This window comes from Heteronotia binoei, chromosome 1 (genome assembly GCF_032191835.1).
Source record: "Heteronotia binoei isolate CCM8104 ecotype False Entrance Well chromosome 1, APGP_CSIRO_Hbin_v1, whole genome shotgun sequence".
NCBI lineage: Eukaryota > Metazoa > Chordata > Lepidosauria > Squamata > Gekkonidae > Heteronotia > Heteronotia binoei.
Window position 1 is genome coordinate 226,513,250 of NC_083223.1, and position 144,179 is coordinate 226,657,428.

General features: G+C 42.6%; 2 protein-coding genes and 1 pseudogene across 2 annotated transcripts in view; 2 read left to right on the plus strand and 1 right to left on the minus strand.

Annotated features, from left to right (window-relative positions):
- Nucleotides 1-5,560, plus strand: part of EPCAM (epithelial cell adhesion molecule) — a 9,914-nt gene extending 4,354 nt beyond the window's left edge. Inside the window, exons 3-9 of the mRNA XM_060248830.1 lie at nucleotides 1-124; nucleotides 1,376-1,435; nucleotides 1,779-1,839; nucleotides 2,381-2,482; nucleotides 2,595-2,789; nucleotides 4,363-4,404; nucleotides 5,112-5,560. The exon at nucleotides 1-124 is cut by the window's left edge and continues 114 nt beyond it. Of these exons, the coding sequence (XP_060104813.1) occupies nucleotides 1-124; nucleotides 1,376-1,435; nucleotides 1,779-1,839; nucleotides 2,381-2,482; nucleotides 2,595-2,789; nucleotides 4,363-4,404; nucleotides 5,112-5,153 (626 nt within the window). The 3' untranslated portion in view covers nucleotides 5,154-5,560. The remainder of the gene's footprint in view (nucleotides 125-1,375; nucleotides 1,436-1,778; nucleotides 1,840-2,380; nucleotides 2,483-2,594; nucleotides 2,790-4,362; nucleotides 4,405-5,111) is intronic.
- Nucleotides 5,561-18,843: 13,283 nt separating this feature from the next.
- Nucleotides 18,844-107,154, plus strand: MSH2 (mutS homolog 2). Its single transcript, XM_060248842.1, has 16 exons — nucleotides 18,844-19,141; nucleotides 20,242-20,396; nucleotides 28,262-28,540; nucleotides 30,753-30,899; nucleotides 34,376-34,525; nucleotides 39,269-39,402; nucleotides 61,081-61,280; nucleotides 71,152-71,261; nucleotides 83,531-83,654; nucleotides 86,019-86,169; nucleotides 86,316-86,413; nucleotides 97,990-98,235; nucleotides 100,135-100,339; nucleotides 101,341-101,588; nucleotides 102,143-102,315; nucleotides 106,176-107,154. Exons 1-16 carry the CDS (start codon nucleotides 18,934-18,936, stop codon nucleotides 106,344-106,346), a joined length of 2,799 nt encoding a protein of 932 aa, XP_060104825.1. The 5' UTR covers nucleotides 18,844-18,933; the 3' UTR covers nucleotides 106,347-107,154.
- LOC132587418 (small ribosomal subunit protein eS26-like) lies at nucleotides 29,255-29,695 on the minus strand (annotated as a pseudogene).
- Nucleotides 107,155-144,179: the final 37,025 nt, after the last annotated feature.

A 144,179-nucleotide genomic window follows, 5' to 3' on the forward strand; every position in this document is an offset into this window, starting at 1 on the left:
ATGGCAACTTCAAAGCTAAGCAGTGTAATGGGACAAGCACCTGCTGGTGTGTTAACTCTGCTGGAGTAAGAAGAACTGAAAAGAGTGAAGCAAACATTACATGCAATGAAGTAGTAAGGACAAGGTAAGTCTTAATGTAAAAATGTATTTGTTTTACACCGTACTGTCTTGAGGAAGAAATGTGTAATCAGCAATGCTTTTGTGACTGCTACCAGGATGTAAAGCTGTATCAATCAAAACTGCATAAGTATACAAACAATTTCAGTACATTGTAGCAACTGGAAAAGGGTTTGAAAATTAAATCCAGCAATATACCATTAAAACAGACAACAAAACTAGGAAGCTAGATTGGAACTAAAAGGAACATGGGGGGGCATCCAAAACATAAAGGTAAGAAAATGCCTCTATTGACCTCAACAAGCAATGTGCATTTTTGAGAGAAGGGAGTCATAATTTAGGTGCTGCTAAATTTAAAGTTTACATCTACAAAATGGCTCTGCTCCCCCCCCCCCCCCACAGCAGCAGGAGATCATAACCGACTTCCATAGGCAGAGGCTCACCAGACTTGATGTTCCTTAATTGCCTTTTTATCAGATGCAACAAAGTCCACACAGGCACAGTTCCCACCTGTTTCTGTTCCTTCACACTTCAGGGGGCTGAGCTGTGCTTCTGCCTTGGGGCAGTTCCATAAAGCCTATCCCAGTTTGAACATATGAAGCTGCCTTATACTGAATGAGACCTTTGGTCCATCAAAGTCAGTATTGTCTTCTCAGACTGGCAGCGGCTCTCGGTCTCAAGTTGAGGTTTTTCACACCTATTTGCCTGGACCCTTTTTTTGGAGATGCCAGGGATTGAACCTGGGACCTTCTGTTTCCCAAGCAGAAGCCACCGTCCCTACCCCAATACAAGTTTGATAGTCTTAACTGGCCCAAGTTTGATAGTCTTAACTGGCCCCAGCTCCTCCTTTAAGTTCCTCTTTCCTCTCTTCTTTGCACCCTCTCATCTTTACTCAGCCACTTGCATCCCTCACTTCCCTTATCTCTTCTAACATCTCCTTTTTATCCCTGGAGCACTGCCCATGTTGGTTAAGCCCAGTAACACTTCTCCATTCTCAGAGTCTTGTTGCTCTTTGAACCCCTTCCTTGCCTTGTTCTACTCCAGCTAGGTTTGTATAGGGGTGTTACTGTCTTCTTGTGAGGTGCCCCACCCTGTCTGGAGTAACTCTGACCTCTGCTGCTGCCATTGTGCTGCAGGCTCCCATAAAATTTAAAAGGTTCATCCTTACAGAGCTATGACATGCTACATTTCTTTGATGTGCAGAAATATACAGCTAATATCTTTACGGTAAAAAAAGGTTTAATTTTTCCCCCTCCAGCTGGATTATTATTGAAACGAAACCTGTAAATACTGTTTTGGACACACAGTCTGTTCAAAGGTATGTCGTCTTAGTATTCCTTGTTGCTTTGTATGTTGGAAGCCTTCAGGGTAGTAAGAAATCTGTTATAAGATAGAATGTTCTTCAAGGAAGAAAGTAGTAATATCACAGCCAGGTACCATTGTGCTTTCTGGAGTGTTTTCTGCGTCATTTAAAATTCTGCATGCTAAGTAGCTGCTACTAACAGAAGACAGCTGAGTGGGAGGGCTGGATTACATCAGTGTTGTGGCTGCAGATGGTAAAAAGAGAAGGGTATTCACTAAGACTTGTCATGTGACAATATCCATCTTTAAAGTATCTTTTAAAAAACTGCAGCTTATAATCCTTACCTTTTAATTCACAGGGCCTTTACAGAAGCATTTGTTCAGCGTTACCTCTTGGATGAAAAGCACATAAATGTTATGGTATGGGAGTGACATTAAAATACTGGTTTAAAAGTTGCTTATTCTAGTTCTTTGTTTTTCTGCAGGGTTTTTCATGGCAATATCAAACATTTCATTTGGAGTAGCTGTAATTTTAAAATCTGGATGTTAATTTCTGTTGCGAGATGGAATATAAAATGGCTGAAAAACTAGAATGGTAGGACTGACGTTGCCATTCTGTACCAGCTTATTAGCAGTTCCTTGCATCTTGCTGGTGGTGCTATAATCTATTCTGGCTTGGTTATCCATTCCATAGGTTGCTGCTTCAAAGTCTGCATTTCTTGCTGAATCCCATTTCAGTGTGCTGAGCCGTTCTACTAATAGCCACACTATCAGAGCTGAGCATTGATGCCCTTGATATTTTTGCCTGTTAGCGCTGAAACTGATATTTAAGTGGTTGTAGTATAAGCTCCTGAAGTAGTTATGTTTCTTACACTAGTATTCAAAGGAAAATTCATGGATTTCTCAAAAGACGAAAACAGGAATAATGTGGTTTGACTATATTATCTGTCTTTTCTTCCAGTATGATAACAGTTACATCACTGTTGAGCTGAAGCAAAATACTTCAGAGAAATCCTTAGGGGATGTGGATATAGCTGATGTAGCATACTACTTTGAAAAAGATGTGCGTATACCAACTTGTTATTTTATACAAATGATGCTCTGTTCTACTGTAACAGATTCAATACTAAATTTCTAAGGTCTGTACAAAAAATGTAATGTTTCTGCTCTTTCAGGTCAAAGGGGACCCCATACCTATTCAGTCACGCTGGAACCTTACAGTCCAAGGACAGCCTCTGGAGCTTCAAGACACCCTGATCTACTATGTTGATGAAAAGCCACCAGAGTTCTCAATGAAAGGATTGACTGCTGGAGTAATTGCTGTCATTGTTGTTGTAGCATTGGCAATAGTTGCTGGCATTCTTGTACTGGTATGTTTTGTCTTATGATCAATTTTAGCTTCTTATAGGTCACAGTTAAAGTCATTAGGCGGCACTAATTTGTGTGGAAATACTACCTCAGTGTTGACTGGGGTAAGGTTATGGGGGAGAGTGAAAGCCTGAATACATGTAACACTGTTTCTGGGTCAGCACTGCATCCTGTCAGAGCAGATATTCCAACTCTGAACTCTCAACAATCTTTGAAAGAACTTGGCTCTCAGGCACATATGGCTCTGATTAGGATCAGAACCCTGGAGAGAAGAGGTTTAAGTCTACTGCTCGCACTGTTTTCCTGATGTGAAACGGCTCCAGGAATCCTCTTATTTGCATTGATGGGAAAATGTAGGAGTACTGTTGCAGACAGCAATTTGCACACACCAGGATCACAGCTCTTCCCTGCCTTTCCTACTCTCTCAGCAATACCAAACCTGTGAAAGTGTAATTACAGCAACAACGGCAAGCCTTTATTGGCATAAAACAGATTTAGCAGTAAAATAGCAATATAAATAATATAAAATCAATAGGCGGCAAAGTGATAAAACAAGTAAAATACTACAAATACCTAGGAATTCATTTTCAATATAACACACTTTGGACTAATCATCGTAACTGTATAATTAGTCAGTCAATGTTAGCGTTGCAGCTATCCAGCACTGCTTTTACAGCAGAGGCAATCAGTTTATCTCAGCTGTGCTAAAAATCTTTAAGGCTAAAGTGATACCGCAGTTTTTATATGGGGTCCCAGTGTGGATCACAGCCTTGGATAATAACATTGAAGGTGTCCAATCAAAATTCCTATGGAAAATCCTGGGATTCCCAAAGTGCGTACCATATGCAGTTTTATGTTTAGAAACGGGGATGAATCTTGTGGAAACACAAGCATGGCTAATGTCACTTAAATATTGGTTACGACTACGTTTCCATTCTGACTCAGAGAGCCTCTTATTTCAACTGCTCTCAGAATCTAATTTGTCAAATTGGCTAGTTTTAATGAGAGGAAAATTAAATCTATGGGCATTGATTTAGATTCACTTTTTATGCTATCCTTAAAAGATGCATTTTTGAAACTTAAGCTCAGAATTCTAGATATTGAAATGCAAACGTTATATAGCCTGACCAACAAGTCTTGCTCCCCGCTGAATTTCGAACTTCCTCTCTCAGTAGGGAAATTAGTGTCTTATTTCTCCTCTCTCCAAGCTCCACAGCAACGGCGTGTGCTCTGTGTTCTTGTTAACGAGATGTAATGCATTACCATCTGAAAGTGTAATTGTAATTTTGTGGAATAATATAAGACACGTGGATTGAATGGGATGCAATGAGGCAAGAAGAGGGGTGAAATTTTGCTTGCACTGATTTGAATAAGGCACTTAAAAAGGGGGACTCAGACCTTAATACCACTGCATATTTCATTGGCAGTGTGTTTAACAGGCAGATTTAATGGTAGATAACCTCTGTCATAGGAGCAGCAATTTTTTTAGTTACATAAATATGCTTTCATTGTTGGAGCACTGAATTGGTGTTAAGATATGAGCGGACTTGGCCTAACATGCTGTTTTCACTATAGGTTTTTACTAGAAGAAAGACGGGGAAATATGAGAAAGCTGAGGTAAGTGTCCATTTCAAAAAGAGGGGCCTATAAAACAGCTGTCTGGTTTTTCTTAAAATATGTTGTGAACAAAGGCTTCAGTGGAATAAATCTGGGCAATTCAAGTTTTAGTGACCAGAACCAAATAGCTGTACAGCGAAGATGGCCATTAGCTTGTTAGTAGTTTTAATAGATCTCTGTATGAATGTCAGGCTTTGACATCTATCATCTTAGAGACTAACTTGTGCTTGGCAGGAGATGTCTTTTGCTGTCCAAGAGGGCTATGGCCACTCTCTTTCAAGGGTCTTTAAGTACAGATTGACCTGGGAAAAGAGGTTTCTTTGTATAGTTGCAGGTAAAGTTGAAAATTAACAGACTCTTATGTGGGTCAAATGGAAAAACTAGCAGTAAAAATGAATTTAAAGCTTATTCATAAAAAGTAGCTAGTGCTTAAACTGATCTCAAAACTTGTGTACAGCTACAAAAAACTTCTTTCTTCTCTTACGTCTTTTCATAACAGCATTGAAAATAATTTTTGATCAATCCTTATCAGTGTGAGAGTAGGTTCCTTGGCCTAAGTATTGAGTCTACTCAACTGTTTTTTAAATACAGGTGCATATTTGCTATAAATATTCATGCCACCTGCTTTTGAGGGGCAGATGAAACTTGTGTCCTGGTTTTAGCTAGTATTGCTAGTAAACAGCTAAGCTTTAATGTCTTTTTCTTAGGTAAAGGAAATGAATGAAATGCACAGAGAACTGAAATCATAACTGCTGTAACGAGTCACAAGATAAACATGGTGAAAATATCAAAATTGAAAATTAACTATATGGACTCATGATTTTTACACTGTGCATACCTGTAACTTTAGTAAAGAGGATTATCTCAATTTAGGACCTATACAGGTACGTTGTGTTTTCAGTGCTAAGACAATAGCGCATGTTCAGATGAGTCCTCCTTTGTCACAGTTCATGTAACATTTTAATGATGCCTTAAGTGTGTACTAAATGAGAAGCATGTTTTAAAAGTTCTAGAGGACGTCTGCCCCACTTCGGCTGCCAGACTTCTCTTGCATATAGTGAAGTGTGGTGTGCTTTTTAAAATGTCTGTAAATATTTGTATTCAAATTTGCTGGAACTTTTTTACAAGTGATGAATTTAATAAATTCAGGAACCAATGTGTTTGTCAGGTCCTTGATAGTCCTAGAATGACCACCATAAGAAATTAGTGTCCTATATCTGAGACAAAAGGGATGCCTGACTTGAAAGGAGTCAAGACTCTTGCGGTACTGTTAAAGAGCAAAGAACAAGATCCAAACAGCAACAGCATGTCAACTGATTCTCAGATCGCTCTTGCCAGGATCTATGCTTCCTTCTAACAAGATATGCTTGTGAAACTTCATAGCATGATGTGTCTGTGTAATTGAACTGTTGCATGTGTCTCAAAAGTTTTTTTAAAAAGTAAGGGGCAAGCAGTCATGATCTCAGGACAGCAAAAACCAGAATGTGATTTTCAAGTACAAACAAAGCTACCTACCTGATGCTACACCTTGAAGCACTGCCTGGAAATGTCAAACTATTGGTGCAGTTAACATTTGCAAAAGTGTTTGTCTTGTCTAAAAAACTATGTACTGCTTCAGCCAAAACTGTCATGGCCTTAAAATTCTGTCTTTAATTTTTCCAGGTCAAACAAATGTTTTAGAAACATTATTGTGTATGGAATGAGGAGACTAAGATTTTAAACCCCCTTTAACCGTTGTAGCTTGTGATATCAATACCTCAGCCCAACATACCACCATAGTATGTTCAGGATAAAACGAAATACCCCCTTATACATATCTATAGGCTCTTTTAGAGGAAAGCTGAATGGCAATATACCAAATGGAACTGTTGAGACCCATGTTAAGGAGAAATGATCAAATCTTGTGGACTAGCTCATTTAAATATCTAGCATGTTTCATTTCATTAGGTTAAAGTAAAGAATTGTTTGTTTTCCCCTTGATGTTGTTTGGTGTTCTTTTGATACTTAAAGCCTGCTAGGTCAGTTGTGACCAACTTTAATAATGCTTAGATACAAAGGAGCATTTAAAATTTTGGGATGAAAAAGTTAATTGTGATCCTAGTTAAAAATGGGACAAATACTTGAGCTGGAAGATTTTATCACTTGCTGCTATACCTCATATTTCTAGACAGGACTCTTTCTAAAGGAAGGGTATCTAGACTGAGTGCTTTACAAGATTCATTGTGAGAATGATGGTGTGAGGTTGGGCCAAAAGAGAAAGAGTGATAGTGTGAGGAGCAGAAAGGAGAGAAAGTAAGAGAAGAGGTAGTGGGAGGGAAGGAGAGAGAGGGGAGGAAGCAAAGGTGCAGGGAATGGGATAGCTGCTCCTGCAAGTTTCTTGCAGGTCCCCACTTCTATGAATACATTAGCTTTTGTCCCTTCGATAGTGTATACACAGCATGATAGGGCTTGATATGAAATAGGAAGTTTATATATGCAAAACATATACACCTATTTGTCTCTAAAGAGGGAAGTTGTAAATGTGTTTTCCTCTGTTTGAAGAAGTGTCTGCAAAATTCTGATAATTAAAGGCACAATCCATATCCTATCATGGAAATGAAATCCATGCTGCAAATGACTACATGCCTCTTTCAAACATGTTTTTGTTTTCTTGAGCATTGATGCCTGAGTAAGGTACTAAAGGTTTACTGGTGGGTCTTCTACTCAGCATCAATACTACAGAAGTCTATGAAAACCAGTATGAGGTTAAAAACAAAATTCTGCCATCAGCATTCCTTAACTAGTTAATTCTAAAATTGCAAGTGATCAGAAAATGTGTAACCTTTTTCAGTGAGAAGCCCTCAAAAATAAACTTTGATTCTTGCTTTCCTAAAATCCCAAATGTTTGTTTTTTCCAATGCCACCTTTAAGGCTACTGAAGTTTTATTCAGTGTATGACCTTGTGTATCGCTAAAAAATCAAACAGGAATTTTGGCAGTTTTTTCATCTTCAGTACTGCAATTTGACATAGCCCAAAAATATAAAATTCTGTCTTTTGTACTATTGTCTATTAGCAAATTCTCTTCCTTTTCTGAGAAGTGAACACCTAAATACCTAATATTTTGAGACTGCCTGTACTCCATGTCATTTTGTTTTATCTCTTCGGACACGTTTGCTGCCATGAGAACAGACTCGGTTAACCTTGTATCTTGATACAAGTATGGCCATCAAGAATGAACAAGAGTCCTTTGGATTTTGTAAAGCTAACACTATGCCATCTGTATAGAGCAGGGGTGACCAAACTTGCTTAATGTAAGAGCCACATAGAATAAGCATTGCATCTGAAAGCTGAAAGACATGAACATCAGATGTAGGTAGGTGGGAAGGAAAAATAATAGAAGGGGAGATGGAGGGAGGGAGAAGTGGAAAGAAAGGAGGAAAAAGGAAAGGTTTCCTGTCCAAGCACCAGTCGTTTCAGACTCTGGGGTGACGTTGCTTTCACAATGTTTTCATGGCGGACTTTTTAAGGTTTTTTGGTTTGCCATTGCCTTTTCCAGTCATCTACACTTTCCCCCCAACAAGCTGAGTACTCATTTTACCAACCTTGAAGAATGGAAGGCTGAGTTAACCTCGAGCCGGCTACCTGAAAACCCAGCTACTGCCGGGGATTGAACTCAGGTTGTGAGCAGAGCTTAGGACTATAGTATTGCAGCTTTAACACTCTGCACAACTTTAACTTTAAATGCATTCTGGAAGCTGCTGGCTTGGCTTGGAAAAGTGATTTAAGGAGAGAAATGCCTTCTCCAAGCTGGACAATGGGTTGGTGGGGGCTTCAAGAGCCACACAATATGTGTGAAAGAGCCACATGTGGCTCCTGAGTTTGGCCAACCCTGACATAGAGCATAACTTGGGTATGTGTTCTGTTCAATAATTTGCATGTTGCCTGATCCAAATTGCGGGATGTCAAAGATTAAATCATAGGGGGGGAGAGAGGGCAGCCTTGCTTTTACACCACTCTCCAATCCAAAGTTATCTGACCGAATTTTTTGGGTGGTTTTATAGTGCTTTGGGTGCACCGTAACAAACTAATTATGAACGGGTTTTTTTCAAAAGCTAACAAGACTCGATTTTAAAAAGACAAACTATTTCAATCATATGCTAATTTGATAAAAATATTGTGAAACATTTCTTGTACAAAATTCAGAAGATTAATGAGTCTTTCTTGTAGTCAGCATTAGCTGCCTTCCTTCTAGCATTCGAGTTTGGTATGTGTTTATATAGTGATCCCAAATTGTTTAACCTTTTGACTAAATGAGCCATTAATCTCACTGCTGCATAAGTTGGTGTCACATTTCTAAATAATGCAGTTACTAAAGCTTTACATAGTTTGGTGGAGCCTTGCATTAAAAAACTACCAACATGCTTCTAGATAGGTGGCTATAGTGTACTGGTTTAGGAAAAGACATTGTGGTACACAGAACAAAGGGGACTTGTTCTATTTGCATCATGGATACAATCTAAGAAGTCTACATGGTTAATTTAGTTGCAGGATCAAACCACGTTGGGATGGCACTGATCTCCATCTTGCAGATCTGGGATAAGTTGATGTCCCTGGATTCTCTGCAGTTATGTCTTTGATATTTAATATATTATGTATGCAAAGAGAATGGATACAGTCTGTTCTGTTCCCTGAAGGGTTTCTGCAGAGGCCAAGGATTGGGCAAATGATTCCACATGTGGAATCTGGGATGAATGGAGGGGAGGGGTCCAACCAATCACAAGATAGCAGCTGCAAGGAGTCTGCCCCATGGGCCTGGGGAACACAGTGCCTGCAGCACCTGGGGCTGGGTGAGGCCACTTGAGCACTCTGCTAGCTGCCTTCCATCCCACCCTGACCTGACTCCACCCCATCTGAGGACATGGAGCCTGTCAGGTGCTATGTCTTGTCTACAATTGCTTACTGCAAGAAGTCCTTGATCCTGAATATATGGTGGACAACTAACCTGGCCTCCACATCCTGCCTCAAAGGCATCATGGGGCAAAGATGCTCCATGGAAATGGCAGAGAACATGGCAAAGAAACCTTGTGTGTGTAGACTGAGTAATGATACTGATTCCCACCTATGCTATGGGGGCCCGTGCTCACAATCACCATTTCTATCCCTGTCCATTTTTACACCTACTGCACTGGAGAGTGGCTGCTCCATCGGTCATCTCTAGCTCTTCCTGGCTTGTCACTGTGAAATGGGTTGGGGACCCTTGGGAGTCCAACAAAGTGTTTAACTTGGATGGTTAAGCACCCTGTGATAACACCAATGATACTATCCTCTTGGTCTGTGGCCAGTCTTGTATTCCTTGAGGTGGCAGCTGCCCCAGGCCCTACTTTGACCCCATAACAGTTCCTCCACTGGGCTGCAGGGAAGAAAGTAAGGTGTGAACCTGCACCACAAGAGAGGGCAAGCCCTGCCATCACCCCTGGGGTGCACCGTGACTGTAACCCTCACAGAAGAATGAAGAAGCAGGATTGACAGGGTTTAAATTGCAACCTTATGTGTTTATAACATTTCTATTCAGGGCTTCTTTCGTAGAAAAAGCCCAGCAGGAACTCTTTTGCATATTAGGCCACACCCCCTGACACCAAGCCAGCCGGAACTGCATTCCTGCTTTAGAAATATATAACTTGCAAAATAGTATTTGGTGGTGTTTCAGCCTTGTAAGCTGTAATATGTTTTGGTTTACCTTCCACACCTCAGCCTTGTTTGAATACTAACCTTCAGGTGGTGGCTGCAGATATTCTGGGATTACAATTGATCTCCAGGGGACAGAGATCAGTTCACCCAGAGAAAATGGCAGCTTTAGAAGGTAGACCTTTAAAGCATTATAAGAACATAAGAGAAGCCATGCTGGATCAGGCCAACGGCCCATCCAGTCCAACACTCTGTGTCACACAGTGGCAAAAAATTTTATATATACACACACACTGTGGCTAATAGCCACTGATGGACCTCTGCTCCATATTTTTATCTAAACCCCTCTTGAAGGTGGCTATACTTGCGGCCGCCACCACCTCCTGTGACAGTGAATTCCACATGTTAATCATCCTTTGGGTGAAGAAGTACTTCCTTTTATCCGTTTTAACCTGCCTGCTCAGCAATTTCATTGAATGCCCACGAGTTCTTGTATTGTGAGAAAGGGAGAAAAGTACCTCTTTCTCTACTTTCTCCATCCCATGCATTATCTTGTAAACCTCTATCATGTCACCCCGCAGTCGACGTTTCTCCAAGCTAAAGAGTCCCAAGCGTTTCAACCTTTCTTCATAGGGAAAGTGCTCCAGCCCTTTAATCATTCTAGTTGCCCTTTTCTGGACTTTCTCCAATGCTATAATATCCTTTTTGAGGTGCGGCGACCAGAACTGTACATACTACTCCAAATGAGACCGCACCATCGATTTATACAGGGAAATTATGATACTGGCTGATTTGTTTTCAATTCCCTTCCTAATAATTCTCAGCATGGCGTTGGCCTTTTTTATTGCAAACGCACACTGTCTTGACATTTTCAGTGAGTTATCTACCACGACCCCAAGATCTCTCTCTTGGTCAGTCTCTGCCAGGTCACACCCCCATCAACTTGTATTTGTAGCTGGGATTCTTGGCCCCAATGTGCATTACTTTGCACTTGGCCACATTGAACCGCATCTGCCACGTTGATGCCCACTCACCCAGCCTCAACAGATCCCTTTGGAGTTCCTCACAATCCTCTCTGATTCTCACCACCCTGAACAATTTAGTGTCATCCGCAAACTTGGCCACTTCACTGCTCACTCCCAACTCTAAATCATTTATGAACAAGTTAAAGAGCATGGGACCCAGTACCGAGCCCTGCGGCACCCCACTGCTTACCGTCCTCCACTGCGAAGACTGCCCATTTATACTCACTCTCTGCTTCCTATTACTCAGCCAGTTTTTGATCCACAAGAGGACCTGTCCTTTTACTCCATGACTCTCAAGCTTTTGATGAGGAGCCTTTGATGAGGAACTTTATCAAAAGCTTTCTGGAAGTCAAGGTAAACAACATCTATCGAGTCTCCTTTGCCCATGTGTTTGTTCACCCCCTCAAAGAAATGTAACAGGTTAGTGAGGCAAGATCTTCCCTTGCAGAACCCATGCTGAGTCTTCCTCAATAACCCGTGTTCATCAGTGTGCCTACTCATTCTGTCCTTGATAATGGTTTCTACCAACTTTCCCGGTATTGAAGTCAGACTGACTGGCCTGTAATTTCCCGGATCTCCTCTGGAACCCTTTTTAAAGATGGGGGTGACATTTGCTACCTTCCAGTCCTCAGGAATGGAGGCAGATTTCAATGAAAGATTACAGATTTTTGTTAGAAGATCCACAAGTTCAACTTTGAGTTCTTTCAGAACTCTCGGATGTATGCCATCCGGACCCGGTGACTTATTAGTTTTTAATTTGTCTATCAGTTGTAGGACCTCCTCTTTTGTTACCTCAATCTGACTCAGGTCTTTCAACACCCCTTCCAAAATTAGTGGTTCTGGGGCGGGCAAAAAGTTCTCGTCTTCCACAGTGAAGACGGAAGCAAAAAATTCATTTAGCTTCTCAGCCATTTCCCTATCCTCCTTCAGTAATCCTTTTACCCCATGGTCATCCAAGGGCCCCACTGCCTCCCTGGCTGGTTCCCTACTTCTAATATATCTGAAGAAATTTTTATTGTTGGTCTTTATGTTTTTTGCAATATGCTCCTCATAGTCCCTTTTTGCCTGCCTGATCACAGTCTTGCATTTGATTTGCCACAGCCTGTGTTCCCTTTTACTAATCTCACTTGGACTGGTTTTCCACCGCTTAAAGGAGTCCTTCTTACCTTTTACAGCTTCCATTACTTTGTTTGTTAACCATGCAGGCCTTTTCCTATGCCTGTTTGTGCCTTTCCTAACTTGTGGTATGTAATTTATCTGAGCTTCTAGGATTATAGTTTTAAATAGTGTCCAAGCTTCCCCAAGGGTTTTGACCGTATGTACCTTTCCTTTCAGTTTCCTCCTCACATGCCTCCTCATCTCAGTGTATTTACCCCTTTTAAAGTTAAACGTGGTTGTGGCAGTCTTTTTGGATAACTCCCTATTTATACAAACGGTGAAATCAATAACATTATGGTCACTGCTCCCAAGCGGCGCAATCACTTTTACATCTCTCACCAAGTCTTGGGCATTACTTAGGACCAAATCCAGGATTGCCCCACCCCTGGTAGGTTCTGAGACCATCTGCTCCATAGCACAGTCATTGAGAGCATCAAGAAACTCAATCTCTTTCTCTCGACCAGAACACATATTGACCCAATCAATCTGCGGGTAGTTAAAATCACCAATTACGACACAGTTTTTACGTTTAGCCGCTATCTTTAAGCCTTCCATCATATTATAATCGTCCTCTCTCTTTTGATTTGGTGGGCGATAACAAACTCCCATAGTTAAATTTCCTTTTGGGCCCTCTATTTCAACCCAAAGCATTTCTAAAAGTGAATCTAATTCTCTGACCTCAGTCTTACTGGACCGTATATCCTCCCTGACATACAGAGCCACCCCACCTCCAACCCTTCCCTCCCTATCCTTCCGATATAGCTTATATCCAGGAATCACCGTGTCCCACTGATTCTCCTCATTCTACCAAGTTTCTGAAATTCCCACAATGTCTATATTTTCTCCCAACACTAAACATTCCAATTGACCAATTTTACTTCGAACACTTCTAGCATTTGCATACAAACATCTATAATTTCCCAGGCAAGCTAGGCCCGCCACTTTCCTCCTGCCGCCTCGAGACTCTGGCAGACAGTCCATACTGTTTGTCACCTTCACAGTGGACAACTCTGGTCCGTTACCTGGTAGAAAAATAGCAGCTAACCCTTCATCTCTTTGAGACGAGTCCTCCCGAACCAGAGACATTTCATCTCCTGTCGGCTTTCCCCCAAGATTTAGTTTAAAAACTGCTCTGCCATTTTTTTAATTTTAAGCGCCAGCAGCCTGGTTCCATCCGGGGACAAGTGGAGACTGTCTCTTTTGTACAGCTCCCGCTTGTTCCAGAAAGCATCCCAGTGCCTAACAAACTTAAACCCTTCCTCCTTACACCATCGTCTCATCCACACATTGAGACTTCTAATTTGTGCCTGTCTCTCCTGCCCTGCACGTGGAACAGGTAGCACTTCCGAGAAGGCTACCTTGGAGGTCCTGGCCTTAAGTCTCCCGCCTAGCAGCCTAAATTTTTCCTCCAGGACCTCACGACTGCATTTCCCCACATCGTTGGTGCCAACATGCACCACGACCACGGGCTCCTCCCCAGCACTGTCTATCAGCCTATCTACTACACGCATAATGTCCGCTACCTTCGCACCAGGCAGGCAAGTCACCATACGGTCAGTACGCGGTTTCGCCACCCAGCTGTCTACTTGCCTAAGGATCGAATCACCAACTACCAACCCCCCCCCCTCCCCCTGCTCAGGGATGGTTCCTTGCCGCGAAAGGATTTCCGCTCACCAACCGAAGAAGAGATCCCTTCTGAGGGCGCATTCCCCTTATCCTCAGCACGGTGCCCTGTTCCCTCTCGACCCTCACGCTCTCTGGCAGCAACGGGGCTGCCACGTTCAGAGCGGGGCTCATCTAATACGCCCCCGAGAGTCTTCCCCAAGTGCCTAACTGACTGTCTCTGCTTCTCCAGGGCAGTCACCTCGGCCTCAAGGGTACGAACTCGTTCCCTGAGGACCAGGAGCTCCTTGCATCGAGCACACACCCAAGACTTCTGTCCTTTGGGCAGATAGTCATACATGTGACACTCAGTGCAAAACACTGGGAAGCCCCCAACCCCCTGCTGGCATTCTATCTTCATTATATATATATATATATATATATATATATATATATATATATATATATATATATATATATATATATATAATATATATATATTTATTTTAAAATATACAGTCCTCTTTAAATGCTGTTTGTTTAAGTGGCTCCCCTTCTGGAGGGTCAACTTACCTTACCTTAACTTACCTTATTGGGAGAACAAGGAAATCAGGGATCTGGGTTCCTGGTCCTTAGAGAGCCCCTAGGCGAAGAGCCACAGGCCAAGAGCCCTTTAGCTCTCGCCCTCAGAATGAAGTCCTTCAAAACTCAGAAATTCTCAGCAATTTCTCCAGCTGTCTCAGCTATCAGAGCTGCTCTGCTCCTCTCAGACCTCTCCCATTGAAGTCTTATCCCTCCCCTCCCCAAACTGTCCTCCTCCTCAGGCTCCACCCCCGAAATCTTGACATGTTTCCGAGGCCGGAGCTGGCAACCCTAAGTAGCTGAGCAGAGGAAGGCATGTCTTTTCCTGGAGGATTCTGCGCCACATATGTGCATACTTAAACAAGGCAGCTACTCTAGAGGTTGCCAATCCCCAGTTGGGGCAGGGAATAAAGGTTACCACAAACCAGCCTCAAAATTAATATACCTTAAATATCACTCATAGCACTCAGTAATAATTTAAATTATCAAAAATTCATTGAATTAATCAAAAGGTTATAGAAGATATTAAGGAACAAGAGTCCACACCCACAGTCTTCTAAAAACAAATTAATGGCTGAGTTGTATAAATCATGGGGTGCAGACAGGAATTCAAAGGGTAGAGTCTTCAAACACAAAGCACTGCTCCTTACATATTCCAATTGTACTTCAAAAAATCTTCTGCAGAGAACCATGCTCCATAAATCTTGTCCTCTGTACAGCCAGGCACAGAAGGTGAACACGACGCGGCAGTACTCAGTCCGCGTTTCGCTGATGCTTCTAAGAGCTTTCTAGAAGAAATATTAGTTCAATTTCAATGCTACTGCTTACAACAATGCCCGTTCAGCATGGTCATTGTTGTAAGCGATAGCATTGAAATTGGACTAATATTTCTTCTAGAAATCTCGTAGAAGCATCAGCGAAACGTGGACTGAGTACTGCCGCGTCACGTTCATCTTCTGTGCCTGGCTGTACAAAGGACAAGATTTATGGAGTGTGGTTCTCCACGGAAGATTTTTTGAAGTACAGTAGGAATAGGTAAGGAGCAGCACTCTGTGTTTGAAGACTTTACCCTTTGAATTCCTGTCTGCACCACTTTATTTATACTACTCTGACATTAATTTGTTTTTAGAAGACTGTGGGTGTGGACTCTTGTTCCTTAATATCTTCTATAACCTTTTGATTAATTCAATTAAATTTTGATGATTTCTGTAATTATTGAGTGCTATGAGTGATATTTAAGGTATATTAATTTCGAGGCTGGTTTGTGTGGAGGTTTGTGGTAACCTTTATTCCCTGCTCCAGTATCCACATTGTTCTCTTTTTTGGTTGCTCAATCCGCAGTTGGGGGCAGGGGACCCCCCACTTCAAGATTATCAGAAAGTGGGGGGAGGGGAAATGTCTGCTGGGCACTCCTTTATACCTTATTGAGACCAATTTCCATAGGGCATAATGGAGAATTGATCCATGGGTATCTGGGGCTCTGGAGGTGCTGTTTTTTCAGGCAGAGGCACCAAATTTTCAGTGTAGCATCCAGTGCTTCTCAAAACACTCTCCAAATTTCAAAAAGATTGGATCAGGGGCTCCCATTCTATGAGCCCACAAAGAAGATGCCCCTATCCTTTATTTCTGAATGGAGGGAAGGAATTTAAAAGGCATGCAGCCCCTTTTGGGGAGGGACTGTGGCTCAGTGGTAGAGCATCTGCTTGGGAAGCAGAAGGTCCCAGGTTCAATCCCTGGCATCTCCAAAAAAAGGGTCCAGGCAAATAGGTGTGAAAAACCTCAGCTTGAGACCCTGGAGAGCCGCTGCCAGTCTGAGAAGACAATGGACCAAAGGTCTGATTCATTATAAGGCAGCTTCATATGTTTAAATGTGATTACCAGAACTCCCTTCGGAGTTCAATCGTCCTTGTCACACCATTGCTCCTGGCTCCGCTCCCAAAGTCCCCAGATGTTTCCTGAGTTGCTCATATAATGTGACCTCATTTAAACCTAGGCCATACTAGCTAATGCAAAAGTGGGATTAATGGCTCATTTAGTCAAAAGACATTTAAATACAGAAACACAAACCACTACTCTCATCATCTTGCTTCAACCATTTCTAAACTATTTACAACCTATCGTAACCCTAAGCATGTGAAGAGGTAACTGAAAGGAAAGGTAAAGGTAGTCCCCTGTGCAAGTACCATTTGTTTTTGACTCTGGGGTGACGTTGCTTTCACAACATTTTCACAGCAGACTTTTTACGGGGTGCCCTTGGGGAAAGTTGGAGACTGTTTAAAACTACAGTCCTAGAAGCTCAGATAAAATATATACCGTAGATTAGGAAAAGCACAAATACAGATAGGTATAGGAAAAGGCTTGCATGGTTAACAAAGTAATGGAAGCTGTAACATTTGACTAACATTTGAATTCTGTGAATATGGTTAGTTCTGTTGTATGCCAATGCATGTTTTGACGATTGTTACATCCTGATTGAGCTTAAGACCTTTGGTCATAGAAGCTAATAAATGAAATGGAAGTGGTAATGGAAGCTGTAAAAATTGAGGATTCCTTTAAGCAGTGGACAGCTAGTCCAGCTGAAATTAATAAAAGGGAACACATGCTGTGGCAAATAAAATGCAAGTCTGCAATCAGGCAGGCAAAAAGGGACTATGAAGAGCATATTGCAAAAAACATAAAAGACCAACAATAAAAATTTCTTCAAATACATTAGAAGCAGGAAACCAGTCAAGGAGGCAGTGGGGCCTTGGATGACTAAAGGGTAAAAGAATTACTGAAGGACGACAGAAAAATGGCTGAGCAGCTGAATGCATTTTTGCCTCTTTCTTCACTGTGGACAACGAGAAGTGCTTGCCCGCTCCAGAACAGCTGATTTCAGGAGGGGTGCTGAAAGACCTGAGTCATATGGAGGTGATGAGAGAGGAGGTCCTACGACTGACAGACAATTAAAAAACTGATAAATCACCAGGCCCAGATGGCATACATCCAAGAGTTCTGAAAGAACTGAAATGAGAACTTGTGGATCTCCTGACAAAAATAGGTTGTGGTAGATAACACACTGAAAATGTCGAGTCAGTGTGTGACTGTGATTTTAAAAAAGGCCAATGCTATGCTGGGAATTATTAGGAAGGGAATTGAAAACAAATCAGCCCGTATCATAATGCCCCTGTATTAATTGATGGTGCGCCCTTATTTGGAGTACTGTGTACAATTCTGGTCACCACACTTCAAAAAATATATTATAGCATAGGAAAAAGTGCAGAAAAGGGCAACTAGAGTGATGAATGGGTTTGAACACTTTCCCTGTGGAGAAAGGTTAAAACGCTTGGGGCTCTTTATCTTGTGAGAAATGTGACTGAGGGGTGACATGATAGAGGTTTACAAGATTATGCATGGAATAGAGAAGGTAGAGAAAGAATTGCTTTTCTCCCTTTCTCGCAGTACAAGAACTCAGGGCACTCAATGAAATTGCTGAGCAGTTGGGTTAGAACTGATAAAAGGAAGTACTTCACCCAAAGGGTGATTAACATGTGGAATTCACTGCCACAGGAGGTGGCGACGGCTATAAGCATGGACTGCTTCAAGAGATTGGATAAGCTTATTGAACAGAGGTCCATTAGCGTCTATTGGGGAGGGACGGTGGCTCAGTGGTAGAGCATCTGCTTGGGAAGCAGAAGGTCCCAGGTTCAATCCCTGGCATCTCCAAAAAAGGGTCCAGGCAAATAGGTGTGAAAAACCTCAGCTTGAGACCCCGGAGAGCAGCTGCCAGTCTGAGAAGACAATACTGACTTTGATGGACCAAAGCTCTGATTCAGTATAAGGCAGCTTCATATGTTCATATTAGTGGGAGGGCTTCTAGTGTCCTGCCCCCACCCGTGGACCTCCTAATGGTTTTTTGGCCACTGTGTGACCGAGTGTTGGACGGGTTCCAACATGGCTTCTCTTTATGTTCTTATGTAGCATGCACTGGTTGCCATGGTATCGCAGATGGCGTTCGAGAGAACTCATGTTGCTCAAAATGGTTGCGGATGACTCATAATTTCTACGGCGTCTGAGACGGGATCCTCGGGGGTGGGGGGAAGCTGGTGTTATCGTTGCGCTCCGATTGGCTAATCGAAATGATGTGGGGCGGAGGTTGCTTTGCTGATAGACTATACCAAGACAAAGAGGAAGAAAGCAGTATATTTAGGAATCTAAAGCGAGAACAGACTTAAATATGGCATCCATAACGATTGCAGCCGTTTTTCAGACCGTTCACAAATCACAGCCTTAAGGGTGCGCCAGTTGTTCCAGTAATCAGACAGCGTCCGAACGAGTTGTTGCTCGCATTGGATACGAAGGAAACGTAATTTCTACGGTGGCCGAGAGGGGAACAATCAATACAAAACAAAAAACCCGCATGCGTTAACTTCGCATTTCGATTCCGATTGGATGCGGCAGAAGTGGTGGGGGTGGGCATTGTAGGCCTCGTTGCTGTTGCTGGCGGGAGATTTCAGCATGGCGGCTTCCGCGGATGGTTCGCAGCGCGACGGCTCATCCTCAGACGCCGGGTTCGTGCGCGCGGTATTGGCTCTGCCCACTAAACCCGACACCACAGTGCGATTCTTTGAGCGAGGCGATTACTACACAGTGCATGCCGATGATGCAGCGCTGGCAGCCAAGGAGCTTTTCCGGACTCGGGATGTTATTCGAATGCTGGGTGCAGGTGCGCCGTTGGCGGGATCGGGTGGGCGGGTGGTGGTGGTGGTGAGTAGGTGCGGTGAGGAGGGTGTCAGCCGGGCAGCAGGGGTTGTTGGTGGCTGAGTTAGTCTCTTGGGGAGATCTGGGTTAGAGCGGGGGGTGGGGGGAGGGGAGCGCTTTGGGCCTTTAATTTATTTTCTTCTAGTTTAGAAGTCGCCTCCAAATTCCTTCACTTATGAATTAGAGCTCCCCCAGTAATTTGCTAACCCATTATTAAAGACTTATTGTGCAATAAAACACAAGACAAAGATTTTTCTGTCTTCAAGCATAGTAACTTACAACTCTCCACCCCACATCTAGTGCCTCAAAAGTAATTTCTGTGTTCTGCTATCTGAAAGCATAAATGTTGTGTTTTTTGCATCACTTTTTTGTGACTTGCTCCTGTTGCTTATTGTAAGTTATCTTACATTGTGGGAAAGTACAGTTTTATATAAAAAGTCAAAATAATGAAAAAAATGTTGAAGAATGCAATGTTTGCTATGATTCTGAGTATTTTTGCTGGCAAGTTCAGTGGTCTTAAAGGTGCCACTAGTCTCAAACTTTGTTCTGCTCCTTCAGACCAATACAGCTATCCACCTGAAATGACCTCAGTAATGTTACAGATAGCATACAAATTTGAAAAGATGCTGGTGATAGGTTGCACTTAGTCATTAGCAGAACAAGAGACAAAAATGGGTGTTCTTTTTATTCTAGAAATGCAGAACTCAGTTTGTACTAATTGTCTTAAATTTAACTGTGGAGATATAAGTCAGTGGAGGCCAAACTGAATAGTTTTACTTAATGTTTCATTCTTTTATGCACAGTGGTTTGCTAGTCCATTTGTAGAAAGGTGTTTACAGCTGTGCTGTTCATACTATCTGGATTATTGTCTTCATTTTGAATTTTGCTTTTGGAACAGCAAGGCCTTAAACAACTTATTTCTATTCACATATTTGATTTCATTGTTGTTGCTCTGTCTGATCAGAGTTAAGTGGAAGTGCTTAGTGCCTTGATTAAATTGCTCTATTTGAACAACTCTCTTTGCATGTGCAACCTGCACTTTAAATTGCCTTTTTCCTTTGTTAGGCACCCAGAAACTTGAAAGTGTTTCACTTAGCAAGATGAACTTTGAGTATTTTTTGAGGGATCTACTTCTAGTTCGTCAGTACCGGGTAGAAGTGTACAAGAACAAAGCAGGAAGTAAATCCACTAAAGAAAATGAATGGCACTTGGCATACAAGGTATCTCTTGATTGAATAAGGATGTTAAGATGTGTTTGTTCTTTTGTCTTTATTGCAGGTATCTGTAAAATTTAATATTTGTTTTATCTGACAGTCAGATGGAATTGTGCACATTTAAAGAGTATTCCAGTGCTGCTTATTTACTAAATGCAAGGCTGAATTTTGTAAGAGTTCTAGAAGCTGGCACCTGTGTTGAGGAATAAGGGGAGGCCTGAATAAATACTTCAAATTTCTGGGAGAATAGGACTTCTCACTAACATAAATCAGAGTGGGACTTGATTCTCACTAACATAAATCAGAGTACCAGACTGCAGATAGAACTCATGACTACTCCTTCATTCTACTAAGAAAACAAGATGCCAAAAAAGGGGGTTAGCCTACACTGATAGACTTCTGTGTGTACTTCTGTCTATGCCAGATTTATATGAAAAGTAAACCAGACTGATGATTTGCTTAAGATTTATCTTGACTTATCCCTAAGGCTCTGGATACCTTAGATTAGCACTCAACATGTCACAAAGCACAACAAGAGAACAAAATGTCCTAAGTATTCCATAAAGCCCCTTCTTAGAAGTGGCAGGCTATGCAAAAGGACATGCGGAAAACAGTTGACAGTGAAACTGTGTTGTTTGCTGATGGAAAGAATGGGCATGAGGAAAGCTTTGACAGAGCACAAACACAGGGCTTTAACCTCCTACTATATACTCAGCAATTCAGGTTGCAAAGATTGCTTTCTCTTGGGGTTTTTAAACCCCCAATTCTAAAAGTGTTATAAATCCTCAAAACAAAAAAGTCTATAGATATAAATTATGAGCAAAGATTTTGTTTTCATTGTTTGTTCCACCTTTCTATAAATGGAGATAATAGGTGTTGGTTCATCTATTTAAACATGGGAACTGTGCTAAAAGTCATTTTTTTCAATTATTGGGGGGGTGTCAATAGTACCCCAGATTACAATTATGCATAGTGCTTTCATTTTGAAGCCAAGTCTATTGGGGCCTGGCTGACCCCATTTCCCCTTTTGATGAAACTCAGAATTAAAAAAGAAAGGCAGTGGGGAGGGGAGAGAGGGACTTCAGGTTTTGGGACCTGAATCAATTCCGCAGGGCTTGCAAAACCTATCTTTTTCAGCTGGCTTTTGTGATAGAACCTGGCTAAATCGAAATCAGAATTGACCTGTAACCATCTAGCCATCTTATGTTTGATTGTAATTTTATAGCACCTTATAACATCTGTTTTTATTTATTTTAACTAATTTGTGTATTTGAACTGTATTTTAAAATTCGTGTTTACATTGTATTGTATTTTATTTAAATCATGGTTTCCATGTCTGTGAGCCGCCCTGAGCCCGCCTTTGGTGGGGGAGGGCGGGATATAAAAATAAATTTGACTTGACTTTACTTGACTTCAGGGCACTGCAGCTCATTGAGAAAGTTCAACAGGAGTTTGGTGCCTGTAGAAAGCTTTAAATGGGTAAACCAATTTTTCCCCATGACTCTGGGGTCAAAAATACCTCCAGTTCCTTGGGAGGGTTAAGGAGTTGTGAGGATTGGCCAGGTATCAACCAAGCATACTCTCTCTTATGAAAACATAGGTAAAATTTTAGTTTCAATACAAGAGGTAGACCTCTTAGTGCAGAGTGTCGTTTGCTAGGAATAAAGCTATTGGTTACGGCCAGAGATAAAATAGTAAAATCGCACAGGCAATTTCACAGAGCCTTTCACAGGCAATTTCACTGGCTTTCATAGAGCCAGTTGTATATCACCAGAAGATACCACATTCCTTCCCTTTCGCACCTCAAAGGCCCTCGAGGCCATTCACATTCTTTGGTAGTGGGAGGAAGGGACTGCTTCCTGGTGCAGATCCCCGTCTCCATGACAACTAGATAATCTATGTGACAGCAGAGTGCCAGATCTACATTACAAAGCATCCTTTCCCTCCCCTTTTACAGCATACAGATTTACATGTGAATATATGTGACAAACTGCAGTGTTAGAATCAGTTTTTGGGCAGGGTAAAGGAAGATGGCAGTGATGGTGTCCTTGCTTCTTAAAATGTATTGCTCTAGAATAGTTACTACAGCTATTATACTTCTTCTAAAAGTCATTAGTCTGTTTTGACTCACTGAACTCACCCAGACAGAAAAAGGGAAAAGAAGTTGCCGGACAAAGCTGACAGGAATCCTCCTCCTCCCTCTGGCTACTACACTTCTGCAGATAAGGACTCAAGCTGCTGAAGATAAATGCCTTCTGTCTTCACAATTTAGACCTGGAGTCTATATAAAGAAAGGACTGAAACTGCATTAACCCTTGACAGGACACTGTCCTGACAGGAGTAGTGGTCCGCATGTTCCAAGTATCTTAATATATGCTGGTGGTTTTGAAAATTTTACTTAAAAGTTAACAAAATAAAATTACTTACTAGGCTGCTACATCGGCAAATTATAAAGACCCTGCTAATCCATGGAAGTTCATCTTTTTACGGAAGTTTAGTTTTAACACAGGGTTATCCCCAAACTATATTCGATACACAATTAACACCTCTATGCACAGTTATTGGTATATTTTTTCAGATCACATAAAGAGGAGAGAGCTATTAAAAAAAACACCGATACAAATATTATTAGTAATGAGCATGATTTATGTTAGTAATATCAGATTATAGCTTCTGAATTTTTCTAAAATAGAATAGAATGGCCACTGCTTCCATGTCGGTACTCTTGGCAAAATGAAATGTCACGGATAGGCAGTAAAGTTGGTAATTGTTGTTCAGTTGTACAGTCGAGTCCGACTCTTTGTGACCCCATGGACAAAGTCATGCCAGGTCCTCCTGTTTTCCACCATCCTCTGAAGTCTGCTCAATTTTGTGTTTGTTACATCAGTAACGCTGTCCAGCCATCTCATCTTTTGCTGTCCCCTTCTTTTGCTTTCTGTCTTTACCAGCATCAGGGTCTTCTCCAGTGAGTGCTCCCTTCTCATTTGGTGGCCAAAGTATTTGAGCTTCAGCTTCAGCATCTGACCTTCCAGGGAGCAGTCAGGGTTGATTTCCCTTAGGACTGACTGATTTGATCTTCTTGCAGTCCAAGGCACTCTCAAGATTCTTCTCCAGCACCACAGCTCAAAAGTATCTATTCTTCTGCGCTCGGCCTTCATTATGGTCCAACTCTCACAGGCATACATTAATACTGGGAATACCATCGCTTTGACTGTATGGACTTTTGTTGGCAGGGTGATGTCTCTATTTTTTATTATACTGCCCAGGTGCACCATAGCTGTCTTTTAATTTCATGGCTACAGTCATCATCTGCAGTGATCTTGGATCCCAGAAATGTGAAGTCTATCACTACTTCCATGTCTTCCCCTTCTATTTGCCAAGGTGTGATGGGGCCGATTTTTTTGATATTGAGTTTCAAGCCTACTTTTGTGCTCTCCTCTTTCACCCTCAGCATGAGGTTCTTTAGGTCCTCCTCACTTTCTGCCATTAGAGTGGTATCAGCTGCATAGCTGAGGTTGTTGATGTTTTTCCCAGCAATCTTAATTCCGGCTTGTGCTTCATCCAGGCCAGCATTCCGCATGATGTACTCTGCATATAAATTAAATAAGCAGGGTGACAATACACATACTTGTCAAACTCCTTTTCCTATTCTAAACCAATCAGTTGTTCCATATCCCATTCTGACAGTTGCTTCTTGACTCTTATATAGGTTTCTCAGGAGACATGTGAGGTGGTCTGGCACTCCCATCTCTTTAAGGACTTGCCACAGTTTGTTGTGGTCCACACAATTAAAGGCTTTAGCATAGTCAATGAAACTGAAGTAGACGTTTTTCTGATACTCCCGTGCTTTCTCCATAATCCATCGAATGTTGGCAATTTGATCTCTAGTTCCTTTACCTCTCTGAAACCCAGCTTGAACTTCTGGTAGTTCCCGATCTAGATACTGCTGAAACCTAGCTTGTAGGATCTTTAACATGACCTTGCTGGCATGTGAAATGAGTGCAATTGTGCAATAGTTTGAACATTCTTTGGCATTCTTTGAACATTCTTTGGTGCGATAGTTTGAACATTCTTTGGGATTGGAATATAAACTAACCTTTTCCAATCCTGTGCCCACTGTTGCGTTTTCTAAATTTGTTGACATACTGTGTGCATCACTTTAACAGCATCATCTTTTAGGACTTTGAGTAGCTCAACTGGGATACCATCATCTCCGCTCGCTTTGTTGTTAGTAATGCTTTCTAAGGCCCATTTGACCTCACATTCCAGGATGTCTGGCTCAAGGTCAGCGATTTCACTGTCATGGTTATCAAGGACATTGAGATCCTCCTTGTATAATTCTACTGTGTATTCTTGCCACCTGTTCCTGATCTCGTCTGCTTCTCTTGGATCCCTACCCTTTTTGTCCTTTATCATGGCCATCTTTGCACGAAATGTTCCCTTGATTTCTCCAATTTTCTTGAAGAGATCTCTTGTCCTTCCGATTGTATTATTTTCCTCTATTGCTTCCTTCAGGAAGGCCTCCTTATCTCCTTACTGTTCTTTGAAAATCTGCATTCAGTTGGATGAATCTTTCCTTTTCACCTTTGCCTTTCGCTTTCCTTCTTTCCTCAGCTATTTATGAAGCCTCATCAGACAGCCACTTTGCTTTCTTGCATTTCTTTTTCTTTGAGATGGTGCTGATTGCTGCCTTCTGTACAATGTCACGAACCTCCGTCCATAGTTTTTCAGGCACTCTATCAACTCTAGTTCCTTAAACTTATTCTTCACTTCCACTGTATATTCATAAGGGATGTGATCAAGGTCAAACCTGAATGGCCTAATGGCTCCCAGTTTTCTTCAGTTTAAGCCTGAATTTTGCAATTAGCTCATGATCTGAGCCGCAGTCAGCTCCAGGTCTTGTTTTTGCTGACTGTAAGGAGCTTCTCCATCTGACTGCAGAGTATATAATTAATCTGATTTCTGTGATGCCCATCAGGTGATGTCCACATGTAGAGTTGCCTGTTAGGTTGTTGGAAGAGGGTGTTCACTATGACCAGCTTGTTCTCTTGGCAAAACTCTATTAGCCTTTGCCTGGCTTCATTTTGTTCTCCAAGGCCAAAGTTGTCAGTTGTTCCGGTTACCTTTTGACTTCCTACTTTGGCATTCCAGTCCCCTGTGATGAGGAGGACATCTTTTTTGGTGTTAATTCTAGAAGGTGTAGATCTTCATAGAACTGGTCCACTTCAGCCTCTTCTGCATCAGTGGTTGGGGCATAGACTTGGATTACTGTGATATTGAATGGTTTACCTTGGATACGGTCCGAGATCATTCTGTCATTTTTGAGTTTGTCCCATTACTGCCTTCCTCACTCTCTTGTTAACTATAAAGGCCACACCATTTCTTCTACGGGACACTTGCCCACAATAATAGATGTAGTGATCCTCTGAGTTAAATTCACTTATTCCTGTCCATTTTAGTTCGCTGATTCCCAAGATGTCGATGTTCAGTCTTGCCAACTCTTGTTTGACTACATCCAGCTTACCTTGATTCATAGATCTTACATTCCGATGTAGTATTGTTATTTTCAGCATCAGACTGTTCTTTCACCATCAGACACATACACAGCTGAGTGTCCTTTCGGCTTTGGCCCAGCCACTTCACTCTTTCTGTGGTTACTTGAACACTCTTCCCCAGTAGCATATTGGGCGCTTTCTAACCTGAGGGGCTCATCTTCCAGTGCCATATCTTTTAGCCTTTTGTTACTGTTCATGGGGTTTTCTTGGCAAAGATACTGGAGTGGGTTGCTATTTCCTTCTCCAGTGGATTGCATTTTGTCTGGGTTCTCAGCTGTAGCCTGTCCATCTTGGGTGGCCCTGCATGACATAACCCACAGCCTCACTGAACCGCGCAAGCCCTCTCACCACGTCAAGGCAGCAATCCATGAGAGGGAAGCAGTAAAGTAGATGTCTTCAGTGATTTTCCCATCCACCACTCTACTAAATTCAGCAAATCAGTGTGCTTATGGAGTTGAAGTGTAATTAAATGGTCTTCAAGAAACCTATCCTCCACCATAGAAGATAGTAATAATTCCAGAGTCATTTATGGACCATAAAAAAAATTCCAGGTCACTTTTAAAGATGTCAAATCCTGCATGTTGCTCTTCTTCTGCAGTCATACAGAGGACAGTATCTTTGTTTTAGCATCACTTATAGAGATGCTTTGGTCCCTGCTTTGTATAATAAGAGACTCCTGTGAGGGTTTGCTGGCCTTTGCTTGAGATGTTCTACTGCTAACCTTTGATTCCCCTTTGATGCATCAGCTTTATAAGCAGTTGGCAAAATTGGAGTTAGCACCTTTGAAGAAGATAGAAGATATTGGATTTATATCCCATCTTATACTCTTGAGTCTCAGAGTGGTCACAGTCTCCTCTACCTTCCCCCCCCCCCCAACACACACACATACAACGGACACCCTGTGAGGTAGGTGGGGCTGAGAGAGCTTTTTACAGCAGCTGCCCTTTCAAGGACAACTCCTGTGAAAGCTATGGCTGGTGCAAGGCCATTCCAGCAGGTGCCAGTGGAGGAGTGGGGAATCAAACCCGGTTTTCCCAGATAAGAGTCCACACACTTAACCACTACACCAAACTGGCTCTCAGGGTAGAATTGATGTTGACTCTCAGGGAGTAGAGAATTGCTCTTTTATTTTCCCAATGTGCCCCCTTTCACAAAATTGTTTTTAAATAATGCAATTTGATGGTTTCGCAGCCTACAACCCTGCTTTATACCTTCCTCACTATTCCTTTCCCTTACAGAGGGAAGTGGTGTATCCTGTAGTCTTAAACCAGGAGGTTTATAATTTTTTAGGTGTAATTAAAGTTTCTTTCTCTTGTATGGCTGAGGAGGGGGAAAGGTGTGGGGCCTCTGATATTAAGACATTGAGATTCTGTCTAAGATGGTCAAGGTTATCAGCATTGCTGTGTAGTTGTTGAAAAATAGCTTTTGCCAGTGAGGAGGCAATGGTCTCCTCTAAACTTAAGCAGAAAATCTCTTTGTGTGTCTTGCTTGTACCGCTCACTCTCATAGGAATTGTCTTCCATCTCTACGGGAGATGAACAGGGTAGTTGTGAGTCTAATAACCTAGTCTCCCTTGTGGGTTTATCAGCTTCAGCGAGGTGACAATTTGGGTAACTGGGTGATGTCTGGGTCCAGAGCCTTGTATTTATGAGGGGAGAGAAAGTTAGAGGAGTCACTTACTGGTTCTTTCATTAACAGGTTGTTGTCTATGTGCAGGTGCTTGCTGGTTTTATTGGGGAGCAAATCTTTCAGTTCCTCCTCGTTCTTCTCATTTCTTTTCTTCTTCCCAATATTCAACTATGTGGGCTGTTTCACTTAAGCATCCAAATTCCTCTTGTTACCTTCTCCAATAATTTACACTGCTACATGACTCTCAAGAGCTGATGCATAGTTTCTTACTTCCCTGCAAAGTCCTTGAAGATAAGTAGTCACCAAAGAGTAGGAGGTTGAGTCAGGAAACCTCTAAATCTTGACAAATTAGGAGACACTGTAGTACTCTAACTGAAGGTTTCAGGCCAGCTGTACTTTATCGAAAATTGTGCTAAACATTTTGAGCAAGTAAAAATTTGTGTTAAAAAAGCCTTTTATTCATTCCAAAAGTGAGTGTTTCATATGAAGGTGTTTTTTCCAGTGTTCCCCTCCAAATTTCTTAATTGTGTTTCCAATTTTTTTTGGGCCGCTGGTCCTTTAGACAAACATACCATCTTGTCACTTGACCAACTTTAGAAAGATTAAAAAGATCTGATGTGGTTTGGCATTTCATATTGCCATTTGTAATAATTCTGGACCAATGATTTGATTTCCTTTCTCAAACAGGGCTCTCCAGGAAACCTTGCCCAGTTTGAGGATATTCTGTTTGGTAACCATGACATGTCTTCTTCTGTTGGTGTTGTGGGTATCAAGCTCTCCCAAGCCGATGGACAAAAAGTTGTTGGAGTTGGGTTTGTGGATTCTTTGGAGAGGAAACTGGAAGTGTGTGAGTTCCCTGATAATGATCAGTTTTCAAATCTCGAAGCTCTGCTGGTTCAGATTGGACCCAAAGAATGTGTTCTTCCTGCTGGAGAGACTGCTGGAGATATGGGGAAACTGAGACAGGTAAATTATAAACATTTTGCAGACTGTAGATATTATTTGCATAAATATAAAATTTTGGAGCTAAAGGGAAGCTCTTCATCCACTGGCTGTTCTTGTGGATAACCCAAGTTGTGACATGGGCCCAGGGGTCTCTGCATCCTCAAGAGGTTCCCCAAATGTCCAGAAAACATGATCATTGAAAAGAAAAGTACCCTCTCAATCCAAACAGCCTGATGAAAACAAAATAGACCCCTAGAGCACATGGTATTGAAAGCAATTAACAGTGCAATCCTAGTTACGCCCAGTGATTTCCTCAGTCTTATAATGGTGTAACTATTTTGTATTCTACTGTAAATGTCAGTTTAAAAGAAAAACGGGGTGGGGAGAAATCCTGGAGGGAAGATTTTTGGAGGAGATACCAAACTGGCCTTCCCTCTTTTCTCCAGTTGCTTGCAGGCCCCCCAGGTTAGATTATTTTTGAATAGGCTCCAAAGCTTTAAAAGGCTAAATCAGTAGATGCTAATTAGTCACATAGTTGTTTGGGCAAATGCTGCAGCTACCTTAGGTTCAGGCATATTGTTTGCTGAGTCTGCAAGGACAAATAATTTTGTTGTGGATGCTACTCAATATGATTTTTTCCTCTTTCTCTCGAATACTACATATCAGACAGTGCAGGGTTGGGATACAAAATCTGGAGGAACTACAGAAATGCCCCATAATGTTCAGTCCTAACACTTCTTTTTTTTCAGCTGTAAAGTTATTTATTGAGTCAATGTTAAAAATTTACATCACTCAGGCAAATTCCTTACATAGGCTTGGGAGGTGGTCTCGGTGCAGCACCTGCAGGCCTGAACCGAAGTGGAGGAGTAAGGTCCTTCCGGGCCTCATGGGAATGGTTCCTCACTACTTTGCTGTGGATGGCACAGCTAACACAATAATGGAGCTTCACATAGAGTTTGGACAGCACATACACATCAAAGACACTTGCTTCAGAGATATCTCAGACAGCAGCTGCTTCGACAGTGTTTCGGATGACAAACTTCTTAATGGCCTTGTCCTTGGGGACACAGCAAGCACAGTTGGTGCAGCAGATAGGTTGGACATGGCCCCTGCCCTTTTTGGCATGGCTGTTGTTCCTTCTCTTCTTGGTCATTTCGATGCTGAGAAGGGGAAAGAGCGTCCTAACGCTGTTGATTAGATTATCAATCATGTGCTCATGTTTCTCTGTTTGGTGAGAAGTATTTTTGAGTTTGTCAAAACTGTTTTTCTAAATATGAAATGAATAAGGTCAGCTGAATTAAGACAGAAGCATGTGTTTTATTTCTAAATAACTACATTTCACAGAACTGGTTTTCTGGTTTCTGTCCATAAGACTGAAGGAGTGGGAGGTAACAAGATGTTAGGAAGGGAGAGGATACAGTAGAACAGTGCATTATAGAGATGGATGCAGTAATTGGATAAGGAGTAATTAATCTTTTTTTAAAAAAATTGTAAATTGCTCTGAGGGCAAAAAAGTCGAATGTTGTGTTGGTCTATAGCAAAAATGAAAAAGCCACAGAATAGTTTTTATTGTGACTGATAAAAATAACACAATATGCTATGTAGACACAATACACTGATTTCTCCAGAACACTTCATCATGCTGGATGTGGGAAGCTTTCAGACCATAATCTTAAGGGCTCTTCATTAGTATCCTGTGTAGAACACTTTACTGTCTTCAGTGTGTGCAGGATGTGATGGGGATGCATCCTTGGGTGTGCTGGGAACTGAAGCAAAAAAACTGAAGCCTTTCCCCTTTTTTGTTTGAGGGTCAGCCCATAGGGTTCTCCTTCCTTTCTCTGGTCTAAACTGAGATTTTAGAAACTCCCCTGCATAGCCTGAGGTCTTAACCCCATCCTTTGCATAGCTGAATTTCTTTTCCATCTGCTCTGAAACATTCTGGACTGCGTATATATATTGACCAAAATGCTATTTGGGGTGTCCTTTATGTTTAGATAAAAGAGTTCTTGTGCTGTTTCATAAATAGCGTGGGAGCTGCCTATGAATTGCCTGTGCGCATCACTGCACAAGTGTTTACCCCTTTCAGTATGGATCAGTTGAAAGAAACATATATGCTAGCATGAATGCTTAGAAATAATACAAAGCCTTATTTGGAAAAAAATACTTTGATAGTATGAAAGGCAAACTGACTCTTAAGTGAAGAAAGGTCACTTGATAATTTCATATATGACAGGTTGTTCAAAGAGGAGGAATTCTGATCACAGACAGGAAAAAGAGTGAATTTTCAACAAAAGATACTGTGCAAGATCTCAACCGCTTGCTGAGGTTGAAAAAGAAACAGCAGATATCCAGTGTGGCATTACCAGAAATGGACAAACAGGTGAGTAGCTGGGGAGGAGACATTTATGCAAAAAGACTGGAGAGTCATCATTTTGTCTGAAGCTACCAAGAAGAAAGCTAATCTGTGATTTGTTTGGGGGAAAGGAGAAATGGGAGGCAGAATTCAAGAAACAGATCTTGAGTGCTTTGTTTCTTGAAACTTGGTACATTGGTCTTTTCTGTAACTTTGTAGTGCCACTTAGAAACTGTGGACAAGTCCAGATATGTGTTCAGTGCTGCACAGAGAAAAGTAATGCGTTGTGCCTCAATAATCCACAGGTTTTTTTTGGTGGTGGTGGGGGGAGCACTTAAGCATTCTGTTGGATCTCAACTGTATAACTGTATCAGTATGTAACAGTGAGGACCAAATTTGCATTCATAATAGTAATGATAATCCCCTAAGACTGTTTAGAAACAAAACACTTGAGAAATATTAGACAGTAATGCTCTAGGCTAGACTTGCAAATAATTAAAGCCTGTGTATCAGTACATACATAAAATTTAAAAACCACTTTTTTGGGTGGAAACATTAAATTCTTTAAATCTGTTGAGCAGGTCTCCGGAGAAGCAGCATATAAATTTCTAAATATTCTTTTTTTTTTTTTTTTTTAATAAAAATTTTTATTGTTATGTATTCCACCACCAATCCACCTCTGTGAGAGTCCCAGGCCATAGATACATTATAATAATCCATAAATTTATAACTATTAACATTCCGTCCAAATACAACTCCGTCACTCTATTTAAACATCTTATCCATTCATTTTCTTATTAACCAACCAATCGTCTTAAATTGTTTAAACTTTTCCAAATATCTCACCATCTTCCTAAACCATCCCTCCTCCTGTTCCCTAATCTTTAATCCATTCATTCTTCGTATCTTCATCGTTAAATACTCCAAAATAATTATACTATTCATTCTATCCCTCCAGTGATTAATTGTCAATTCCTCAGCTTCTTTCCAATTCCTTGCTATCACTTGTCTTGCTGCTACTAACATCAAATTAATCAGGCCTTAGAGAAACTTAGGTTTAAAAAAACAACTCAACTTCTCTGGGGCTGCAGAATTAAAAACAAAGAAAGGTAATGTGAATACATAATTTATCTGGATGAAAATTTCAAATTGCCCGAAGAAATGTATACGGAAATCCTGGCCACATGTTTTGCTATGGAGTCCCTGTCAACCAAACTGGCATTTATTCACAAAACTGAATAATGCTGCCAAGATGCAGCATAATATATGAAGGAAAAATCTCTGAATGGTACTCTGAATGGTGTATTCTTTTACTCACAATCTTTTTACTCTTCCATAACCTGGATATAAAATTCCAGACAAAGGGCCCCAGTGCTTCCCTGACAAATTTCCTGCTTCTAATGTATTTGGAGAAAAAATCATTGCTGGTCTGTATGTTTATTGCAGTATGTTCCTTATAGTCCCTTCTTCCCTGTCTGATCACTGACTTGCATTTAATTTGCCAAAGCCTGTGCTCCCATTTATTTACTTCACTCAGAATAGCCTTTAACCACATAAAGGAATCCTTCTTACCTTTTACTGCTTCCATTACTTTGTTTGTTAACCATGCAGGCCTTTTAAAATACTTATTTGTACCTTTCCTAACCTGTGGTACAATTGTATCTGAGTTTCCAGTATTGTAGTTTTAAATAGTCTCCAAGCTTTCCCAAGGGATTTGACTCTCCTTATCTCTTTCCCCATGAGACACAACATTGGCTTTGGGGGGAATCGTAAGAGGCTGCTGGGGACAAAGGAATGGTACAACTCTGCTTATGGTAAAACATCTTCAGCACACACCACAGTGGAATATAACGCCTAGGCATGGCTAGGGATTTAAGTCTGGAACATCTGTCTGCCAGAAAAGCAAGAGATAACAGCTCTGCATTTAGAAACCTTTTCCATTGTTTTTCTCTTATATTTTTGTACTTTGTTATATTTTGTACTTTAAAATTCTTTTTTATCCGCATGGGGGAGAAAAGCAGGCTATGAATGAATGAATAAAAATAATAAAAGGAAGGTGTGAAAGATTTGTGTCTGCGAGAGCCTTTGCTTTGCATTTTACAGGATCCAGCCTTTTCCTTGGTGGGTGCTCTAATGCATAATGGCCACCAGAGGCCTCCCTAGGTTAAGGGTGTGTAGTTGGCTGTTGGGGTGGTGGCTTGAGTGTATTGTGGAACTGTTTGTGAGAGCATATTTCCTCATGCCATTAATGTTTAAATTGGATATTTACTAGAAAAGCTTAGGAATGCATTTAGGTATAGCAAAAATGGCACCCAACAAATGGTTTCCCTTGAATTCCACTTAGTTCTTCCTCTGGTTTTGTTTTCTGCTACCATTAATAATGACCTTACGAAAGCTGGTGTAGCATAGTAGCTGATGCATTGTTGTCTTTGTGCTCCTCAATATGAAGTATAAAGATGGTAATAGTATTTAATGTTGCCAACTCCAGATTGAGAAATTCCAGGAGCTTTGGGGTGTAGAACCTAGGGAGTGGTGAGCAGCCGATAATGCCTTTAATATCACCCTCCAAAGTAGTCATTTTTTCTGGGAAAGCTGATCTCTGGGTCTGGAGATTGGTTGTAATTACTGATATGAAAGTGGTAGTATTAAGAGCTCTATTCAGAAGGGAAAGCAGTGGGATTTCTGCAGGAGGGAAGAGATGCATTCTGTACACTAATGCTATTTTTAACAGGCATCTCTTCATTCAGCTCTTGTATTAAATTCAGTAATAATGTGCTTCCATTCTCTTTTCACAACTGTTTCAGTGTAGGTTCCTACTTCTGTGCTGAGAATTAAGGTGATGGCTATGTACTACTTTATTGTGATTAAACTAATGTGAGGAATCCTTCTGAATTTTGTTTATTGTATTTATAGTTTGCCTTTCTCACTGAGACTCAAGATGAATTACATAACATAAGTCCATGAGATAGTTTACTCGGTTGTTTCGTTGGGCACTTAATTTTCAGCCCATCTAGTATCTCTGGAGAGGCAGTGCTCATTTCAGTGACAGCTGAACCAGTCTCATAGCCAGGATTTTTAAAATTGGAGGACATGTATAAAAGTTGGGGGGCACCTAGCAACTCCCCTCCCTTGGCCGCCACTGTCACAACTCAGGGTGCTTGACTGATTGGCAGGCACTTTAAATACTGTGGGAGGGGCAGTGGCTGTTTCTAGGTACCTCTCCCGTGCAATTTAAATTGTGTGTGTGGGGGGTGGCCCCCAGCCTCTTAACTTTCACTTCCACAGCAGGGGAAGGGAAGGTCAGGGGCACCTGACATGAAGTCAGGGGGGCAGGCCCCCCACAGCTACAGGCCTGAGTTGAACTCAGAATGGTTAATGATCAAATAAAGTAAATAAATAATAAAAAATAAATAAATGACCCCTATATTGGGTGGGATATATCATGTTTTGGTGCCAACAGTATGTAAGGCAATGATTCCATAGCTTTTCCTGAAATTTTGCAGGTTGCCATCTCTTCTTTGTCTGCAGTGATCAAGTATTTAGAACTTCTAAATGATGAGTCTAATTTTGGGCAATTTGAACTCAGCACCTTAGACCTCAGTCAGTACATGACACTGGATCAAGCTGCTGTCAAAGCTCTTAATCTTTTCCAGGTAAGTAGTTTTACTTCAGGATTGAAATTGTATTATTCCTAAAGCTTTTCTGCCCTGCCAATTTCAGGTTTACATTAATATTTCTCCCAACCTGAATTATGTTATCTTAATTTATTGATGAATATTCTTTCTTTACGATAATTGGACTCAAGATGGCTTCTCAGTTAAGTTCCAGGTCTACTCCGAAGTTAGATTCACTAGTCTTTCTAAGAAATAGACTGTCCAGTCTTCTCATGACTGGACCTGTTTGTGTCTTAAAATTCAGTCATGAGCTTTAGCTAGTGTGATCCCCATTCCACCTTTATAAGGCACCTTTGAACCCATTTAAATGTTTTTTTTTAAAAAAGATAACAGTTTGTTGTAGGCCACCTCAGGATTAGGTGGGAGATGGCATGTCTGTTCTACTCCCTCAGAGAATGCAGAAAATTAGCATGTCTGGAAGGGACCGCCTGCCCTAGCCTGTTCCTGATATGCTAATTTCTCATGAGCAGAGCTTTTTGCGTTTTTAAGTGTACAGAATGGTCCCCCAACTTGCATTCTGAAGGACCATCTCTTATTCACACTTTTGAATGGGCTGTACGGCTGGAGAAACACGGTGCCTTAATGGTGTGCTGTGTGTTTCTGAACTTAAAATGAAGCTTCATTGAAAACTTATTATGTAAACAAAAATTGAAATGTAAATTTTTATAACCCCATTTACCCCTTCCCTACCTGTTCCCCCTTCCCTAATCTTCCCTAGAACTGAAATATAATATTATTAAATGGAAAACTTATTATGTAGTAGTGCCGCTCCCTAGTGTTCTGACCTTGGCAGCCCACATTAGCCTGATCTTGTCAGATCTTGGAAGCTAAGCAGGGTCAGGTGTGATTGGTATTTGGTTCAGGGTTGCTAATTCAGACAGTGGCAAATCACCTCTGAGCATCTGTTACCTTGAAAACCCAGTGGGGTTACCATAAGTTGTCTGTGACTTGACAGCACTTTCCCTCGCTAAGTTGCTGCTTCCAGGCGGTATCTCAGTATCATCTCACAGTATTAATATGAGATTCCTGTGTAATCAGTGGCAAATGCTTTGCCTTTTACTACTTGACAACAAGCTTTTTAATGCTTTTTAGCAAGTTGTATACTCTCACTAGTAATTTATTTGAATTATCTCTCTTTCTTTGAAGAGTTGGTTATGTATGGTTCCTAGGTGGTCTCCCATTCAGGTAATTCATAGGACCAGATCTTATAATCAGAAGTAATATATTCCTTCATAATTATTCTCTGAATCAAGTTGTTAGCCCTCCAGAGAAGACATTATATGCATTAAATCAATGCAAGTAGAAGGAGAGTGAGCATGTGTGTGTAGGCACCATCTCTGGCTTGTCAGTGCAGAGTGTACATGTGTAGGAAGTGTATGTACGTAGACTTCATTTTTGCAGTTGGGAATGTTAAAAAAAATGGGCAACCACCTTGATATGCATACTCTAATCTTATACTCTCCAGGCTTAAGAGCCATAAATCATGTGTAGGTGATAGGCAGTGCCTCCCTCTGTGTGTTGATTTCAGCATATATCATGTCATCTGTAGAGAGCAAAGTCTTCATTAGGGAGCCAAGCTAAATGTTATTCTGATCAGATGGGAAGCAAGCCTGGCCCTTCCTGCATATTTATTCTCATTAGGAGCAGCACTTTGTGATGTGGAGGAGTCTGCCCAACTATTAGCTGTATTTGCAGTTTTCTACTTCTTGTACAAACTCTGCCTTGTTTGTGTGGTTATTCCATTGTCCAGCTTTGTTGTGGTTTTAACTTTATGTGTTCCTTTACAAGACTTTTGTTTAATTTGATTGTTCGCCATTGTGTAGATTTAGATAAATCAAAATGGGAGGGGAGGGTATCTTCTTAGCATGCTGAAGAAATGTATTTCTTTTAAATTTAGAATTCTAGAGATTAAGATTCCTTGACTTATAGCTGCAAAGATATGTTCACACCTAGGTTCTGGAACTGGAAGCAAATATTAGAATTATTGTGATTTTGGTTTTTTTTTTGGCTTGTGTATTCCAAGATTGATATTCTTGTTGGTATAGCTCATGTAGGTATAGCTAAGAATTCCAGGATGAGAACATGTTTTGATTAGAACTGTAACCCAATTTAAATAAATCATAGTTGATCATATGAGTAATTGATTAAATTTGCATACCTCTGCAAATGAATAAAACAATACTTCTGAAGTGAAAATCATACTGGCTTTTTCTGGATGATAATCCAAGCCCAGATATTTACATACATTTCAGAAGAGGCATTCCCTTCTATGCCTTGAGGGAAGGGAGAATGCTTTTTAAAAGAATGGCACATATGATTTTAGTATTAAAAAAAACACTCTTGTAAAAAAAAGAGTGAATAGGTGCCTGGAGGCAGTTCTGGAATAGATGAGCACTAACAAAATGAAAATTAATCCCAACAGAACAGAAGTGCTACTAGTGTTGGGGAAGCTCTGACCCAGGCAATGGGTTTGCCCCTTTTTGGAATGAGGTTCCATTCCCTCTTAAGGAGCAGGTTTGTAGCTTGGGGGTGCTCCTGGACCTAGGCTTGCTGTTAAATAAGCAGGTGGCATTGGTGGCTGGGTTGCCTTTCACTAGTTTTGGCTGGGGAGCCAGCTGTGCCCCTTCCTGGGTAGACAAGGTCTTGCCATTGTGGTGCATGCCCTGGTAAAATCTATATTAGATTACTGTAAAGCTCTCTCTGTGGAGTACCCTTGAAGACTGTCTGGAAGGTGCAGCTGGTACAGAGTACTGTGGCCACTGTGTTGAGTGTAGTGGATTGTAGGAACTGTATCACTCTAGTTTTATTCCATCTACACTGGCTTCCAGTTTTCTTCTGGGTTCAATCCAAGGTGCTGGTATTGGCCTTTAAAGCCCTACCTATTCACTTTGTTCATTGTTCAAGGCCCTGCTTTGGTTACCCCTGCCATCTGAGGTTAGACGGGTGGCAACTTGAGGAAAGGGCTTTCTTGGCCATGGTACCAAAACTTTGGAATTTCCCAGGGAGATTCATCCGTCTCCCTTTATTGGTATCTTCTATCAGCAGATGAAGACTTTTTTGTTTTGTTTGGCATACCCCTAATGGCTATTGGCCCAAGGCCCTCCTCCAAGTTGTTTGTTTATGTGTTTTTATTGAAACACTTAATAATTTTAAATGATTTAATGTTTTTATGTGTACTGCCCTGAGGGCCCTAATTGGATGGAAAAGCAGCATAAAAACATTTTAAATATTTATAGAATAATTGAAGCACTTATATAATTTAGTCAGAGCTATATTTTTTTTCTGGTGAGGATTTTCAATGTGAAAAGGGGCTTTTCAGGTTTCTGGACTGTTTCCTTGAAGATCCCCAAAAGCATGGCTTTTGCAATCCTGATTGGCTGCTGTTTCTTTTTTTTAATTCAGAATAACTTCTTCAAAGCAACAGTGTACTTTTAAAAATGTTACTAGGAAGGAGGGCTATTTTGAACAAAACAAATGGCACATCTACAAGTAGGAGTGCAAAAAATGATGCTTTGTTTCTGTGAATACCATAATTTGGGGAGGGCAGCTTGCTCCTCAAAGGGAAGATTGAACCGAGTAAGTTCTTGGGCTGCCATGCTCCCCTCCTTCCTTCTGTGTATGTGAGTGGCTGGAAAATTGTCAACTTCCTGGTTCACAGCTAGCTGCAACATCTGATTGCAGGCAAGAGAACAAATTGCAGCTTGTTGTGACTACCAGACAGGTACAACAAAGAGGAGTCAGTTCTGAAACAGGAAATCTTGAATTTTCCAGCTATGTGCAAGGGGAGAAGTAAAGGAGTGCTTGAACCTGAGGAATTCTTGGCTTGTTCTCATTGCAGACAAACTTAGGCTTGTTGGGGATGACTGATATTTCAGTAGTTCTTTCTTGGCATCTCTTATGTAAATGCAAGTATGTATAGATTCTGTGCAGTAAACTTTCCTGTTTTGACAAAATATTGAGTTGGCAAAGACTGGACAAATATGTACAGAAGCTTTTATAGGTATGCCAACAGATTGGTTTTTTTAATGTGTGTATGTATATGTGTGTGCAAGAGAGTGGGCAGGCAGCATTTTAAAGTAATACATCAAAGAAATAAAGATGTTAATGATTTATTTACTTGAACACAGAGGGCTTGATTGTATAATACCATGGTATAAAACTAGCCCAATACTAATTGGGCGAGAAGAACCTGCCCCCTTGCCTCATCTCCTTGCTTCAACACAGCCCTCCTTTCTACTGGCCTGTTGGTCTTCTGAGATGCCGTCTTCCTTTATTTGCATCTAGTGAAATAGGCTCAAAGGGGTTTTTAAAAAGTATTTCCTTCATTTATGCCCCACCTTTTCCCCCATGGAGGGTCCAAAGGAGCGTACATCAGTCTCTGCTCCTCCATTTTATCCTCTCAACAACCATGTGAGGTAAGCTAGGCTGAGAGTGTGTGACTGGCCCAAGGTCACCTGGCAGCCTTCCATGGCAGAGTGGGGATTTAAACCTGAGACTTCCAGATCCTATGCCAATATACCACACTGTCTCTCTTGCCTGTCTGCTGTGTATTGATTTGAATTATGAAGTGAAAGACTACACAAAAAGTACTGGAGTGCAAAACCCATGCTCTCTGTAGCCACATTTTTTCTTCCCTTCCTGCTTCTACGATTGAAAAGAAAAAGGTCAGCAATGTGTAGAGGATGCTGGAATTTTCAATGCCATAACTTTTTCTTTCCTCAGAATTCTTCAGAAAATGCCCTTGGCACACAGTCTGTGGCAGGACTGTTAAATAAGTGCAAAACCCCTCAAGGACAGAGGCTTGTGAACCAGTGGATCAAACAGCCTCTGATAGACAAGAACAGAATAGAGGAAAGGTAAATAACTAAAAAAAATAAACATCATTGTTCTTTCTTTGACTGCTGATATTTAGAATTTGTCTGTTGTGACATACTGATGTAAATGGGCAATTTGAGGGGGAAAAATACCCACCAGTAGCTGGTATCTTAGATCCTTGTCTCATGTTTCCAGGACTGTAGTACAAAATCTGCAAGAGCCAATATGTTGTATTCATTTACATAAGATTGCAAGGAGGGTCCTTTGTCATATTGGAAGTAAATATTATTTATTTGCTTGTTTATTTATTGCCCCGCCCTCCCTGCTGAAGCAGGCTCAGGGCAGCTTACAAGGTCACTTGGCAGAAGGAAAAAAGGAAAGGTCCCCTGTGGAAGCACCAGTCGTTTCCAACTCTGGGGTGACATTGCTTTCACAATGTTTCCACAGCAGACTTTTTTGCGGGGTGGTTTGCCATTGCCTTCCCCAATCATATACACTTTCCCCCCAGCAAGCTGGGTACTCATTTTACCGGCCTCAGAAGGATGGAAGGCTGAGTCAACCTCAAGCTGGCTACCTGAAAACCCAGCTACTGCCAGAGATCGAACTCTGGTCGTGAGCAGAGCTTAGGACTGCAGTACTGCAGCTTTAACACTGCGCCACAGGGCTCTTCAGTTGGCAGAAACAATACATTAAAAACACTAGCCAGTAGCAGTACCTTTGCCCTTTTTGGGCAAAGTCATTGAGAGGGCAGTGGCAGCACAGTTACAGGGGTTTTTGAATGACCCTTCCACATTAGACCCATTTCGGTCCGGTTTTCGCCTGGGATAGAGATGGTACTGGTTGCCCTCTTGGACAATCTCCTTTGACATTTGGATCAAGGTGGACAATCTCCTTTGACATCTTGGACAACCTCCTTTGACATTTGGATCAAGGTGGATCGGCAGTGCTGCTGTTATTAGATCTGTTGGCTGCCTTGATACAGTCGACCATCAGCTGCTGTCGCACCGCCTTGCTCACGTGGGGATTCAGGGGTCTGCCCTCCAATGGCTTATCTCTTTTCTCCAAGGTTGGGGACACAGGGTGGTAGTGGGGGAGAGACCATCTCGGAGACACCCACTAGTATGTGGGGTGCCTCAGGAGGCGGTTCTCTCCCCAACACTATTTAACATCTACATGCACCCCCTTGCCCAAATTATCTGGAGTTATGGTCTGGGATGTCACCAATATGTGAATGACACCCAGCTCTACCTCCTGATGGGGGGCCAGGCTGACTGCGTCCCAGAAAACCTGGAGCGGGCATTACAAGCCACTGTGAAATGGCTTGGAGAAAGTCGACTGAAATTGAATCCAGCAAAGACAGAGGTTCTGTACCTAGGCCGAGGCAGCCTGGGAAGAGAGATCCCTTTACCGACCTTTGATGGGGTGCCTTTAGTGCCAGCTTTGAGACTCAAGAGTTTAGGGGTTCTCCTGGAACCTTCATTAACTATGGAGGCCCAGGTGGCAGCCACTGCCAGATCTGCATTTTATCATCTTAGGCAGATAGACAGTTGGCTCCATACCTGGAACGCAGCGACTTGGCTACAGTAATCCATGCAATGGTCACTGCGAGAATAGACTACTGTAACGCCCTCTACGTGGGGCTGCTCTTGACTCGGACCCGGAAGCTGCAACTGGTGCAGAATGCTGCAGGCAGGTTGGAATTGGAGCTGCCTTTACGGGTGCACATCCACCCTGCACTGGAGACGCTGCACTGGTTGTCTGTAGTGTTCCGAGCCCGGTTCAAAGTGCTGGTTATGACCTTTAAAGCCCTATATGGCTTGGGACCTGCCTACTTTCAGAACTGCCTTTCCCCACATGAGTCCCAGAGAGCACTACGATCAAGCTTGTTAAATCTGCTAAAGATCCCTGGGCTAAAGGATGCCCGTCTACTACAAGGGCAAGAACCTTCTCTGTGGCTGTGCCTGCCCTCTGGAAAGCCCTCCCTGAGGAGACTAGGGCCCTGCGGGACTTACCACAATTCCGCAGGGCCTGTAAGACATATTTGTTCAGGCAGGCTTTTAAGAACTAAAAGGAGGTACTTTTAACAACTATGGGGGTGTGTACCATCTGCCCCACAGTATCATGACAGATTAATTCAAACAGAAGCCATCTGAATTATATTTTGAGCGGTATCTAAATTGTTTTAATATTTTAATGTTTTAATAATGTTTTATTGTCATAATGTGAATTGTCATCGAATTGTGAGTGTTGTTAGCCGCCTTGAGCCCGTTTGGGGAGGGCAGAATATAAGTGCAATAAATAAATAAATAAGTAAAACAGTGCAGTTCTCAGTTCTCATGCTCGAGACTTTTTTTTTTAATGGCACTTTTGGAATAGTTTTCCTTGAACCCCCCCCCCCCCCCGCCCCCTGGTTTTCCCTGAGGTTATGTTTTCTGCTGCTCCAAATCCTAATCCAACACTCTCTAACCATTACCTCAGTGGTTTTTAAAATCTTATTAGGAATGAACATGGAATTTAATTCACATGCAGCTGCCTTGACTGTATTCACTATGCAACCCAGGGCCAGAGTCAGATGTAGTCATGCCATTCCTCAGCCAATTATGCCAGGTTGCAGTACAGAGGAAGATTACTTGAATTGCTTCAGGCATTGTGAGGCAAAGAAGGTGCTTTTCAGTATCTGCAAAACTTGTGGCTGCATTCTGTGTTAGCATGCAATGGTTTTAGTTGTTAAGTGAGGCAATCCTTGGATAGCCTGAAGGGCAGTTTTCCTCTCCGTTGCCATATGAGTGGTGTTTCAAGCCTTTTTTACGGTTCTGTCTGCTGATAGTTGTAAGCGACCCCGTGGCGCAGAGTGGTAAAGCAGCAGTACTGCGGTACTGTGATCTGAATTCTCTGCTCACGACCTGAGTTCGATTCTGGTGGAAGGTAGCTGGCCCAAGGTTGACCCAGTCGTCTGTCCTTCCGAAGTCGGTAAAATGAGTACCCAGCTTGCTGGGGGGAAAGTGTAAAAGACTGGAGAAGGCAATGGCAAACCACCCTGTAAAAAGTCGGCCGTGAAAACGTGCAAGCAACGTCACCCCAGAGTCAGAAACGACTGATGCTTGCACAGGGGACCTTTCCTTTTCCTTTCCTGCTGATAGTTGTACCTTTTTTCCCCCTTCTGTTGGGCAAAGATATGCATGTTCAGTAGGAGAGGTTTTAATTTTGCTGCTCTCTAGTATCAGGGCTGTGCTAGATGCACAGTGTGGTGTAGCAGCTAATTGCGCAGACTCTTTGCTGGAGAACTGGGTTTGATTCCCCACTCCTCCACTTGCAGCTGCTGGAATTGGGTCAGCCATAGCTATTGCAGAGCTGTCTTTGAAAGGTCTGCTTCTGGGAGAGCTCTCTCAGCCCCACCCACTTCACAGGGTGTCTGTTGTAGGGGAGGAAGATAAAGGAGATTGTAAGCTGTTCTGAGACTCTGAGATTCAGAGTGTAGGGCAGGGTATACATACAATATCTTCTTCCTCTTCTTGTTGCCTTAATATTTTTTTCTTAATGTATTGTAAAACAAAGCTTAAACTAGTGAAATTAAGCTTGGTTTTATGACCCCAAACTCAATTGTGTATTGAGTGTAAAAGCAAGGCTTCAGTTCAGCAGAGTGTTTGTTTTAAAAATAATAATGCTGGCTGACAAGCTTCAGTCTTTCAAATTACAAAAATCCAGTTCAACTTAAAACTGGATGCCTTACTAGTTGATCAGAAAGCAAAAATAGAATTTCATGACATTTAGTGCACCTCTGTGTGTTGGTGTGGCTAAGCACTTCACCTTGCAGTTCCAGAAATACCTGTAGCTGAATTTAATAATGATTTTCCTAGAAGGATGATATGTTTGACATATGGTTAGAGTGTCTTACTAGGATCTGGGAGACTCAGGGAACAATCCTAAGCATGTCTGCTTGAAAATATGTCCATTTTAGTCAATAGGGCTTTCTCCATGAAAATGCTGGTCACTCAGCCTAATCTCACTTTGAATCTTGTTCAGTATGCCAGCTTGTGCTCTTTGCTAGCATCAGAATGATCATTCTGTTAAAACTACATTCTTTGATAGCCTAAAGCCTTGAGTGAAACTTTTTCTCTCCCAGGTAGAACTCAGGAAAAGGGAGGGGAGCTGTACTGGCGTTTTGAAAGACTCCCCTCTACCATTAGGGTAAAATGATGGCTGGAAGAACACAGTTATGCTTCTTTGGAGGAAGGGTGGGATGAAACAAAATGGGGGGGGGGGGTTTAATGCAGCAATAAATATGTTGGTCTTTTAGGTGCAACAACAGGTTGCAAGCAGACTAACTGAACTACTCTGCTGGACCCTGAGTTCTCGCTGTGTGAATTTTGTGTTACTTTTGATCTAATTTATGGCCACTTTGTTAGTGTTCTTATAAATGCTGTAAACAGTTAAAATATGCTGTTTATTTAGGGTCTTTGCCAGGCCAAAATGCAGAAAATATGTTGACAAAATAAAAAGTGACAATTTGTGAGGAGAAAAAGGTCCCAGTGTAATAGAATGACTCTAGGGGGCATTGTAGTCACAAACAAATATAGCAATGCATTTTTAATTTTTTTTTTTTTTTGCTGTGGATTGCATAACTTGCACAGTGCTGTTAGGGGAGCCCCATGGCTTGTTGTAGTTGTAAGGGTGCTTTCAGTTTTGTATCCCGTTCTTTTTAAAGGGAGGGCTTAGAAATGGAGTATTTTAATATGGGAATCAATGTCCTGCAGCCTGCTTGTATCTGCAGTTATTACTACTGATGGCTGTTAAAGAGGGAAATTTACAATGTTTTGATTAGGTCAGGAAGGCTCCCACACCACTGTAATTCTGCAGAATGTGTAAAGTGGAATGATGGAGGATGGGATTTTTTTTAAAAAAAATGGTGCAGGGATGCAATTTAATGATAATGATAATGATGATGATAATGATATTGGATTTATATCCTGCCCTCCACTCCGAAGAGTCTCAGAGCGGCTCACAATCTCCTTTACCTTCCTCCCCCACAACAGACACCCTGTGAGGTGGGTGGGGCTGGAGAGGGCTCTCACAGCAGCTGCCCTTTCAAGGACAACCTCTGCCAGAGCTATGGCTGACCCAAGGCTATTCCAGCAGGTGCAAGTGGAGGAGTGGGGAATCAAACCCAGTTTTCCCAGATAAGAGTCCACACACTTAACCACTACACCAAACTGGCTCATAATAGTATGTGGAAAATTTAGGCAGCTACTCCCCCTGCATTAAATGCCTTTATTTCATTGTTCTCTAATAATGTAAAGGTAAAGGTAGTCCCTTGTGGAAGCACCAGTCGTTTTCGACTCTGGGGTGACGTTTTCACAAAATTTTCACGGCAGACTTTTTATGGGATGGTTTGCTATTGCCTTCCCCAGTCATCGACACTCCCCCCCCCCCCAGCAAGCTGGGCACTCATTTTACCGACCTTGGAAGGATGGAAGGATGAGTCAACCTGAGCGAGCTACCTGAACCAGCTTCCGCTGGGATCGAACTCAGGTCGTGAGCAGAGGGCTCCGACTGCAGTACTGTAGCTTTACCACTCTGCGCCACAGGGCTCTAATAATGTAGTCCAGTTTTATTACAGTATTGTATGTATTGTAGTAGTCTTTGTTCTGTAATCTGCCTTGGCTGTGCCTTGAGAGAGAGGCAGCTAATAAATGAAGGAAGATGAAAAAAATAAGCAAGTGTGTGCTCAAGTGGTAAATTTCATTATCTGGAGTGGCCTGCCATGTGCTGAGGAAAGAGATGAAATGGTAACATTCCTCTCATGTGTGTGCTGTGTGGAAGCTATAGTTGGTTGAATTACCAGGTATAGTACAGAGGTGTAAATGATTGTCTGTAATTGGCCATTAATGTATTAAAGGTGAAATTGAATGGAGGGCCCTGTGCAGCAATGCTTCTGTTTTTCCACGGAAGTATATAGAAGATTGCTTAGCTTAACTTTTTCAAGTCTATCTGTACCACAGACTCACAGAAGGGCATTTCTTGCCTTTTCCCCTTCACCATATGGCAGAACTTTAGAAAATGCTAACTTCATTGGGATGTGGAAAGGCAGTAGTGGCATCTTGCTAAAGGCTAAAGAGTTCATATTCAGAAGAGATTCTTCCTCCATCCCCAATGTCAATAGGTACCAAAGCCTTTTGCAGACAGCATGTGGGCTTACAAGTAGATTTTGTGTGGGAAGATCTGTGAATGTCTCCAAAAGCCCAAGGGAAAAAATACATCTACTTCTGCTTGAACACATTCTCTTTCATGTCTGCGTTGTTAGAGGCCTTGTGGTGATGGAAGCATGACCTCAGTCAATGCCTGATAGAATGACATTTGTTACAATGGTACTGTGGATAAGATTAGGTTGCATATGGGCAGTTTAGGTCCAATCATTGCTCACCTTTGGAATTCAGGGGATGGGAGTGAGGAAGTAACACAGGAAGCAGTCATGTATTAGCTTTTCCTACCTTTCAGGTCTGCTGTGAAGATTAATTGTATACTGAAAAGTGTTATAAATATTTATTTTTCAGTTATTTGTGTAAGTTGCAGTAAAAACAGTAACATTTTTCCTTAAACAATTCACATTATATTGGAAATCCAGTATTTATTACTTATATATTGCAGTCTTCCTCTGAGGACTGATGTAAGTTCTGATACCAGCTCTGAGTTGAGAACTACCTGGAGATTTTGGGACCTAGGGGTGCAGAATTTGGGGAGGGAAGGGACCTTAGCAGGGACAATGCTGGATAGTCTACCCTCCAAAACAGCCATTTTCTCCACACAACTGATCTTGTGGTCAACTAGAGATCAGTTGTAATAGCGGGAGATCTCCAAATGCTGCCTGGAGGTTGGTGACTAGCTGTAAGCTGTATATTTTTTATCTTAACTGCTTTCTGTGAGACTCGTTTAAAATCATCCAGAGAGCTCTGTGGCCAGTTGGGATGAGAAGTTGGATCTCCAGTCCTAAATTCCTCCCCATGCCTTGTTGGCTCTAATTTTTGTATTCTTTATTGATGGGAGGCTGGGAGGTAATACAACTATATTTTCTACCCATAGAAAACCATGTGTCAGAGAAGTATTCTAGCCTGACTTTCTTCTTAGCAATCTTCTCTTCTGTGTGATTTGTGAAGATCAGACAGAGACTTCCCATCTTCTCTCTAGTTTGTGACAGATTAGGCTTCAGTATTTATGTTATACTATCTCAGTGTCATGGAAGACTGAGATGTTTCTATTTTGCTCACCTGTGTAGGGAAACACAGCAAAATAAGCTTTCAAGAAACAATGTAGCTTTGCTTCAGGCAAAATGTGTTGGAAGAAAGCAGATATCTTTAAAAACTGTATGCCAGGTTGATAGGTAAGCTGTGACACCTGGCTTTCAACATGGGAAGAAGCAAATGTTCTGTCCACTACTAATTTTTCTCTGGAAAGCTTCAGCTAGACATGTTTTGGGATAAAACTCTGCCTCTGCTTCTTGGTGGCATGCTAATAAACAATTCAGTAGGCAGCTGTATGGTTCCCAAATATATTGACATTATTTTACAGCCACCAAGGGGTATCTTGGCATTCCTCACAACAGGAATTTTCATTGTTAAAATGCGACTCCTACATAGCATTTAACCACCCACTTGTACCACTAAGCATATTGACTTTAAGTGGATTTGAAATAGAAGTGATGCTGGATTACAGGTAAATTAACTGGTGGCTACTTGTGTAAATCCACCCCTTGGGCTTGTGCTGTCAAAACAGCAGTACATTTCACACAAAAAAAGTGCTTAATGATATTTTACTTGTTGGCAAATGAGAACTAAGGACATGTATTACATTATCTCCTCAGGCAGTTTTCTCCAAGATTTGGAATTGTTCTCCCAAATCTAGCCAATTGCAGTGTATCTAAATGATAGTTGCTGGAGTGTGTGTGTGTGCAGGCAACAATGGTGGTGAGAGCTGCTGCCTTCTTGAAGGTCTCTGGTTGGTTACTATAGGGCAGGACTGGCCAAAATGTGGCTTAGGGGCCACATGTGGCTCTTTCTCACGTATTATGTGACTCTTGAAGCCCCCACCACCCCATTGGTTGACTTGGAGAAGGCACTTCTCTTTAAATCACTTCGCCAAGCCATTTGGCAGCTTGGAAAATGCATTTAAAGTTAAAGTTGCTTTCTTTCCACCCCCCTCTCTCTCTCCTCCAGCTATTTGCTTTCTTCCCTCCCTCCCTCCAACATCTGATGTTCATGTCTTGTGGCTCTCAAACATCTGACATTTATTCTCTGTGGCTCTTACATTAAGCAAGTTTGGCATCCAGGGCTGCTCTCTGCTCCAGCATGGCACAGGTAGATTCCATCGTGTGCTTACATCACCGATCAGGCAGTGCCCTGGCATGCCTGTCAGTGTCTGTTTCTCACACAGCAGATACAAGTCCGTATTGCTGCGTCAGAAGTGACCCGTAATGTGCCGACAATTCTGGAGCAGAAGTCGGTACTCTTGGGTTGCGGCTAGATACCAACGATCCTGGCTTTTCGTCTGGCCCAATGTGTCCTTAACCGCGAGGTGAAGAAGGTGGGCCACGAAGGAAGGCGTTTTAGACCCTGATGCTGGACAGTCACCTTGATGTTGGAGCCACCGTCAGTCACCACGAAGCCCGTGGCGACATCCTTGCTTCCTACCCAGCCCTCTAGCTGCCGTGAGAGGATGGCTCCAAGAGTATTCACCGTGTGTGGTGCATTGACTGCTTTGGCGTGCGGCAAGGCCCAGTGATAACTGGCCTGACGGCCTTGACCCTACCTACTGCTACTGCCACCTCCACCCTGCAGCTCACTGGGTTGCCACCAATGTGCAGTCAGGGAGATACCCCTCGAATGCATGTTGGGAGCTCCCAGATATCTGATGTGAAATGAACAGTCCCCCCAGCAGCACGGGGCAAATGCTCCTTCACCACAAATCTGGTTGCCCTGAAAACAGATGGCACAATGTTCCTGCTAATGGTGGTTCTAGCAGGAACTTTGTACCAGGGTGCCAGGTACTCGAGCAACCCTAGCACCCCAGGATTCTTGACCACTGAAAATGGAAGCCCATGGGCGACGGACCTGGCAAGGTTCCAGGCGGTCACCCTCCTGCCATACCTGATTACGCCTCTTGGCACACAGGTGCCACCCCCACCAAACATCTCAGGCAGAGATGCCTGGTGTCCCTGCCCTGATGCGGAACTCTCCTGGAGAGCTCTGGAGGTAGTCACGGACCTCCTGGCTGGGTGGTGTTGGCCGCTTGGGCACCCCAGCCTGCTTCTCCCCCTTAAGAAGCACCACCTGGTGGTGCTTCCACAAGTGGTTCTGCATCCCCTCCCCCGGAGTCAGGTGGGCAGGGTCCTACCCATGACTGATCCGGGCCCTGCACAGCTGGCACTGTGCATAGTTGGAAATGCTTCCAGACTTCAGAGGTGTACGGATGCCCAAACTGACCGGCAGCTTGGGTGTCCAGAGCCACCTCCTGTGAGGCGCTTGGGGCAGACACATCGTGTCTTGGGGTGGCAGGAGGGGCTGGCTGCCGGGGGGGAAGTGGGCGGAGATGCAGGCACCTCATGTGTCTCCATTTCTTCCCCTTCCATCGCATGCAGCCTCTCCTCCTGGCCATCCCCTGAAGGACTGCTGGTGCTTGAATGAACCGAAGAAGGCGGCTGGTCCTCCTCAACCAGCTTCTTCCCCAGCTCCTGCACGACACTCTGCACCCTCCTTGGGGTGATCATTTTGGACAGAAAACTGTCCCCAAATCTCATCTCCAAGGAGGGCTGCTCTTGCTGCCCCTCCTCCGGCTGCTGAGGCCGAGTGACATCAGCTGCAGGAGAAACTGCCCGAGCAGCAAACCCCTGCTCAGTGCCAGCACCTAATGGCACCTCTGCTGGGGGCACCCCAGCAGCAACCTCGATGAAGGGCCCAAGGCGGGCCTTCTTCATCACACTCCGACCAGAGGTCGGAGTGCTGGAAGGCAGCTGTGGAGTGACCCTATGCACAGGTGTGTGTGGGGGAAACCTGGGTCCTCCCCCTCCCCTCCACTCCTCTAGTCTTCTCCTTGACCTTGCCCCCGGGCCCATCTTCTGCTGCCTGTCACTCATGTCACCCTTGGCTAGTCTCACACAACCTGAACTGAGAGTGGAGTTTTTCACAAACCTAACGCACTACACTGTACCCTGAACCAACAGGTGCCCTGACTTCTTTTTAAAAACCCTCCCCCCAAAACTTGTTTGTTTGTTTTGGTCCCTAACCTGTCCTTCTTTGGGTTGGGGTAGTAGTCTGGTAAAGTTTTGGAGACTAGGTGATCCTGCCTCTACCTGGCTACAGTTTTTAAAAGGCTACCTTGAGATGAAGGCAATCTTTGTTATATCCTCCTAGTTAAACTTCTGCTAACTAGAGCCTGGGACAAACCGGATTTCTTTGCAAACTAGAAATCAGGTGTCCCCTATAACTAGAGAGAAGCTCTGGTTTACCCTATGGAAATCTAAGGATGCACCGGCTTTCAGTGGCTGAAAAAAAGATGCACTGCAACCCTAGGGAACCTGATGTGGCCTAGTAGTCACGCTGCCTTTTATGAGAAACCTAAAATCTTTTTAAATTGCCCCTATCTGGCCTAGTTGAATTTTGAAAGAATATAAAGCCCTAAACTGGATTAATTTTTTTTTAAATTTCAAAAAACACAATCCCTTAAAACACCCTTATTAGTGGGGCATCCTATTTAGTGACCCTAGCCGAACCGAAAGCACCCTCAGACTTCAAAAATAACTCTATAAAAACATGAAAATGACCCAGCCCACACACCAACCCTCTCACACCAACCAGAGGTAATTAAAAAAAACCAAAACGTGACCCCCCCCCCCCCCAAAACCAGAACCAGGGACAACAGGACAGGATGCAAAACCAACAACAGATCCAAACAAATCACTGAGAAAAGGCCAACAAATTCAACTGTTAAAAAACTGATCTTTTTTACAATAAAAATTAGGCCAAACAGCACCCCCCTCCCAAGAACCAGAACCAGAAGAGGAAAGGAACAACAGCAGCACAATGCAGCAGCAACAAATCAAACACACAATCCTTTTAAAACAGTAAAAAACTTGACTTTTAACAATACAGGAACTTTACCAACCCCTGCCCCTCAAAAAACCTTCACCCTAACCCCAAGAAATCCAAGCCACCCAAATCAAGAAAAGTAAAAAAACACTGCACTTTTAAAAGTCCTCTCACTAAAGTAAGATATAGGCAAACTAGCAACCCCTCACCCCATGCCCTCACCCCCAAGAGAACCCCCTAATAAGCTACCCAGTACCCACCCACCCAAATCTGGTTAAGTAAAGGGACTCTGAGTCTTAAAAAATCCTTTTACTTTTATGCTAACAAAAATAAAAACAAGAATCCCAAGACTGTCTTACTTTAGATGTCTTTTCTTCTCCAGGAAGGTCAGGCAAGGCTGAGAGGGAGCAGCAGCAGCTGAGGCCAAGGGCCAGCTCAGCACAATCTCTCTCTCACACCAACACAGCAGCAATGGAATGGAGTCCAGCCAGGCAGACTCCTTAAAAAGGTTTTCTGACCCTACACAGAGCATTTTCAAAAAATACCACTGCTCTGTGATTGGCCAGAAAACAGTGTTGGAATGCATTTTGCAAATGCATGCTTTGGATTGGCTACTGGGGCTCCTCTTCCCCTCCCCCTCCCTCCCTGATCCCAGGGAGGCTATGGGAGAGGCAGGAAAAGGCTTCCAAAGGCGGGAAAGGAGGCAAGCAGCTTCCCTGAGGCTGCAGAAGCTCCTTTCCTGCCTTTTCTATGGACTTCCAAATACTTCCAAATACTGATTGGGAAGTATATGGGAGCTGTATACGGCTCCTGTATAACACCTGTAAATTGGATTCGGACGTATACGACACCGTATACTTCCGCATCGGGGTATTCGGAGATCTATTCAGTTTGGCTGAACCGAATGCACATCCCTACTCTTAACCACTACATCATGCTGACTCTCCAAGAGGGTGAAGTGGTGCTGCTGTTATCTTTGTCAAGTGTATTATTCTTCTTCCCCTCCCCTCCCGCATAGAGCAGCCTAGAGTGCTGTACCACTGCCATGTCAGTGCTAGGCAGGCTGTGCAAAGAGAATAGGCTTGAGGAGAAGCAGAAACAGGGAAGGAGGAGTGGATGGAACATGGGCTACTTATCCCCAAGGCTGCCTCATAATATGGGAGGGTAGGGGACAAGGAGAGGATGGGGGGCGGGGTGCAGAGCAGCAATACTATATTGGCACATGATTATCATAAATTAAACCTTAGTACAGACCAGAGGTGGCCAAAATGTGGCTCGGGAGCCAAATGTGGCTCTTTCACACATACTGTGTGGCTCTTGAAGCCCCCACTGCCCCATTGACTGGCTTGGAGAAGGCATTTTCCTCTTTAAATCACTTCTCCAAGTCAAGCCAGCTCAGTGGCTTGGAAAATGCTTTTAAAGTGAAAGTTGATTTCTTTCCACCTCTCCCTCCCCAATCCTTCCTTCCCTCCCTTCATCCTTCCCTCCCTCAACTCCCAACATCTGACGTTTATTTTATGTGGCTCTTATGTTAAGCAAGTTTGGCCACCCCTGGTACTGACCCATGTTCTGAGTTACCATATTTTCAGGGGCTTTTTTTCCAACAATGGGAGAGTAATTTCTTTAATTTATATCCTGCCGTCCCCATAGAGTGGGCTCAGGGTGGCATACAAATCACATGATATTGTGATGGATAAAACCAGTGGTCAGATTTAATATCCAGACAGTTAAAAAAAAAAGTTTGATTTAAAAAAATGAGGTTGTTGACATACCAATAGTACCTTTAAAAGAAACCCCAAAACCTCAGGATGTTTTTGAGTTTGTTGATAATGGCTTTTAAGTGGTTCTAGTTGAAGAGGGGGGGCAGTTGCTGTGTTCTAAGGGAAACACAGATGTACCCTTGCATTTTTTATATCTTTTTGCTTCTTGAGTCTGTCTGTTGAGGAGAAAAGACAGCAGTGAGAGAGCTATTGTTCCTGGCAGATCTGGTTAAATCTCAAGGGTAGCAGTTTGGTTACTGGGAGCCAAATATGCATTCTTGTATTCTGCTATTTGTTGCAATGGTGTTTTTAGTAAGTAAACAGATCTGCACTTCCTCTTCTGGCAAAAATAATGAATATAGATGAGAATTTGGCCAATCTGGAGTGGTATTTAAAATGAAACATAGCCAATTTGTTTGTTTTGCTTTAGCAGGAAAGATGAGGCTACAGTAGCCCAGAGGAGTATTTCAGTTATTTATTGCACTATTCAACAACTGTTTACTGTTTTATTGGGGCATTTTTAAACCACTTTTCTCTGCTCAGCAGTGGGCTCAAAACAGATTACAATGTCAAACCCCAACAGAAAGCCATCAGTAACGCAGATATTTAAACTCAGGTTAATAATCCAGTGGCAGGCAGGCACTCAAAAGTTTATCTGGAGCAAGGGTAGGCAACCCCCTACAGTTTGTTCATCAGCACACTACAGGTAGATGTTCCATTTCCTCCCCATTTCTTAGTATAGCCCTGGTGACTTGCATTTCGTATCTGACACACAAAGTGACAACATTCATAAACCAGTGGGATGATCTATCAGTCTGCTTGGACATTCTTATCATTGACCTCTTAAATCACCATGTTTCAACAAAGGGGGGGTTCAAAGAGAAAGTTCCTGTGTGAAATTGCTGAATTAGATTTTGTTAGCAAATTCATGCAAATTTAGGATGAGCATCTTCTACATCACATCTGTTAAATTAGAAAGGTAGGGAGTTACCAAAAAGATGAGGCGAGGAACAGTTTTGTGGCATCTTAAAGATGACAGGTTTATAGTGTCATAAACTTTAGATTGGAGCCCACTTCACTGAACTTGTGAACTATATTTTTGGTTGACAGATGCATATAGCAACAGCTGCTGTTGTCAATAGGCCGTAAACGCTCGTCTCTCTTCAGAACAAGTGACCCCTTTGTCTTCATTACATTCCAAGAGGTTCTCTATCCTTCCTCTCATTCCAAGGTCTTCAGTCTGCCTTGTTTTTCTTCCTGCCTTCTGTGATAGCTGGCATTCTCCATAAATGCAGGGAATCTAACATGATTCCTGCAGACTGGCCACGACCATGACTCAGCAACTGCTGGGTTTTCTGCTCATGCATCTGAAATGTCACTTTCCTATATTAGCAGCAGCAGCAGCAGCATTGTGTTGATGTTGTGATTCACGATTACCTCCTGCATCTTCATATTTCTCAGCAATGCTGCTGTCTGGTGTTCCCTCATTTTAGTTTGCGCCCTTAATTTCCCCCTGTTGATGTTTACTCTTTTAGCAATCAATACAGCTCTGCAAATAAATATTCAGAGACTATTGGCTACTGTTATTAACAGCATTTATATCCTGCCCTCCTCTCCAAAGAGACCTGCAGTATAAAAACAAACAAGTAATCAAAAGACCTGCAGAATACAAAGCCTGTGCACAAAGTCAAATACAGTTCAAAGGAACCTTCTATCCACCCTCTAAATTACCTTCTTAAAGAGCCCAGTTGTTAACTTGTGCTGAAAAACAGGCAAGGAAGGAAGCAAGGCAGACTTCTCTTTGGTAGATGGCATCCTCATTTCTCAGCACCCCTTTTGAAAGAACCCCTCTCATGTGGCCATACAGTACACTTCAGGTGATTCGTGTACAGTGACAAGAGCTTCTGAAGGTGACCTTTGTTTTGGGGGAGTTGTATAGGGCAAAGGCTGGTCCTTCAGGTATCCTGGTCCCAGACCATCAACTAGTGATATGGAGAGACAGGAGGGTTCATTTTTCTACTGTCTCTCTCCCCTTTCATTTCCAAGAAGCAAAAGAAGGCAAGGTGAGCAAGTTAGAAAAAGGTGCAGAGAAGCAAGTTCATAGTGTGAAATTAAAATATTAGAAAATAGCACAGATTGGGGGCCATGGTCAAAAAAGTCCTGTCCTATGGATCTCCACCTGACTCATTTCTTTTCTTGCAGAGGAAGGTCTTTGTAGTTGATGGTAAATCATGGGCAGACTTGTAATAAAGCTGCACTAAAAGGACTATTTCAGAAGAATTTGGTAGGTTACCCCCAATAGAAACCACCTGCTTACATGTGAGTATAATTTAGCAAGACAGCAGTTCACTGAACTGATGGCAGATCTCAGCCCTCTGTGCCTTGGTTGCCATCAAAGCTGAGAGTAATTTTTTACTTCCTAGCATAAGCACACCAGAGTGTAAAGAAGTATGGAACAGTTTCCCTTATGAGGAGAGAAGCAATAAAAGATTGAGTGTTCTGCTTCACTGTAGAAGCAGGAAGAGATGGAATTTTAATGTTGTTGCAATAATTTCTTAGAAGCAAAACCATTCTCTGGTGGAAGTTCAGAGACTATATTATATTTTGGAGGAAATATAAACCACTATGCATTAAACTCATTTGTCATACAGCTGTAGAAATCTCCTTGCCTTACGAGCATTTTAGGAATGTTTTGCTTCAGTTGGTTCATGATGATCTCTCTCTCGGCTTGGCTTCGCGAACGAAGATTTAAGAAGGGTGCAATAGTCCACGTCTGCTGCAGGCTCGCTGGTGGCTGACAAGACCAATGCGGGACAGGCAGGTCCGGCCACAGTGGCTGCAGGGAAAAGTCTGATTTAGGGCTGGTGCTGTAGCAGTGCGATTCTTCCTCAATCTCCTTTTGTCCTCAAGACCAACTATGCGTGCGTTCTCAAAAGAAGAGACAGCCTGGTGGATGGTGTGCCTCCATGCTTTGCGATCTGAGGCTAGGTCAGACCACTGGTGATGGTTGATGCGACAGGTGCCAAGGGATTTCTTCAAGGAGTCCTTGTACCTCTTCTTTGGTGCCCCTCTATTTCGATGGCCGGTGGAGAGTTCGCCATACAGGGCAATCTTGGGAAGGCGGTGGTTTTCCATCCTAGAAATATGTCCTGCCCAGCGCAGCTGTTTCTTCAACAGCAGTGCCTCGATGCTGGTAACCTCCGCCCGCTTGAGAACTTCAGTGTTGGTCACAAAGTCACTCCAGTGGATGTTGAGGATGGTGCGAAGGCAGCGCTGATGAAAGCGCTCGAGGAGTCGCAGGTGACGACGGTATAAAACCCACGATTCGGAGCCGTAGATGAGGGTTGTCATCACAACCGCTTTGTAAACATTGATCTTTGTGCCTTTTTTCAGATGCTTGTTGCTCCACACTCTTTTGTGCAGTCGGCCAAATGCACGGTTTGCCTTTGCCAGCCTGTTGTCAATCTCCTTGTCGATCTTAGCATCTGAGGAAATGATGCACCCCAGGTAGCTGAACTGCTGGACTGTCTTCAGAACTGATTCACCCACAGTGATGCAGGGAGGGTGATAATCTTCCTGGGGTGCAGGCTGGTGGAGAACTTCTGTCTTCTTCAGACTAACTTCTAGGCCGAATAGCTTGGCTGCCTCTGCAAAGCAGGACGTCATATGCTGCAGAGCTGATACCGAGTGGGAGACGAGTGCAGCATCATCAGCAAACAGTAGCTCTCGGATGAGTTTTTCCATTGTCTTGGAGTGGGCCTTTAGTTGCCTCAGGTTGAACAGGCTGCCATTGGTGCGATAGCGGATGTAGACACCATCGTCATCATCTAGATCTACTGCGGCTCTTTGAAGCATCATGCTAAAGAAGATCGTAAAGAAAGTTGGCGCGAGAACGCAGCCTTGCTTTACACCTGTGCCTATTGGGAAGGGCTCCGAGAGGTCGTTGCAGTGTCTGACTTGGCCTTGCTGGTCTTCGTGTAGCTGGATGATCATGCTGAGGAACCTTGGGGGACATCCTAAACGTTCCAAGATTTGCCACAGGCCTTTCCTGCTAACCGTATCGAAAGCTTTGGTAAGGTCGACAAAAGTCACATACAGAGCCTTGTTCTGTTCCCTGCATTTCTCTTGGAGCTGCCTGAGAACAAATACCATGTCAGTGGTGCTCCTGTTAGCTCTGAAGCCGCACTGGCTCTCTGGGAGGAGTTCTTCTGCAATGGCGGGCACCAGTCTGTTCAGGAGTATTCTGGCAAGGATTTTGCCTGCGATGGAGAGCAGGGTTATCCCCCGGTAGTTGGAGCAGTCTGACTTTTCCCCTTTGTTCTTGTATAGGGTGATGATGATTGCATCGCGAAAGTCCTGTGGTAATTTGCCTTGTTCCCAGCAGGTGACAAGTACTTTGTGAAGTGAGCTATGTAGTACTGTGCCCCCATGCTTCCAGATCTCTGGTGGAATTCCATCAACTCCTGCTGCCTTGCCACTTTTCAGTTGCTTGATGGCTTTAACAGTCTCTTCTAGAGTGGGGATCTCATCCAACTCTGTTTTCACTGGTTGAAGTGGGGTTGAGTTGGATTGCTGAATCTTGAACTACGCGGTTGGCACTGAAGAGGACCTGAAAATACTCCGACCACCGGTTCAATATGGATGCCTTGTCAGTGAGGAGCACTTGGCCGTCTGCACTACGCAAGGGACTCTGAGTCTGATATGATGGACCATATACTGCCTTCAGGGCTTCGTAGAACCCTCTTAAATCACCAGTGTCTGCACACAGCTGGGTTCTCTCAGCAAGCTTGGTCCACCACTCATTCTGAATGTCTCGAAGCTTGCGCTGGAGGTTGCTACATACAGCGCGAAAGGTTGCTTTTTTCCCAGGACAGGAGGGCTGAGCAAGATGTGCTTGGTAGGCAGATCTCTTTTTCGCGAGTAAATCTTGGATCTCTTGATTGTTCTCATCAAACCAGTCCTTGTTCTTCCTTGTGGAGAACCCGAGGACTTCTTCAGAGATCTGCAGGACGGTAGTTTTTAGGTGTTCCCAGACTGCTTCTGGAGAAGGGTGTGTGGGGCAACTGGGGTCCTCAATTCTTGACTGGAGTTTTGCCTGGAAGGCAGCTTTAACTTCGGCTGACTGGAGACTGCCAACCTGAAACTTCCTCCGAGGGATACCTCCTCTCCTGGGTGTGGATTTAAAGTGAAGACGGAGATTGCAGCGTACAAGACGATGATCCGTATGACATTCTGCACTGGGCATTACTCGGGTGTGTAAGACATCTCGAAGGTCTCTCTGGCGCACCAGAATGTAGTCGATTAGGTGCCAGTGCTTGGACCGTGGGTGCATCCAGGTTGTCTTCAGACTGTTCTTCTGCTGGAAGATAGTGTTGGTGATGGTGAGCTGGTGCTCCATGCAGAATTCTAGCAGGAGGCGCCCGTTGTCATTGCAGTTGCCAATGCCGTGTTTGCCAAGTACTCCTTTCCAGGCTTCCGAGTCTTTACCTACTCTGGCATTGAAGTCGCCAAGGATAATCACCTTGTCCTCTGTAGGGGTCTTCCGTACGAGGTTGTGTAGATCAGCATAGAACTTGTTCTTTTCTGCAGGATCTGCTTGAAGGGTTGGGGCATACACACTGAAGAGTGTTGCATGCTGCTTGTTTTGAAGTGGGAGGCGCATGGACATGATGCGATCTGAGTGACCTGTTGGCAGGTTTTCGAGTTTGGAGGCAATGGAGTTCCTGACCATGAAGCCAACGCCAGAAAGGCGGCTCTCAGCCTTTGACTTACCCGACCAGTAGAGGGTATAGCCAGCACCGTGTTCTTGAAGACTACCTTCCTCAGGGAAACGGACCTCACTGAGAGCTGCTATGTCGATATTCAACCTGAGAAGTTCGTGGGCAACTAGAACAGAGCGTCGTTCAGGGCGACCACTGTCTACTGTGTCAAGCATGGTTCTGATGTTCCAACACGCAAGCTTTAGTCTTTGCACACTTTGTGAGGCAGGTGCATGCCTTTTCTTTGTTGTTATTTTTTGACCGCAAGTAAGGATGCCCGTTGACTGCGGCTAGCCAACTGGGGTGGAGGAGACGAGGTTTGTTTAGGCCACCTTTTCTAGGCCCCTCTCCGTGTGGAGCAAGCAGTGCTGTCCCTAGATAAGGCTGCTTGGTCGTTCAGGGTGCTGCCGAAAAATGCTTTCGTCTCCGGGTTAGCATCAGGCGACCAATACCCTGAACCGCCTACATGCAGGATCGGGACTGCGGCTTCCAGTGGCACCAGTGGCACCTTCCAGTGCCGTTTCGCCCCTTGCCCATCGCTGCAGGACTTGATGCGTTGTGGGTTGTGTATGTGGATATGCCTTTCAGGCCTGCGCAGAGGAATTTTTTAGGTGAAGCCCAGTGTGCGCGGTACTGGCTCCACTCTTTCACCTGGGGGTCATCTGCCATGGCCCAGTAAGCCGGGACGCTGGCAGCGAGTCCTCCAGGTGGTAGGTGTTACATTAACAAGCTCTATCTGCCCGGGTTTGATGTTTTCCTTCTCGTAGGCTGGCGAGGTTGGTGGGCCCAGCCTGCTCATCCGGTTATACCGCCGGACAATTCGGTCGCACCATGACGTAGCAAACTCTGTGAAAAACGGGGGGGGGGGGGACCATCGAGAAGGTGTTGCTACGGATGCAGTAATGCAGGAGAGGCCATTGCAGTGACCATCTGCCAGGCATAGCCAGACAGTGACCACGCGGTGTTCACTACACCGGGAGAGGAGAGGCTATGTATTGCGCATACACTTTCCCTGGGGGGGGTAGGATACCCAGAGGGAGCCCACCCCCCCACCCCACCCTTCATGATGATAAACACTACAAAAAAGAAAGAATGAAATTAGGATGTATTCTAGTGCTTGTTTCTCAGATTCCAGGGAGGATTATTGGATGCATACTTTAACCCTAGCAGTTTTCTGAAGCGTGAGGTGGCATTTCGGCGCCTGATCTGAAAAGCTCTGGGGATCTTCTTCCTCCAGCACCATCAACATCACAGTTAAGCAATTGTTAATACTGAAGGGAAGGACAGAAGTGCTGAGAAAAGGTGGCAATTCTTCATACAAGACCAGCTCATTGAGCATGCTCTGCACATATGTATCAGTAAAGTTCAGAAGCCGGCAACTGACAGGCTTGTGAGGGCCCAGCAGAGTGTTGCTTGCTTTGTGAGTTAATTTTAAAAATGTATTTATATCCTCCTTTTCCCCCAGTGGGGATCCAAAGCATCTTGCAACATCATTCTTCTCTCTTCCATTTTATCTTCTGAACAATCACCCTGTGAGATAGTTTAGGCTGAGCCAGAGTGTTTGAACCAAGATTACCCATCTGTTGCCCTGGTAAAGTGGGGAATTGAACACGTGTTGCACAGATCTTAGACTGGCACTATAACCACTACACCACACTGGTTCTGTGACATGAACTCCAGTCTGCTTTTCTGCTAGTAAGCTTATGCTTTTTCCTGTAGCTTCTGAATGGTGGCTGTTGGGGGCTAGTGATTTTCCAATTTGGGAATGGGAAATAAAAGATACATAATAGCATACACTGCCTTGTGGCAGTAAGGATAGAGGATGCCCAGTTGCGGAAGGGTGTACTGCTGTTTATCTCCCCCCACCTTTTGATTGTGCAATATCGGGTGCTTCAATGGCTAGTCATACTGTTGTCCAAATAGGGACCCTCCCATCTACAAGCCAATACACACGAGGGAAGAATTCTGGAAGAAAAATTCTAGAAGAAAAAAACAAAGCTTTAAGGCATTAGAGCAGGGAGACACATTATCAGTCTTTCTCAAAGATGTGATATACACAGCAAAGTTACAAAGAAACTTCCCACAGAAAACTAAAAAGTACACATCTTAACTCATTTATCTGGTTGATATATTTACCACAGTGATATACATTTTACTGGTTAATACATCAACTACAATAATCTGCTTCTGCAGGTGTGCGCAGATGGACTGTGCAAATGACCTTTTGCAGTTATTGAAATCTAGGCTTAGATAAGAATGTTTAATATTTAGTTCTAAAGAATGCATCAGCATTATATTTGATTCAAAGAACAAACATCCCATTGACTCAGTTAAAAATACAGATACACTACTGAATTAATTATGTATTTGTTTTTCCACATTCCACTCCCTCTTGAGACTTTTATGCATCTTGGAAACTTTATTGTAAGTTTCCAAAATTAAACCATGACCCATCAATATTAAAACACTAAATTTTGAAAGAAAACAGAAAAAGAGAAGAGGGCAGCACCAGCAAATGTTAATGTTTTGTTGTTTTACTGTTGATATTATGATGTTGTTAGCTGCCCTGAGCCTGCTTCGGCGGGGAGGGCGGGATATAAATGTGAAAAATAAATAAATCTTAACAATCTCGAATCAGTAAAAAATAAATTGGGGAGATGTAGTTCTTAGGGTGATGGCTTTTTGCCCAGCGAGAAGGTGATTTTGCTGAGAACAGTCATGCCCCATGATAAAACATATTGTGTGATGCAAAGATTACTGAGAGAAAAGTGCCTTAAGCTTAAATGCTCCTCTCAATACTGAGTGTTTTTAATTGAGGAAACAGAATTGGTCTGTTCAGGAATTTGTTATCCAGGGCAATCTTTTGATTCTTTCTGTAATGCTTTGACGTTATCATAATCATTACAGGGAATGAAAAGCAAACCATTACACAACTGGCAGCAAGCTATCAAAATCTTTAATGTTGGCTTTTTATTATTATGATTTTTTTCTCAACTATAATTGCAGAGCTGGCTATTGGTGCAAAATAAATCTTCAGTGCTTCCTTTTAAAAGAAAAGTGAGGAAGCTCCTAAGGTTATTAAAGCTTTGCCTGCTTGAGTTGATTTTGTTTTTCAACTTGTCTAGACTAAATTTGGTGGAAGCCTTTGTGGATGATGCAGAACTACGGCAGTCTCTTCAAGAGGACAACCTCCGTCGCTTCCCAGACTTCAATCGGCTGGCAAAAAAATTTCAGAAGAAATCAGCCTGTCTGCAAGACTGTTACAAGATATACCAGGCTGTTAATCATATTCCAAATGTGGTGAAGGTATTGGAGAAAAATGAAGGTAATGCTTCCTCTCCCATGCTTTAAGTCTAGTTGTGGTTGCTTTCTGCAGCTTACAATACTCTATGCATTAGAAGCCAGCTACTTGAAACCTCACATGAACACACACATGAAACTTTCTTATATTGAATCAGACCCTTGGACCATCAGTGTTGTCTTCTTAGACTGGCAGCAGCTCTCCAGGATCTCAGGCTGACATCTTTCACATCACCTACTGCCAGGTTTTTTAAATGGAGAGGTTGAGGACTGAACCCGGGATCTTCTGCATGCCAAATAGATGTTCTATCAGTGAACCACAGCATCATTCATTTCTACACTTCCAAGGGCAGCTCATTTTCCCTCCAGTCATCAATGCAGGAGCCTCAGGTGGGGCTTGGCATGCCAGAGGAGGGTGTGAATTTTTTCCAGTATAAATTTTCTTTTCTAATACAAGAAGGAAACAGTGTTTAAAGAGTATGTAAACAAAGATTTGGGTAGTTAAATCAGTTTTGGATCAATGGGATGCCAGCCAGAGCTGCAGCCCAGATCTTTTATTCCCTTGGGGTTGGGACAGTCATCAGGGTGAGGGAAGATGCTGTGGTGCCCCTATCACCTGCTTAAATTGTAAGTGGATTGTTCATTCCAGCTGTGGTGGTTTAACAACATTTCACCTAAATTCCCTGGATGATTAGATCTGATTCTAGCTAAATCCAAGGTAACTTTGACTAGCCCTGGCCAGTCATTACAGAATGTGAAATGCCTTCAGAAGCCATTTGGCTATCATTCTAGGTTTATCAAGGAACAAGTATTTTGAGAATAAAAAAGATTACTCAGTTGAACATAGATTGGGTTGATGTATAAGTGCTTAGGGTGATGCTGGCAAATATGTATGCTTCCTTACATGAAGGCAGCAAAAAGCAAAACTTAATACTTGGCAAAATTTCCTGATTCTCTGAGCTATGAGGTCTTCATAAAGCCAAAACCTGCAGGATTTCCTTTCTTTCCAGCAACTCTGAGTGGACAGCAGCGGCCTGTCTGCATAGCATACCACTGCTCCATGCAGCTCCTATACTTCATCCATTTGTTTGCCCCTGCCTGTTTCTGCTTCTCTTCCAAGGTTCTGCACATCTGTTCCTGGGTGCCTTGGCAGTCCTCCTGACTCTTTCTTTCTCATTATTACCTTCCTTTTTGGAACTAATCTCCTTTTGCTTCTTGGTGAGATGTTTTGGATTCTCTCCTTTGGCTAAAGACTGAAAATCTGCACACATCCAGATCTTACTTCTCTCCTTCCAGGAGGCTTTGTGTGTGGAGGTAGCAAACTGGACTTCTCTGGTGTGACAATCTGTGTTTGAGCTTCCTGTTTGCAGTTTCCTTTGCTCCTCCCCCCCCCCCCCCAGCTCTTGCCTTCCAGGGAAGCCTGCTGCTCTGTCTGCCGAACTCTGCTTGAAAGATAAGGCTTTCAGCCAGCGCTGCAGTTCCATCTTTTCTAAACCATCCACCCTCCATACCATCATTCTGCATTTGTTCTTGTAATTAGCCCAGTTCCTACAAAGCTTTCAGTGGTCATCAGTAAAGGTAGAGAGCCCCCATTTTAAGATGCTGGTTTAGCTGATGATATATGACAAGCTGTTGAAGTGCTTTTTGTGCTGATATGCCACATTCATTGGCAATATATCTGTATTCAGAAAGGGGTAAAAATGACTTTAATATCTCTCATCTCATGGCTGATCTTATTTTGAAATAAAGCATTTAGGAAGGTATCTTGACCCTTGGTCAATAGGTAAAGTGGATTATGCAGATATTTGTTCTCAAGACAAAATAGACTTTACATAGAATTCAGACCTGGAAGTCTGTATTGAGCCTGCAGCCCACCCTACTCATAATATCAGGTTCAGCTCATCCTGTGTTCTGATGCATGCTTTTTCACCCTGGCCAGTGGCAGTTTAACATGTGTCTGCAGTGAGAAAAGGCTTATCATAATGAAGCCCTTTTGACATGGATCTCTTTAAGAACAAGATCTGTGTTCTACTGGGAGATGCACTTTTGAAATATGTTGAAAACAGTTTGAAAATCTACCAGTTCTTCTGCAGGGATCTAGAAATAAAAATCATAGCATGGGAAATCTGATGAGGTCTGCAACATTAACTGGAAAACATACATGAGTGTGCTTGGTCCAATAGATAGAGTATACCTCAAAGTTGGGTGTTGTATGTTGCTGTAGTCCTTAGTACTACCTTTCTCAGCATAATTTGCCTCATGGGACGATTTTGTCCTGGACCCAAATAGCTCTATATAAGAATGGCAGAATTTCTGCATGGGATCCTCTGATTCCTACAGGTGCTCATCTTCAGTTTGGTGCCAGTTTGGTATAGTGGTTAAGAGCCAGTTTGGTGTAGTTGTTAAAGTGCGTGGACTAATCTGGGAGAACTGGGTTTGATTCCCCAATCCTTTGTGTGCAGCTGCTAGTGTGACCTTGGGTCAGCCACAAGTTCTTGCAGAGCTGTTCTCTCAAGAGCAGTTCTCTGAGATTTCTCTCAGCCCCACCTACTTCACAGGGTATCTGTTGTGGGGAGAGGAAGGGAAAGGAGACTGTATATCGCTCTGAGACTTCAAGTGAAGGGCCAAGTATGAATCCAATCTCCTCCTCCTCGTGATGCTCATTTGCTCTCTCTTTAGAAGGCAGAAAAGCACCATTGTGTGAGCAGAACTCCTCCTGTCATTCTCTGGGTCCAGGCTTCAGGAGATAAACAATCAAATTTTTAAGAAGTATTTTGTGCACTGGAAAGCACTGGAAACTAATAATAATAATAATTTTGTTTGTATCTTTCTCTTAATTCCTAGCTGTATATCAAAACATTCAATTTAATTAATGCCTATGCCGGGTGATATAGGATTCTGCTTTGTTTGTTTTTGTTCAAGCTATTTATAACTTGCTTTTCAACTGGAGAGGTTTGCAAAGCAGCTGCCTTGGTGATTAGTAGCCATGGCTTGTAGTATAATTTACAGTTTCATTGTTTCTGCAGAATTCTGTAAATATCTGCTTGCTTTAGAAGTATAGCAGCAACAACAAAAATGTAAGCAGAGGTTTTAGTCATTATGGCCACAGAAGGAGAGTCTGAGAAATTTGGGTAGCTATTGCTAAAATCTGAAAATCCAAATTCCTGCTAGTTCACCCTTGCAGCAGTATTGTCAAAGAATATCGTTCTAATTTTACATGCAAAAATATGTTAGACAGTTTTCGTAATATATGACTCTGCTCATTAGCCACTACTGAGATGCAACCCAAACAAGCATCTACTTTTTTTTTAGTCACAGCCTTCATATCCCTGCTAGATGGAGCAAGTCACTAAATGGCAGTCCAATCAGTCACATCAAAAGTGCTACTCAGAACTGGTGATTAAATTAATAGTGCAGTCATAAGAACATAAGAGAAGCCATGTTGAATCAAGCCAATGGCCCATCCAGTCCAACACTCTGTGTCTCACACTGACCAATATGTGTGTGCATGTGTGTGTGTGTGTGTGTGTGTGTGTATATATATATATATGCGCGTGCACACACACACACACACACTCTCTGTGGCTAATAGCTACTGATGGACCTCTGCTCCATATTTTTATCCAATCTCCTCTTAAAGCTGGCTATGCTTGTAGCTGCCACCACCTCCTGTGGCAGTGAATTCCACGTGTTAATCACCCTTTGGGTGAAGTACTTCCTTTTATCCGTTTTAACCTGATTGCTCAGCAATTTCATTGAATGCCCACGAGTTCTTGTATTGTGAGAAAGGGACTCGTGGACATTCAATGAAATTGAATGCAAAAGTGCTACTCAGAACTGGTGATTGAATTAATAGTGCAGTCATGTAGCCTTACTCTGAAAAAGTCACATTGTAGTCAGTACAGTTTCGTTCTAGATAAATGTGCATAGGATTATTCTAATTACATTATAAAGTTTTTGCTTTTAAAACAAGATAAGCATTATAACTTCAGTGCCTCTCAACCCAACTCAAGTACCTGCCTATCTACCTTACTTCCCTGTGCTAGTCCTGTAGTTAAGAAAAAAAGAAAGTCAAGGTTCCAAATATTTTCAAAATGAAAATAGCAAACACAGTTAATGTAGGTTCAGAACTCTTGCACTGTTTTACCTCTACAAGGGTTAGTTAATTTGCTGTTTTAACAATTCAGCTAATCTCAAACATGAATCCAAGTGTTTTTCTGTGATTACAGAAGGTGCAGATTCATGAAGATGTGTTGTACCCCCCCCCCCATGTTAAATACAAAGTAATTTTCTGAAGCCTGTATACTTTGTCTTTTTCATCAAATTTCAGGAAGTAACTTCAGAAGATCTGGAATAATGTAATATTATTCTGGAGAGCTAAACTGTCATTTTCAATAATAGACACGTCTGTTCAGAACAATGCAGTAAATTTCAGGGCATTTTTATAGACATGTTTGAAAGGGAAATTTAAAAAAATGCAGAGTGGTCTTAAAACATTTTTTTTCAAAAGTAGAGGGGTGAGTGGGTTTATTTGAAAGAAGAATAATAGGGAAAGTTGCAAAAACACCAAGAAGAGCAAGTAGGACATTTGGGAATGAAGGAGCAGCAATTTTATATGTATTTATTTATTTGATTTGTATCCCGCCCTCCCCGCCGAAGCAAGCTCAGGGCGGCTCACAACATAAAACCTCACAGAATTAAAACAATACGTATTATAAAATAGTACATTCTATAAAATTATGTATTTAGAGATTAAAACAGCAAATCATTTAGTGCTGAGATCTAGATATTATCTTGTTAGATTTTACAGTGCGGCGGTATTCCATCTATGATATAGGCTCCGTATCAATTAAAGGCCAGCTGGAAGAGGATAGTTTTGCAGGCCCCGCGGAACTGACCAAGATTACGCAAGGCCCGCATTTCCTCTGGGAGTTGGTTCCACCAGTGGGGGGCAGCAATTGAAAAGGCCCTTTCCTTGGTGACCTTCAGTTTGGCCTCCTTCAGCCCGGGGATTACCAGTAGATTTTGTGAACCAGATTGAAGCATCCTCTGGGGAGTATATGGGAAGAGATGGTCCCTAAGGTAGGCAGGTCCTCGGCCATATAGGGCTTTAAAGGTAATAACCTGCACCTTGTAACGAATCTGGTACACTATTGGCAGCCAGTTCAGTTCCCGCAGCCCCGGCTGTATGTGCTCCCACTTAGGGAGCCCCAATAACAACCTGACCGCCATGTTCTGCACCAGCTGCAGTTTCTGGGTTCGGCACAGGGGCAGTCCAATGTAGAGGGCGTTACAGTAATCCAGCCTTGACGTTGCATGGATCACTTTTCCCAGGTCGTTGCGCTCCAGGAAGGGGGCCAACTGCCTCACCCACCTAAGATGAAAAAAGCGGATTTAGCAGTGGCTGCTATCTGGGTCTCCATTGTTAAGTCAGGCTCCAGCAGCACCCCCAAGCTTTTGACCTTGTGCACCATTTTCAGTGGTGCACCATAAGTTGCTGGGAGGGGGATTTCCCTACCCAGACCGCCCCGACTCAGGCAAAGGACTTCTGTTTTCGCTGGATTTAGCTTCAGCCTACTCAGCCTGAGCCATCCCACCACAGCCTGCAACGCCAAATCCAGATTTTCTGGGACACAGTCAGGCCGGCCGTCCATCAGTAGATAGAGCTGGGTGTCATCAGCATATTGGTGACAGCCCAATCCATACTTCCGGGCAATCTGGGCAAGGTGGTGCATTATACAGGAATGAAGTGAAATCTGTACTCTTTTCTTCCCCCACACCTGCACCCTAATAGTAGTTCTGTGTCGTTCCTTTTAGCATCACAGAGAGAAGGGGAAAAATGAAGGATGGCTAGTTTCACAGTGGTGGAGAAAGAAGTGGGGTTGAATGGGAAGCCTCTGGATTAGAGGATGCCATGCCCCATCACCATGAGGGGTGAGCCCAGAGTTCTTCCAGATCCTCTGCTCTTTTATCCTCACAGCAATCATGGCCTCAACTGTGTTGACTAGGCAGGCCCCACATGGAGGGGGTGAATGCCAAATTCAAGAAGGCAGTTCTTCCAGTGTTCTCCCATCACCAAGAAATTTTTGTTCCTTGTAACCATCTTGTAAGATAGATGAGCGGGGAGAGAGCTCCCAGCGAGCTCCATGGCCAAGTGGGGATTTGAATCCAGGCAAACTATGGCAAAATCAAACACTGTCCATCACCACAGTGACCCTCAGCAAAATTTCCTCTCTTGTTCTACCTCACCTAGAGTATTATGTTCAGTTTTGGGCACCACAATTTAGGAAGGATATAGACAAGCTGGAACATGTCCAGAGGAGGGCAATGAAGATGGTGAGGAGTCTGGAGACTAAGTCCTATGAGGAAAGGCTGAAGGAGCTGGGGGTGTTTAGCATGGAGAGGAGATGACTGAGAGGTGATATGATCACCATCTTCAGGTACTTGAAGAGGATGGTGCTGAGTTGTTTTCTGTTGCTCCGGAAGGTTGGACCAGAACCAACGTGTTGAAATTAGAAGAGTTTTTGACTAATCATTAGGAAGAACTTCATGACAGAGTAGTTCCTCAGTGGAACAGGCTTCTTCAGGAGGTTGTGGGCTCTCCTTTGGAGGTTTTTAAACAGGCTAGATGGCCATCTGACAGCAATGCTGATCCTGTGAATTTAGGGGAAGGAATTTGTGAATTTCCTGCATTGTGCAGGGAGTTGGACTAGATGGCCCTGGAGGTTCCTTCCAACTCTATGATTCTGGAAAATTTGGGTCTGTTCAGTTCCAGGACTCCTATCAGGAATGTATTTATCCTGTTGCTAATCAGCAGCCATCTCCTGGAAACACGATTGGCCTAGTGAAGGAGATGAAGACAATTAATAGACTGGATTTATATCCTGCCTTTCATTCATTCCTCTCCCTGCAACAGACACCCTGTGAGGTAGATGGGGCTGAGAGAACTCTTTTGAGAACTGCTCTTGAAAGAACAGCTCTGTGAGAACTGTGGCTGACCCAAGCTCACCCAGCTGGCTGCATGCGGAGGACAGCAGGAATGAAACCCAGATTATAGTCCACACACTTAACCACTACACCAAAATGGCTCTTAGATGTGTCTGTATCTTTACTATGGCCCTGATGTCCTCTGCTTTGTCTTTTGCTGCCTTATCTTTCATAGTAAGAAGTGGCTTCTTCATATCCTATGACTTTTAACCTTTTTTTTAGAAATACACAAAATGTTGCTTTTGCAGTACTGATTTGTGAGGCATGCTGTTACACTTCCTCAGTCTTTTGAAGACCTGCATTAACTTTTCTTTGGCAGTATGAGCAAAATTCATATTTCCCCCTTTTAAAAATAATAAGCATATCTTTTCAGGCTGGGCTGTTTAAGGTTGTCATTTTTCAACAAATGCTGAATATCAAGATCTGCTTGTTCATTAAGCTAACAAAAAGAATGAACTTTGCTGACCTCTGCAGATGTGCACTTCTGAACTAAATTTACCAGTAGTTGAGAAAATTCAACAGGAACTTTTAATGAAATCCCTGTTTATTTGGCAGCCTGAGACATCCATTGGTGTTTTCGTTCCTTTGTACAGTGTTTGCCATCCTTGCCTGAAGACTGGATACCGCTCATCTCTCTTGATAGTGTAGAGCATGACAGTGAAACTAAATTTTAAGGAGGATAGTCGTAAACAAAATGAACGCAAGTTTTGGAGCAGAATATCTAAATATGCCTATATGCCTGCATTTATTTTGAAGAAGCAAAACAGGCTCATTGGTCTTATTAATTAATAACTGATACTCAATTTTTCCATGTGCCCATTGTGGGCAGGAAGGTTCTCTCTCTTTTTTCCCTCACCCTTCTTGATGGGCTTCGTTCTTCCTGGCAGGGGTGGGGGGATTGTGTGTGTTTGTGTGAAGCGGTACATTTCTTTTTGGCCAGCTTCAGCAAATGCTTTTGTTTCACAACAGGCTTTAGGAGCCAAACGCATGTGTGAGTGGGAAAATAAGCAGTAGAGTGCTCTTCCAATCCTCCCCCATTCCTTCCTTCAAAAAGAGAACTTGATTGTGAATGAAAAGACTAGGCTCACTCTCTCATTCCATTAGAAAGATCCTGCCTATACTGAAGTTAAATCAGCACCATAAAATGTTTTTAAATTGTGTTTTATTGGTTTTAAATTATAATTTTAGATATCTGAACTGATTGTTAGCCGTCCTGAGTCCACCTGCAGAGAGGGCGAGATAAAAATCTAAATAAATAAATGTGCTGATTTTCCAGGTAGTGAAAGTTTAGCAGTACAGGGGAAAGCTTAAGTGATTGCTCAACAGAACAATTGTTGTGGTCCCCATAGGTAGAGGACAGGATCATGCCCCTTGTCTTCACACTTTTAACAACTTTTTTCCAAAGGACACGAGATTGAGACCATATACACTTTCTACTCAGGAATTTTTTTTAAAAAAGAATTAACATTATGGAAGAGAATAGTTGAAAGTAAATGTGAATGAAACAAGCTAATATGTTTCATGTGATTACTCTGCATGGGCAGTCCATGCTAGTTCTGCTGTGCAGTATGAAGGGTTTTTCGATCTGTCTGTACTTATATTCCACGTTGAATATCAATAGAAGATTAATGTTTTGTGATCTCTCACAGTTGGGCTCCATTTTTTAAAAAAATCAAAAGAAAATATTGAAAAGGAAGGTGGCAGGGCACAGCAGTATATTGCAGTCTTAGAAGAGGATGTCATGCATCTCTTCCAAATTGTTCATTAGACTTTTACTAACCTCTGCAATTTACAGTTTTGGGGGTTGCTACTTTGTTAATTAGTACTAACCTAGAAAGCATGAGAGAATAGTTCTAGAATAGCTTTGCTTGACTTGACCTAACTTGATGTACATTTTGTGTGAGAAATGGGGAATATACAACACTCTGTGTAAAGTGTATGAGATATCCAGAAGTGAGGTACTTATTCCTGAATAACCTGTAGAGAAGTTGTTAGTAGTAATTTCTGTTTGTTCATGTGAATGCATCTTAATTTGTTGTGCACAACTCTGCAAATGTACCCACTAGAGATACAATGGTTAGGTTCAGTAATACAAAATGTGATCTGAAATGTTTTGATAATGCAAGCTATAATTATATGTTTAGCAGGGTTTTTTTACTTGCATCATGTTAACTTCTAACTGTGATTACATTATCACTCAAATGGAAGCAAACATGCCACAACTGATTGGTACTCTGAGCAAGCATGGTAGTGGTTAAATTCTTTCCATAATTTGGTAGGATGATACAGATGACCTACTAAGTGGTTACTTGAATACACAGAGACATTCCCACATGGCAAATTTTCATTTGTGTTCACTCATAGTTGGCGAGATAAATTTGTGGGGGAAACATCTACCAATGATTTGACATGCACAATTTAAAACTATCTCTATTCTCAGAGGATTTGTCTCTGCTTTCTCGTTCCCGGTAGGGATCTTTGCTGCTTTTCCTCTTTTAGCTATAATCCAGGACTCCTGGAAGAGCCATTCCAAAATATCATGGGACCCTTACAAATTAGATGGCATGCAGCATTGAGTGAAGTTACCTCTCCTCCCAGTACCATGTCCTATGCCATATCCAAACCTTTCCTAAGGATCACTTAACCCTCAGGCGTGGATGTTGGGAGTAAGGTCATTTGTGGTATCCAGTAGGGAGGGACTACACACTTCCCAATTATGTTTTTATTTTCATTTAAAAGAGCTATAATTGCTAATTTACTTGCAAGTTTTCTCGGCCACCTGGCTGGTGACCACAAGAGAAAGAATGCTAGGTTAGGTTTGTTCTAACTTGACATTTCTTACATCTTTGTTCTGACTCAGCATTGCTTATATTCATTGCTTATATTTCTGTATGTCTTATTTTTGACAGGAAAGCATTATATGCTATTGCAAGCAGTGTTCATTTCTCCTCTTAATGAGTTGTTCTCCGATTTCGCCAAGTTTCAAGAGATGATCGAAACAACTTTAGACATGGATAAGGTAACCTTTAAAAACATGACGACTGCCTGAAATGTCCTGTTTCTGTCAAGTATCTGGTATGTAACTCTCTACCATGTACAAGTAATTTGTCTAAAATTTTCAACAGCATGCAAAGAACTTAACTGATCAAGACTGTTCATAGCCACAAATACTGAAAAATCACCATAAGCAATGTGTAATAAAATCAGACTTTTTAGACAACTTCAAAACAAGCAATGATGGAAAACTCAAAAGAATAGCCAGTATGCTGTAGTGTTTTGAGTGGTCCCTGGTTGTAGAAACTTGAGTTCAAATCCTTGTTTAGCCATCAGACAAACAGACTCACTCAGACTAGTGTGTACTTCATGTGCTCCTTGGAGGAAGGGTGGAATAAAAATGCATAAGACATAGAATTTATAAATTTATCTAGTGCCTTAAGCTAGATGAAATACAAATGACTTGTAGCCAACCATGCATACACAGAAAGCACATAAAGTTTTCTCCAGGAGGGGATCAAAATGCTGCCTCCCATCTGAGAGAAAGCTGCTGGGAAAGCTTCTGTATCTGTGGGAGGGTGTTGAAGCTTCTTGGGCATGGTGAGTGGCTTCCGGAATACTTTTGTGCAAGCCTCTGGGATGCAAGAGAGAAATTTCCTGGGGTGGGTGTCAGAATAGCACCTTTTGGCCAAGGGCAAAAAGTTGGCATTCTGATCGCTCCACAGTTGCACGGCCAGAATAGTGCCAGGTGCCATCACAGGGACATCCATTTAGCCCAAGTCAAGATGCATTTATGGTTCATGTAACTATTGGAGTTATGTACCTCTGCTCAGTCTTTTGGTATATGTTGTGTCAAAGAATAATATAAAATGTCTGAATATATGTTCTGTAAAAAGCACTTTGAACAAACCGGAACCTCCTTTAATGAAGCCTAGGACAATATTCTCTTAACTGTCTTGCCTTTTCTCCATTCCTCTTTAGTGAGTGGCTGCTGGAGGTAGCTGCTGTGAGCCATTCTTTTGTTCTCTGTTTAGGGACCTGGGAATGCTTTTCCACATCAGGGGACAAATCCCAAACTCACTGTAGGGAAGATAATCTGTTGCCTCCCCTTTGGATACTGCATATTTTACAATTAAATGGTCGGAGAGGAAACTGGCCTAGACTGGAAGCACCTCTTCTTTCCAACAGCAATTCCCATGAGAATGTCCCTCATGCCCTTCAGTTCCAGGCTTCCCACTTTTTTTCAAGGGACAAGCTATTGGGGTGTGTTTGTGTGTTTTGTGTAGAAATAAGAAAGCAGTTGTGGGTGGTATGTTTGTGAGAAGGAGAATAGTGGTATGTAAGTGGATGGAATATGGCAAAACTGCATCATACACTAAAAAAATGCTGTATGCATATATGAAGTTGGTGACAAAATTTCCATCCTTTTAAAGAGGAAACAAACGCCTTTAAAGTAGAAACACCAGAATTTAACATGTGATGTTCATGAAATTAATACATTTCTTCTAGGCGTGGCCTATCTGTTCTTTGCCCAGGACAGCTACTGTATCTACTAGCTGGCCCTTCTCGTTTTGTCTCTTCAAACCTTCCAGTCACTTTCCTACTTCATGTAATTGTGTTTTTTTTAAAGTGGGCATCTTTAGTGAAGCCTTGTAAAACATGCTGTGCCAGATTTTGTTAGCATTTGCAAATCCGTAAAAGTTAATTAAAGCTGATGTTGTAGAGACAGCTGTGGGTCCTGGAACACACTGTCAGCTTTCCACTGGAAGAAATCAGACTCTTGCACATTGAGGTTTTTACAGGCTTCTGTTTAGTGGTGGTAAACCTGTAAGAATAATTCTCTTTTGAGTATGGTAAATTATGTGTCGTCATAGCAACCAAATATATTGGTTGCCTGTGTTAAGTAAACTTCCTGAGGTTTGTAGAGCCGCAGATGTGTTGCATTCTGTAATGCCTTTGTTTACTATTTACAAGGTGGGAGAATTATAAGGAACTGGGGAGAGGGAGATAAATTGTTGGAAAATTTCCCTGCCAGACTGAAATCTCTTTCCATGAGATTGTAGGGTCTTAACTAGTACTGAGGGAAGCTGATTTCTCTATTTCTGTTCTTGTGTTTTTCTACCCTCTGAACTGACTCTCAGTTGGGGCTCCACATTATGAGTGCAGTGAGCATGCTGAGTCCTCTTGAGGCTGGTTTTGAGGATTTCACTTTTCGATGTTCAAAGTGACAGTCTGTTGCATACCAAGGAGTTTACTAAGTGTGCAAAAAGCCCAACCTTCTCTGTGGATGGCCCTGCTGAACTTCCCTACTGTTAAGCACCTGAGTGTGAACTTTGGTATTAAAGGGCATAATAACTGGTAGGCAATAGGAAGCCTCAGAGTAACCACATTGCGCTTACTTATCCCTTCCTTCCCTGGTGAATTTACTGTGGAAGAAGCTTTCCCTTGAAGAGAGAAGTAGCCATTCTTTGGAAGAGAGACATCAGTGATTTTGTGGAGTTGTGTTTATACCTATTTGATTTCCCCATGCCCATACGCTTGTAGCCTTTTGCAGCTCAGTTATATAATTTTACTGATTATACCCATTGATTAGTTATATACCTAAAGGTAAATTTTTCTGTATTTGAAGTTGAAGTTAGGGATGGGCACGAACTACATGACAAGCCAAAATTCAGGCTACATTTTGGCTGAATTGGGACTTGGGTGCAAGTTTCAGCAGGCACATGGTCTCCAAATAAATCTCTGAGCTTTGGGGAGAGGGTTGAGGCAGCTCAGGAAAACAAAGCCAATCCAGAAAACCAGGCATGGAACTACCAGACAATGGTGGAGGTGTTGTTCAGCCTTGGAAACACCAATAGGGAGTGGGATCCTCTGAAGCTTGCCGGGTACTGCTGCCTGCCAATAACAAAGCTCCCTTTGGTTGCAATGGAACTCAAATGCTGTATAAGTCCGAGAGAAGTGCACGTGTTCTCTGTTGGGTTTTTAGTCAGAGATGGAGAGGGAGAGTCAATGTTTTAGCAGTGAAGAGGTTTTGGGGGGGGGCTTTACTTTGCCTTGGGTCCTTTCTCAAATTTGGTTTTTGTTTGTTTGCTGGGGTGGGGGTGGGGGTATCAGGACTGCTCTCATTTCACATGGGCTGCTATTTGTTTAGCGACATTTTTCTGCTTTCTGCTTTGCTTTCCTTGGTGGTTTCCCTTTCTTTTTTCCATTTTATTTCACACCCTCAGTTTAGGTTGCAGTTAAGCCTTCTTGGGGGAGGGGGAGGGGAGAGAGAGAGCACTTTAGCAATGAAGTCGAGCTTTGCTGGTTGTGGTGGGGATTTGCACTCAGTCTGGGGCCAACAGGCTTTGCTTTGCTCTGAGTTCCTTAGCCATTCTTGGGTTAGCAATAGCTCTTGTAGGAGTTGTCCTTGAAAAGGCAGCTTCTGGGAGAGATCTCTCAGCCCCACCCACCTCACAGGGCATCTATTGTGGGGGAAGGAGATAAAGGAGATTGAAGCTGCTCTGAGACTCTAATTCAGGGAGAAGAGTGGGGTATTAAACTGCAGTCTTTTCCTCCTCCTCTCACTCAACACTTGGCAATGTTTGCACAGAAAGCACTTTTTGGGGGGGCTGTAATTCAGACCCCCCCCCCCCCGAGTGCAGGGCATGTGGGGAGGCATCCTGGGGAAGTCTGCTGTGAGTTTTATGCCTCTAGCTCACACAGGGTCTGTTCTGCACACTCCAGAACCTGTGCCTGACATCTCCCTCCAAAAGCACTTTCCTGGAAGCAACTTCTTGGGGGGTGGTGGATTTAAATATTCACCAGGCTTGGTGGGCAGGTAGAGGAGAGTCAGCTGGAAATGCCCTGTGATATTGGAGTCTCTAGGACCCTAGAGGGCCATCTCACCATGTCCCAAACTTCCCAGACTGGTTTGGTTTGGCCAGAGCCATTCTGTTTGGGTTGTGAACCGGGTTTTCCCAGTTCGTGCGCATCCCTAGTCTCATACTTTTGACTCATGCTTATCAAAGTATAAGGCAGAAGCAGGGGGAGCTTGCCTAATTGGTTATATCTCCAACAAGTGTGATTTACAAAATTCCCCTCTGCTCCAAGGTGGCTGAATTAAGGAGCGAATTTCTGATCTGTTGTGTTTTTACAGTGTCTGACTGCATGCAGTTAGACTTCAATTCTGATAGTGGCCTGTTGATGTCAGTTGAAAGTAAAACCTATTTGTGAAAGCAGATGAGTAGGATAAAGCTGAAAAGGGAAAATTCTCATGCTCTAGCCCCTTAGAGCTCTTTGCGCAAGGGCTACTGTAAGCTCTTGGAGGATTGGCTACATCAGGGGTGTGTGGCCTAATATACAAAGGAGTTCCTACTACAAAAAAAGTCCTGATCCTGTTGATCTAAATTTAAGATGCCAGCAGAATTTTGTTTAATTTTACTGATGGCTGCCCCTCTGAAATTAAGTTACTTACAGGTGATTTCTGCATGTCTCATTCTTGAATGCTGTGGCTGTCAACTGATTGCAAGAAAATTTTTTAATCACATTTTAGACTTGATCTCATTGGAATAGATTTGTATAATATGAACTTCATCATAGATGCTATGAGGTCGAATTAGCCAAGGCTGTTACTAATGCTACAAGTAAATGCCATCTTTACTACTGTTTTCCCTTTCTTTATTACAGTAGCACACTAGAGTGAAAGTGGTCTCAAATAAATGTGTATGCAACTCGGTCTTGGTGATTAAAATTAGCCCCCACTGATAAATTAGTGAAGCTTTCATTGATTTAAAATCTTTAAGCCTGAACTAATATATTTAGCTCATTTGAGTTCAGTGGAACTAATTTCCTTGCTAAGCATATGGAGGATCACACCCTAATGTGTCATAAATAATTCAGTAAAGCCCAGTACTTTTTAAGGGTGTTTTAAGCACTTTCACATATTTTCTCATTCTAATAAAACTTGGGTTGCTTGGTTTTATTATCCGTATGATGATGCTGAACACAACAGTCTTGTCTAAAGCTGCATGGTGAGTTTGTGGCAGATGTGAGGCTAAAATTGGGGGTTTCCTGGTTCTTTGTCTAGTCACTTCTCCACTAATTTATGCAAGGAGATGATATCTCCCCTGAAAAATTGAAGATGACATGCTGCTGCTGTCTCCAGGCTTGGTTACCTTACTCTCTATGTGGGAAGGCGCTTGAAGACAGTCCACAGTCTATCAGTCCAGAACGCAGCAGCAAGAATGCTGTTGGCATCATGTTAGTTCCTGTCTTGAAAGAGCTTCGCTGACTTCCTGTTCATTTCTGGTTCCAGTTCAACATGATTCTCAGGCAGGGGGATTTACAATCTTCAGTAGCACCCCACCCAGTTGTATGTATGCAATTTGGTATGCCTCTGCTTGCCTGGGTCTTGTGGATAAGCTTCCCATCTCATCTGGTGGTGCTGATCTTGTGTCTGCCTTGGCAGCTACTTGCTCCTTCTTAGGAAGGTCTGCCTTGTACTTGGTTTATGCAGTTTATTTCAAGAAGAATGATAGTGTCAAATGTTCATGTCCTCAAGCAAGCAAAACAGTTCTGTCTACAAATTGATAGCGTAGTGCATTCCTACAGTTTCATCCCTCATTCCTTTCCTGAGCTCTGGGGAATGCTTTTATTTGCGATTGTGCAGGTTAGGAACATTATATTCTAGGTGTAGAAAGCATATGAATCCTGAAAAGGTTATAATAATTTATAATCTTCTCAGGCTTCAGAGTAAAAGAAAGGAACTGATGGTGCTAGGGGAATGCTTAATTAAACATAAGATTATTTTGCATCTTCTGTGTTATTTCCCCCCCAAGTCTCTGGCAAAAGTGAGATTTGTCCCTTTTCCTACTCCTCTTCAGTTTCTTAGCACTATTGGTTGTAAGAAACTCTATTCTTTTTGTTCTGACATAGGCCTTGTCAGCAAGGGAAGAACTAACTTGAATAAAATTAGCATAAGGGAAAGAAAACAAAGATGGTTTCAGTAGTGTCGCAGCACAAATTCCATTACTTTCCCCAAAGTTCAGTGCTGCTGTTCCTAATTGGGGAGCCACTTTAGTTAATACCTCCAAATGCATTTAGCTGAGTTACTGTATAAGAATGGAGTGACCAAGGATCAAGCACCAGACATTGAAGACCTACATATTTGGTAACCAACACATGGTAAAACAAGCACCTATATTGATTTCACAGTGGTGGGTATAAAAAGAAGGGGGAAGTGCCTTTGAGAACTAGAAACATTTAAAAATGGAAACATGAAAGATGCTGAGTAATTCATACTCTATGCTGAATAATACCTTACATGGATTGTATCTTTAGCTATATTTGAGGAACACTTTCAGATAGATGAGGAAGCCTGATTAATCCATATATGGAATCCACTGCCACAGAATGTGAAGAGGGCTTCCAGCTTAGATGACTTTAGAAGGGGATTAGAAGTATTTATGGAACATCAGCCTATCCACATCTTTTAGTCACAGTGGCTATAAGGAACATCATTCAGGGCAGTGTGCCTGGAAGGCAACAGCGAGAGAACTTTCATGCACTGATTATGGATTTCCTAGGGACATCTTGGTTAGGAAACTAGGTGAACTTTCTGCCTATCTAATAGAGATTTTCTTACTTTTTTGCAGGGGGGGATCCAGCACATATTCTCTTGTTATACTGGACTCTTCCAGCCATCTAGAAAGGACTAAAGCCTTTGTATTGCTATGTTTAGGCTTCTGCCTCCTAACCTCTTGTTTTGTTAGTGGTTCAACCCTCACATAAGAACATAAGAGAAGCTATGTTGGATCAGGCCAATGGAGGAGGTTCACAAGTGGGGCTAGAAGCCCTTCCACTTTGCCCCCCCCCCCCCCCCAAGCACCAAGAATACAGAGCTTCACTGCCCAAGACAGTTCCAATAATATGCTGTGGCTAATAGCCACTGATGGACCTCTGCTCCATATTTTTATCCAAACTCCTCTTGAAGCTGGCTATGCTTGTAGCCGCCACCATGTCCTGTGGCAGTGAATTCCACATGTTAATCACCCTTTGGGTGAAGAAGTACTTCCTTTTATCTGTTTTAACCCTACTGCTCAGCAATTACATTGAAAGCCCATGAGTTCTTGTATTGTGAGAAAGGGAGAAAAGTACTTCTTTCTCTACTTTCTCCATCCCATGAATAATCTTGTAATTATTATGTCACCCCATGGTCAATGTTTCTCCAAGCTAAGGAGCCCCAAGCATTTTAACTTTCATAGGGAAAGTGTTCCAAACCTTTAATCATTCTAGTTGCCCTTTTCTGGACTTTTTCCAATGCTATAGTATCTTTTTTGAGGTGCACATATTTGTTCACACCCTCAAAGAACTGTAACAGGTTAGTGAGGCAAGATCTTCCCTTACAGAACCCATACTGAGTCTTTCTCAATAACTTGTGTTCATCAATGTGCCTACTCATTCTGTCCTTGATAATGGATTCTACCAATTTCCCCGGTATTAAAGTCAGACTGACTGGCCTGTAATTTCCCGGATCTCCTCTGGAACCCCTTTTAAAGATGCGGGTGACATTTGCTACCTTTCAGTCCTCAGGAACGGAGGCAGATTTCAATGAAAGATTACATATTTTTGTCAGGTGATCCACAAGTTCAACTTTTGAGTTCTTTCAGAACCCTTGGATGTATGCCATCTGGACCAGGTGACTTATTAGTTTTTCATTCATCTATCAATTGTAGGACCTCCTCTCTTGTCACCTCAATCTGACTCAGGTCTTTCAACACCCCTTCCAAAATTAGTGGTTCTGGAGCGGGCAAACACTTCTCGTCTTCCACAGTGAAGACGGACGCAAAAAATGCGTTCAGCTTCTCAGCCATTTCCCTATCCTTTTTCAGTAATCCTTTTACCCCTTGGTCGTCCAAGGGCCCCACTGCCTCCCTGGCTGGTTTTCTGCTTCTAATATATTTGAAGAAATTTTTATTGGTCTTTATGTTTTTTGCAATATGCTCCTCATGGTCCCTTTTTGCCTGGTTGGGGTTGTAGGGGCTGTTGTGGTTGCCCCCCTAGGCGCTGGTGGCTGCAACACCCGATTGAGCTGCCTTCTCACCTCTTGGGTCATGAAAGCGTTGTTTGCTCGCATCTCCTCTCTGAGGGTTCTAGCCATCTTCACCATTTCAAACCGCATCATTTGGAGGAAGTCCCATGGGTCGGGATCTTGTTCTTTCTCCTACTCATCTGGGATTGGGTTGTTGCCCGATCTTCTTGACCGTCGCCCCCACTCGCCTCTGAGGTGCCTTGGTCGCTATCGTCCTCCATCCGTGTGCAGGAGGTGGGGGTAGCGCTAAGATCGCTTCCCTTTGTGCTGGCGCTTCGTCCATCAGGCTGGTAGACCTTTTGGGGCCCCAATCCTTTGGGGTTATGAATAGTCGCTGTATGTGCAGCGGGGACCCTCTGCCCGCCAGCCTCCTGATGTCGAATATGTGCCATGGAGGTTGTCTCGGGACTGTATCTGGTCCTTGATCCTCGCCAACCAGCAGTTTGGGATTTTCGGGGGCCTCTCCATTATCTGGAGCTCTCTCCGCCATTTCAGTAGAAAGTTTCAAAGTTCGGTTAAGTTCCCAGTGGGATTACTCCCAAAATGTCAAGCGCCGATATTTCCCAATAACAGAGTCCTTTTGTTTTGAATCAAAAGATATGTTTATTTCAGAAAAATCAAGAGCTTTACCAGGGACACGAGCCTTGGGAGTAATGGAGTACCAACAGTTACAGAGTTGCTATATAGGATATCATCAAAGGTTACACTACAGATGCAAGTGAGTCACGGGTTCAAAAGTTACTAAGCAACTATCTATTTATTGCTAAAGCATCTTAGGCTGTTGAAAACTTCAGAAACATTCTCACACTTCTCCGTGAACAGATAAAGGTTGCCTGTGTGAAACTGGGGGAGGATGCTTTGAGGTACCAACTGCTAGCCTGTACCATAAACATCCCAGGGCCAGATGGCTTCGCTACGTGCCCTCTGGGTTGTAAATAATGGAGGACAGCCGGACTGGTGACATGCCCTTTACATAGTAAAATCTGGTAAAGAAACGAGCATGTTTGAGACTCAGTCTTACTGGACTGTATACCCTCTCTGACATACAGAGCCACCCTACCTCCAGCCCTTCTCTTCCTATCCTTCCGATATAACTTATATCCAGGAATCACCGTGTCCCACTGATTCTCTTCATTCCACCAAATTTCTGAAATTCCCACAATGTCTGTGTTTTCCCCCAACACTAAACCTTCCAACTCCCCAATTTTACTTCTAGCATTTGTATACAAACATCTATAATTTCCCAGGCAAGCTAGGCCCGCCACCTTCCTCCTGCTGCCTCGAGACTTTGGCAGACAGTCCATACTGTTTTTCACCATCTCAGTGAACAACTCTGATCCATTACCCAGTAGAAAAGTAATAGCTAATCCTTCATCTCTTTGAGATGAGTCCTCCTGAACCAGAGACATTTCATCTCCTGTCGACTTTCCCCCAAGATTTAGTTTAAAAACTGCTCTGCTACCTTTTTGATTTTAAGCGCCAGCAGTGTCTATAGGCTGTGCCAGATCAAACGGCAAAAAGAAAAGTCCCAAATCATATGAGCATAGTAATCACAACAAATAGAAACCTTGTTATGATCTACAGAAGGCCTGTAGTTTTTTCTCATGTTCTGGTCCTCTCAACAGACCCTTTAAACCTCTGGAATGATGATTCCCTTCAGTTGCAGGACCCACATGGACAAAAAACGCTACACAGGTCCAAGGTCTGCAATGAGAAGGGGAAGAGGGCAAAATCACTCTTCTTCTATCAACTGAATAGTAATGGCAGAAAAGGGGGTAACTTTGGCCTTGTTCCCTCCTGGGTGCATAACTCTGACCTGTGTAGCCTTTTTTAACCATGTAAGTCTTGGAACCCCAGGACTTATTTGGAAGTCAAAGAGGACACCTGGGGAGGAGGGCAATGCAGAGAAAACCCACATACATCGATGCCTTCTGCTGATGGTTGTGTATGACCTACAGGTGAATCATAGCATTCTGGTTTCTCATATGTTTCTGTCACACTTTCAGAATCTCACACATTTCTGGTTCAAGGCATTCCAGTCCCATTTCAGAAGCTGTGCTGCAGAAAATCCCCTGTCAATCTTAAGTCATCCTTCTGCTTCTCTTTTTGCCATTTGATCTGGCATAGACACTGTTTGTCTGAAAGCAACAATTTCTTTCTGGAGGGGAACCTGTTTCACCTGTTGCTCATATGATCTTATATGGTCCTTAAATCATAGATCTGGATGGGACCTCCAGGGTCATCTAATCCAACCCCCTATGCATTGTAGGAAATTCATGAATGCCTCTCCCCCACATACCAGTGACACCTGCTTCACATTCAGAGGAAAGGAAAGGTCCCCTATGCAAGCACCAGTCGTTTCCAACTCTGGGGTGATGTTGCTTTCACGTTTTCACGGCAGACTTTTTACGGGTTGGTTTGCCATTGCCTTCCCCAGTCATCTACACCAGAAGATGGACAAAAAAAGAATCCTCCAGGATCCCTATCCAAAGTGGCCTGTAGAAAAATTGCTGCTTGACCTCAGAGTGGTGATCCGCATAAAGAAAGGTCCCAGTTACTTGATTATAAAGCTTAATAAAGTGAAGTGGACTGATAAACTTTTTAACTGGCTGGTACTATTCTGCACTTCATCTGGAAGGTTTCAAGGCTTCTTGGGAAATGTGCAACATGATCCCTGCCATCCCAGCCTCTTGTTTGCTAGTGTGTCCCTGATGAGTAAATGTGAGAACAGAACTCTTAAGTGGCCACAGTACTAGCTGCATCTTTTTGCAAATACTCTTCCTTCTGGTAGGGAACCCTCAGGAGGGCACCCATCTCATTTTAATCTGTGTTGGCATGTTAGTTAAAAAGAGCATGAACATGGTTTCCGTGAAGAAGCCTCACTTGTTATTACTCAGGATTAACATTTAGAATCTACTCCCTGTGAGCAAAGAAGGAGTGGATGAGGCTGCCTGTCACCACTTTCGTCTTCCACTGGCTGCGGCTGCTTCATCAGGTGAACGCTGGCTCCTGCCTTCCATCACAGGCTGTTTTAAGGATCAAATGTATCTATTCAAAAAGTAAGGGAGGGAGGCAATGCTAAGGGTCTTATTGTTTTGCCATCTTTCTCCCCCGCCCCCTTTATTTATGTACTTGCATTACAGCCTTGGAATGGAAGTGAATAAGACTAGACCAGAGTGCGTATTGTGTTTTTTCAGAAGGAGGGGAATAATTAGAAGTATACATCAGTAAAGGAAATGATGCATTTCTTTCATTTCTTCTAGTCATCTAGATTTTATACCCAGATATGAATACCTAGATATCAATCATATCTAGCACAGCCATAATTATTGCTGAAATATGAAGCACGATAAGCTGTTCTGAGCCTGTGAGAGACAGCATGATATAAATACAGTAACTTAATAAATTTAAATTTATTATATACATGTAATGAATAAGACCACCATCTTGAATGAAGCATGCCTTTGAGAAGGCTCCATTAAATGAGGGACTAGGAATTGATGACCTCTATGCCAGCTTTATCCCACAAGTTTTCAGTACAGTTCTCCTCTTTAGCTCTCCTGGTTGGGTGGTCATATTTCTTATGTACTCTTTTTTTTTTTTTAAATTAACCCTCTCCCATGTTACTAGATTACATTTTTCCACACTGTGAACAGAGCTTCATCATTGGTCTTCTGTGCAATCCCACATGGGGACTGCGTGTGTGCAGACTTGCCAAAAGCAGACTGAACATGCAGAACATGTGCAGCCATTCTTCTGTTATGTCCTCAGTGTAATGGGATATGGCAGAGGACAGACTCTTACAACATCAACTAGTACACTTGGAGAGGGGGAGGTGTTGGTGTAGCTCCCTCCCATACATTCTGATTTCTAATCTGCAAGAAAACTTTGTGAGGGACCATTGAAAAATGTCTCCATCAATCACCAGCTTCATGTTACAGACCCAGAAAGCATTACCCTTTGACTTTTGCTAGACCAATTGATCATCTTTAAGGCCTCAGACTGGAACATTTTGTGCACATTAGCAAATCTACCTCAAATACTTGTTCGCTCAGATTTTATGAATTAATCTGTCAGATTTAAAACTCAATGTATGTCATTCCAGAAGCTGGTAAAGTTGAGCTGATTATGACTAATTTTGAATGTTTAATTTTTGCAAGGTCAAAATGACCATGCAATTTTGAAGGCTGCTTTAGTGGACATTTCTTTGCCTTGTATTCTAGCTGGAAAGCCATGAATACCTTGTGAAACCTTCCTTTGATCCCAGTCTGGCTGAATTGAGAGGAAAAATGGATAAGCTAGAGGAAAAAATGCAGGAGGAACTGAAGATTGCTGCCAAGGAGCTAAGTATGTTGGGGCAGAGTTGTTATTTTTCACTGTGGAGGAGTGCTGAAGAGTTGGCTTTTCTAAAGTTTAATTCAGTGCTCAGAGTTTTCCATAGCTTAAAATAATACTGCTGTTTTTAAATCAGTCTTTCAAGGAGCTTATAAGGTTCCCCAGTGACAACGGGAGTAATGGCTTATCTGAAAGCAAGCTTATTTACTTCTGTTGATCCACTCTTGGTTCTTGAATGTAGGCCAAGACACTTGCCTAGACCCACTATCAATCATAAAATATTTCTGAAGATCCTCTGCAATGCAAAAGGTTCCTTGGCAGGGATTCTTTGGCAGACAAGTTGATGTGGAAAAGGCTCACTGAAGATCTGAATGTTTGAAAACATTGCATTACTATAAATCTGCATATAATATGGGAATGTTAGCCTGTCTTTTCTCCCCGCCCCCAAGAAGTAATGGCGCATAATTTATTTTTATGTGGCCACCAGCAGTTTGATAAACTCCAGTTGAGATGTAGTCAAAACTGACCATAATACTTGGGAGCGTGGGAAGTCATTTCAAAAAGTTGTAAAAAAGGGAAGAGATGTTCTGTGCTTTTATTTTACTGAAATGACCATTTAAAGAATAATGTACTTCTTACTCGTTTAGAATTTATTGCCAGGTTTAATCCCTGATAGGGGATAGGCCAGGTGAGCCTAATCTCGTTAGATCTCAGAAGCTAAGCAGAGCTGGCCCTGGCTAGTATTTGGATGGGCAACCTCCAAGGAATACCAGGGGCGTGATGCTAAGGCAGGCAATGGCAAACTACCTCTGAAATGTCTCTTGCCTTAAAAACAAGTCTGCTTCACCACCTAGTGGTGCATAATGCTAAAAAAAGCTAGGACTTTTGGCTGCCAGACAATCCTAGGATCTCCTGGCTATACTACACACACTGCCATACGATAATTATTAATTATTATTATTATGAGGTTTAATTCTGTACATTTATGACTTAATGAAGACCAGGAAGTTCTTCAGATCTTCAGTAAGTTCAACATGATGTTTGTGTAATCCCAATTACAGCTTTTATGAATGGTCTTTCCTTTGTCTGTTCAGCTGAGCATTGCTTAGAAATGTCTGACTCCTATATTTCATGGTGTTTTAACCTCACTGTTTTACTCCCCCCATGTTCATTCATACTGAAGTAAGCATCTGCCAATTTAGGATACCATTTCATAGATTAGATTAAATTTTCTAGTTCATGAAAGCTTATGCCATGACGCATCTATTAGTCTTTAAGATGTCACACAAGACTCCTAGGTATGTTTCAGATGTAACTGCAAATTGTGATTTGCTGTTAAGTAGCAAGCCTGGCAGTTTCTCTGAATCATGTGCTCCCTCTTCTAGTTGTGCATGGTGAAATAATTGGTTATTTCCAGGTTTATAGGAAAGCACAGTTTGCTACTATATTCAAAATAGCACATGGTAATTATGCATACCTTGCAAAGCAAGATTCCAAACAGTACTTGGCTTTTGGTTTTGGAATCCTGATTCACAGGGCAGATGCAAACCATAGTTTTCTCGACTTGGATGTAAAGAGAGTGTGGCTTGCTGCAAACTTGTAAGTAAGTTAGCAGTTGTGAGATGGGGAGCAGAAGCAGTTAAATGGATTCTGTCTAGCACTTGTTTCCTATGGAATATTTGGTGTATACCCTCACTTATCCTCTCTAATGGCCCGTCAGTCACCCTAAATAAAATAATTTTCCTGTTTGGGTGTCTCCTCTCTTCCTTCCAAGTGGAATAATCTCAGGTTGGTGTGGCGTTTTATTTTAAAGAAAAGAGCCCCATGGCACAGAGTGTTAAAGCTGCAGTACTGCAGTCCTGAACTCCGCTCATGACCTGAGTTCAATCCCCAGCTGAAGCTGGGTTTTCAGGTAGCCGGCTCGAGGTTGACTCAGCCTTCCATCCTTTCGAGGTTGGTAAAATGAATACCCAGCTTGCTGGGGGGAAAGTGTAGATGACTGGGGAAGGCAATGGCAAACCACCCCATAAAAAGTCTGCTGTGAAAATGTTGTGAAAGCAATGTCACCTCAGAGTCGGAAACAACTGGTGCTTGCACAGGGGAGCTTTCCTTTTCTTTTCCTTTGTTTTAGAAATCTCTGTAGTAAGGAAAACTACTGCTTCAAACTCCTTTAGCTCTTGTCTAGCCAACTAGTTGCTAGGACTCATTCTAAGCCTTGTGACTATAACTTTTCAACAGGTGGCCTAGCACAATATGAAGCAGCAGAACCCAACCAATTTGAGTCATTGAGTAGGGATAATGAAAATTTGATTTGTCTGTCTATAACGCTGCTATCATTTGTGTTTTATTTCCCCCTCATCTCTTCCTGTTGAACAGGTTTGGAAGCCGGCAAGAGCATCAAATTGGAATGCAGTGCACAATTGGGGCATTTTTTCCGGATTACCTACAGGGAGGAAAAAATACTGAGGAACAATCTGAAATACAATGTCTTGGAAACCCAGAAGAATGGTGTGAAGTTCTCCAACAGGTCTGTAAAATGTGCATCACTCCCAGCTCCTGATCCCTTCAGAATGATGGCTGATCAGGGGAAAGTACTCTTTTTGATTCCTGGAAAATCTAAGAGGAGTGAAGGTAGCTTGCAAACTGTTTTTTTTTTTTGTTTCTTATGTGCAGTAAATTGAAACAGCTCAAGGAAGAGTACTCAAAGAACAAAGAAGAATATGAAGAAGCTCAGGATGTTATTGTTAAGGAAATTATAAACATTGCATCAGGTAAGGGAGGCTGTATTGATCCTTGAAAGTAGAAAGGATGTTCTGAGAATGTAATAACATTCTTGTAAAGCTGATATGCATCATTGAGGGGTGGGTGGGGAGTGGAGGAATAAGCAAGTGGTCAGCTCTCCACCTTGGTCCTGTCTTTAAAATTGGAACATGACCTACTTCACAAGGCTGTTTCAGAGCCAAACAAGATTGAGAGTGAAATGCTCCATGCAGATATAGGCTTCATTCCTATGCCTACTTACTTGGAAATGATAGGCTACAAAACCATAGCCTTACATTCTGAGTAGAACTCTGTACACATTCATGAAAAGTTTTGCCTTTTCTCCTCAATTCCTTTCTTCCCTAAGGAGCACAAGCAGAGATACTGAGTGATACCCCCAAGCAGAATATAATTTGCTTTCTCAACACTCACAGATTTCCCCCTGACTGTGCAGCACCTAGCTCAACATCAGCTTCATAAATGAAGCTGTCAGTCACAGAAGTTGGCACAGATGTCAGTAGAGGCCACATATGGAACTCTGTCTCCCATTGCTTTATGTCCCCTTCCCTCTCAACAGCACACTTTTCCAATAATCCTTGTGCCATTGGTGAAGACTATGACAGTTCAAGTGGGCAGCAGGGTCTCATTTCTGGATACTGAAGTGAATGCTCCTGCAGCTGTGACCTCTGGGCTTCAATAATATTCCAGCAGCTCAGCCACTGACTGCAGAAGGGTTTAAGCACACAGGGGTTGCCAGCTTGTGCTTACATCAGACCCTGTTCTATCTTTTAAAATGTGCTTGTGCTGTTTTTTTGTCATTGGCATAATTTAACACTTCCCCAAATTCACATTATTTGCGTCTTATTTGACAATAAGGGATTGGTATGCACAGGGGAAATGGAGGTTGATCTTGGTTTGTGAGGTCACACATGCCTTCCCTTTTACTAAACTGCTTTGTTTTGTGAGGTTCAGTGGAAGATTTGAGATCTTCCCCCCTCCTTTCTGCTGACAGCAGCTCTCCAAGGCTAGCAGAATGGAGGTGTGCGTGTGTGTGTGGAGATCTTGCAAAAGCAATTTAAAGGGAATGCTTGGAGGGTTGGGAAGAGCAAAAGGGATAGCAAATAGCTGTTAGGCTGAAATAGATGCAAACCATTTCAGCTGTCCCTCTTGTTCCCCTCCGCTTCCCAACATGAACCCTACAAATCTCTGAAACCACATGGAGGGTCAAGGAATGGTCAAGGGAGGGTCGTGGATGGGGATGGGCATGAACCTCCAGCCACAAACCAGCGATGTTCATCATGAAATTAGATTTGTGACGAGGTTCATGCCCTTCCCTATCTGCAACCATAAGTATCCTAAAACAGTGCCCATAAAGAGATTTTTTGTTTATAAATATTTCAGTCCAGGATTACCTTCTGTTAGTTTTCCTTGCAGGTAGCAGAGTTGTTGTGGCAGGGAACTGATGAGTAAGCAACAATAAGCATGAATAAGGCAGCAATATAAACAAATAGAAATGTTTGCTGGAATATTCTTTTCCATATTACATTCTCTTGGAATATTCTTTTCCATATTGTATAAGTGTTCAGGTCTAGTGGCTGCCCAGGCTTTTGGGCCCTGTAACTTAAGGTACATGCTGTTCCAAACAATGTAACATGGCAAGTGTACATCGGAATAGCCTTGTGGCAAATGCAGAGAGGTATCCATGAAGATACAATAGCTTTGAGTGAGATGAGATACTTCTTTTTATTTTTTCTTGTCACCTGTATTTTCTTTAAAAACTGAGAGAGAGTGTTAACTTTATAAAGAACACTTGAGTCATAGAGTTGGAAGAGATCTCCAGGGTCATCTAGTCCAATCCCCTGCACAATGCAGGAACTTCACAAATACCTCCCCCCCCCCACACACACACATCCCCAGTGACTCCCTGCTCCATGCCCATAATATGACAAAAACCTCCAGGATCTCTTTCTAAACTGGCCTGGAGAAAAATTGCTGACTGGCTCCCCAAGTATCACTCAACTAGTATTGAGTGTATATATACAACCTTCCCCCCCCCCCCAAAAAAACACGTGTGTTTACCATCAGTGGAACTAGGCTGACCCTGAAGGACACTAGCTCATGATGGTCTCAGCAACTGATACTGGATTTTCACAGCTTGCCCAATAAGTCCTCGGTCCTTTTGATTCCAGCCATTTAAATGCAAAAATCAGCATATGTAGGGGAAGGAGTGGGCCTATTTAAATGTCACTGTGGTCGTTTTCGTACTCACCTTCCGCCGGCACGACCCCCCTCTTCACCGCGCAGGATCTGCGCGGATTTCGCACTAAACGCTGCGGAGCAGCCAGAAAAGCCGGAAGCTCCCGTTGCAAAAGCCGCGCAAACGCCAAACTGCTTTTTGGCGGTTTCAGTTTGAGAGGCTTTTGCGCCGGGAGCTTCCGGCTTTTCTGGCTGCTCCGCAGCGTTTAGTGCGAAATCCGCGCAGATCCTGCGCGGTGAAGAGGGGGGTCGTGCCAGCGGAAGGTGAGTGCGAAAACGACCTGTGTCTTTTAAAAGCTTATAGAGTATCACTCAACTAGTATCACTAGTATCACTAGTTTAATAGCCATTTTCTTATTTACCTGTGAAGAGCAAGATCTTTCCAAGTGAGCAGTTAGAAAAGCTTTACAAACCCCACCCCCCTTACATAACTAACATAGGTAACTAACATAGGTATATAAGTATGCAGGTTAGTAAAATTTTGGATTGTGCTGGTATCTTTTGTGACTGTGATTGCACAACTAACTTTAAATAGAGACAGGCAGAGAATTGTTCTTAAAACTGAGGCACCTAATATCAGATCATGAATTTTATGAGTGGCTGAGGCAAGCTACTGCCTCTCAACTTCAGTTGTCAGTCTAGCATGCAGTAAGAATTCTCAGGTGAGATCCAGGTGGATATCATGGCTGTAGCATACATAAATCTTTTTCCTACATTGATGAGAAATGCCGGACAGGATTAAGTTGTTACGTATGAAGAACATATATGTTTGTTTTGCTATATGAATATATAGGAAGAAGCTGTGTCTTTTCAGTGTATTGGCACACTGAAACATAGAAGTATGCACATTTCCTGAAATAGTGTACAATCTACGCACAAGTGTTTCCTTATATAGAAGTGATGAGGCATATGGAGGAACATCACATATTAAGCATCCTTCAACGATGTAGGGATTGCAGTCAGTTGTATACACATTTAAGGCCTCTTTCCAAAGCAATATTTACATTTGGGGTCTGCATCCCCCAACTCTACATAGCAGCATCAACCTGCATGTTCAAATATGATCATCCCCCCCCCCCAAAAAAAAAATCTTGGTACACCACAATTTGCTGTTGTACCATTTACCACAGAGGAGTAAGCCCAAATGCTGTGGGTTGGATCCCATGAAAAAATTCTTCTAACAGGAGGTGGTGATTTTCGTGTGAATGAAGCAAGCATGTTCTTAGGGACTTGTATTCTGGTTAAAAAATTACTGCCTTTCCAAATAAAAGCTTTATCAATCTAAAATGTTCCTTGTCCTTCCTTCAGTCTCATATTTTATGTATCCATCTACAAAGTAAGTGGGTTGATTGTTCACAACCTCACTCTGCCAACTTTATTATTATTATTATTTAACTCAAGGTTTCATTATAAGGGCCATTGTGTCAGGGAAATTATGAACTGGATGCTCAAGGGTATTGTAGGAAATTCAAATGACTCTCAACCTGGTGGCAAATTTCAATCATTACACAGTTATTTTTATCTTCATGCAGCTGTTAGAATGTGAGGATGTTAGTGGTTCTTTTTTTTAAATATACAATTGGAAGGTTTGAGCTGGAGCTGCATGTTTAAGGTATCTGGGATCTCAGATCTCATAGAAATCAACACTGGAGAAAAATAGACCCTGGATATAATATCTATATATTTTTTACCCATTTTTATACATAATTTCATTTTTAGATTAAATTGGGGTCTCATTGGAAAAACAGCTATAACTTAATTGGGGTCAGTTCTGCTTAGATACTAGATTATTAATGTGCCTCATACATGGAGATATTAAAAGAAGGGGAAATGTTCTTATCCCCACATCTGCTAGATCAAATTATTTAGTTAAAAAGCCATTGCTCTTGACACAGTAACCTACCTTTTTGTCTTTGTTTGTAACTGCCTTCTTTCAGCAAGACATTCATATGTTATAACTTCACATGTGGATCACATGGAGATTTGATGTGGTATGGGGATTTCCAGAACAATGAATCAGAACAGACGAGTTCTTCGTGATGGAGAAAATTGTGCAGGGGCCTGTTCATGAAGAAGAGTAGGGTTTTAATACCCTGCTGTTCTCTACCCCAAGGAGTCTCAAAGCGGCTTATGGTTGCCTTCTATTCCTCTCCCAGTACCAAGCACTTTGTGAGATAGCTGAAGCTGAAAGAGTTCTGAGAGAACTGTGACTGGCCCAAGGTCATCCAGCAAGCTTCAGTTGGAGGAATAGACAATCAAACCCAGTTTTCCAGATTAGAGTTCTCTGTTCTTAACCACTACACCAGGGGTGTCAAATGTGGCCTGAGGGCCAGATCAGGCCCTTGGAGGGCTCTTATCAGGCCTGCGAGCATCTCATTGTCATTTGCTTCCTTCTCTCTCTCTCTCTCTCTCGCTTCCTTCTGCATCACAACTTGCTTTGCCAGGCTTGTTCAATCGCACAGGAGCCTACAAAGCAAAGTCTCTCTTTTCTTCATTGGCTGACCAGCACACGAAGCAGCTTATGTACAAAAGCTCACAGTGCCCAGCCATTTCATGTTTTCCCCTGGGTCATAGGCTCAAATCATTGACCATGAGATTTCTGTAATCAAAAGTAGGTTTGCAGCTTACATCTGAACAATACCTGAACAGCATACTCAAGATTGCTACAGCACATACATTGTCTCCAGATTTTGATGCAATAATTCAGAGCAAGAGTTACCAGAAACTGTTAAATAAACAAAATATTTCAAGAGTCCTAATCTTTTAAATTTTAAAGAAATCTTTGTGTTTTCTGTGTCCTTTATAAAGTTTATATCTCTGCTACCTGGCATTACATTTTATGACACACATGGCCCAGTCCAACAAGGTCTCATTTATGTTAGCTCCGGCCCTCATAACAAATGAGTTTGACACCCCTGCACTACACCATATTGGCTGTCTGTGGTGACTTGTGCGAACAAGTCTTGAATCCAGGAAGCTATGTAGGCAGTTGAGTCAGCACAGAAACAATTTCACAGATGACAGCTCTTAATGAAAAGCTTGTATTAAGTCCCTGTTTTAAATCTGTTTAATGAAATGAACAAATTGATTGTTAACAATTCATCTTTTCATTTTTAGTTTGCACATGTTCTAGTGTTAACGTTGCAGAATTGACTTGGTTTCTTTTTCTTGATTGGATTGCATTTTTATTGTTGCCTGACCTGTAATGGCCCTTTAGAAAGCAGTGTAAACAGAAAGACAGGCCCCTGTCCCATGGAGCTTACAATTTATATTCCTATCATGGGTGAAGCTGTTGAAGGGAAGATAAAGTGATCAAATGCAGGACTTGAGTTTCATTTCATTTAGGAATAAGGAACAATTAGACAGTGATTGGCTGGATCCAGAACAGCACTTCACACACACAGGTACGGCTTGCAGACAGATAAAAAAAAATCAAATCCAAACGCACACATCTGCTGCCCGTCCCACTCCCATACTCACCCCGTCCTCTCTGCTGTGGCTCAAAAAGCTACCACTTCCGAAGTGGTAGTAAATTTTTGAGCCACACAGCATCTGCCTCAGCAGGTGTCTGAACACTGGAGTGCATATGCAAGGCACATTGGTGGTGTGAACCTGCCAGGCCGCCCTAAGCTGCTTCTGGCTTTTTTTTTAAAGCATTGCTTCCAAGCGCATGGGCACACATGTGCATGATCAATAAATAAATGGGAAAAAGAAGCCCCAGCCAAGCTATGGAGATGGTGCACGACAACCGTCTGACCACGCTGAAATGCATCCCGCATGGGATGCGGGGGCTTTGTGGGAGAGCGTGTGGATGGACTTCAGCCACTCAATTTTGAGCCAACCCTATTTGGGACACCTCCCATGCGCCCAAGCTGCCGGTCTGGATCCATTCATAAACTGTTTTGTTTGCATCCTGTAAAGGATACTGTGATATTTCAGAGATCATAGAATCATGGAGTTGGAGGGGACCTTCAGAGTCATCTAGTCCAACCCCCTGTACAATACTGGAACTTCACAAATACCTTCCCCCAAAAAACATCCCCAGTGACCCAGAAGATGGCAAAAAAACCACCCTCCAGGATGCCTTGCCAAACTGATCTAGAGAAAAATTGCTGACTGACCCCAAAGCACCAATCAGCATTTCCCTGGGCTTGTAAGAAAAGGCCACGAGAACTTAAGCACTGATGCAATAGCCACAGCCCCTCCAGAAAAATGGCAGTTACAACTTGCTCAGAGTTTCAGTTGCTGTTATCCAGTTTCTGCAATAGTAAGTGTCTGGTTTCCCAGTGTTTTCTCCCTTAAATTCTTGAAAGCATTGCTAGATGCTTCACCACATGTTTATCCTGTCTCTCCTCTGTGGAGATTGGGGCCAGTGTGTGTGGTTTTCTCTCCTCCCAGTATGCTCCTTAGAGTTCTGTGAGAAGAACTGTACTTAAAGAATGATTACTGCAAGATCATCCCCCCCAACATTATGACCGAGCAGAGCATGGAATGTGGGTTTCCTCAGTTTAAATCTAAATCTGTACCTCCCAGCCATCACCCTGACATGTCTGGTGGTAGTTTCAGAAGAACCCTTTTGGTTTTTTGTAGGGATAGCAATATTGCCAACATAATCTCAAGGAACATGTTAATGGGTGTTTTAAAAATCTCCTGGAATAATGCTGAACAACTGTATTTCCAATAGTTGTTTAAATGTAGAAATTGGCCTTGAAACATCTGGGCAGATGCTTGCACAGTTTAGCTTTGCCTTCATGCTGTAAAATGAACAATTTGTTGTGGGAATGAAAATCTAAATGGGGAGGGGAGGATATGCCATCCTCTTAAGATTGAAATAGAACGTCTGTGAAAGATATATGAATTGATTTATATATTCAGTGTTGGAAGGAACCAGTGATTCAGAGAACAAGCTGGAATTAGAGTGGCTTAATTGGATATTGCTCTTTTACCACTGTCTTTTAGCTGTGCAATGAGATAGTAATAGATTTTAGTTTAGAACAACCTTTCCAGCCAGAATACTAAAACACACAACAGAGAATTTCCCTGGTATGTGCTTGTGAAATGGATTTTCTAAGTGTTAATGTGGTGTATAACCTGACAGTTGACATACTTCATGTCTCTGCAAATAAACTCAGAATCATGAGCATATTGACATTCAGAGTGCTTAAAATATTTGCATCAATCCATTGCACAGCTAGGAATAATATATAGTGCCCAGTGTTAGTCACCGGTTCATGTAGGCAGGCTGCTTGTTAACAGTTTATTGTTACAGTGCCCATGTCTGAATGGGCAGTTTGTACATGCAGAAGCTTCTGGGAGCTCCTTTTGTAATCTGCAGTCAGTTAAGGTTCTATGCAGGTTTGTGATTGCAGAAGACAAAAGAGTTTTATTTCTGTCTCTGCTGCCTAATGTTATTTTAATGGCTATAATTCATTCTGCATTTCATAATTGTATTAGTTTTAAAGGATCTTCTTTCACTGTTAACTCCCTGGAGGGCCTTTGTGGTGAAAAGGCCTGGTAAAAATAGAGTGGCTTGGGCTGTTTTGTCTTGTGTTTCTTTGCTAGTTTAAGGCTTGTGGATCTTTGAGTGGAATCTGGGTTTCCCTGAAAAAAGATGCACACATTTCTCTTTTACAGATCCCACCTGGAAGGGTTAATCTGCACATGAATCTGGAAGTTCTATGAATGGAGCTTCCAGTATTTGTTTTTCTTGACAAATCAGGCACGTAGGCCCCCTGATTCAGATGAGAACTGTGCTTTGAGTGGAGGAGAGGCTTGAGCTTTCCTCCTCTGGCATTTTCCCCACCCTGGCCTGAATGAGTTTCTGTTGACTCATTGGGATGAACCTACAAGTATCTGAATCAGTAGCCTTATATCTAGTGGGGTAAATAGAAGCTCACCAAGACCATTCAGATCAGAAGGCTTAACCGGCTCACAGCGCTGCAGTCTCGGTCTGAATTAGGTCATGAGTGCCTGGTTTTTCAGGAAATGAAACACTGGAATCTCTATTCATGGAACTCCAAGTGTCACATGAAGTTCTTAGACTGTTGTGAGTTGCTGTTGTGAAGGAAGATGCATCCATTCTGCAAATTAATTGTGTTTCAGTAATTGGCAGTGGGTATCCTTAAAAAAGTGAAGTTTCCTTAGCATAGCCTTCCCAGAACATTTTGTTGAAAGGTGATCTTATTTGTTGTTTACTTAAAACCTTCATAAAGCCATAATTTCTGCTGGGGGAAAAGACAAATACACAAAACAGGCAGTATATTTTAAAATACACAAAACAGGCAGTATATTTTAAAATTGGTATCCAACATTTATGAAAACAGTAATCAGTAAAACCACTCAGTAACACAAGTAGAATAGCAGAAGAAATATGCATAGCCAGATACAGTTTTTTAACCGCCAGTTAGGCAGTGGTGTGTAGAAAGTGTGCACTAGAAAAGCTGTTTTAAGTCCTTATTAGGAGTAGGGATGGGTGTGAAGTGGCTCATGATCTAAAGTTAATAGATTTTGCCTAGTTCACAGAGTGAAGTTCTTGACAGTGTCAGCTCCTGCAAGTTCTTCCCCATTAAACGACTCAAATGGGTTCAAGAGATCAGTTTATTGAGAGCAACATGACAGGCTAGATGGACGTTGCTAAAGCTGCTCTTGGCGGGCCATCGAGCCCCTACATATACCCTTCAAGCAACCATTACATGAATGTAAACATTAAGCACCAAAAGTATTCCATCCCGCCAAAGTTCTTTTTCCACAAGCACCCCTTTTTCCGTAGGTGCAAGCGATTCACTGTGAACGAGACATCTTGGCTTTGAGCAAAAGGCGATAGAGGCTACATGATGGTTTCAAAGGAATGCCAGAGATAGGAGCTAAGCTGAAAGAAAGCAGAGTTACTATAAGGCAGAGGAACATAGTTGAGGTTACAGGTCAGCATACATTTCATGGCAAGAGCATTCTTGACAGGCAAAGTACCTGGCATGAACTTTGACATTATTTGTGGGGGTTCATGAATGGTTAAATTTCCAGACAGACTGTCTCCACTCAATTATGATGTTTACCAAACTTCAAAGCAGCCAGGAGGGTGGAATTCTATGGACTTGGAAACACCACTGGGGAGGCTCAGTAACTAGGATGCCAGAAATGTAATCTGCTCCCAAATTGGAGAGATTGCGGAGGAGTGTGCGGCGGGGTGAGCTTCCCTGTGTGTTCAGTGTGTGTAGTTTGCAGGGGGTCCATTCTATTGAACATAAGAACATAAGAGAAGCCATGTTGGATCAGGCCAACATTTCCCCAGAAATCACTTTCCTGGGAGCACCTTCTTTTGGGGGGACAAAACTCAAACCCCCTAACTCCAGTCCTCACCAGACTTGGAGGACAGGTAGAGGAGAGCCAGCTGGAGATCTCCTTTGAGTTTAGTGTCTCTAGCATGCTGGGGGGAGGGTTGTATTCTACTGTGTCACAAACTGAACTAGTTTGTTTAGACCCTGAAAGTTTGTGATGGCTTGTGGTTTGTGAACCAGGCACTCCATGAACCAAACCGCGTTTTCCTGGTTCGTGCCCATCTCTGATTAGGTTGGGAAGAGCATGCTTATCCTTATTGCTAAATATTGGGAGTACTGTCATTTCAGAGAGTCATTCCAGATACATTGGAATACTCCTGATATTTAATGATAATGGTAAGGATGCCCTTTCTGACTCACATGTGGAATAAAAAAAGGGGGGGAGAGAACAATAAGTATGGGGCCTAGCTGATCTGTGGTGCATAGGCCTCTGTGGCCTAGCTGATCTGTGGTGCATTATTTTCATTTCAAGACAGTGTGCGATTGCAATAAAAAAGGCCAACGCCATGCTGGGAATTATTAGGAAGGGAATTGATAACAAATCAGCCAGGATCATAATGCCCCTGTATAAATCGATTGTGCGGTCTCATTTGGAATACTTTGTACAATTCTGATCACCGCACCTCAAAAAGGATATTATAGCAGCGGAAAAAGTCCAGAAAAGGGCAACTAGAATGATTAAAGGGTTGGAAAACTTTCCCTATGAAGAAAGATTAAAACGCTTGGGGTTCTTTAGCTTGGAGAAACATCGACTGCGGGGTAACATGATAGAGGTTTACAGGATTATGCATGGGATGGAGAAAGTAGAGAAAGAAGTACCGCTCCATAAGACGCACCTGAGCATAAGATGCACCTAGTTTTTAGAGCTGTTTGTGTGAATTTAGAGGCATTTGTGTGAATTTTTTGCAGTATTCGCTCCTTAAGACGCACACACTTTTCCCTCCACATTTTTTTGGGGAAAAAGTGAGTCTTATGGTGCAAAAAATACGGTACTTTTCTCCCTTTCTCACAATACAAGAACTCGTGGGCATTCAATGATATTGCTGAGCAGTCGGGTTAGAACGGATAAAAGGAAGTACTTCTTCACCCAAAGAGTGATTAACATGTGGAATTCACTGCCACAGGAAATTGTGACGGCTACAAGCATAGCCAGCTTCAAGAGGGGTTTGGATAAAAATATGGAGCAGAGGTCCATCAATGGCTATTAGCCCCAGCATATTATTGGAACTGTCTGGGGCAGTGATGCTCTGTATTCTTGTTGCTGGGGGGGGGGGGCAAAGTGGAAGGGCTTCTAGCCCTACTTGTGAATCTCCCTTTTTTTGGGGGGGGGGCACTGTGTGACACAGAGTGTTGGACTGGATGGGCCATTGGCCTGATCCAACATGGCTTCTCTTATGTTCTTATCTATAGGCTAGTTCAACCCCATGGGGCATTTAAAGAGCCCTTGTCTCCCACTCCCCAGCTGGAGTGTGTATGCTCTAAATAATGGGTGGTCCTGATCCTGGGAGTTGGAAGGCCAGGTTTACTGCCTTTAATGGCAGAATTACCTGTCAAGCCCACTCTTGCAAATCCTTGGGCCACTTACAGCCCTGTTGGGGGTTGCAGAATTGTGCTGGTAGTTTTCCAAGTTTTTTCCTTGATCTAGCACCCCAAGAGTGAGGTGTTCTTAAATTCATTAAAATCAATTGGTTTAAGAATGCCTAATTCCATGGTGGTCTGACATTTATTCTCAGTGCATTTTGGGGGAGGTATAATAACTAAACAAAGAATCTGCTTTTAGAATCTAATTGCTTCTTCCTAGAGCTTCATAGGAAATGGTAATTTTTCAGCTTCTGTGTAGCAACTAAAGGCATCCTGTCTGTTCCCACATCACCTATCAAATTGTCACCTGAAATATGGAAACACATAAGAAGAGGTTTCTAGATTAACAATGTGTGATACCTTCTGGATTTCTGCATGTTGGAAAGATACACTTAAATATACTTCCCATTTCCCAGGATACAAGGACCCCATACAGTTTCTGAGTGAAGTCATAGCCCAGCTGGATGCAGTTGTCAGTTTTGCTCATGCATCAAGTGCGGCTCCTGTGCCCTATGTACGCCCAGAAATTCTGGAAATGGGACAGAGTAGGATTATATTGAAAGGCTCAAGACACCCCTGTATTGAAGTTCAAGATGATGTTGCCTTCATTCCAAATGACGTGACCTTTGAGAAGGGCAAGGTGATGTTCCACATCATTACTGGTAAATACTTCCATTTTTATGCCATGTTATTATTTTCCTCTGTCTTATGTGTTGCTTTAGTGTTGGGTTTTTGTTTTGGATTTTTTGGTACAGATGTTTTAAAAGCCTCTGTTTCCAGACTGCAAAACAGACAGGAAAAGGGAGTTCAGTTTCTCCAAACCAGTATGTGCATTTGGGGGGCTTTCATTATGAATAAGGGAAATGAGCGTTTTCAGGCTAGTGTAACTTTATATGTTCCACTTTTAGTGTTGAGGAATGGTTGATGTCCATGTGCACTTATCTTAACATACAAACTTGTGGAGGTTATTTTCATGACATATAGAAGAATCAAGAGCCATTGGGCAGCTTGTGTGATTGCATGAGTGACTGTGCAGGAGCACACTTACCTCTGTGGCTTGATACTTACATCTTGCCTTCATGCATCCTCAGAACATCTTTCAGGAACACTGTCTTGGTTCCCTCCACACCCCAACCCCTAGCACAGAAAATTCCACAAGCCAGTTGTGGTGGCCTTCTGAACTTTGGAGATTCTTCAGTTTTTAATTTCTTTGACTTTGGAGATCTTCCGCTTTTTGAACATCACAGCTTGAAAACTATTGCTGCATTAAGAGGGAACTGCAATATTTTGAAAAGACCTTGAGTTTGTAGTACAGGGTCTTTTTCGCCATTTGGCCCATGTTTATTGATATGTACAACCACCGCGCATTAAGTCAGAGTAGCTGATTTCTCCCAAGCTGAAATGTTGGCAAAATGCTCTTAATACCTTTCTTTCCAGTGTGATTATCAGCAGAACCTTTAGCCAAGTTCCTTGCTTAAACTTGTCAGCTGATCACTTTTATGCATGAGCCAAGGCCAGGTGAAGCAACTAAATTACATGGTTAAGGAAAGGCTCTGATGCTGTTCATTTTTGGGAAGCAAAAATCCTTTATTTCTTGAGTCCTAGCTTTCATGGATATTAATTCATGGGAAGCTATGTTGCTTGCACTTCACTTCTTGTTGGATTCACAATATGGCCTAATTTGAAAACTTAGTTGCTGGCCAGCTTCTATTTGGTAATAATCATTGCTGTTCAAACAGCCACTAGGTTTTTCATTTGGCATAAAGACATTACAAATGTTTAATTCTGTAAAGGTGAAATTGGTGACTTGCTGAAGTCATCATTACAAAATATTTGCAATAGAATGTTGCCAAAGGTTGTCCATCAGTCCTTCTGTGAGGGTAAGGAATTAGTTGAAATACATTTTCAGATATATTTTCTGGATCAAACATAAGAATATTTTCAACAGATTTTAGGAAATTGTAACTTAATCCCAACAAGATAGTAGGCGGAAGGTCTGACCCGGGATTTAAGGTGTGACCCATTCTGGATGGGGCTGCACACCCTTGAAGGAACAGATATGTAGTCTGGGGTGCTCTTGGACACAGGCCTACTCCTAGGTAAGCAGGTGGCAGCTGTGGCCAGGAGTACCTTTTACCAACTTTGACTCATTAGCCAGCTGCAGTTTTTCTTGGACATACACTATGGTGCATGCCCTGGTTAGATCTAGATTAGATTACTGCAATGTGCTCTATGTGGGGCTGCCCTTAATGTTTGGAAACTTCAGTTGGTACAGAATGCTGCAGCCAGGATGTTGACTGGAGGGGGTCATAGGGACCCTTTCTCTCCAGGCTTGGCTCACCTACACTGCCTTCCACTTTGTTTCCAGGCCCAATTCAAGGTGCTGGTCTTGACCTTCAAAGTCCTCTATGGTTTGGGACCAACATACCTGAAGGGCCACCTAATTCTTATGAACCTGTCCAACCAGTAGTCATCTTCATGGGCCCCTGCTTAGATTTTATAAATAAATTTTAAAATGCTAAAATTACTTTCAGCTAATAGTAATGGTAATATTTCTACAGGACCAAACATGGGAGGGAAATCTACCTACATTCGTCAGACTGGTGTGATTGTTCTTATGGCTCAAATTGGGTGTTTTGTGCCCTGTGACTCTGCAGAGGTGTCTGTTGTCGATAGCATACTGGCTCGAGTAGGAGCTGGAGACAGTCAGTTAAAGGGGGTGTCTACCTTCATGGCAGAAATGCTGGAAACATCTTCTATCCTTAGGTAAGAGCTGTGTTTGCTTTTGTTGAATGTGCCATGTAACGCCTCACAGGTATTTACAAACATGAACAGAGTCCTGTAGGATCAGTGATCCATCTAATGCAGCTTATTGTTTCACACCATGGCTTACCAGGTGGTCTAGGAAGCCAACTAACAGGCCATAGGAGCCAATATGCTGCTTTCCTCATATGCTGCTTCCCAGCTCTGGTATTCTGAGGTTTGCTGCCTCTGTAGATGGAGGCACCTTTCTATCACCATGGCCGGGAGTCCTGGTGGTCCCTCCCCTCCATGAGTCTGTCTACTCCCGCTCCCCTCCGTTAAAGCCATTGATGCTCATAGTTATCACTACTTCAATTGGCAGTGAATTCCACAATTTAATTACTCATTGAGTAAAGAAATGTTTCTTTTTGTCTCTCCTGAACCCATTTCCCAACAATTTTATTGGGTGCACTCGAGTTCTAGTATTTGTGCAGGCCTAGTCATTTCCTCCTAGATGATATTGCTTTGTGGGAAGGTTTTATTTTTAGAGCTTCTGTCTCCTCTGCTGTTGCTCATGCATATCGTGGCACTCTTGCTGTTTTTGACAAATAAACTTCCTGCTGAGGGAGCTGCTTGATGTACCTCTAGTCTGTGTTCTCCGTGCAGCCCCTATTAACATCGCCACTTGTCCCTGGCCACCTGTGGGCTTTTAGCGCCCTTACAATCCTACCTGTGCCCTTGAGTGTTCTGCTTTAGTCCTCAAAGGTATCACTGATTGCTGCTCTTAGCCAGATAGCAGCAGGGGTGAAAAATTTTTGTTGTCCTTTTATGCTGCTGACAAATGTGGCTTCTCCCCCCTCCCAGTTATGTTAGCATAAGTTTCTGTGCCATAATGTGCCTTACCTTTTCTGATGTCTTGTCCTGATTGCAAGAGAGAAGGGAAGTATAACTGGAATGCCCAGAGATTCATTTGGAGAGCAGTGTTGATTAACACTGTTTACAGTATACTACCCTGTTATTTTTAGGACTGCTACAGAAAACTCGTTGATAATCATTGATGAACTGGGAAGAGGAACTTCTACATATGATGGCTTTGGGTTGGCATGGGCTATCTCAGAATATATTGCCACCAAAATTGGAGCTTTCTGTATGTTTGCGACTCATTTCCATGAATTGACAGCTCTTGCTGACCAGGTTCCCTCTGTGAATAACTTGCATGTCACAGCATTGACCACTGAAGACACCCTGACAATGCTGTACCGTGTGAAAAAAGGTGAGAGAGATCACAGAGACAGAATGGAGAAAGCCTATCTTGGTTAACTTATTGCAAAAATATACTAGATTTCTCCATAACTTTTAGTAGTCACTTGCCTCAAAGGCAACTTTTTATACATTTGAAAATGGTATTTTTAACCCTCATAGCTTAACCATGCCCTTCCACTTCTTGGCACACATGTATGTTTAAAGAAAACTTAATCATAGGTATGCATTAAGTCTGGGCAGTATAAGCATGGCTGGAGGCAGCAGCAGAATATGCAATTTGTGGATTAAGAGGCTTTGCACTGGTTGTCAGCAGTTGCTGTCTTCAGAATCCTTTCTGTTGCAGTGCAGTCCCAATTTCCTAATTTATTACTACTTCAGGATGTTTGCTATGACATAGCCTGAAAACCACGGAATAAGATCCAAGTTTCAAATTTGCTGATTTCCAATCTCCCTAGAATTCCAGTTGGTAGCTTAGAAGAGTGTTCTTTGGGAGGGGCTAAATTTGATTGGCATCCCTTTCAAGCACATTCTTTTGAGAATTAAAACCAATTATGCTTCTTCCAGGGCCTTGTGACCAGAGTTTTGGAATCCACATAGCAGAGCTTGCTGCCTTTCCAAAACATGTGATAGAGAACGCAAAGGCAAAAGCTCTGGAATTAGAGGAGTTCCAGCATATTGGAGCATCCCAGGAGGAAGATGAAGAACCAGCAGTCAAAAGATGCTACAGAGAAAAGCAGGTTTGTTAACATACATCATTACGAATGAAAAGGGAACAAATACTGCTTGAGAAAATGCTGTTTGCCACTTTGGGGTCAGGCAGCAGTTTTTCTCAAGGCCAATTTTGCCAGGGATCCTGGAGGGTGTTTCTCTCCCCCCCCCCCCCTTTCTTTTTTTACCATCTTCTGGGCATGGAACGGGTCACTAGGTTTGTGTGGTGGGGGAGGTATTTGAATTTTGTGCATTGTGCAGGGGGTTGGATTAGATGAGTCTGAAGGTCTCTTCCAACTCTGATTCTATGATAAGTGCCAATGAGACTGTAATATGAATACACAGAGTCTTGAATTCTACCTTATACTGAATCAAACCACTGATCCATCAAAGTCAGATGAAGTTGAATTCATCCAAGATGGAGGTCATGTGACTGGGAAAGATTGAGATACTGGCTGGAGGGTCACTCCAGAGTCTCGATAGTGTCCAGTTGACAGCTGTAGACTCTATAAAGAGTTTTGAATGTGGTTGGATTTTGCGCTGTCATTGGATAAACAAGTGTCCATGGTAGCATGGTCAGTGTTTTTTCACCTACGTCACCCCTCTCTTGGTTCACTTGCCTAAAATTTATCCTTCCTCCTTTGTCTCATCCACCCTCACTTCCTCCATTCTGCACCCCCCCCCCAAAAAAAATCTTCTCTTGGTCCCTGCCATTTTTGCTCTTCTTTTGCATGTACTATAGAAGCTGTGCCAGGCCACTGCAGTGCAGGGCGGGGGGAGTGTTGTAGGGCAACACTCTCAGCTCTAACTGTGTTAGGCTTAGAACTCAATCATGGAACCATAGCTTGATAGCTGTTCCTTGCAACAGCACCAGGCTGGGGGTATCTTCAGCCGTCATTTCAATCTGTACCCACATCCTGCTGAAACTCTAGTTATTCTAGCCTCAGAGGAAAAGCCAGGCTTGGGCTAGAAAGATGAAATCAATTTCATTGCATGGTTTATTGTATGTATCAACCTGGTTTATTATTGCACTGCTTTCTAGTTCTATCATCTGCCTTGAGTTTTAATAAGGAAGATGGAACTATAAATGAATCATAGAGTTGGAAGGGACCTGCAGGGTCACCTAGTCCAACCCCCTGCACAATGCAGAAAACTCACAAATACCTCCCTCTAAATTCACAGGATCTTCGTTGACAAAATGAAGTAAAAAATTCATTTTATTCCACTTACATCCTGACTTTTATATCATTTTTGGCTGCATACAAAAGCCAACCCAGTAAACAACAGCCGATACAGCCGTTCATAGATTTGTTTGTTTGTCATTAAAGCATTTATATCCCACCTTAAGACAATAAACTGTAAAATAAGCCAGTTATAAGAAACAACAACTATAAGCCAGTCCTTCAGATAGGCAGGCCTTTGAAAGTTAGAACCAGCACTCTGGAGCTCTGTATGTGCTAACGTTAGTAGTCCAAAAGTGTGTGTTGGGGGGAATACTGTACCCAGGATTCTTTTACTGTATACCCCTGGTTTTTATTTCCTTCTGGTGTTGTGAATTCCTTCCACTCTGTTCCTTATTTAAATGCAGAAGGGAAAAGAAATTAGACCTTAAGTACAGATAAAACATGGTTGCATATTCAGTTAATGGAGTTATTCATTATGTTTGTCCTTGGGAGAAACACAATTTAAATTAGTATAAACTTCCATAATTATCCCCAGACAAGTTCATATGAATTTGTAACAGATGGAAATGTGGTGCAGATCAATCAGAATTTCTTCCATCTGTAGCATAGATGCTGCTACAAACAACCCTCTTGGTCTTGTCTCTTATGTATTGTCATCCAAACAAAAGCTATACACTTGCAGCTTGATCCCTTGATTGTTGCTGGATTATTTAGAAAAGAGAGATCAAGAGGCTTGTAGACTGCTTTTGTTGAATATTTCAGTAGCTGCTGAAATTACACATCTTCCTTCATTAGAAATCCACAGCAATTGCAATCATTAGTCAGCAATTGATCAAGGTATTAGAAACTAGAAGGCGGCAAGCTAATGGATATATTTAAAATATTCTGTCCTTCCCTTGTGGCTCAGGTTTAAAATCCCGAACTTAAAACATATAAAATACAAGAGACCCACATTAACCCTCCTCAAGAAATGTCTGCAGTTTCAATCCCTGTTACAAATAAAATAGCCGTACAGCACATCTTGAAGATGGCGTCCCTCTCCCCCCCCCCATCCGGGATCCTGTTCCACAGGATGGGAACCACTGTGGACAAGGAACAGGCTGTAGTAGAAGCCAAATGGGTACCTTAAGCAGAGGAACAACTTGTTTGTGGTAACCAGGACAGTTTGGTTGGTGCATGCAGAAACATATGGAGAGAAATGGTCTTTCAGATAAGTGGATACTAAGCCATAAAAGACTTTAAAGCTCCTTGAATTGAACTTGTAAGCAAACTCGCACCCAGTATTGGTGTTTTAAACAGATGAGATATATGCTCATTGACTAGCCCCTGCCAGTTATTGGGTTGCTGCATTCTGAGTCATTGGGATATTCTGAGGCATCTCCAAGGACAGTCCATTGTAGAGCATGTTACTGTAGTCCAGTGGCTAGGTTACAGAAGCATGGATTAGTGTGTCGAGGTTGGCTGAATCTTAAGAAAGAAGAGAGCTGTGAACCAAACAATAAAAGTCTGTCTTAGCCACTCTACCAACCTGATTTCAAACCACAAAAATGGATCCATAAGTACTTCTGACTTCTTACTACCCTGCCCTGTGAATGCCAGTTCCACTCTTTAAAAAAAAAAAAGTTGATCCAGTTGTTCCCAGTGTGCTGAATAAATAGATCTGGACTTCCAGTTAGATTGGGAGAAAACTGCAAAAACACAAAACTCGCGCTCTTTATGCCTCTCTGTGTAGTACCAAGTAGTTTGCACAAGTTCTCAGACTTCAGTTTGCAAAGCAATCTTTGCTTACAGCTTTTGCAGTCAGCATCTAGATGTATATGATCTGTGAGGAATCATGTGGGAGGGAAAATCCATTTGATGGATTTGTAATTCTTCCGGGCAGGAGAGTAGCCAAGAAACATGCTTGACACTGCATAGGGCTGTGGGGAGACTAACTAGGCAGAGGCTGTGCTCCTTCTTCTGGCAACCTCTCACATTCTGATGAAAGCTGCTCAACACTTTTCCTTGGGGAGGAAGGAGGGTGAGGAACCTTAATTCCTCATGTTGTACACAGCATAAGAGGAACAAAAGGCTGGCTTCCCTTCTGCTTAGGAGTCACCTGATAGAACCTGTATTTTCTCTGTTTAGGATTATTTGGCAGTGCATGCTGTCTCTTTTGGGAGCCCTTCCTTCCATTTTGTAGGCTTTACATTTTTCTGTATGTGGGGAAACTTAGTTATGGCTATGGATAGCACTGTTGTGCTCTCTGTGTGTATGTGTTTATGGTTATAATCTTCATGGTGTGGCCTGTTCAGTTTAGAAGCTGATGTTGAAACAGGCTTTTGGCTTAATTGCACAGTTTAAAAAACACATTAGCAGGCTGACAAGTATTGAATGTGAAATGCCTATCGGTGATGAGGCTTGGAAGCCAATGCTCCTTGAATAGAAGATGTCACCTGGGCAGTTGCTAATTTAACAGCTTTCATTCATTGACTAAGATTTCAAAATAAAACAAAATGGGTCACAGAATGAAACATTGATTGGTTTGATAGACTGAATTTCCTCTACTTGGCAGGGCTGCCTCAGGGCAAAGGCAAAGCGATATGTCATCTTCCAATAAAATATTTCTTGTATGTGTTGAAAATCTGTGGCTAATGTATCCTGTAAAATAATTTGGGTGGTGGAGTGGGACATAATCAAAATCTGATTTTTTTTAATCATTTCAGGAAGGTGAAAAAATAATCCAGGATTTTCTTTCGAAGGTGAATGCAATGCCACTGAAAGACTTGTCTGAGCACCAAGTCAGAGCCCAGCTGAAGCAGCTCAAAGATGAAGTCTTGGCAAAGAACAACAGCTTTGTGAATGAAATCATTTCCCGAGCTAAAGTTAGTTCTTGAGATAAAAGAACTGTACAAAATGTCCTTGAATTTAAGCTTCTCAGGCCCAGACTACATGGTGCAGCAGATTGACCTAGCCACCACCACAAGTTGCAGCTCTTCCCTCTTACCCTCATTTCTCCTCTACTGCTTTCTCCTGTTACACTCAGAAATGCAGAAGGCATAATGGGAGATCATGCTGTGCGCTTTCTTGCCCTTGTAAGTAGCAGCAGTCAGTGATTGAGAAAAGAACAAACACAATTAGGTTAGGAGATGGACAGAAGTATTGGTTTCAGCACTATTCATACACTGACAATAGTTCTTGCCTCAATAGAAGCAGATGTCTTTTTCTGGACCAGGGGATGTGAGAACCTGTTAATGCTTTGCAATGTTTTGTTCTAACTACTAAAATAACTCCCCCTTCATTTGGTTTTGAAATAGTTATTTGTTCCACTAACTGTTCTCTGTTTTATGACTTCGAATAAAATTGTTAGCTATTTTTCTGGTTTAAAAGTGTGCTGATCATACAGGAACAAAAATAGCTGTAGATTTTCATCATTTGTGGTTAGAAGTGCTTAGGGTGTGGAGCTATATGAGTTTTAGAAATGGTGAAAAGTTCTGGACACAGTTCTCCCAGTATCATCTGCTTTGGCCCTTGGTTAGCAGTGCAAGGTTCATTTCATTTCTTGCCAACACCAATTTCCCAGAGGACTGAACTTTTTATGACTGTGACTTCACATGGTTTTTGAGCATATTCTACATTATTCTGATTCTGAAATTGTTACCTTAAACTCAATAAAGAACTTCAGTCAAATTTTTCAGGGAAAAATAATCTTTGGATGTTACTTTATTCCATGGATGTTTTCCCTAAACTCTGGTTTTGTGCTTTGTTTGATTAAAATGTTTTTATTCCTTCCTTCCTCTGGAGGAGCTCAGGACAATATACATTATTTTCTTCTTCATAACAACCCTGTGACCTAGGCCAGTCTTATGAGGCAACTGCCCTGGGTCCATGCTGCTGGGGGGAGCGGGGGCAAGCTGAGGATACTCCACAACCACCTTCAGTGAGTGGCCCTGGTTTTCATTACCACCACCAGGACACTAGATGTAATGACAAGAGGTACTGAGGCTAGAGGGCCTTGGTAAGGAAGTGGGCAGTTCCAAAGGGAGAGATTTAAAAGGGGGGCGGGAGCGGAATAGCTTATGGATTAAAGTAGCAAATGAGAAAATAAAAGTGCAAAACAAAAATCAAACCATATTGAAGAAGAAGATGATGATATTGGATTTATATCCCGCCCTCCACTCCGAAGAGTCTCAGAGCGGCTCACTATCTCCTTTACCTTCCTCCCCCACAACAGACACCCTGTGAAGTGGGTGGGGCTGGAGAGGGCTCTCACAGCAGCTGCCCTTTCAAGGACAACCTCTGCCAGGGCTAGGGCTGACCCAAGGCCATGCTAGCGGGTGCAAGTGGAGGAGTGGGGAATCAAACCCTGTTCTCCCAGATAAGAGTCCGCACACTTAACCACTACACCAAACTGGCTGATTGGTTGTACAGGGGAAGAGACCAGGTGAAAGGCAGACTGTAGCTACAGTTCCATTGTTCTGGAGCAGGGCAGCAAAAAGTTTCCCTCCTCTGTCTCTATCTTTGAAAGAGGCAGCCACAAAAAAGAGCTGAGGGTGTTGCAGTAAGGACACGAAACATGATGCAGATGGAGGCAGTTTTGATCCAAACAGAAATGAACTGCTTCAGCCGTTACTTTGACGAATGAGTATAGAGTAATTTATGGCTCCTCCTGCAGGTGGCAGAGCAAGAAATTCCACAACTCTACCTCTGCACAGATGCAATTTAAGATTATGAGTCAGGGTGGGGGGAAGTTAGATATCTTTGCACACTGTCTTGTAATCTTCCTTGAGTCTCTGTGAGAAATAGAGGAGAGGAGAAAGATGGGGAGAAAGTGAAGTGTATAAGTAATAGGAGCAGAATCCCAGAAGGTGCTGGGAGCAGATGTCATGAAGAACTTAAATTCCCATCATGCTCTGTAACTGTGGAGACATTCTTGGCTGACAGGAAAGGAGAGAGTTGTCTGAGATAACACGTATTTTCAGATTTGGGTGTACTTGACCCAAAAACTATCTGTATTCATGATACTCATTTGTATCCCAGTTTTATCTGGTATTGAGAATCCAGAATGGCTTACAATGTTTCTCCCCTAATTCAGGGGTGACCACTGGTAGCTCTCCAGATGTAATTTTGCCTACAACCCGATGAAGACAGAGGTCCTTTGCGTGGGCTGCGGCGCTCTGGGGAGGGAAATACCTCTCCCAGTTTTTGACGGTGTGTCGCTGAAAGTGGCGCACCAGGTCAGGAGCCTGGGAGTTCTACTGGAGCCTTCATTATCAATGGAGGCCCAGATAGCAGCCACTGCCAAGTCGGCGTTCTTTCATCTGAAGCAGGCAAGGCAGCTGGCCCCTTTCCTAGAGCGTCAGGACCTAGCAACAGTGATCCATGCGATGGTCACCTCAAGATTGGACTACTGTAATGCCCTCTACATGGGGCTGCCTCTGTGCCGAACCCGGAAGCTGCAGCTAGTGCAGAACGCGGCGGCTAGGCTGTTATTAGGGCTCCTGAAGTGGGAGCATATACAGCCAGGGCTGTGTGGACTGCACTGGCTGCCAGTTACATACCGGGTTCGCTACAAAGTGCTGGTTATTACCTTTAAAGCCCTATATGGTCGAGGACCTGCCTACCTGAGGGACCGTCTTTCCCCATATGAGCCCCAGAGAGCACTGAGGTCAGCGGGGAAGAACAAGCTGCCTATTCCTGGGCCAAAGGAGGCGAAACTGCAGAACACTCGCACACGGGCCTTCTCTATTGCAGCTCCACACCTATGGAACCAGCTCCCGGAAGAAGTGCGGGCCCTGCGGAGCCTCGACCAATTCCGCAGGGCCTGCAAGACCACCCTTTTCAGGATGGCCTTTGCGGACTGCTGATTGAAGGACTGATGGATTGATGAGTGCATCTAAGTGACTCTCGCCATCATGCTAACTGACAGAATAGCATGAGAAATGCCTATTGTTGTTGCCAATTTATGTTAATTGTAAATTAGAATGGTTTTAAGACTAATGTTTTTAAAGTTTTGATTAAATTACTGTATGGACATGTTGTTAGCCGCCCTCAGCCTGCCTTGGCGGGGAGGGCGGGATATAAATAAAATATTATTATTATTATTATCAGCCCCAGCCATCATAGCCAATGGTTGGGGCTGATGGGAGTTGTAGGCAAAAAACACCTGGAGAGCTACCGTTGGCCACCCCTGCCCTAATCCATTTTATCTTCTCAACAACCCTGCAAAGTAGGTTAAAATTAATGAGATTGGAATAAAGATAGTATTGGGCTAGTGCAGCGGTCTTCGACTTTTGTCCAAGGCCTCAGAATTACTAAGACCACTCTTAACTGTGAGGTCAGTTAGGCTGAGAGAGTGCGACTCTTTGGGTGATTTCAGACCAGGTTTAAGGCAGAATGGGGATTTGAACTTGAGTTTCCCAGTTCCTAGTCCGGCACTGGCTGTCGTTTTCTAAGCTTAGAAACATGGGATGTTTACATGGTCTGTGGACCTGATTTCATGCTGATGTTGTGATTGATTTGAATGGACTATGTGGTCCAAGTACGAATGGAAGCCACTGTGGGCTGAAAATGAAGTCTTGTCAGTCTGATTTGGAACTATCCATGACTTTTTTTGTATTTTAAGTAGCTATTAATCATCACCATCCATCATAACTTGTCACTCAGATATGGAATCACCCTCTGAAAGAATGTACACATTATGTACATAACTGGCATACATTTTTAGTGACTGTAATATGTAATCATTCATTACTCCTAAGGATTGTCTTAAGAACACAGCCTTTCTGAATGAAGGCAAGTCTAGTTCAACACTTTAATTCTAAATGTGAGCAGCTGGACTCTTCCCAGGAGACCTTTGAGTGAGAGAGGAAGGCAAAGCCGCTTCCCTGTTGTGTGCCTCACCCCTCTGGTATGTGCTGCTGAATGCTGTGGTACTTACAGCTATCATGGCTAACCATCATTTATTGCTCCATCAGTCATAAATGTATTTAATAATTTGCTACTGTCAATATCTTACATGGCTATCCTCTCGCAGTAAAGTCCATAAGTTAATTATGCGATATTTTAAAATAGAACTGCCTGAAGCCAGCTGCCAGTCAATTAAATTGAGTGACCCATAGTTTTAGTAGAAATAAGATCAATCCTTTTCCTCCTCCTTTTCCCACCTTCCATTCTATGTCGGAAACGTTTCAGCCTATGTTTGTTGGAAATGTGTCCCACTGGATTCTATGGGGCTTACTCTGTAGTCAGAATTTATAGCATTTTGGCCTCGGTCTGTTATTTGGTAAGCAAAATTGCTGCTTCTCCAAAGGAAAAGGCATCCTCCCTCAACAGAGTGAATGAAATTCTACAAGCTGTATCTTATGTTTCCTTCACTGGGCAGAAACAGACAGAAAAAGCTTCTCTTTAATTAGATTTTAAAATAATTTCCCCCCTTTTCCGAGTGCAGATTTGCAGTGCCAAAGGAGCTGCAGAAAGAATTATTAAAATTTGAGAGCTTAAAGTGTGCTTTTGTTGAGAGAGGGTTGAGAGCCACTTAACTGTTACTTCTGGCAAGAGATGAAATCTCTTTTCTTTCCTCTGCTTATTTGCACAAGTGTTCATGGTAAGAAGGAACTGAGTGTTTTATGGTATAGGCTGTATCAGTAAAGTGTGCAATGGCTCTTCAATCTGGAGCCAGGAGAGAAATAGAAATAGAATAGTTTTTATGAACTGCACATCCAGAGCCCACACATTTCCCCCCTCCTTTCCTTTCACTGATTGGGAATGACAAGCCCTAAATAAGAAGCTTTGAAGCCAGATCATCATCTTAACCCAATACTGTCTACTTCAGGTATAGGCAGCCCTCCAGGTGGGACCTGGAGATAAAGATTTCACTTTAGACTAGAGTTCAGTTCCCCTGGAGAAAATATCAGCTTCAGAGAGTAGAATCTACTGAATACCAAGGCCAAGTTCCCTTCTCTCCCCAAACTCTGCCCTTTTCAAGCTCTGCTTCCAGATCTCCAGGGTTTTCCAACCTGGAGTTGGCAACTCTACCCATAACATATGCCACAGCAGCACACTGGACCATTTGCTGGTACCCAAGGCCAGTTCTCCAAGCAATTAAGATTGGCAGCATTGGAAGAGAAGGCAACGCGGCATGGTTTATGCTCAACATTGCTTCTGAGACCTGCAGACCAACCACCTGAGTCCAAGACAAATCCCTGAGATGAATGGCTGGGGTCTGTTACAACTGTACCTGATCACATCTTGTCTTTCCACATCACTTTGTTTGCAGGCACACCACCATCCTCATAGGTAGTTCTGAACATTTTTTTTAGCACCTGAGCCACAAGATTTGCTTACCCCTGAACTACTCTGACAGGCAAGAATCTCCAGGAACTCCTTTAATTGGGATTGCCAGAGACTGAGCCCATGACCTTTTGTGTGTAAAGCAGGTGCTCTGTCATTGAGCTAAGGCCCCATAATTTGTCAGCAAGGTCATATTGGTTTTATTTTAATTACAACTGGAATGACTCAAACTACTTGCATAATTTCTTAGGATTCTGAGGACAGAGTTGTGAGGGGTGGGGGGGGGGAACCACCATGTTGGACTTATCTGTAGAAATACAATATGAACTTGAATTGGTTAGCTCATGATTAGTCAGCTAGCAAACTTTTAAATGGTTCTTAGCTTAAATACAGCTATTTACAAAAAGCATGGGTGGCAGGCACCATCTTTGAAGAGGCATTGCCTTTCTCTTAAGTCACACTGGGGAGTCTTTTAAAGGAATGCTTGCATGATCTAGGCATTTTTAAAAGACAAGGAATGCTCTTCAGAACTATTTTATTTACATGCAAGACTGAGTAGATGTAATCTCCTGAAACTTATATTGTAGTATGATTAATTTCCTTAATTGGTTGCCTGCCTTATCTATTAGAATTTGTGAGCATACTGTGAATATTGTTAGAGATCCATCCCTAGTTCATAATAGCTACAGTTGCCAGATCACTTTGGCTGGCAGCCAAGGCAGTTCAACAAGATGGAAGGTGGTTATGATTTGTGATGCAGACAAATGACCTAACACAGGCCCCCAGCCTTTGGCACATGGTGGCCACAATAGAGTGCCTGATGCCTAAAGGGAACCACATCTTAAATCAAAATGTCACAAAATTATTAACCTACCTATTTACATAAAAAGTAAGAGGTCAATGAAGAAATGTTAACTTGAACGCAATCCATTTTGGAACAGTATTTTACTGTGGAATCCTTTGATCTAGCTACAAATGAAGAAATGTTAACTTGAACACAATCCACTTTGGAACATTATTTTACTGTGGAATCCTTTTAGCTAGCTACACATGCTTAACTGGTCAGTGTGATTTTTGTGGCTATGTAAAATGAGTACCCAGCTTGCTGGGGGGAAAGTGTAGATGACTGGGGAAGGCAATGGCAAACCACGCCGTAAAAAGTCTGCCATGAAAACTTTGTGAAAGCAACGTCACCCCAGAGTCGGAAACGACTGGTGCTTGCACAGGGGACTACCTTTACCTTTAAGGCCATGATGCCTGATGTAATTAATGCTGTAATTAAAAAAATATGCATCACACTTTCCCACTGAAGAATCTTACTATACAAGGCTTGCAGATGGGTAATGTAGTAAAATTGTATGAGTACAGTTTAATTTCAATGGTTCTTCATTGATTCTTGCAGCTATACCAGTTTTGCTTCCCTTCATATTTCTTGTACCATCAATTGTAATGCTTTTCAATTTATCCCAACAGATCAAGATTTTCTACTGATTTATACACTTTCAAGAACATGGTTTCTACAGCTGTAATGCCTTTCAAACTCTGCAGTGAACACAACTCCTCTGTAATTCTGAAGCTGGAATCTATCTCCTTGATAAAAATTAGTACTGTCTTTAATGCCATTGCTCTCATCTAATGCCAAAGGGAAAAAAAATCAAAAAAATTTGCCTTGACAATCAGTGACATATGCAGCTCTTCTAGTTCTTCAGTACGCCTGGTGATTGTAGATGCAGTTAAACTGACACACTTAACACAAGGTATCTTAACAGGGCACATATCCTCCATTACATTAACCATACATTTTAAAAAAACAAATTCACCATCAGTGAATGGTCTATCATAATCAGCAATACATTTAGCAATATTATAGCTGGCACTCACAGTAGACAGGTTCTCCTCAAAATGCCTTCTAAAGCTATTTTGCTGCGAAAAACACTGATTTTTAAGAGACTTTATCTTGTTCACTTGCACCTTTCCTTGATATACTGAGTAGCTCTTGTGACAGGATTCAAGGTACCTTTTAATATTCTACTTCTGTAATACTGAGACAGTGTCAAGACATATCTGGCGAACTGTTTTATCCTTATTTAAAATGAAGAAGCACTCAGTGGTCCATTTGTCATTAAAGACATGGTGCTCATCTGCAATTTTTTGTTTCTTTGAAACAGGACTTTCTTTGCAGACATCTTACAGAATTTTTAGCAGATCAGCCGTTGAACAGTTTCAATATAATCCCTGAATAAAAAAAATATCAGTATAGTTTTAGGGGACTAACTCTTTCCTTTCCTATCAAATCCACCCCAGTCTAGCTGCTATTAGTTGGGGATTTTCATTTCGACCATGGCAAAGAAGAGAGACCCCTACCTCCCTATCCACTGGGGGGTAGTGAGTTAGAAGTGAATTATGCATCTTTTCTACCAGATGGTACAAGGACTCCTTGAAGAAATCCCTTGGCACCTGTTGCATCAACCATCACCAGTGGTCTGACCTAGCCTCAGATCGCAAAGCATGGAGGCACACCATCCACCAGGCCGTCTCTTCCTTTGAGAACGCACGCATAGCTGGTCTTGAGGACAAAAGGAGATTGAGGAAGAATCGCACTGCTACAGCACCAACCCCAAATCAGACTTTTCCCTGCAGCTACTGTGGCCGGACCTGCCTGTCCCGCATTGGTCTTGTCAGCCACCAGCGAGCCTGCAGCAGACGTGGACTATTGCACCCTTCTTAAATCTTCGTTCGCGAAGCCAAGCCGAGAGAGATGCATCTTTTCTACCAGATGGCAGAGTTGCAATCCTAAATACATTGATTCTATGAGAATTATTCCTTAATAAACACACTGCCTAAAGGTTTAAATCCACACATACTAATATTTTAAAAATTGGAGGCCTTCTGAAAAATAGCACGTAGAGAGAAAGAGCAAATGAATGGGCAACCTCCCACCTGGAACAGAGGATATGCCATTAAGTTGGCTTAAAATTGTATGCAAGGTGCATATACACATATCACTGTTTGCCAGCCAAGGCTCAGTCATGAGAAGCAAAATGGCAGCTATGGGGAGGAAAACTTGGCTGGAGGAAGATGTGAGAACAGGAATTCTATAAGCTTCCCTGCTTAGAGCGTACTCCTTCCCTCTCAACCCAAGGGGCCACTCACTGGCTCTTGCAGTCACATATGCATGAGAAGAACTTCTAGCTGGAGTGGTGGGGGAGGAAAGGCAGAAGCAAGCAAGGCATGAAATAAGAGCAATGAGTTTTTGTTGAGTAAGAAAGACCTCAGTCTAAGACTCTGGAGAGCTGCTGTCAGCCTAAGTAGACAACACTGACTTTGATGGACAAAGGCCTGACTCATTACAAGGCAGCTTCATGTATGTTCTTATGTTCTTTATGTTCTTCTTTAGCCACTATATATATATGTGTGTGTGTGTGTGTGTGTGTGTATGTGTATATATATACACACACACAAATACATATATTGGCCACTGTGTGACACAGTGTTGGACTGGATGGGCCACTGGCCTGATCCAACATGCCTGTTCTTATGTTCTTAAGAAAGAATGCTTTTGCCTGCATCAGCAACCACATCAGTAACCTTGGAAGCCTCTTAGAGGAGCCTTGATGGGTGGAGTGCCTAGAAATGTTCAGTATGAAAAACACTTTGTATTTTTTCTGTCTCCAAAAATACCAGCCCTTTTACTGTCCTTTTCCTGCCCTTTTTTGTGTGCTAAAGCAGGCCAGACATCTGTACCCATTCACACAGCAGGTTGAATGGTAATCATGGAGATGGGATGTGAAAAAGCATCCAGAATGACCAAAATGCTAGTATGGAGGATAAGACCATGATGGGGCTGACAGAAGGAACCATGGAGACCAGAAGAAAAAATATTGCTATTGTGTATTTTTGCAAGAAAGGGACAGGAAGAACAGCAGTAGGTGGTGCCTCTTGAGGCAGGAAGAACAGTGTAGGTCTGAGGGAAAATGCCTTGAAGGTGATAGCAGCAAACAAGCAAGTTGCAGAGCCACACAGAGCTCGAGAGCTGCATGCAACATAGGCCACAGGTTGGAGCCCTTGACCTAAAGGAAGTATATTCTGAAGATCTCTCTCAGCCAGAAGAAGTGGAAAAGGAGAGAACTGGTTACATGCTAGACAGCAAGACTCCCCTACTTTGTTGAACCTGTGGGCATATCTGGAATTTTAAGAATCTGTAGCAGGTATCAAAACTTAATGTCTGCCTTGAGCGCTTGATCCAGTTACAAAAAGTTTGGAGGTTTCAAGGATAAGCATTCTCTGTAATGATGATAGTTCCAGAGGGCAACTATGTGGCTCTGCAGTAGAACAGCTAGATTCAAATCCAGTAGCATCTCCAAAAATACCAGCCCTTTTACTGTCCTTTACTTGCCATTTTTTTGGGGGGGTATAAGATTCTGAGAGTCAAAAGTTCTAACAAAGGGAGTTGTGACTTCCAAAAGCTTATACTAAAATCTTGTTGGTCTTTAAGGTGATTCTGGGTTCAAATTAAGCTGTTCTCCTGAAACGAAGGCAGCTATGTCCAAATGGACTTTCTCCACAGACACAGAGATGTGTTTGACTCATCTGCAGCCATTGGTGGCAGCCCATTTTACAATGCCCATTCCCTGATTGTAGAATACTGTGGGTTAGATTGCATCTCAGGCAGAAAGGTTAGTGGATATGTGGTATTGCCTTTGGCAGTACCCCAAACATCATGGTTCTTGAGCATTATGGTCCAGTGAATGGTCTGAAGACACATGATGCCATTCTTGCTGCTGTGAGCTGCCTTAATAGGAGCTTTGCTCAGAGATCTTTGGAGGAAGAGCACGGCATGATAAATGAATGAATCTTCTTTGCAACAAGCTGCTGATCCAGATGCTGCAACTTCAATAATTTTTTCCTTCTGAAAAGCAACAATAATATAACCCACTCTTGGGGTTTTCTTGTATATTTTTCTCTACTCCCAAAGCAGCATTTCTTTTTACCCTATGGCTCAACGTCAGATTTCTAAATATATTCTCCTATCTGTGTGTTTCAGAATGGCATTTATCTTCATTTTTGGGAATGGTGTGATATGCTAGAAGTGCGTTCTGACAAGTCATCACATTGATGAAAATAAATGACATTTAAAGCAAAAATCCTGATTTCTTCATGCTCACCCAAAAAGAGCTTATTAAAGAGAACATAGAAAATATCTGCTTCAGAAAACTGGAACAAACATTTCTAACATTAAAATTTAACATTTCGTTGTCAGCTTCACAGAATTGACTTTCTCCCACATTGTTTCAGACTTCCTGTTCTTTCTAGCAATGGGAAAGAGTTGGACAGATTCCAACACCTGAATTAGTGATCTAGAATCAAGATGATACATTCAGCAAAATCACATGGTAGATACTTCCTGTATTCTGCTGTTTCAGACTGTGGGAGTGGGATGGCGGTATTTTTTTAAAGCTACTGCAAGTAAAAAGCTAAGCCTTCTGTATGCATAAAAAAATCCTAACTTAGCTTGCTCTTTCTTTGCTAATATTCTATATGTAAGGAATTGTTATACAGAAAGGTATTAAAAATGGTTGCTGTCTGAAGTACCATCCAGGAAACAGTCTACCCTTTTGTTTTACTAAGTGGGTAGAAGAGCCCTAATATCAAGGCACTGGGATGTATCTACCCCACTCAGTTCTTTTGATGGAACAGCATTTCCATTTGTAGATGAGGGTGCAGTAGTTTCCTCTATGCTTTTTTGAGGGTCCATTGACTCCTATCAAAATTGTGGGGGGGTCAGTAGGAGCAGCAGGAGGTGGAACTGGGGAAATCCAGTTCCACAAAGTTAAAGAATGATTGGATACACCCCACTCTCTGGTCTGCTGCTCTAGGGTTGCCAATCCCCAGGTGGGTAAATAAAAAACCCGCTAAGGGACACCATAAATTTTAAATGACAGTGTAATGTAGAGGTCATAGTGTTCTGAAAAAGCTTGCACATGGAACTTCAAATAGACAAGAGCATGTAGCAAAAAGATATTCACAGAAAGTTCAAAAACAGTCTTTCCAATCACAAAGAGTAACAATATTCCAGTATTTAGTTCATAGAACTAAAAGAAGCCCTTCCAAAGATATCAAGACGTTTCATCCGTCTTTCTTCAGTTTGGAGGCTTATTTATCACTGGAACCCAATCTTTACAATACATTCACAGAAGACCAACAAGGTTAAGAACATTGATGGAATTTATATCCCACCCATCCTGCCAAAACAGACTCAGGGCAGGTAACAACATTTTAAAAGCCTCAGATATCCATGGATTGATTCTCTAGTATACCCTATGGCAGGGGTGGCCAACCGTAGCTCTCCAGATGTTTTTTGCCTACAACTCCCATCAGCCTCAGCCAATGGCTGGGGAGGGACGGTGGCTCAGTGGTAGAGCATCTGCTTGGGAAGCAGAAGGTCCCAGGTTCAATCCCTGGCATCTCCAAAAAAGGATCCAAGCAAATAGGTGTGGAAAACCTCAGCTTGAGACCCTGGAGAGCTGCTGCCAGTCTGTGAAGACAATACTGACTTTGATGGACCAAGGGTCTGATTCAGTATAAGGCAGCTTCATATGTTCAACATGTCTGTTAGATTTCCAGGATCTCATTATACTCTATGGAGACTGGTCCCCATAGGGCAGGGATGGCCAATGGTAGCTCTCCAGATGAGCCGCCCTGAGCCTGCCTTTGGCGGGGGAGGGCGGGATACAAAAATAAATTATTATTGTTGTTGTTATTATTATTATTATTATTATTAGCCTACAACTCCCATCAGCCCCAGCCATTGGCTGGGGCTGATGGGAGTTGTAGGCAAAAAACATCTGGAGAGCTACCGTTGGCCACCCCTGCCATAGGGTATACTAGAGAATCAATCCATGGATATCTGAGGCTTTTAAAATGTTGTTACCTGCCCTGAGTCTGTTTTGGCAGGATGGGTGGGATATAAATTCCATCAATAAAAATAATAAAATATATGTACATTTCTTTGCCTGTACTTAGAGCTGTTACCTCCACTGAAGTGATGGGAGTGCTCTTACAGAAGGGACTGCTCCCTTAATAGATGCTCTTTGGGTGTATTGGACCCTTGCTGTAGGCTAGTGTATATTTTCATTTTCTTTAAAAAGAAGAAACAATATAAAGCTGCAGCTTTGATCTGCAGTTACCACAAGCTGCCACAACTCTGAAGTAACTAACATTTTGCCAGCTGAAATAAGCTGTGGAATTGTCTTATAATTGGATGTCCCATGAATTCACACAACAGCGCTGGATGCTTCAGTGTCAACCATTTTAAAATAATTTTTTTCTGTAGATGAAATCTGATTTGAAGAGGATGTTCTGTTCTAGTTCCAACTTCTGAACACATTTTCAGATGTAGGTACCCAGTTTGTTTTTGACAATGGTAAAGTGCAGGGCCTTTTTTGCAGAAAAAGCCCAGAAGGAACTCATTTGCATATTAGGCCACACCCCCTGATACCAAGCCAGCTGGAACTGCATTGCTGTGCATTCCTGCTCAAAAAAAAAAAAAGCCCTGCTAAAGAGTTACCAGAAGCAAAATATGTAGCATCATGAGAGGCTCTTATTACTATGGTGGGATAATATATCCTTTCCTGAAAGATTGGTTTATGTAGACTAGGACTGGCAATATATGAGGCCGTAAATGAGCGAAGTCTGCGCACAGTGCCTCAGAGGAAACACTGTGGAATTTTTTTTTGGTTGCTTTGAATATTTTAAATTTAGGGTCAAATGCCATGTAACTTTGAGTTCCAGTTGGATATTGTCTTTGGTTTTGTAAAGCAGCTGCTAGGAAGGGGATATATGGATTGGGGCTTCAGTGCTCCAGAAGTGAGAGGGTGGCTTCCATTTCTATGATCAGAAATGGCCTACAGCATTGCTTTAAGCCCAAAGATTGGGGAAAATCAGATTCTTGTGTATTGTGTTTGTCTTTTTTCCCTACCAAGGACATGTAAGCCTCTTTGGAATCAATTTTTGGCATGAGGGGAAGAGTTAAGTCCTTCCCTTCCCTCAGTGCTGCAGCTCCAATCCTTATAACTTCCTTTTCCCTATTTTTACATATAACATATTTGGAGTTCAAATCTCAAACTCTTCCACCTGTAGTTGGGCCCTAAACCAACCGCTGGAAGAAGCAGCCCGTAATGGTTAGAAAAGCTAGGGTAAAAAAAAAAGTCCCTGCTCTCTTCACCTTTAAGGGCAATCTCCATTCTTGTTTGACTATCCATATTCTGTTCTGGTTATGACAGATGATCTGGAATTAATGTTCCCAGGTTGTATGACTCTCCCTTCTATTGTTCCAATCCCTATTATCTTGGCTTTTATTCACTTAATTTTAGAAATGGCAAAGGTAGTAATTACAATAACAAATTGAGTGGGGAGGCTCTCATACACGAACACCTCTTGGGGCTCTGCAAAGAGAAACTAAACAAAAATAGTTTTGTCACTAATATGGCAATGTGCTGAAATGTGGTAAATGTGTAGTCTCCCACACACATGAAATGGGCAGCCCTTGGCATTGAGTAGGAAGGAAAATTAAAATGTTGCCATCAGGCCTCACATAATTTCTCCTTGGGGAAAGAATAATGCATGTCATGTAATGCAAGTAGCTCTTAAAAGTGATTAACAATCCCCCTTAGTCCTAGAAGCAAGAAGCCTCTTTCTAAATTCAGGCTTGGATCTCCTGACCATGTACCTATTTCAAACATAGTCATTTAATCAATTGGATGACTGTGACATTTGTCCTTGGTTCTGTTCCTGTTGGAGGTCCCTAACTTGTTGGGTTGCTATATTCCCCAGCTCTACAGATGCTACTGCCTTCTTCTTTTCTTTGCATCTCAGGCCAAGTCTTCAGTTTACCATGATGTGAGGTGCTATCTGGCATTGGTATTTGCCATGTGTGTTGACTGTTGCAAACATTAACAAGCATTGTGTGGTGTAAAGGTTTTTTGTTAAACTTTTCTAGCTGGATGTCTCCACAGCTTTGGGGGCTTTCTATCCCATGTGCAGTAGAACAGCTAGATTCAAGTGAGTATTATCAGACCTCAAAGTCCAGCTGTCTGAAAAGTTTGGCAACAATATAAATCTTGAGGCAGAAGATAATTAAATACCCTAGAAACAGTATCTGGTTTCTTTTCTTTTGTATTAATTATTCCCCTGTTACAACAATGTTTTAAGAGGCTCCATCTATTTTTTTAAGAAAATTATATTTGCTTGTCTGTTCCATGTAGTTAATGAACAGATCTTATTTTGTATACCTATAATTATTTATGTTAAGATAATAAATCCAAATACTGCTGGTGGTGCATCATCAAAAAAAGAAAAGAAAAGAAAAGAAAAGAAAAAAGGAGGGTGCCAGCCAAGGTGGAAATTGTTGCTGTCCTGGCGGAAAATCTCTGTCTTTCAGATCCTGCAGAATTGCATAAGGTCCCTCAAGCCTCTGATGGAATTTGGCAGAGAGTTCCACCAGGTTGGGGCCAGGATTAAGAAATCCCTAGCCCTAGATGAGGACAGCCAGATGTCTTTAGGGCTGGGGACCACCAGCAGGTTGCTATCTGAAGAGTGCAATGTCCTCCTGGGGACATAAGGGAGGAGATGGTCCCATAGATACATTGGTCCATGACCACTCAAGGCCTTATAAGGTAAAACCAAGACCTTGAACTTGACTTGGTTCTACACTGGGAGCTGGTGTAGCACTGGATGTATATGTGCCATCTGTGACTTTCCTGTCAGGACTTGTACTGCCACATTCTGGACCAGTTTGAGTTTCCAGGTCAAGCTCAAGGACAGAACAATGTAAAGCAATTTACATTAGTCTAATCTGGAGGTAACCATTGCATGGATTACTGTGGCTAGGTCAGGCACAACAGGAAATAACAACAACAACAACAACAACATTTTATTTATATCCCTCCCCGCCGAAGCAGTCTCAGGGCGGCTAACAACAAAATCAATCTATACAATAAGTTATATAACAATTTTAAAATCAACATTCAACATAAAACATTCCAATTTAAAATTAACATTTCTGGTGCTATTGTATTAGATGCAAGTATGTATGATGGCAGAATCACTTGAGTCCATCAATCATTCAGTCAGGTAAAGGCCATCCTAAAGAGGAAGGTCTTGCAGGCCCTGCGGAACTGTTCAAGGCTCCGCAGGGCTCACACTTCCTCCGGGAGCTGGTTCCATAGGTGTGGAGCTGCAATGGAGAAGGCCCGTGTGCGAGTATTCTTTAATTTTGCCTCCTTCGGCCCAGGGATAGTCAGTTGGTTCTTCCCCACTGACCTCAGTGCTCTCTGGGGTTCATATGGGGAGAGACGGTCCTTCAGGTAGGCAGGTCCTCGACCATATAGGGCTTTAAAGGTAATAACCAGCACTTTGTAGCGAACCCAGTATACAACTGGCAGCCAGCGCAGTCCGCGTAGCCCCGGCTGTATGTGCTCCCATCTTGGAAGCCCTAATAACAGCCTAGCCGCCACATTTTGCACTAGCTGCCAGTTGCCAAGCCTGGCATACATGAAAGAACACCAGCCTGGCAATGTGTGTGACTTAGGCCTCCATATTCAATGAGCCAAGATCATTCTCAGGCTCTTCAGAGATTCCACTGGTGTCAGTGGTGCCCAGTCAATAGTGGATAATCTGTACCCCAAACCTGAAGCCCCACCCCTAGCCACAGAACCTCCATCTTGGTTAGGTTTGATTTCAACCTGCTTTGTTTTAACCACAGCCTCCAGACCCGCAGCCAGATTTTGTAAGGTGGAATCCAGGACTGTCTTAATGCATGGGTCTGATGGGCACTTGCCCGTGGGCCCCATGAGCATAGGGGCCCCATACTTATCTGTGTATGATGCAGTACTAATAACCATTTACATTTTTATTTCCGTAAGTAGTTGTCGTAGTGGCCCAGTACACTGCTTTGCCTGGGGCCCATAATGCTATTAAGATGGCCCTGGTGGAATCCAGGTGGCCATCCAGTAACAGATATAGCTGGGTGTTGTCAACATACTGATGACACCCCAGTCCAAAACTCTGTACCAGCTGGGTAAGAGGGTGCATAAAGATATTAAACAACATATGGGAGAGAATTTCTGCTTTTCAGTCACGACCTTTTGTAAGGATGTGTCTGGTTCCCAAGGACTCTGGATTTAATTAAAAGCTTCAACAAGTATGTGGTACTTATTGACTGTTTCAGCCTTTCTTCACCTTGCTACTTATTAAGTATGTCCCTCAGCCTGCTTCAGCTTGCCCACCTTTTTGTATACCCTTTTCTTCCTCAAGGGAAAAAAGATTGACTGCTGCCAGAAACATTGTAGTCCCTCCCTTTTGAATCAGAAACTCAACATTCAGCACTTCTCAAACTTACTTTCTTGGGCCTTTGCTGAGGCAAGTGAAAAATTAGCATCCCTCAAGTAGCACCACAAATATTTATTTTATTATGGATTGAAATCAGAGGCTGGGAGTGTGCCTGGGGAGTCTAAAATAAAGTTGTGCTTTAACCTCGTAAGGAAGGAGCCTGGAGGTTTGGTCTTAATTCAGTTATACATTGATCTTTCTTACCCTTTTCTCTCATATATAATGCATTGTGTTATTTTAAAGGTTGGTTGCCAATGGTATCTCTTACACAGCCTACCAGCGATAAAGATGCGCTATTGATGCCTTTTGAGGTGAATCTGAACGCATGCTGAATGGGATAGAGTGTTGGTTTATGCACACGCTGGCATTAATTATCCAATTCACTATGGAAAAATTATACTTGCTTATAAATATGGTTGCCCTGTTGGGCCCCAATTAATTCAGGCTGTTGAATTCAGGAGTCAGGCTGAGGGCTGCCAGGCCATCAAGTCATTTCTGTTCTGTTTGTTTTCACTTGAAATTGTATCTGCTTTTCAGTTCACAATACCCCACAAAGCAGAGAATAATGAAATCACAAAAAGTACAATTTAAAACTGTAATAAAATGTTTGCAGTAACTGAATCAGCTTTTTTTTTTTTTTTTTGCTACCAGCAGGGAAAAATAAAAGCCCTCTAATGTTAAAAAGTGAACAAAATAAAAATGTTTCAGCAGTATGTTTAAATGGATCAAATGATGCCCTGGTGGTAGAGGCCATGGAAGTAGGGTTGCAACTGGAAATACTCTAAGCTAAGGGTTACAGTTTTTGACCTCTGGTCAAAGTGGCACCCACTGGAATAGAGACATAAGACTGGGCCTCAGTGAGCAGGCATCCTCACAGACACACAGAGCTCAGTACTGTGCATCTGGCAGTGGATCCTCTGGGCCTCAGGCACAAAACGAAAAGCTCTTTTCTTACATTTGCACTACCTCATACTTTAGCTGGAGGTGCTGCTGGGACATTTTGTACAAAACAAATGCTTTACCACTGAATCATGGATCCTGCACTTAAATGTTAGAAGTAGGAGTCAAACCCACACCTCATGAAGAAACTGTTCCTTGGGCAGCTCATCCACTAAGGATTCAAGCCCCAGTCTCAGGCTGGGATATAAGACCTTAATGCGGTATGTTGGGTTGCTCCGTCATCCTGCATTATTTATGCATAATGGACATGGGCATGGTATGCTAGAGCTGGGTTATATAGGACCAATCAGGATAAGCTCAAGGACCTTCTTCAAGGAATGCTTGCAGACAAATGTCTCTTAGCAAAAACATCTTGCAGGTTTTCATAAGCATGGATGTGTTTAGCAATGTGAAAATTGCTTGAAGAACTCACATTTGAAGCTGCCTTATACTAAATAAGATTATTGATCTTTCAAGGTCAGTCTTGATAGAAAGCATTATCAAGGACAGAATGAGTAGGCACATTGATGAACACGGGTTATTGAGGAAGACTCAGCATGGGTCCTGTAAGGGAAGATCTTGCCTCAATAACCTGTTACATTTCTTTGAGGGGGTGAACAAACATGTGGGCAAAGGAGACCCGACTTCCAGAAAGCTTTTGATAAAGTTCCTCATCAAAGGCTCCTTAGAAAGCTTGAGAGTCATGGAGTAAAAGGACAGGTCCTCTTGTGGATCAAAAACTGGCTGAGTAATAGGAAGCAGAGAGTGAGTATAAATGGGCAGTCTTCGCAGTGGAGGACTGTAAGCAGTAGGGTGCCGCAGGGCTCGGTCCTGGATCCCATGCTCTTTAACTTGTTCATAAATGATTTAGAGTTGGGAGTGAGCAGTGAAGTGGCCAAGTTTGCGGATGACCCTAAATTGTTCAGGGTGGTGAGAACCAGAGAGGATTGTGAGGCACTCCAAAGGGATCTGTTGAGGCTGGGTGAGTGGGCGTCAACGTGGCAGTTGCGGTTCAATGTGGCCAAGTGCAAAGTAATGCACATTGGGGCCAAGAATGCCAGCTACAAATACAAGTTGATGGGATGTGAACTGGCAGAGACTGGCCAAGAGAGAGATCTTGGGGTCATGGTAGATAACTCACTGAAAATGTCAAGACAGTGTGCGTTTGCAATAAAAAAGGCCAACGCCATGCTGGGAATTATGAGGAAGGGAATTGAAAACAAATCAGCCAGTATCATAATGCCCCTGTATAAATCGATGGTGCGGTCTCATTTGGAGTACTGTGTGCAGTTCTGGTCGCCGCACCTCAAAAAGGATATTATAGCATTGGAGAAAGTCCAGAAAAGGGCAACTAGAATGATTAAAGGGCTGGAACACTTTCCCTATGAAGAAAGGTTGAAACGCTTGGGACTCTTTAGCTTGGAGAAACTTCGACTGCGGGGTGACATGATAGAGGTTTACAAGATAATACATGGGATGGAGAAAGTAGAGAAAGAAGTACTTTTCTCCCTTTCTCACAATAGAAGAACTCGTGGGCATTCGATGAAATTGCTGAGCAGACAGGTTAAAACGGATAAAAGGAAGTACTTCTTCACCCAAAGGGTGATTAACATGTGGAATTCACTGCCACAGGAGGTGGTGGTGGCCACAAGCATAGCCACCTTCAAGAGGGGTTTAGATAAAAATATGGAGCAGAGGTCCATCAGTGGCTGTTAGCCACAGTGTGTGTGTGTGTGTGTGTGTGTATATATATATATATATTGCCACTGTGTGACACAGAGTGTTGGACTGGATGGGCCATTGGCCTGATCCAACATGGCTTCTCTTATGTTCTTATGTCTGCTCTGTCAGTGGCTCTCCAGGGTCTCTGGCTGAAGAACTTTCACATCACCTGCTACCTGCTCCTTTGGAGATACTGGGGTTTAAATTGAGGACCTTCTGCATGCATGAAAAACAGATGCTCTATCAAGCTTCCCTGTGCATGGAGGGAACCTTATACACTCTCTTCTTCTTTTCCTGGACATTCAGGGGCCCTATACTGCTTAATCATTAGAAAATAAGGCTTCTTCTAGAATTAAATAATTTACGGGCAGAGCTATTTTTGTTGAGCAGTCCTACATGGCTTTGAAAAAAAGCAAACTTAAGCTTGATGATAGCTGAAATGGCTGGGACCAGAGGACTAAGAGGAGGGCTGGAAGGAGGAAGAGCTCTTAAATGTCTAGTTCCTCTTCTCTGGGAATTAAGCAGTAACTAAAATTTTTGGGCTAATATTTGTTGAATGAAGTATTTTACTGATGGGGACTGGGGGTGGATGCTAGTATCTGACAAGGTTGCTTGTTGCTTATCTGTTTAGTGGTTCTGGCTACATCTGCTGCTGCATAGTCTGAATTAACCCTGTGGATATAGTCATAAAAATAACTGGTCTCATCAGAGTCATCTCCCAAAAATTCAGCAATGATTCTTATTATATATGTCCTTAAATCAGTCCCATCAGATTCAGGCACCCCTCTCAAACTTATCTGATTTTACATTAGTTTACAATGTTGTAGTACTACTTTCTCCTGTATTTTTTAAATAGTGGAATCCACTGTGTTTATTCTTGCATCATGGTCTTTCACCTTTTCTTCAACCTCCTGCACTTTCTTTAACACTGCTTGGGAATCTTTTCTGAGAACTTCTATATCTTTTTAAAATTCTTTCTTACATTCAGTTATAGAGTCTTTTATCACTTTAACCAATCTTGCCTCCATGGCTTCCATTTGTTCCTGCAGTTTAGACATTTTTGCTTTCTTAAGTGACCTAGCCCTCATACGGATCTCTTTTGCTCCTGATTTGTGGATAGACATCATTGCCTACCCATTATAAAAAAGGCTTCAAAGTTGACCTCACCTAATCAATTTTTAAGTATACAGTCTTATAGATTGGGACATGCCCTTTCAGATGAGCCCAAAATCATCATTCCCAGAAGCTCCTAAGTTGAGACATTAATTTTTTTAAAATTTTATTTTCTTCAAAATGGCGTCTGCGGCTTTTCTGCTCCTTTTTAATTTTTTTTCTTTTTCTTCTAGAGTGCTCCAAAATTAGTTCAAATCATATAATCCAATAAATTTATTCTTCTAATGATGATATTAGCTGGCTCTGCTATTTTTTAAAGTCTCATTGTCTTTTAATTTTTTTTTAAACTTTTGACCTTCTTTCAATGGCTGCCAATGTTTCTCTATGATTATAGTCCTAGAGAGGGCTAGGAGGCTTGCGGTTTTCCCTTCTCTTAATAGCCACTTCCTTCTTTTCTTGCCATGAAGTCTCATTTTCTATGGTTGAGAAGTCTCGTGTTATTTCTATTATGCCACTTCCTGTGACATCTTCCTGACCAGCAGTTCTGTTTCGGAGGGGTTATCGCCCGACCACAGGTATGCATAACAGTATTTGTTCTTCCTCTTTTAACCTTATTTCTCTGATTTTCTTAGTCCCAAATTTAACCCCTCTTTTGTTTTCTTTACTTTAAAATTATATAGATGAATCCAGACCTTTGTTTTTACTTCAAATAAGTCTTATTTTAGTCCCGGAGTGATAGATAAAGATCTTTACCTTTAAAAATCGTGATCCTTTCAAGCACTGTTCTCTTACAGAATAGATGTTAATTAGTCCCAAAGAAGCTTTGGATCATGATGAATTTAAGTCAATTTAACTTTAAAACGTTTGGTACTTTCAAGAAGCCCACAAGCCAGGCATGAAGGCCAAAAGTCTTCCTGCTTCTTTTGTCTCCAGCACCAAGTTTATTTTGGTTTAATAGACCATAAGCCATAGCCCATAATTTTTTTAAGAATTTAAAAACACTGTAAAACAAAAATTTGTTATGTCTACAATGCAATTTTGACAAAGGCTACTCAAAGGCGATCTTGATCTTACAGTATCAGGAAAATATGGATATTTAAACAGCCATTTTTCAAAGGAATCCTTCTCTTGCTGTTTCATGTTTTGGACAGTAGAAGAAAATATGAGATGATGAGTCGAGTTCTGTCAAAGAGCAGGCACAATAGCACTGGTCTGGGGCAATGCTCCCTCTAAGTTGCTGAGTCTTGTGAACAAAAATTCTACTTTGTGATCTACTGGCATTAAAGTTGTGAGCAAGTGATTAGGCTACTGCATAAATTAGGTTGCTTTGGGGCCATCCTTCCTGAGTCAAGACAAAAATGTGTGAGCCAGAGGCTAAAAAACTGTGAACATTGATCTGGGGTTATCTTGAGAAAATGGCCCTTCATTTGGGCTGTTGGAAGCACATTTCATTGTGTGATAATCTATGACCGCCTCAGTTTTGGAACTGACAGTGTCATGAGCCCTGATGAGGAGGAGCTGGAAGGGTTAACAGTCCTGGAACAGTTGCCAGCCAGTTCCTCAACTGAACAAACAGCAGCTGGTCCAGCAATCACTCTCCAGGCACCAGTGTCAGACATGGTGTGTACCATGATTACAATTAATACAATTAATACAATAAAATACATTTAAAACACAGTTAAATAAATAATTAAAACCACTATAAATTGAAGGTGCTACAGTACAATACATATATATCAAGATGGCTAGATGTCACTTTCAGGATTCTACCTTATAAGCCAATTGAAAGAGGACAGTTTTACAAGCCCTGCAGAACTGATTGAAGTCCTGCAGGGCTCGCACCTCCTCTGGGGAGCCATTATTGAGAAGGCCTGCTCCCTCGTTGTTTTCAGTTTGGCCTCCCTTGGTCCAGGGATTTTTAGAAGATTTTGAGAACTAGATCTCAGTGCTCTCTAGGGAACATATGGAGAGAGGCGGTCCCCAAGGTAGGCAGGTCCTTGGCCATATAGGGCTTTAAAGGTGATAACCAACACCTTGTAATGAACTTGGAACACAATTGACAGCCAGTGCAGTTCCCGCAGCCTAGGCTGTACATGTTCCCACCGAGGTAGTCCCACTAACAGCCTGGCTGCCGCATTTTGCACTAGCTGCAGTTTCCGAGTTCGGTACAGGGGCAGCCCCATGTAGAGGGCATTACAGTAGTCCAACCTCGAGGTGACCATTGTATGGATCACTGTTGCCAGGTCGCTACGTTCCAGGAAGGGGGCCAACTGCCTCGCCCTCCTAAGATGGAAAAAGGAGGATTTAGCAATGGCTGCTATCTGTGCCTCCATTGTCAAGGAAGGCTCCAGTAGCACTCCCAGGCTCTTGACCCTGCACACTGGTATCAGTGACACACCGTCAAAGGCTGGTAGGGAGATCTCCTCTCCCAGCCCGCCGCGACCTACGCAAAGGACCTCTGCCTTTGCTGGATTCAGCTTCAGCCCACTCAGCTTAATCCAACCTGCCACGGCTTGCAGAGTTATAGGGACATCGTCAGTCCGGCCGCCCAACAATAGATAGAGCTGGGTGTCATCAGCGTACTGATGGCAACCCAGCCCGTGCCTCCGGGCAATCTGGGCAAGGGGGTGCATGTAGATGTTAAACAACATCGGGGAGAGAACTGCCCCCTGAGGCACCCCACAATTAAGTAGGTGTCTCTGGGACAGCTCTCCTCCAATCGCCACCCTTTGTCCCCGACTCTCAAGGAAGGAGGAAAGCCACTGTAAGGCTAGCCCCCGAATGTCCAGTATGGTGGCCTTCAGGCTACAATCAAGTGTATGTACCTGGGAGTAAGCCCCATTTTAATCAATGGACCTTATTTCTAAGAAAACCTGTGTAGTATTAGGTTTTCAGTCTCTTATAATTAGAATGTTAAGGAGCTTTGTGGGATGTTGCCATAGAAGCTCGGAGTATGATTATCACTGATTGCTTTTTCTGTGTTTATTTTTTACTCTTAATTGGACATTCATTCAAGGAGGTACACTGCTTGGAAGAGAGGACTTTTTGCAGATTTTATTCTTAAATAAAACTAGTTAGTGTACCATTTCTCCCTCCCTTCACTATGAAAAGCATCAGCTATTTTAATCTGTATTTTGACTAGCCTGCATCTCCCTCCGCTTTCTAGATCCAAGTACCCATCAATAATATATTACGCTTTCAATGACTATATTCACAGAACGGCAGGGGGGAGAGAATTCATGCTAGGATTTGTCACCTGATTCTCCTGGGGGCAGCGGGAGGGGGGTGTAAGTAGCCTTCCCACATGGCAATGTTTAACTGTAATGAAAGGGTTGGGGTTGGTTTTTTTTTTTAAAGCACTTTTAGCTATGTTGGACTTTATTTGAAAAGACTACACTGTGCATTGGGATTTTCTTCAGCTAGACTTATCTTTCATTTTTTCTATTTTCATTATAGGTACATCAGAAAGTATGTATTTAAAATAAGGCAGATAATGCTATAAGCAAGGATTTATTGCCTTGTGAAGCAAGGATGTAATTATGAACCAAAACTCTGATTGGTTATTAATAAATAAGAGATGCTATGGATAGGCAGATGTATACAATGGAATCTCATTTGGAAATTTTTTGAGGACAATTGGTTGTGTATGATGTGTGCCAAAAAACTAGGGCAATAAATTGCTTTGTTCAAATGCATAAAAACCAGGCAAATATTTTTTAATATCACACATTTTGAATATTTATTTAAAAAACAAAACAAAAAGAAATACATTTGATTTTTATACCCCACTTTTCACCATTTTAAGGAGTCTCAGAGTACAAGCCCTTCCCTTCTCTTCCTCTCCTGTGAGGTAGGTGAGGTGAGAGAACTCTGAAAGAGCTGTGACTGGCCTAAAGTCACCTAGCTGGCTTTATGGTTAGGAGTGGGGAATCAAATCTAGTTCTCCAGATTAGAGTTCACCACTCTTAACCACTATACAACACCGTCTCTCAAAAGCATGTGGGTTTTGTATTAGATTAATTCATTGCACTGGAGATATGCATGGCTATAGTGGATTTATGTGAAGCATAGAGGACTGAATCCAAACAGGTTTTCCTCTGTAGAAAAATGGGTCTTCCTTAATGCACCAAAAAGTTATGCTGGACATCATGGGACCTACATGGGCAAAAGGCATGAAGTAAAGAGGGAAATCAGTTGTGATTGAACGGAACAGCTGGCAATAGCCAGCTAAGAGTCACAGGAAGAGGGGGCCACAGGGGGGCATAGGAGGGGGGCCATGGGGGTGAGAACAAGAAGCCGGAGAGGCTGGGGGCCACCCCCGTCCCTCCAGTGTGATTTAAATTGTATTTAAGCTCTGATTCCCCTTCTACCTTTCCTGGAGCTCAACCTGCAGTGATCAACTTCCAGTTCTGAAGTTCAAAAGAAGGTTGATTGGTATCTCTGCACTCCTTCCCCATTTTCCTGCTTTCCTGTGCCTGTCCCCAACTGGGAACAGCAGGGAATGCACATGCTGGTTAGGGGAGACATATCCTGGCCTCCCTCCCTCCACACCCTGAAAGGACTCTAGCAGCCCTTGCAGCCTGTGCAATCTAGGGACCTCTCCTCCCTCCCACCCAAGAACTTACCATTCAGGTTCATGGCGATGGAAAAGAAGGCAGCACATGGAGCCTTCACGTCTTCATGGCAGGACTAAGGGCTGCTGGGAGCAAGGGGTGAGGCTGGCTGCCCACCTACCCACTAAACTTGTGGAATCTGCCTGCCCGCCCACCCACCTCTGCTCAGATGTTTCAGGGGAGAGCTTGCTGGTACTGCTACCTGTTTCATGTGCTAAAGTGATTGGGGGGAGGGGTCCCGAGGGGGAGAGGGGAGCCAAGGCTTGGGGAGGGGGCCCGTAAAATCCACAAGGAGGCTGGGCGCTCTGGGCCCCATGGCGCACTATGAGTCTGGCTTGCAGGATTCTACCCTGAATGCTGAGAATAACAGAAGTCAATATCATTTGTGTAAAGCAGCTTAATTTGACTACATATTCTCATTGTGTGACTCTATAATCTTAGAAAGCACATAATTTTCAATATATTAAATGAAAACTTTTAAAATGCTCTTTTATTTTTTATAAATAAATAATGCTTTCATGAGGACAATATAATGCTGGTATGGAAGAAGTGAAAAGTTAGGATGGAAACATGGACAGTTATATTTCATTAGTTTTATTTCCTCTTTTTTATTTATTTTATTCCACTTATATCCTGCCCTCCCTGCCAAGGTGGGCTCAGGGTGGCTTACATAGACATGCATATGCATGACAGTGCGGCATTAAAACACATAAAATAATATAAAACATAAATACATAAACATATTTCGATGCTATGATCTTATGTTTTTCAGATTTATAATTCTCTATACAGCAGATCTTCTCTGTCCTCTCTGCAGCTGCTGTACAGCAGATTGTTGTTGGTGGTGGTTCGTATGTTGCTTAGAGCTGTAGTGACCAGCAGCCTAGTTCACAAATGCCTGGTGGAAGAGTGCCATTTTACAGGCCCTGCAGAACTGTATGAGCTCTCGCAGGTCCCTGACCTCTTCCGGCAACTCATTCCACCAGCACGGGGCCACTACGGAGAAGGCTCTGGCTCTAGTTGTCATGAGCCTGGCCTCCTTAGGGCCAGGGATTATAAGTAGATTTTGTGATCCAGACTGAAGTGGTCTCCGGGGTTTTGCCACTCTTGCTTTCATAGGGGATAGCTCTATCAACCAATATTAGATATGGCAGGTGTGGTACCTGTAAATACTTACACAGTCATCTCATTTTTCCCTCCCCATCTATTTCCTCTTTTCTTTTCCTGAGGTTCTCATACTTTCCCTTCTTTTCTTGCTTCCTTCTCTCCTTCCCATCCACCATCCCACTGTCTTTATTTGCCCACTCTTTTCAGCTTTCCCTCCTTCCCTTCCTTGGGAGCCTCTTCCTGGGGAAAGTATGGCTTATGTGTGCAGTGGGGAATCAACTTGCAGAGGGAACATTTTCCCCTGTATCACTGTTGGGGTTTGCAAGTTCATCCTTCAGTCATGAAAGAGTCAATATGTTTATGTATGCATTCTAATGTTGGCTATTTAGCTTAGGGCCAGTTAGATCTTCCCACCAGAGAGAAGGTGACAATATTCCTAATGAAGAGAGCTGAACAATGTTAACTGGCTGATCAAATTTTATTGGGGTGTTATGTGTATTTGGACATGCCTGCGGGAAATGTCAGGGGGGAGGGCTGTTGGGAAACGTTCTCTCCTTCGTTCTCTCACAAATATGAGGTTTAGCATCCAAACAGTTAACATGGAGCTTAGAACTAGTTAGACAGGATATTTGTTATTCAGTGTAACCATTTTTTCTCCTTTATATAGTAAAGTTAATAAACTACTATACATGCATGACTGCCTTCATTACTTTGCTAAATATATTCCAACAATCACCTTCCCCACAATATTTCCTCTTTCCCTCCTCCTGGCAAGTGTCATATTCTAAGCTTCCTTTTCTCCTTCCCACCCAACAGCCTACCTTTTATTTGCCCCCATCTTCAGTCATATTTTCATTTATTTCAGTTATACCCTGTCAAGCATCAGATCTCAAAATAATCAGCCATTGATTTTGAAACAAAGTATTGGTTTATTGATAATCCATTGTCCTCGGGTAGGCACCAGATTGGAAGTGATACAGTTTAACTCTAGAATGCTAGCTTTAAGGGGCACATCAAAGATAGCTTAGGAATTCCTACTCAGGCGTATGAAATTCACACGCTTGCTACTTTATCTATTCTTGCGGTTTAGCAACATCCTGGGTCCAGGTCTGTGCGTGGGAAAGTGTACCAGGAGGCCTTATCTTCAAAAAGGACATTCCTGCATTTGCTACTAGTGAGAACTAAGGAAGAGGTTACATGGCTTTGATGTGCAACACAGTAGAATCACAGTTAATTATACAGGCATACTAATAAAGCAACAAGATGCTTGACATACTGCCCCCCCCCCCAAGCTCTCGCTTGGGGTTTGTCTGAGTGCAGTAGGTAAAACTTCTTCACCAATATCGGGGCTCGGACATTGGATGCTTCCACCCACTTGTCACAGCTTGGGGGGAAATGCTTCCATTGTATTAAAAAGTGAAGCATCCCCTTTTTATTTTAGCATCCAATATCTTTTGCACATCATGGTGACTCTGACCATCCACTTGAATTGGACTGGGCACCGGCGGGCGGGGATGCCAGTTCGTAGCACCCAGATCTCGCCAAAGAAGGCTGCAATGGAAAACAGGGTGTATTTCACTAAACAATTTGGGCAGCTCTAGTTCCACAGTTACTTTGTTTATTACTCTTTTTATTTTAAAAGGTCCCAAATACTTGTATGCCAATTTTCAGGAGATCTGCGGCAGCAGCAAGTTCTTGGTTGACAAAAAGACAGTCTCTCCCACTTTAAAATCCCATTCCGGTGCATGTTTTTTTTTTATCATACTGGTTTTTTATATGTATCTATGGCAATTTCTAAATTCTCTTGAATTATTTTCCACCCTTTTCCCAATGAACCCCACCATTGTTCAAATGAAGAAGGGGTTGGATTGTTAACACCTCCTGGCAGGAGCAGAAAAGGCTTCCCTTCATATCCATTCACTACCTTGAAGGGTTTTAGTAGAACTGTGAATGCTGTTGTTGTATCCATATTCGGCAAAAGGCAAAAGTTCTACCCAGTTTGATTGCTGAGGATTTACATAGCACCGTAAATACTGTTCTAGGAGAGCATTAACTCTTTCTGTCTGTGGGTGATATGTGGAGCTCAAACCTTGCTCCATCCTGGTTAGTTTGCAAAACTCCCGCCAGAAGTTGGCAATGAATTGTGGGCCCCTGTCACTAATGACCTTGTCGGGGAATGAGTGTACCTTGACCACGTGTTGGAAAAACAAATATGCCAATTTCTTGGCGTTTAGTAATTTTGTACTAAACGCAAAGTGGGCTTGTTTTGAAAAAGTGTCTACAATTACTAGGATCACTGTTTTCCCTTGAGATGTGGGTAATTCCACAATAAAGACCATGGATACAATGGACCAGGGGTGCTCCGCGGTTTCTGTTGGTTGTAATAGTCCTGGAGGTTTCCCCTCTCCCTTCTTTTGGCCATGATGCATACTGGGCAAGTGGAGACGTATTCAGAAATGTCCCTTTTCATCTGGGGCCACCAAAATTGTCTATTAACCAAGTGTAAGGTCTTTACATATCCAAAGTGGCCTGAAAGTGTGCTATTATGGCAATATTGTAGCACCTCTCTCCTGAGGCTTTTAGGTACATAGAGTTTCCCTTCATGGTACCAGAACCCACCCTGTCCTTTGCTGATTCCCTCTGGCTTTTCTGCCCCTTCTAATTCGACCGCCTCTATCAGTCGATTACCCCCCCCAAGGTTTTGTCAGTTCTCTTTTCTTTCCGGAACGGGTAGTAACTGCTCCGGTAACATGGCTGGGGGGTATTATAGTCTATCACCTCCTCTCTCTGGCTGTCATGTTGCGGCAACCTGGACAGGGCATCCTGTCAAGTCTGATGTTTCAATAACGAGACCTTCTTGATAAAAAAGTTTCTAGTTTATTGTAACATGTTGCAAGACTGTAGAAGCAGATTGAGAGACTGGCGAGCATGCACAAAGAGCAAACATTTAAGGTATACATCAAAGGAATTCCTAAGGGTGGGGATACTCTATGCAGGGCACATTCACACATTGTTATTATTTTATCGTTCTCAAGCACCGGCTGGCCTTGAGGTGTTTTCTAGCACCGGCTATCTCTGAGAAGGCACCACAATCTTGTTCCCATATTCTCGTTTCCAAGCATTGCTACATAACAAAGGATGGGAAGGGGGAAGGAGAGTCTTAGCTAGCAGCATCTGAATACAGAATGGTTTTACCCAGGATCCTTTTCCTGAACCAAAGTTACAGTTGAATTGCTTAAACATTATAGCAGACTTGACACATCCACTAAAAAGTTTTTCGAGCCCGGAATATGTTTGAGAGTGAAGTTGAATTTAGCAAAAAATCCTGCCCACCGAATTTGTTTCTTGGTTAGTTTTCAGCACCCCGCTAGCGCTTCTAAGTTTTTGTGTCAGTCCAAATCTCGAAGGGCACTCTCGCTCCTTCAAGCCTGGATTGCCATGTTTTTAAAGCAAAAGTCACAGCAAATGCCTCTTTGTCCCACATGGACCAATTGCGCTGTTCATGAAAGAATTTTTAAGAAATGTAGGCACAGGGGTGCAGTCTCCCCTCCTCGTTCGCCTGCATGAGTATTGCTCCTACCGCAACGTCGGAAGCGTCACATTGCACCACGAAGGGCTGGAGCTCATCGGGGTGGCTCGACACAGGTTCGCTTGTAAACAGTCTCTTTAGCTTATCAAACGCTTGCTGACATGCAGGAGTCCATTTTAACTTGGCTCCCGTTTTTTTCGCCTCTGATACTTTCCCCTTGGTCTTTAAGAGATCTGTTAGGGGCAGCATGACTTGGGCGAACCCCTGAATGAAGGTTCGATAAAAATTTGCGAATCCGATAAATGATTGTAGCTGTCTACGTGTCCTCGGGGGTTCCCAGTCTAATACCACAGTCTATATAATATAGACCCAGTCTATATTTTAGCTGGGTCCATGGCTAGTCCCTTACCGGACACTCTAAATCCCAAATAGTCCAACTCTGTTTTGTGGAATTCGCACTTCGACAGTTTGGCATACAGTTTATGCTCATACAAAGTGGAGAGTACTTTTCTCACCAGGTTCACATGTGACTTTAAATCATTTGAATAAATAATTATGTCATCCAGGTACACCGCTACCCCTTTATATAAGTACTCCCTCAAGACCTCATTAATAAAGTTCATAAACACCCCGGTGCTCCTTGTAAACCAAATGGCATCACCAAATACTCAAATTGGCCCAATGGAATGTTAAAAGCTGTTTTCCACTCATCCCCCTTCTTAATGCATACCCTGAAGTACGCGTCTCTCAAATTCAGTTTGGTAAAGATTGTCCCTTCTGAGACCGTGCTTAATAAGTCTCGAATCAGGGAAACATGGCAATCTTACTACAAGCGCTGCTGCTTCTATTTTTTTTTGGGGGGGGGCAGAACTTAACTCCTGTTTTTAAGGTTTCAATTTTTTATGCAAACCTAGAACATTTCTCAGGCTTGTAGAAAGATCTGTCTAGTCTGTTCCTGGCTCCAGTTTTTGGAATCAAGTAGCCACATATTTGTCTGTTGAAACTTAGATATATCATCTCCGAGTTCCACTGGAACAACCTTTTTTCCTATGCTGGTTGTCACTGCCTGGGTGCCATTGAGGAGCAAAGTCCAGGTCTGGTCTGAGGTTGTAGCCAGAAGAGTCAGAACAAGAGCTGAGTCAGGAAGTGAGGAGCCAAGTCGAGGGTCTGATAGCATGGTCATCTGAAGCAGAGGTTCTGGAAGCCGAGAAAACCGAGCAGGGGCAAGGTCCAAGGAACTGGGGTGGATGCAAGGTCATCATGGATGTGACTTGTTGCTTTCACAGAAAGCCCAGACCCAAGCAGGGGCTAAATGGGCCTCTGGGGATCCTTCAGTTAGCAAGCAGCAAGGCTCCTGTTAGTACTTAGGGCTCAGTGACTGTCTCTCCCACAGGCGTGAGTCTTGACAATGGATTGCTAAGTCCTGGCAGAGTTGGTCTCTCAGCTGAGCTGCCTGCAGAGGTGAGTCAGGTGGGCTTTTCTGTTTGTAGCTGAGCCTCATCAGTTGCTGCTGGGCCAGGTGCGGGGAATGCTGACTCAAATGGTGGTGGCGAGCTGTCAACTCCTGGGGCATCAGAGGGGCCAGCTGCAGGCTCTGATGATGCTGTCAGCTTGGGTGGGGGCTTAGCACAATCGCTGTCACCCATGACATTTATTATGCATGGGTGTTTTCCCTTGCTTTCATTATGCATGTCTGTCAGGTTTTGTTTGTTGTTCTGCATTGATTTTCTTCCCTTCAGTACTCAGTTTTGCTTTCTGGTCACTGTTTCTCTGGCTTCTCTGAGAGTGCTTTTGTGCCAATTTCACCCTTGTTTCATTTCCAAGCCAATGGTAATTCAAAAACATACAGATTCCTTTGGTTTTTCCCACTGCCCTTTTGCTGCCCCTCAAAGGTCACTCCCCCACCTTCACACTGAGGTTGTTCTACCAACTCTTCATCTTCTGCCATTCTCCCACCTTCACTGATGTACAAGCTGCATTTCCCCTTCTTTTTAAATTTGTATTATTTTTTTAGAAGCTGCATGAGTCTAGCAATATGAGGCTGTTGCTAGTCTTGGATCACTAAATTAAAAAAAATAAAACAACCAGAGGAAAATTTAAAAGGAGCTGTGTGAGATTTAGTTTCCTGCTGATATTGACTTGAAAGAGGGATTGGAAAGGAGGCAAATGGCAGTGTCCCCAGGGCAAAAAATAAATACATAAATTCAGTGCTGCATGCAAACACAATAAAGGGGGGTATCATAGGCGCAGAATGAAATTGAGATGGGATGTAAAACAGAGAGATAGTGAGATGGAAAACCTAAAGCTCTGAAAACATTTTCCCCTTTAATGCTTTAGTGAACAAAGGTTTTTTGGGGGGAGGAGAAACCATTTTGGCAGTCTCTGGAAGCCTAACACTAAAATGGCAGCTGAGCCACATGGACCTTCTGCAAACCATCAAAATTAAGAATTTCTTGGGATTGATCCATTTTGAGGACAGAGTGCACAAGATTAAAGGCTTACTGCTCTGAAATACTGCAGTAAGATGTGCTTGTGTAATGGGTCTTAGTTCATTCTGTTCTTTCTTGTCTCCCACAAAATGGACTGGAGATGGGTCTGCCAAAGCAATACCCTTTCAAGACCCATTGATTTCAGCTGAAGAATTTCATGTGTGGTACTCCTCCCTACTGAAATCAGGGGGCTTACAAATGCCTTCTTTCAATGGACCAGTGCCTGTTGCCTCACTGTAAACTAACAGTGGAGGAAACAAAAAGCAGGGAAAGGGTGTGTGGAAGACGAAACAGAATGTTTCTGCTGACTCCTGGCTCCCAAATTTCTTGGCAGAAGGTTGATTAATAAATCAATTATCTGTAGTGATATCTTGAAGGTCATTGCTCTTTGTCCAAGATCAGGTTGCTTCATCAAGCAAGCTCAATTTCTACAAAAATCTTTAATCAAATTCTTAATCTTTCTCATAGAACATATATACATTTTTGGCATTAATGAGAGCAGAAAAGCTCTTGACCAGTCAAGGTCATTCTCTCCTTTTTAGAGAATTTGAGTCTTGTCCAAAATATTCAAACTGCAGAGCTAGCTTTATGCATTGGGATAGAATGAAATCATTATTAATATATTTCCCAAAGAGCTTCTTTGGTAATAAGATGCTTTACAAGTCTTGTATGGAATCCATGAGGCAGGTTCACAATCAGTGCATGAACCCCCTGCCCTTCTGAGGATTCACAAAGCCCAACTCAGTCCATCAACTATGAAATAGCAGCCAGTTTTAGGCAGGCAGGGGGAAAGTGGGCTTCTTGTCCCTTGGTGGTCTTCCACACATGACTTTAGGCAGCATTTGGTTTGGCAAGCCCCAAAATTGCCTGCACAACAAAATACACAGATGTGATTGTAACTTTCTTTTACACTGTGGGACTTAGTCTCATGAATGTAGCCTCCAAAAATGTTTCTGCAAACCTCAGCATTAATTGGATAACTTAATGGTCTGATGCTAAGAAAATACAGGAACTATTTCTCCCATGCCATTTCCATTTTACCCTACATGGAAGTAAACTATGGTGGACATTATGCTGTGAGCATTGCAAAGTTAAGATGCTACCATGTTTAACTAGGAGCTATTTAATAACAAAAGCAATGTGGAAGATCTGTAGGAAACTGCAAACAAATTATTTTTTTCCCCTTTCTTACCTGTCTTTTGGCACTTTCTCCTTCCATTACCTTTATATGAAAACAGCAAACTGATTATGACAGAAAGCAGGCTGTTTCTTGCTGATTCATAATGCTGTAAAGCTGCCATTAAAGCACAATCCCGGAAAATGCAACGGCACAACAGTGGAAAACATTAGCAGAGCAGTCCTCGGCAAAGTTGTATCCTTTGATACAATGAGTTTTAGGAGGGTGTAACTCTGTTCACCCTGACCTAGATGGCCCAGGCTAGCTTGATCTCATCAGCTCTCAGAAGCTAAGCAGAATCAGGTATCAGAAGAAGTATGAATACACATGAAAGCTTATACCTGGAATAAAATGTTGTTGGTCTTACGGGTTCCACTGGACTCAAACTGTGTTAAGGTCAGCCCTGGTTACTGTTTGGATGGGAGACCTTGGCACAGGGCACAGAGCACACAGCAACACCACTGCCCAGCCTAAGCCAGAATTGTAGCAGCTCCAAGGAAGTCTAGGGTTCCTATGCAGAGGCAGGCAATTTTTTTAATTGTTTATTTATATTCTGCCCATTCTCCATAGGGCTCAGAGTGGAGCACAACATAAATAATAAAATCACGATAAGATCACATCAGCATAACAATAAAACCCGATTACAATGTTCAGTCCAACAGAATGATTCAGCGGGACCATATAATAAGATGGTGTAACAATACAATACAGCAAAACAGCACAGTAGGATAGTACAGTAGGGGAGGTCAACCGATCTAATGAATAGATGCCCGCCACCTCACCCCAAAACCTGGCGGAACAGCTCCGTTTTACAGGCCCTACGAAAGGCTAACAAGCCATATACGGGGCATATACAGGAAGAGCCAGTCCCGCAGATACATTGGTCCCAGGCCGCATAAGACTTTAAAAGTCAAAACTAACACCTTGAAGCGAATCTGGTACTCTATAGGCAACCAGTGCAGGCCACGGAGCCACATGCTCACCCATATAGGTGATGCAGTCAGTAGGTGAGCTGCCACATTCTGCACTCACTGCAGTTTCTGGATCAGCTTTAAGGGCAAGCAAGCATAGAGCAAGTTACAGTAATCTAGTCTGGAAGTGACCATTACATGGGTCAATATTGCCAGGTCTTGCGGGGAAAGATATGGTGCTAGCTGCCTGATCTGCCATAGATGGAAGAAGGCAGACCTGGCAGCTGCCTTGACCTGGGCCTCCATAGAAAGTGAGGCATCCAGGATCACTCCCAGACTCTTCACCTGTTGGGTTGGCACTAACACAGCGCCGTCCAAGGTTGGAAGCTGGGTGCACACACCGTCCCCCCTCGACTAAGGCAAACCATCTCTGGTTGCAGTCATACACACTAAATAATCCACTTTCAATGCATTTCCAATTGGATTTTGCCAGTTCACACAGTAAAATCCAGTTGGAAAGTGCATTGAAAGTGGAGTGAATTATTTAGGGTGTGTGATTGAAGCCTTTGAGTGTCTCTTGCTTGGAAAACCCTGTAAGGTTGCCATAATTTGGCTATGACATGATGGCACTTTCCATCACCAGTTGGATTGCTTAGGACTGCCTGCCAAGTTTTCTACTAAAATCTTCTCAAGAAATGCAGAGGAAGGGCTACATCAGAAAACTGGAAAATGATTATAGGAAGTAGTGATAGAGACTGGCCTGCCATGAAGCTTGCAGGTCAATCTTCTTTGTTCTTCCCCATTTATCAATTTCTATTTTTGTTGCTCAAACCAAACTTGTCCTGCTGTCTCAGCAGGCTAAAAATTATTTCAAAGGCTATAGCTGTTCTTCTAATTATCGAAGGATGGAGGCAAGAGCAGTCACAGCAGGTTCTTTACTTACAATGCACATTCAGCTTTACAACTGGGGTTACAAAGATCTCCCCAGCTGAATATTGGATTACTGAATTGCTTCCCTTGTAAAAGAGATATGTTTGCCGTCAGTCTTGGTCATCCTTCATACATCAGGCAGGCAATCCAGGGTTTGTTTTTTTTTTGAAGGCATGTACAACGATCTGATCATTGGAAGTGTGTGTAAAAACTTGTTGATTATAGCTTGAATCCCACTTAATATTTCTAGATATGTGGAGGGGGATTTTTTTTTTTTTGCTGATTTCTCCTTTGGCATCAGATCTCTGACTCCACCTAAGCGAAGCCTGGGGGTGCCTCATTCCCCAGGAGCAACATTTTAGGTGGCATATTGGACTGCAGTATAAAGGGGCAGGGAGGAGGCAGGAAAGTCTCAGAATTCATGGAAATTTTAGGCAGGCTCCAAGCTAATGTCATAGATATTCATCAGCTGCTGACATCTCCTATAGTCAGCTTTTTTCCTGTTCAGCCTGAAAAATGCAGAAAATCAGGTTTCTCAAAACTCATCTGAGGACAGAACAAAATGTACAGGTCTTTTCAAGGCAGTGATGGTGCTATCAAACCCACCTCTGCCACTCTTCAATTTTCCATCAGTATTCACAGGTCAACTGTGAATGACATCCAGTGTTCTGTCTCCAGGATTTAATCTTTTTTCCCCATCAAGCACTATTAGCACATCATTCTACCTGTTAGGACTTTCAACAACTTTTCATCACAAGCTTCTTTGCCACCAAGAATGAGAGCACCAGGTCCAGGGACAGAGGTATGCTCTAAAATAAGCCTGAGTCCCCTAACTGTCTGGCCCACAACTCGAAACAATCATAATTGTGTAAGTGGCAATTGCTCAGAAGAAGTAGAAGCCTGTCAGTTGCTTAGTGATTACTGTCTCCTAGGGCTGCAAATCCCACTGTGTTTCTGAGGCATTCACCTCAAAATTTAAGTGAAAATGTATTTAATGGCTATACTCTTGGCAGGCCTTCTGTGAAAGTTTGAAGGGTTCAACATGAGGCGCTCAATGAGGGAGGCCAGTGGCTAGGGAGAGGTATTTGCTGCAGAAAAATAATCAGAAATGACTAGCCTGTACTAATAAAATTGCTCTATTTTGCTATCATCAATATAAAGCAATTGCAATGTCTGCCTGTGCATTTTTATACTGGTAAAAGACCTGGAACAAAGTTTTTCATGAAACTTTTTACATGCCACTCCATTGTGAAAAAGACTTCCTTTGGGTCATTTGGTGAGGGGAGCATGTAAAGAGAGGTGAAAGTGTTCATCTGTTGCCTAGGGATGCAGAGACAGGAGTGGATCTGTGTGCGCATTATCAGGGCAACAGAACAATGCTCCATGCTCTGCTTCATGGTCTGCAAGGGCAGTTTCATTGCTGGCCCAGGAGGACAGAGAATGTGCCCTTATGTTCTGGAGGCAGCCAGGTGATGCTCCCTGTCTTTCCCATGCTGTCAAGGTGATTCGTAACCTGCTGTCATATTGCAGCACAGGAAGACAAGGAACATAGCCCTATATTGCTGCACAGTAAGTCAGGGGACATGCCCCTAAACATTGCTGAGGCAAAAAGGTGACGCTTCTTGCTATACTGGGAGACAAAACAATGAAACAATGTGATGTGGGAATGTGCATGGATCCCTGGTTGCCATGTCACTACAGGCTGATGCAGGGCCAGCCCTAGACTGCCTGGCACTCTAGGCAAGGCTAACTCCTGGTGCCTCCCCCCCCACAGATAATGTCACCGAGTCACATGGGGGGCACCCAATTCAGCACCCACAGAAGGCCAGCACCCTAGGCAATCACCTAGTTTGCCTAGCGGCAGGGCTGGCCCTGGGATCATGTCCCCCTCCCTCCTTGCAGAAGGATAATTTGACCTCAGCAGTGACACTATTTGGCTATATAGCCCTGTGACATCATCTTATTCCATGAGTCCTGACTGGAGGGAATCGTGCTATGAAGGAGGAGGACATGGCATCAGAAGAGCAGAAGAGAAGGGGAAGCAGGTGGTTGTGAACTGCTCCAATGCACATGAAAAGTATGTTTGCATTTTAAGGGTGGCTTCATGCCCACCAAGACCCTTCTTTTTGTTCTCTCCAATTTACACAGGCGAAAGTCCAGTGCAGGACTTCTTGAAGCAGTTGCAGTGAATCCCCTTCACCAATGAAAGCATGTCAGCCCATTTTACCCTGCTCAATCCCCTTTGGATTTAGCCTTTCCTCTTCCTGCTGGGTTTTAATCGTTTTTTAAAAAAATCAGAATGTTGATGTGGTTTTTCAATCAATAACTTGTAAAAACAGCATTCAGCCTCCCCACCTGCTTCTCTTATGTCACAATGTCTGTTTATACCTATTGGCTTTCTATGATGCTTGACTGTTATCACTTTCCTGTTTTCTGTGCTGTTGCCAGGTGCCCTGTTTGCGGAGCTTAATGTTCAGTCAAATAAAACAGCAGCAGCAGCTGCTACTTGAGGGTATTGTA

Excerpts from the sequence above, each read along its gene's own strand:
- MSH2 (XM_060248842.1), top strand. The coding sequence starts at position 18,934 with ATGGCGGCTTCCGCGGATGGTTCGCAGCGCGACGGCTCATCCTCAGAC. Across the intron at positions 19,142-20,241 it reads TATTCGAATGCTGGGTGCAG|GCACCCAGAAACTTGAAAGT; the intron begins GTGCGCCGTTGG and ends TTCCTTTGTTAG. Across the intron at positions 83,655-86,018 it reads GATTGCTGCCAAGGAGCTAA|GTTTGGAAGCCGGCAAGAGC; the intron begins GTATGTTGGGGC and ends CCTGTTGAACAG.